This window comes from Periplaneta americana, chromosome 11 (genome assembly GCF_040183065.1).
Source record: "Periplaneta americana isolate PAMFEO1 chromosome 11, P.americana_PAMFEO1_priV1, whole genome shotgun sequence".
NCBI classification, from domain to species: Eukaryota; Metazoa; Arthropoda; class Insecta; order Blattodea; family Blattidae; genus Periplaneta; species Periplaneta americana.
In genome coordinates, this window is record NC_091127.1 from 160,743,306 (window position 1) to 160,887,484 (window position 144,179).

Below are 144,179 nucleotides of genomic sequence, written 5' to 3' on the forward strand. Positions count from 1 at the left end.
TCAAATCCATTTTAATATTATCTTCCCATCCACGTCTCGGCCTCCCCAAAGGTCTTTTTCCTTCTGGCCTCCCAACTAACACTCTATAAGCTTACTTACTTAGTTACTGGCTTTTAAGGAACCCGGAGGTTCATTGCCGCCCTCACATAAGCCCGTCATAGGTCCCTATCCTGAGCAAGATTAATCCAGTCTCTACCATCATATCCCACCTCCCTCAAATCCATTTTAATATTATCTTCCCATCTACGTCTCGGCCTCCCCAAAGGTATTTTTCCCTCCGGCCTCCCAACTAACACTCTATAAGCTTACTTACTTACTGGCTTTTAAGGAACCCGGAGGTTCATTGCCGCCCTCACATAAGCCCGCCATTGGTCCCTATCCTGAGCAAGATTAATACAGTCTCTACCATCATATCCCACCTCCCTCAAATCCATTTTAATAGTATCCTCCCATCTACGTCTCGGCCTCCCCAAAGGTCTTTTTCCCTCTGGCCTCCCAACTAACACTCTATAAGCTTACTTACTTACTGGCTTTTAAGGAATCCGGAGGTTCATTGCCGCCCTCACATAAGCCCGCCATCGGTCCCTATCCTGAGCAAGATTAATCCAGTCTCTACCATCATATCCCACCTCCCTCAAATCCATTTTAATATTATCTTCCCATCTACGTCTCGGCCTCCCCAAAGGTGTTTTTCCCTCTGGCCTCCCAACTAACACTCTATAAGCTTACTTACTTACTTACTGGCTTTTAAGGAACCCGGAGGTTCATTGCCGCCCTCACATAAGCCCGCCATTGGTCCCTATCCTGAGCAAGATTAATCCAGTCTCTACCATCATATCCCACCTCCCTCAAATCCATTTTAATATTATCTTCCCATCTACGCCTCGGCCTCCCCAAAGGTCTTTTTCCCTCCGGCCTCCCAACTAACACTCTATAAACTTACTTACTTACTGGCTTTTAAGGAACATGGAGGTTCATTGCCGCCCTCACATAAGCCCGCCATTGGTCCCTATCCTGAGCAAGATTAATCCAGTCACTACCATCATATCCCACCTCCCTCAAATCCATTTTAATATTATCTTCCCATCTACGTCTCGGCCTCCCCAAAGGTCTTTTTCCTTCTGGCTCCCAACTAACACTCTATAAGCTTACTTACTTACTGGCTTTTAAGGAACCCGGAGGTTCATTGCCGCCCTCACATAAGCCCGCCATTGGTCCCTATCCTGAGCAAGATTAATCCAGTCTCTACCATCATATCCCACCTCCCTCAAATCCATTTCAATATTATCTTCCCATCTACGTCTCGGCCTCCCCAAAGGTCTTTTTCCCTCTGGCCTCCCAACTAACACTCTATAAGCTTACTTACTTACTGGCTTTTAAGGAACCCGGAGGTTCATTGCCGCCCTCACATAAGCCCGCCATTGGTCCCTATCCTGAGCAAGATTAATCCAGTCTCTACCATCATATCCCACCTCCCTCAAATCCATTTTAATATTATCTTCCCATCTACGTCTCGGCCTCCCCAAAGGTCTTTTTCCTTCTGGCTCCCAACTAACACTCTATAAGCTTACTTACTTACTGGCTTTTAAGGAACCCGGAGGTTCATTGCCGCCCTCACATAAGCCCGCCATAGGTCCCTATCCTGAGCAAGATTAATCCAGTCTCTACCATCATATCCCACGTCCCTCAAATATATTATTGTTTTAATCAAGTGCAATGTCCTTAACGTTATATAAAATTAATGAATATCAACGTATTTTATATATAACATACAATTTTTTTAAACATATTACATCACGTCATGTCCACAATACTACCTAGCCACTATAATGGACGCATGGCTCCTAAAGGTTAATCTATATACATATACACATAGAGGGCTTCCTTGGATACGGAGGTCACTGCAGAGACATCACGGAACAATCACAAAACAACGGACATCAGTCCCGCAGAATGTAGATGTATTTCTTCCATAGAAAAGATTCAAAAACGGGCTCTTAAGTGTTGTCGGAAAAATTCACCATTTAAATGGGACACACTCACGGACAGGAGAACGCGAATTCAAAACATACAGAGATGAGCCTGCCTGGAGAGAAATAAAAAATAGGTTGCAGCCGCCAAATTACTCTTCAAGGAACGACCACTCATATAAATTGAGGGAAAGAAGACAGAGGACGGACACTGGAAAGTTTTCTTTCCTCAATCGTACTATCAGGGACTGGAATGCTTTACCTGCAGACTTACTAAAGGCTTTACCAACAACCAAAAATATATTTAAAAATAGGCTTAAGGACCTTACTAATAGGCGGTAATTATACACAGTATTTAAAGAGTCTAATGATATGTTGTTATTGAAGTGTTGTATCAGAGAAGAAGTACGTCGTGTCAGTGAAGTGTGCTGTGTAAGTGAAACGTGTTCCTGTCAGTGAAGCTTTATAGTTTATAGTGGCAGTGCAAAGTATTTGAACAGTGAAATGTTTTTGAAGAGTTAGTGAAATCAGGATAGAATCAGTGAAATGTGTCGTAGTTCCATTGCAGTGAGTGAGTTGACAGCGAAATGAGTGTAATGTAGAAAGGTACTTGTGCAGATATGAACATATCATACTCGTGGGTTTTAGTTCGATCTTAGTTTTCAGATACAAATTAGATTTATTTCAAATGCTATTTTAAGTGATCGTTTCATTTAATTTAGTATATTCCCTGTTGTTGTTGTTGTTGTTGTTATTATTAATTATTGTTAGTATTAATTATTAGTATTATTAATTGTATTTTTAATTAATAAGTTTATTATTGTCATTATTGAGTGTAATTATTTACCACTGCCACCGGGTATATACCCACTGCAGTGTGAATAAATACATACACATACATTAATAACGCTGTGAATCAAACTACAGGTCACTTGAACTGATGTTTAGTTCCAGTAAATGCTAGAAGGACGATTATAATTATAACAAATACAAAAAAGAAACTCGCTGTTCACTGACATGTGAAATAGTACTTTACACAGGTGAAGGCTTCTGACGTTTTGTAGTAAAACTGAATTTATTTAGTGTTGCTCCAATTCTCTGAACTTTCCATTATTTCATTTGAATTCTAAATAATTACAAGCAGATATATGTTAAAGGATTATCTGTGGTTCAAGTAAGAATTTCTTTCTCTTTCACGAGAACTGAGTACAGCCATTGTCTTGTGTTTGTCCTATGTTGCCTCAATGGTAATTTCGTATCAAGCTGATCACAAAACTCTCTATTTCTGAACGTATTTAGTCCATAATTCTCGCTGGGCTGCTGATCCGGAGCTGTGTTCGGGTTTGGGTTGGACCCCCCTTTGGTCTTTGGTTTCTTCCGAGGTTTTCCACAGCCGTGGGACTGAAGCAGGATGGTCTATGGCGAGTCCTCGGCATCAACCCCTTTGATTTGATTACCCCTTTTGATTTGATTACCTGGTTGGGTTTTTCCGAGGTTTTCCCCAACCAAAAGGCAAATGCCGGGTAATATTTTGGCGAATCCTCGGACCTCACTTCATCTCGACAAAATGTTGTAAAAAATTGCACAAAATTGTAAAAATTGTAGAAAATTACTAAATTGTAAGACTGTAAAAATTTGTAAAAATTGTAATTGTAATATTGTAAAATTTTTACTTGTTCCACATCTTAAAGCTTCATTGCTCATGTATGGAATAAAATAAATGAATGAACGAGTGTGACCATGGAAACAGCCTAAGTCCTCAACCCTTGAAGTATGTAACAATAATCTTGAGTTAACTACAATAATTATAGTGTTTATACAGGGTGTAACAAAAAGATATGTCAACATTTTAGAGATATATTTCTCACATGTAGACGATGAAAATTTGTTAGATAAACATGGGTCCGGGAACACTTGATTTCAGAGTTAGAACTCATTTTCTACAACTACTCCTCTCCCAGTTTATAAACAAGAGCTTGTAAATAAACGATTGTTCACAAATAACTTTTAATCTGACTGTAGTAGTGTTTACGTCTGATTAGTGGTAGTGGGGTCGAGATGTAATTCTAGGTTCATCGTACGTACAAAGGTTGTGTGATTCACTTTATTGATTGATTTAGCCAGTTGTTAAATGAAAACTTCCGTGACAGATGGATAAGGAGAGGTGGAACAATTCCTTGGCCTCCACGCTCTCCGGACCTAATCTCACTAGATTTTTACTTATGGGGGAATTTGAAAGGTTTTTGTTTATGAAACCCCAGTGCAAGATGTACATAGTCTTCGCGCCCATATTGTGGAGGTCTACGAAATAATACGACAATCTACAGGGATACATCAGCGTCTCCGGGATGCAACGTGACAACGGGTTGATGTGTGTAACCGTGCTAATGGAGAACATTTTGAACACTTCTTGTAACGCAGAATTCCATGTGGTTTGTTCCTGTGCGTTTCCCATGATATGTTTACGCAAAGTTGTAGAAAATGAGCTCCAACACGGAAATAAAGCATTTCAGGACACTTGTTTATACAACACATTAAAAAAATGACACAATAAATACTAAAAGAGCATTATCCCCTAATTACCTCATTCGCTCAGTGTTAGTTACTACTCATTACAACACCAATTAATAACTCTTTCCCTTATTTCCTCGGCTCCCTCGCCTGTGGCCAGTTCCACCCTCAACTGTCGAACTTTTGCCATAAATTTTCCCACACTGTCACAGAATTTAGCGTTATTTAACATATTATTTGGATTATTTGTTGCATTTTCAATAAGGAATTGAATTGAATTGTTTATATGTTGAATTGTGTTTTCCCCCTCCCCTTTCATATCTTACATTTATTTTATGTTTATTATTTTTTAGAAATTTGGTACGAAATTAGATTAGTTGTAATTTTGATAATTAATGATAACGGTAGTAATAATGCTAACTGTTTTACTATTTTATTATTAGTAGGTACTTATTATTTTCGTTTTGAAGTTTCAAACTGTGCATAGTTATAGCACGAATGGCCGTACGGGCTCGTGCGAAGGATCTTGTATACGTGATTCTGTATAATTTATTGTGTGTCAGTAAATGCACTTCATTCATTCATTCATTCATTCATTCATTCATTCATTCATATATAACATATTTTCATCCTGTACATATGAAAAACATTTCTTCAAAGTTATGACATACCTTTTTGTTACGCCCTGTATATTTCTTCTTCAAAAACCTGCAAGACACACATACTGGGTACTAAATTTCTAAAATATCACCGGATACCAATAAATATAGGTAGGGTTGAAAGTAAATCCCGAAAAATTCACATATCTTGGAGCAACAGTAACAAATATAAATGACACTCGGGAGGAAATTAAACGCAGAATAAATATGGTAAATGCGTGTTATTATTCGGTTGAGAAGCTTTTATCATCTAGTCTTCTGTCAAAAAATCTGAAAGTTAGAATTTATAAAACAGTTATATTACCGGTTGTTCTGTATGGTTGTGAAACTTGGACTCTCACTTTGAGAGAGGAACAGAGATTAAGGATATTTGAGAATAAAGTTCTTATAAAAATATTTGGGGCTAAGAGGGATGAAGTTACAGAAGAATGAAGAAAGTTACACAACGCAGAACTGCACGCATTGTATTCTTCACCTGACATAATTAGGAACATTAAATCCAGACGTTTGAGATGGGCAGGGCATGTAGCACGTATGGGCGAATCCAGAAATGCATATAGAGTGTTAGTTGGGAGGCCGGAGGAAAAAAGACCTTTGGGGAGGCCGAGACGTAGATGGGAAGATAATATTAAAATGGATTTGAGGGAGGTGGGATATGATGGTCGAGACTGGATTAATCTTGCTCAGGATAGGGACCAATGGCGGGCTTATGTGAGGGCGGCAATGAACCTCCGGGTTCCTTAAAAGCCAGTAAGTAAGTAAGTAAGTAAGTAAGTAAGTAAGTAAGTAAGTAAGTAAGTAAGTAAGTAAGTAAGTAGGCCTTTAGAAACGATAGACAGAAGATTTGAAAAGTCGAAATAGATCTGATTCTAAATCACAAATTGAAAAAGAAAATAGAAGAAACACGAATTAATATACGAATAGATGTACATGTAACATTAACGTTGGTGACTTTATTATATACAGGGTGTATCAAAAATACGTGTACAAACTTCAGGCATGGGTTCCTTACACCAAAAGAAGGAAAAACGTTCATATGAACATATGTGCCATAATCCTTTGTTTCCCCGTTAGGAACTGTTCAACACATTGGTACACTCATAATGTGCCAACACACAAAACTCATAACCAATGCTCGAAATGTCCTCCTCTTGCTTCTAGACATCCATGCACTCGTCGAATCATGGACTGTCGCACCCTTTCAAATACTCCGGGATGATGTCGAATGGTTTCGCAGGCTTCCGTGACACGTCGATGAAGAGTTTCTTGATCCGGGATGTCTGCTCCATAAACCAATTGTTTAAGGTGCCCCCAAAGATAAAAATCCAAAGGATTGAGGTCGGGAGAACGTGCTGGCCATTGAACTGGTCCTCCTCTGCCTATCCATCTGTCATGGTAGACACCAGTCAGTGTATCTCGAACAAGGCGACTAAAATGTGCTGGAGCCCCATCATGCATGAACCACATGTTTTGTCTTATGTTCAGAGGCACATCTTCGTACAGTAATTCTGGAAGAGTGTTTTGGATAAAGTCCCTGTAGATAGCACCTGTAAGACGTGCTGGTAGAACGTATGGACCTACCAGACAGTCACCTACAATTCCAGCCCACACATTAATCCTAAATTGTTGCTGATGTCTAGCCTGAAATACAGCACGAGGATTCCGATCTGCCCATACGTGTTCATTGTGGAAATTGGTAATTCCATCTCTCCCAAACGTTGCCTCGTCTGTAAACAAAACTGATGAGACAAACAATGGATTGGCTATTTGTGCTAGAAACCATCGGCGAAAGTTCTCCCGTGGTGGATAATCGGCAGGCGAAAGGCCCTGCACACGTTGCGGATACAAGAGCTGCTCGTGAAGTACCCTCCATGCTGTACTGTGTGATGTACCAGTTGCCACAATCAATTGTCTTGTACGAACAACTCTTGGTCTTCCTCGATCACCAGTCTGTGGTGCAATGGTTCCTGTCTCAGCAACGCGACGATACACAGCAACAAAGGTTTGATGATTCGGTTGTCTTCGGCCTGGAAACGCCATCTGATACAGCCGTACAGCCTCGCGTCCATTACCATTCGCGCGACCATACATAAAAATGATGTCAGCCTGCTCACGAAATGAATATCGTCCTGCCATGGTTGAACGAAACACGTTAACTCACTCCACGTTCACAATTGCAACGTTGAAGACAGACTAATGACAAATGACACATGTAAACAAGTCTCCATGGCAACACTTCGCCATCTGCAGTCCATTTCTGATACAACGAGTCACAGCCTTCTATGAATGAGTGCATAAAGAAATGAAGTATTGAGGTTGGACCTCGAAGGCCGTTGAACGCAAACTTTTAGTAATAAATGAATAACGGGGAAACAAAGGATTATGGGACATATGTTCATATGAACTTTTTTCCTTCTTTTGGTGTAAGGAACCCATGCCTGAAGTTTGTACACGTATTTTTGATACACCCTGTATAGCAATCAGTTATTTGTTTGACGCAAGAGTTCTATCCCGGACTGATTGTAAATGAGCTGATTCGGCATGGGCGCATTGGATCCAAACGAAAGTAAATGCTCTGCACAACAAAGCTTATGAAAGCATTGCTGAATAATTATTTGGTTTATGTTTCCGTGTGTATTCGGAAGCCATGACTACCAGAGCTGAAGAATTGTGTCATTTCAACTAAAGGTTTGTCCTTTTGAGGCGAATCATTTCTGTTTACACGCCGGCTACACCCAAAAACATTTCAATGCTCCTTTTGATGTGCGCATTTTCCTCTCTAGTGTCGTATTTACATCGGCTTTCTGAAGAAATATTCCGAGTCTATACAAATATGAATAATGAAGCTCCCAGACATCTCTCTTCTATGATTAATGGATGTACGCAGCGGAATGTGCATTCTACACATCCTTTCTCGCTAAACACTGGGGGAAATTTTACTTATTTATGACGTAAAACATTTCATCTTACAATTCAAATTATTTTGTAAGTATAATAATCAGAACTGCACGCATTGTATTCTTCACCTGACATAATTAGGAACATTAAATCCAGACGTTTGAGATGGGCAGGGCATGTAGCACGTATGGGCGAATCCAGAAATGCATATAGAGTGTTAGTTGGGAGACCGGAGGGAAAAAGACCTTTAGGGAGGCCGAGACGTAGATGGGAGGATAATATTAAAATGGATTTGAGGGAGGTGGGGTATGATGATAGAGACTGGATTAATCTTGCACAGGATAGGGACCGCTGGCGGGCTTATGTGAGGGCGGCAATGAACCTTCGGGTTCCTTAAAAGCCATTTGTTGTAAGTAAGTATAATAATAGATACTCTCAGACGGAAAGTGAAAATATACATTTCCTTGTACTGTCCAGGTGTATGACCCTTCTCTGTGCCATATTAAATGGCGACTTTGATACATGCATACATACATAAGTTTTCTGTCTTTCACTGCAAACACAGCTTTCGCCAATCATTCCTATTTTCTGCCTTTCTCTCAATGTCGTCTATCATCTGATATCTTCTTCTGCCCCGAACTCTTCTCCCGTACACCATTCCTTCCAGTGCATCCTTCAGTACGCAGTTTCTTCCCAGCCAGTGACTCAACCAATTCCTTTTTCTCTTTCTGATCGGTTTCAGAATCATTCTTTCTTCATCCACTCTTTTCAATACAGCTTAATTTCTTATTCTGTCTGTCCATTTCACACGCTTCATTCTTCTCCATATCCACATCTCAAATGCCTCTATTAGCTTCTCTTCACTTGATAGTAATGTCCATATTTCTGCCCCATACAATGCCACACTCCACACAAAGTACTTTACTAATCTTTTCCTTAGTTTTTTCTACAGAGGTTCGCAGAAGATGCTCCTTTTTCTATTAAAAGCTTCCTTTGCCGTTGCTATTCTCCTTTTGACTTCTTGGCACCAGCTCATGTTACTGTTTCTAGTACACCTGAAGTATTTGAAGCTTTCCACTTGTTCTACTGCCTCATTTAGAATTCGCAAGTTTACCTTCTTTACTTTTCTTCCTATGATCATGTGTCTTCATCTTGTTGGAATTTATCTTCATCCCATAATGATCACAGTTGTCATTTAGCTCCAGTAACATATTCCTTAGTATCATCTCCTCTTCTGCTAACAACGCCATATAGCCAAATTTTACTCTATAAGACTGTTAACGGTATATTGAATATCTGTGATTTTCTTAAATTCCTTCAGTTTAACGTAAAAAGAACAGAACCTTTTGTTATTCCTATTCCTAGAACTGTTCTATTCAAGAACTCTCCATTGTTTGTTATGTGTAATACTTACAACTCTCTGTCTTTAAACTGTGATTCTCAATTAGATTTCAGTTTAACAGTTGAAAAATGTCATACAATATTAAAAACAATTGTATTTCCTTAGACATTTAAATTATGAATAAGTGTCTTATGTTTTTTATACTAGCTTGAAAATAATTTCTATTATTATATTGATATTCGGCACTATATTAACTGTAAAATTATATTATAGCATCTATTATGTATCTTTCTTTCATTTGTTTTGTTTGTTTTGTTTTTCTTATTATGTATTTTGTATATGTAACAATATAAGCACCTATAATTGGAAGCTTGCTTCTGTTGGTGGTGGATTTAAAATAAAATATCACCAGCAAATCTTATGCACTTTATTCTTCTTCCTCCTACTATCACTTCGTCCACGTTCTGAAAACAGTTCTTCCCTAAATCCTTCAGGTAGATGTTGAACAGGATAAGTGATAAAGTGCATCCTTGACTCCTCTCTCTATTTCACTTCCTTCTGACATTTCTTCTCCTATCCTGACTTTGACTGTTGTTTCATATAAAGATTACTGAACAGCCTCCTGTGTTTCCAATCCACACTAATTTTCTTTAGGATCCCCATCAGTTTATTCCAATCCACTCTGTCAAACGCCTTTTCTAGGTCCACAAATACCTCATACACTTCTTTATTCTTCTTTAGCTATCATTCACCGAAATAATTCTCACAAGAGCAAATACAAGAGAGCCAAAGGAACAAATCCTTGGTGGTGGTGGTGGTGTTGGTGGTGAAATATAATCTAAGAAGTTCAATTACAGCAAAGCCGTCTAAGTTTATCATTGTGGACAGCCACGGCCATGGGTAGGAAACACCCTAGGGGATGGATGTTTGTCAGTTGTAAATGTGATGTCCAGTGTTGTCTTACTTAAATGGAGACGCTGATTCGTGTTGATTCAACGTAATGACAGTTTTGTCACGTGTTCAAGTAAAGGCCGAACTAGGTTTATATAGATGAAATGTAAACTGCTCCAATAGTATGAACTTTTCGAAATATATTGAGTGAACCGTAAGTAAGGTCATTAACTTTAGGAGATTATCCTTTGAGATATTCTAAGAAAAAAAAGTTAAATACAATTTTGATCATTTTTTCTTCCTTTTCGAGACAAAAAATTGTCTTAGGCCTATGTACAACATTTCATGTAATGTTTTGGGAAAGCATTTGATTTAATTCCCAATATGCTAAGTCAATTTAAGTGAGCAGTGTATTATAATAACAAATGATTGAAATAATTTTACTTTTGCAATTTAAATATGCAAAAATTTGATGCGAACGTATGTAATATTGTAAAATTCCTTTGCAGAAAGAAAATAAACATTTGTTCGGATCAAATTTCTACATAATTAAAGGAAAAAACTAAAATTCTTTAAATCATTTATTACCAAAATACACTGTTCTCTTAAATGGACTGAGCATATGGGAAATTAAATCATTGGCTTTCCCAAAACACGCTATGAAATGTTTCATCATATAAAACAACTTTTATCTCCAAAAGGAAGCAAGACGGAGCAAAATGATATTAAACTTTATTGTTTGAAATGTCACACAGAATAACCCTTTCAAATGAATGTCATGACTTATGGTTCACTTACTCATTGGCTTTTTAAGGAACCCGTAGGTTCATTGCCGCCCTCACATAAGCCCGCTATTGGTCCCTATCCTGAGAAAGATTAATCCAGTCTCTATCATCATATCCCACCTCCCTCAAATCCATTTTAATATTATCTTCCCATCTACGTCTTGGTCTCTTCAAAGGTCTTTTTCCCTCCGGCCTCCCAACTAACACTCTGTATGCATTTCTGGATTCGCCCATCTCGAATGTCTGGATTTAATTTTCCTAATTATATCAGGTGAGGAATACAATGCGTGAAGTTCTGTGTTGTGTAACTTTCTCCATTCTCCTGTAACTTCATCCCTCTTAGCCCCAGATATTTTCCTAAGCACCTTATTCTCAAACACCCTTAACCTATGTTCCTCTCTCAAAGTGAGAGTCCAAGTTTCATAACCATACAGAACAACCGGTAATATAACTGTTTTATAAATTCTAACTTTCAGATTTTTTGACAGCAAACTGGATGATAAAAGCTTCTCAACCGAATAATAACAGGCATTTCCCATATTTATTCTGTGTTTAATTTCCTCCCGAGTATCATTTATATTTGTTACTGTCGCTGCCAGGTATTTGAATTTTTCCACCTCTTCTGATGTTTATATTGCTGTATATGTTAATATATTGCTCTCGTGTATTAATCTTGTGTAGTAATATACCCTACATAGAATACAAATATTTTTTAATCACGTACACAAAAGTATAAACGAGCTTTTACTTACACACAAATCAACAGTTTACATAACAACTTTGCATGATTAATCATAACACAAACGAAGAAATGCTTATTGTATAAGTAAGTGAAGGATCGTAATATTTCAAAATGTTTTAATGTCTTAATCTTTTATTTTTAACCTAATTTTAGCATTCACCTCTAACATTGATTAATATCTACTCTATTTATGACTGAAGTTAATATATGAGAAACTGTATGTATCTGATGATGTTGTAAATGAGACGAAAACGTTTATACAAATCATAAAATATGTAGGATAATATGAAAGAATATATTCCTTGAATGATGTATAAGTCATTGACTGAAACTAAACATATTCATTGATATTATCCAGAGACTTATCTTAAACACTTTCAAAAAGAATTAAAAAAAAAGTATGGTTAACGAACGTTGAGAGCTATTATGTTTATAATTTTGTTTTATGTACCGATGGGGGAAGTGTGACTACATAAATTCTTGTAACAAAGACAGCAGAGCAGGTTTAGCGTGGTTAAGATTGGGGGCATGGAAGGGTAATAAAAAGGAGAGCGCCTTTGTCCGCTTTGCAGAGAAAAGGACTCCTATAAACATATTTTATTACAGTGTGTCGAATTGTAACATGTACGGAGAAAATGTCTACCACCCTTGAAGCTAAGTCAGAATAGGAGTTCGCTTGCATGTCTTGACCTCATGGGGAATAGAGAATGGGAACAAAAGACTGGATTGTTCCTCTTGAAGACGAAACAGATTAGAACTTCAGCTGTTGAAGTTTGTGACACGAACTGAGGAAGGGATAATAGTATCTACCCAACTGTACACTTTTATGTCTGTTTTAGGTTAGCATATATTATATAATATGTTTTGTTGTGCCATTTTCATTTTAATATGTGTGTTCTTTTAGAGAGTAGTGGATATAATCATAGGTGGGGGTGGGTGGAACCTACAAAGAGGACTTGTTTTAGGTACAAAGCACGTACGGTCAGAAGACCCGTGCATTGGATTTTAGAGAAAATTATGATAATATAAAATTCCTATATATAATATTAGTCAATAAATCCATCAATATTACACTAAAAACTTTTCTGGCACCAGTGCCAGAATTAGGACAATAAAATTGTACATATATTTAACTCCAAGTTTTGTCTTAATCTTTGTAAGAAAATTTTTGTAGAAATGACATTTCTTTTTATTTCATTATTAGCCCGACTGCAAACAAAAGACACTGACTTTTATATCGAAGTAATCAGAATAAAACAATATATGAGAAAACAGTTTCAGAACAGCCCTGGTTGCATTTACAAGCATTTTGTTTTTAAAAACAATGTAGTTTCAGAATAATAATAATAATAATAATAATAATAATAATAATAATAATAATAATAATGATAATATAATAATAATAATAATAATAATAATAATAATAATAATAATAATAATTCTTTATTTTTACTGGCAGAGTTAAGCCCATAAGGCCTTCTCTTACACTCTACCATGTCATAAAGTATACAAGCAGTTAAAATTTAACAAAAAGTTAAAGAACAGATTACTAACATATTACAAAAAAAATAATAATAATAGCATAATAAAATCGACACTAAACAACATGAAAATAATACAATAATAAAAAAGAGAGTAAAATACATTGGAATATAGTATTAAAAGCAACTCATTTAGTACAAATGGTTAATATGGAAAACATAAAGTAGAATATAACAGAATGGAATGTAATAAAATAATAATAAAAAAGAAAAGAAATACGAATATTAAATAAAATTCACAATATAAAGGCTATGATAATAAATTCATCTGCTGATAAAGAGAACAAAAAGGGGAAAGGAAGGAAACAAATATATAGCCTATATTTTTACAAAACTATCGCAGAGAAAAGGGCTTATAACTGAAAGGAATCTGAATTGAAAAAGTGCGATTTTAATTTATTTTTGAAACTAGACAATGTCCGACAGTCTCTGACATGTTGTGGTAGAGTGTTACAGAATAGCCCCAGCCATGGGGATGTTCAGAAAGGTGCCTTTTATTTTTTTTTTCAAATACTAAAAAACGAAATATTTTTTTGAATAGCATCCTAAGACCAATCTACTTCAAATTACTGAAAACAAAATACTCGGAAGAAAACTAGTTTTACAGGGACATCATTTTATTTTTACTTCAATTTTTATTGCACCTGAATTTTTTAATATACTTCACTCCCACCCCTTCTACTAATGAAGTTCAACTGTCCTCCACACAGATCCAAGACCGCCTTACGGTCATAGTAAACAGTACGTTCCAAAAATATGTTCGCATTTTCCAGTGACGAAAGAGCTTTCAATATTGAATCATTTTCGTACAGGTACTGTCGTCCATTTGGCTACGTCGCATCCCGATTTCCCCCACCTGCTTCTGCTCGCCCCTCTTTAAGAGCTGGGCTGTCTTAGCTCTTTTCTGAGAACATTAATTTTCTGTTAGGAATTGGACGTTTACGTAATATTATACAACTGTTTAAAATAACTTAAATAAAAGGGCCTCGTGAAGTAATTGTCACGTGATTTCCTCCCTTTTTACGACCCTACGACATAACCAGTTGGATGGACAGTAGATAGTATGTCTGAATAATTTTATCTTTTCGGATCGGGCAGAAGTGAATATTGAATTTACAGTACGTAAGGTACTCTTTTATAGAGTAGGTACAGAATTATTTCAACATGAGTTACTAGTACGAAGGACTAAACTGGTAATTGGGATTAGGTACAGTAGTCTATAGTGCGATAATATACACATTAGAACTGAAGTCTCTATCGAAATGAACGACTACCATTTTCGACAATGTGTTTAAATATCCATATTATGATTATTTTTCAATTTAACTTCATTCTCTATATTGTACGCTAATGTACTGTAGACAGTATAATACACACTACATAATGAATACCTCCACATGGACAGCTCAGTTCGTGAGTAAAAACACGGATTGTTAATACAGTTCTGTATTTTGATTATACAAAAACCTAATGAAAATTATCAAACTCAAAAGCCCGATATTTCCTAGTTTACGTAAATGGATGAACTACTTTCCTTCTCTCCTATACTTAGTAAAGTGATTTGTTTGTATATTACGCCAGTATCATCGAACTCCAGTCGTGGAAGGGGGTAGCAAACGGCGTTGATCCAAAGGTATAGCCAGGTTAATATTAAAAATGGTTCAAGAGACACTGAAGACGACGACAAATAGCGTCGAAACGGGCCGTCTGTCGAAGGTAATACCTTTTTAACAATTTTGACACTTTTAACGTGTGACAGAGTAAATTTTATGTTTTTAACAAAGTGTTAACGAGAACTTTAATCAATGAAAAATAAAATAATGTCCCTGTACAACAACAAAAAGATGAATAGAAAATCTTTCGGAATACCCCCACTGTACGGTATGTATTATATTGCTGCTGAAAGAAACTGCGTCACTCAACAAGCGGAATACCCAATGCTGCGGTGTTAAATATTTTTCGAGTTGTTATTTCGTCGTGTCGCAGTTTTCTGTTATTATAAAAATGTTCACCTGTGTTAAATACTTTGGGAGTTGAAACAGCGACACTGAATAAACCGGAAATCAGTGCTGCACTGTTTCTAGAATTCGATCGCGATGATACTTCGATAGCGCGTGAGCAGCGAAAAGCCTGGCTGCGAGTCTGTTAAAATCAATAACAGCAGACCTGTGGCGGCGCCATGGGAAAGAGACCGGCTAGTGCGTTCCGCGGGATCGTGGCGCAGTGTGGCACTGCCGTGCCGTGCGTGCGTGCGTGCGTGTGTACGTGCGTGCGTCGGTGACATGTGTCGTGTAACCTGATTCTCTGGTGAGTAATCGAGACCGCATCATCGACTAGACTTAAGCGTTGAAACGGACGAGTTCGGAAATTCTCTACGAGTTTCTAACAGCTCAATTACTTACAAAGTAACTCAAATGTACGCATTGTTGTGACGTTGAAAATGAATATCACAGTAACATTAATAGTTAATGAAGCGGTTTTGAGGTGTAATTGAAGTATCTCGTTAGAATTTATTGCAATCCATTGTGAACAATAATACTAACACTTTCCAACGCATACGCTATACTTTGAAGTGGTTGTGGTTTTCTGAATAAATGCTTTCAAACCACAAACTGCGGTAAACTATTTGCTGAAATGTTTCGTGAACTATATTAACAACTATTTTTACTAACAAAGCTATTAGCTGTAAATTATAGCGGAGTAAATCAATTTTCAATGCTCATATCTGCAGTACGACTCGAACGAAACGAGGTTAGTTTTCCAAATCGTAGAAAATAAGCATACAAGTTCCTTTTACATCTAAAATTATACGTACTGGACATGTTCGCAAACCTCTAATTCCTTGCGTTGTTTTACATATAAACTTACCAACTAATGACGATTCTGCCAGTTATTTCATTTGTTACAAATAAAATTGCTTTGCAGGTAAAGTGAAGTGAAAATATATTATTATGTAAAGACTTGAGTTTGAAGAGAATGGAAGAAATTTGCTAAATATATTTATATTAAGTGAAGTAGTTTAACAAAGAAAGTTAATTCTAGCAATGGTGAAATAAAATAAAAATATATAATCTATATTGAAGAGGTATAAATATGAAGACCGAGTGCTCTAATTTGAAAATTCTGTATACAAATTTTATAAAATTGTTAAGTAAAAGTTATTTATACGATATGTGCATTCATTTATATTATATCTTTGAAGTTCGTGTAATTGTCCTATAGCAAGCTAGTGAAGAAAACCAATTCTGAACGTAAGTACATTTAATATTGAAATTGGTCTTCGTATTTAAGGTCATTTTGAGTTTAGGAATGAATAAACGTAAAACTGTCCGTGTATACGCTATTGAGTAGCAGAGCTCTCATGCTTTTTACTTCAGCAACACGAGGTGATTGTGTGAATAAAGAATGAAGTAATTACCACGCCAAACAACAGTGATATGTATTGATGGAAATTATGCAATGACATACACAGTTTTTCACAGCACTTATTGTTGCTTATCCCGGGTTTGATTTAACCATGTCTATGAGATTAAGCTCCATTAATTTTTTAACGACTTTTACTGGATTTTGCCAAAGTTAGTCATTTCAAGAACTGATGCAATGCAGTACGTGTTGTGGAGAAGCTTGTTCAATTTCGCACTTCACACAAGTGGGAAATCGTTTAATTTCTACCACTTGTAACTCGCAATTACGGAATCGATATTAAAAGTGTGTTGAATTCTTCCATCTCCCGGTCGATCTGGTTGGCGAGTTGGTATAGCGCTGGCCTTCTATGTCCAAGGTTGCGGGTTCGATCCCGGGCAAGGTCGGTGGCATTTAAGTGTGCTTAAATGCGACAGGCTCATGTCAGTAGATTTACTGGCATGTAAAAGAACTCCTGCGGGACAAAATTCCGGCACATCCGGCGACGCTGATATAACCTCTGCAGTTGCGAGCGTCGTTAAATAAAACATAACATTTTTTTTTTCCATCTCCCGATAAAGTTATTTTTTTTTCCTTCGTAACACTGCATACCGAAAGTACAGAGATGAAAAATAATAACTTTAAAATTCTGAATTTATTTTTATTACACGTAAATGGGCATATTTTGAAGAACACTCTATCACTCTAGTTACAGAATAATTTGACAAATATATATCAGATATCATCATATATATCATCCAGTCTGTTTTCAAAAAATCTGAAAGTTAGAATATATAGAACAGTTATATTATCGGTTGTTCTTTATGGTTGTGAAACTTGACTCTCACTTTGAGAGAGGAACATAGATTAAGGGTGTTTGAGAATAAGGTGCTTAGGAAAATATTTGGGGCTAAGAGGGATGAAGTTGCAGGAGAATGGAGAAAGTTACACAACACAGAACTGAACGCATTGTATTCTTCACCTGACATAATTAGGAACATTAAATCCAGACGTTTGAGATGGGCAGGGCATGTAGCACGTATGGGCGAATCCAGAAGTGCATATAGAGTGTTAGTTGGGAGGCCGAAGGGAAAAAGACCTTTAGGGATGCCGAGACGTAGATGGAAAGATAATATTAAAATGGATTTGAGAGAGGTGGGATATGATGTTAGAGACTGGATTAATCTTGCTCAGGATAGGGACCAATGGCGGGCTTATATGAGGGCGGCAATGAACCTCCGGGTTCCTTAAAAGCCAGTAAGTAAGTATATCAAAAATATAATTCACTAATATTATTCCATTAGCTTAGCACAAAAGCTTTTTGAATGTGTTTTTAGTGAAGATAAGTCAAACCAAAAGCCTGTTTAATGAAGATTTATACAGGAACAACTTCGTTATTAGTAGGAAATAATTATTAAATTATAAATATGTATGAAACATCATTCCCCGTACTTTTCGAAAATATACAATTTCATGCACATGTTTACTAAGTATGAATAAAGCTATTTAACACAATATTTGAATAACATTAAGAGGAGTTATTAAGGTGATATATTTATTATTATTGTTATCCAAATACTGAAACCCTATTTTACCTTTGGTATATTAGGGTTGTAGTTTGTTACATGTGAAATACATTATGTAGTGATAATACACAATTTTAAAGAATTAATAGTAGGTCTGAGTCATAGTTACAATATAAATACACTAATTAAGAGACAGTAAACAATACTAAATACGTTATGCAATAATTACTTTCAGTTAAAACAAAATGAAATAAAATTAGAAATTATAATCGAAGGTGTAGAGAAATTGCAAGATTATTACATTAATTTGTGATTTTATACATAATTTTAAGCAGTAGTAATGAGATAATGCACAGAATTGGCTTAGTTACAAATAAAACACCAATTATATAGTTGGTTTGCGATAGTAAAAAAAAATAAAAACAAAATTACTTATGGTTACAAACTATATACCTGTCATCAAATACTGAACAATAGTAAAATCTATAATACAAACATAGTTATTGTTGCTATTACTATTATTATGTCCCAAAGATAGACACCTTGTTTTACATAGTGCATTAGGATTTTATAATATCATTAATTTACATACAATTAACAGCTACAGTCTTGCGTGGATGTGGTGTATAAACTCTGTGAATTGTTTGTTAAAACAAATAATTTAGTTGTGAATAAAACAACCAACCATATTTGAAGGTAAGATGGATTCCTATTATCTAGTTTTGAAAGGTTTAAAGCTACGTTAAATTTCTATCAAATAAATTCTAGTAAAATAACATTTCTGGTATTTATTTAGAATTGTGTTACTGTAGATTAATCCTATAAATCGCTTATTTTTAATATATGTACAGAAGTTTCAGGAAATTCTAACTTTTGAGACTGAATTCCTTAATCTGTTCCGTCCTCAAATGTTTAAAAATTAAAGGAACAACATTATACATTAAAAGTAGGAAATTCCCTGTTCATGCGGTCAGGTTGGCGCAAGGAGGGGCTCAAGATGACACACGATAAACAAAAACTTAGACACATACAGAATACAGGCTCGCTTCACTGCAGGACAAAGTCTAGGCAGGCCAATTTATTAATATACCAAATCTTATATTGAGCGCTTAAAATTTAAACGAACAACGACTGGTAAGATTTAAAATATACTAGTGGCTTGTGCAGCAAATGATGCTGCAAACTAAGTTCGTTAGACGTTCGAATAAAAATTTTTCAGATTTATTTTCAATGAAGAATACTTGTCTTTTTAATAGTTATTTGCTTCCATAATAATGAAACATACCTCCTCTGAATGGATTTTTTTAGGCCAAATACTTTCTCTTGAACCTATCCAACTTCAGTTTTTGAGTTTCAACACGAAAACGCAAGTATCAATGTCAGGACGATAGCAGTAGCTATTTCAGGTCATTGTGGATTGTAGGCAAAAGTTAAAAAAGTCAGGTTTCCTAAGCTTTCGAACAATAGCATTTTCGTATAGCTGCTGCATGTAGAACTTGAAATGTAGAGCGTAAAATCATTTTATCCTACTAAGAGATCTTGCTGAAGTGATCTGGAGACTACAAAATTTTCTAGGCCTCTTATTTTATCAGAAAGTAATACCTTTTGATCTTTCCTTAGGAACTGTAATTTTTGCGCTCTCTCGAGCCAATACTGAAGACAATGACACATATCAATATCTACACTACACCGCCATTAAGTAAATGGGCAAATAAGTATAAAAATATTTGATTTTTAATAACAATATTATTATCTTACTTAAGTTTTGTAGTTACATATAGCAGCCACTCAGTAAACTATAGAAATGAAGATCTAAATTAAGATATTCTCTACATTTACTTACATAACCTCAAAACGTTTCACTTTCATGTCATCAATATAGCATCAATATTATGTACAATTAATGAAAAATAGATGCATCATGATATTAACTATAATAATATTTAATTTCTAATGATAATAATGTCATCAAACCACCTCAAGTTTCGTAGATTTGAATATTTGGCCATCGTGTAATAGCCTATTGTTTATTGTAGTTTGTGTTTTGTTCTGAAAGTCAATCAAGTCTGCCGTGATTCGATAAAATTAGTTTTCAAAACTGACAACAGATGTATTTTGGAAAATAGGAAAATTATGTAGGAAAATTGACATTTCACTGAAAACTACTACTTTTCCGAAAAACTTTGGGTTCCAAGCTTCAAAATGAAGGGCCATTTATTAAAATCCGTTCAGCCGTTTTCCCGTAATTTCCATTACCAGTTCACATTATATATATAGACTAGTGGCTTGTGCAGCAAATGCTGCTGCAAACTAAGTTCGTTAGACGTTCAAATAAACATTTTTCAGATTTATTGTCAATGAAGAATACTTGTCTTTTGGATAGTTATTTGCTTCCATAATAATGAAACATACTCCCTCTGAATGGATTTTTTTAGGCCAAATACTTTTTCTTGAACTTATCCAACTTCAGTTTTTGAGTTTCAACGCGAAAACACAAGTATCAATGTCAGGACGATAGCAGTAGCTATTTCAGGTCATTGTGGATTGTAGGCAAAAGTTAAAAAAATGTCAGGTTTGCTAAGCTTACGAACAATAGCATTTCCGTATAGCTGCTGCATGTAGGCCTAGAACTTCAAATGTAGAGCGTAAAATCATTTTATCCTACTAAGAGATCTTGCTGAAATTATCTGAAGACTACAAAATTTTCTAGGCCTCTTATTTTATCAGTAAGTAATACCTTTTTATCTTTCCTTAGGAACTGTAATTTTTGCGCTCTCTCGAGCCAATACTGAAGACAATGACACATATCAATATCTACACTACACCGCCATTAAGTATATGAAAAAGACCCAACGCCACTGGGCGAATAAGTATAAAAATAATTGATTTTTAATAACAATATTATTATCTTACTTAAGTTTTGTAGTTATATATAGCAATCACTCAGTAAATTATAGAAATGAAGATCTAAATTAAGATATTCTCTACATTTACTTACATAACCTCAAAACGTTTCACTTTCATGTCATCAATATAGCATCAATATTATGTACAATTAATGAAAAATAGACGCATTATGATATTAACTATAATAATATTTATTTTCTAATGGTAATAATGTCATCAAACCACCTCAAGTTTCGTAGATTTGAATATCCAATACACAGCTGTACTCAGAAAATTATAGACTGCAGAATCAGTTTTTAATAACAAATTGAATTGAGCTTTAAATATGTCGGCAATCCTGCAGGTCATGGCCTTCGTGTAATAGCCTATTGTTTATTGTAGTGTGTGTTTTGTTCTGAAATTCAATCGAGTCGGCCGTGATTCAATAACATTAGTTCTCAAAACTGACAACAGATGGATTTTGGAAAATAGGAAAATTATGTAGGAAAATTGACATTTCACTGAAAACTACTACTTTTCCGAAAAACTTTGGGTTCCAAGCTTCAAAATGAGGGACCATTTATTAAAATCCGTTCAGCCGTTTTCCCGTACTTTCCATTACCAGTTGAAATTATATATATCGATTTTGAGCATTGTAAATGAATCGGATGTGATAAACTTGCGATTTATCCGATGTTCTAGGGCTCAAAACAGGCCGAGAATGACGGAATTGTTAAGTGTATAAAAATCTTTAAAATAACCTGATCGTGAACTGCGGAAACGCCACATATTCATTTCAATAAATTTTTCAGGAGACACAAAAACTGATTATCTTCAAAAACGCATGGTATTTTGAAGTGACTAAGTTTTTTATTAGCCTAAAGCACGTGAATATTCTACTGTTTGACATATATGAACTTTAATTTTTTGTGCAGTATTTTCTGGAAAATAATCTGAATTGCCTGGACATGTAGAGTTTCTGCAATTCACTAGTAACAATCATTCTTTTTATTTCTTGAAAGCAATTTTTAGGCGAAGAAGATTGACAGGGATGTATTTTTTTTTATCTCAAACATTTAAATGTATATTTAAGCCAAGAAATTGAAAAACGTATGCACAAAAATATGAAAATTGAAAATGAATTGAATAGTATATTTAATTCTTCAAATATCTTTAAACCTACATAAAGACAAACAAAAGCAAACTGAGGGCATTCCTGCAATTTTTTTAATTTCTCTGTAAATTATTGCCGATTTGAAATGTACACTGAGCACTGGACATGCGATTTTTCTGCATCACTTAAAAGGCGTATGTATATGAATACTATAGTCATATGAAAAAACATTGTGACTTGTGAGGTTTCTACAATTCATCATTCAACTTTCGTCAGGAGAAATACGTAGGAGGGAGACAATTAGTGTTTTGATTTACATTATATAAAAATTGTCTCTAAATCAAATAATTCGACACTAAATTTAACGTTCATTTCTTCCTAGTTTCTAAAATTAAGCTTCTTTATCACTATTCCTACCTGTCTTGGCTAAGGCTAAGCGATCGACGAGCCCTGCATTCTCTTCTTCTCTTATTTCAAATTCTGCGCACCGCTACCCCAATCTATTTGGCTTCTCGTTTCCAAAATTTATCCGCATATCATCAGCTAAGTACAAGATCTCATCATAACAATTTACTCATTATACCCTACCACAAGACATCTTTATATTCTTCATCTTATACAGTTTCAGTTGCTAGAAATTGGAACTCGCTTCCGAGTGATGTAAGGGGTTGTTGGACAACAACTTCATTTAGGTCAAAATTACATAAATTCTTACTTAACAGATTAATTGCTGATTAATATTTGTTACCTATAATGAAACTAACATCTGTCCATTCTTATTATTATCATTAATTTTTCTAAATAGATTTACAAAACCTCTGATGGCAATTACATTAATATTCTCATTATAGAAATATATGTTAGATTTATGTATATATATTTTTTCTCCCTGTAACATAGTCTTAGTAAGCTTATATTAAATTAATTTTCATGATTTTACTAGCTAACTCAAATCTTAAATTAATTATAATTGATTGAATTAAATTAGCTCATAAATTAAGTTACTACTTTACCTTATAGGTTTATCTAAATTTAAATAAATATGTAGTCTACTAGTCTTTAAAACTTTAAAACTTAACTGAAGAATATAGCTGGAGAACCTTTTAACTGTAGTGTAAATATTACTTACTTACAAATGGCTTTTAAGGAACCCGGAGGTTCATTGTCGCCCTCACATAAGCCCGCCAGCGGTCCCTATCCTGTGCAAGATTAATCCAGTCTCTATCATCATACCCCATCTCCCTGAAATCCATTTTAATATTATCCTCCCATTTACGTCTCGGCCTCCCTAAAGGTCTTTTTCCCTCCGGTCTCCCAACTAACACTCTATATGCATTTCTGGATTCGCCCATACGTGCTACATGCCCTGCCCATCTCAAACGTCTGGATTTTATGTTCCTAATTATGTCAGGTGAAAAATACAATGCGTGCAGTTCTGTGTTGTGTAACTTTCTCCATTCTCCTGTAACTTCATCCCTCTTAGCCCCAAATATTTTCCTAAGCACCTTATTCTCAAACACCCTGAACCTATGTTCCTCTCTCAGAGTGAGAGTCCAACTTTCACAACCATACAGAAGAACCGGTAATATAACTGTTTTATAAATTCTAACTTTCAGATTTTTGGACAGCAGACTGGATGATAAGAGATTCTCAACCGAATAATAACACGCATTTCCCATATTTATTCTGCGTTTAATTTCCTCCCGAGTGTCATTTGTATTTGTTACTGTTGCTCCAAGATATTTGAATTTTTCCACCTCTTCGAAGGATAAATCTCCAATTTTTATATTTCCATTTCGTACAATATTCTCGTCACGAGACATAATCATATACTTTGTCTTTTCGGGATTTACTTGCAAACCGATCACTCTACTTGCTTCAAGTATAATTTCCGTATTTTCCCTAATCGTTTGTGTACTTTCTCCTAACATATTCACGTCATCCGCATAGACAAGAAGCTGATGTAACCCGTTCAATTCCAAACCCTGCCTGTTATCTTGAACTTTCCTAATGGCATATTCTAGCGCGAAGTTAAAAAGTAAAGATGATAGTGCATCTCCCTGCTTTAGCCCGCAGTTAATTGGAAAAGCATCAGATAGAAACTGACCTATACGGACTCTGCTGTATGTTAGTGTAAATATTTGTAATTTAAATATGTATTGTATTGATTAAGGCTGGTTGAGTGGAAGAGAAGGCCTTATGGCCTTAACTCTGCCAGCGAAAATAAAAGATTATTATTATTATTATTATTATTATTATTATTATTATTATTATTATTCGTTAATCGTCGGAAGTAATCTATAGAGCTCTGTAAGTTCACCACACACCAGAAATTACTGCTATACTAGCAGGATCCAGTAGGATTTTTACTGGACATAGGAGATCTTAGCAAGCAGTAAAGACCAATATTTTTGTGTTCTGTAACTTGAACATAACTGTAGAGGAATCGTTGGTAAAATGTTATTTAAAATAACATGTACGATGTTTAGCACTACTAAATGTTTTGAAAAGCCCGTCTTTCGGAAAGTACAGCACGCTCCCGGGAGAATTAGAAGGGGGGGGGGAAGCTGTAACATTGTTACGACCGTTTCACCCCTGCGTAAAGCTCCATTTCCTCATTCGAACTCGTGTTCCAACGCGGTGGGGTTTGGGAAATTTCCACAGCGACAAACATGCTGACCAAGGGAAGTGTCGCAATTCGACCGAGGGATTCAAACGCTCTGTTCGCTTTAGAAAGCTCACAAAACGCTTTTGAATACGAACATCAAACCGAATAATCCATTTTAATGACTTTTTTTCGTAAGAGTTTTTTTCTTGCAATGTACTGTAGGTCTCCAAAAGCAAACCTTCGTACTGAATATCGTAGAAACCGAGCACATTTAAAATAACGCAGTATTTTAAAGTCGCTATGTAGATTTAATTTACTTAATACTACATTTCTTAACGTTGTTAAAAAAAGTTACCACTGAAGGTACTATTTGAAAGTATTATGACTAGATCCCAGTGTTTGGTCACATTGAACTACAAGTTTACTGAGCACATATCTATACTCTCCACTATTTTGTGCAATGGACTATTGGGCAAGGACTCAACTACTGATACTGGGCATGTATAGGGACATCATTTTATTTTTACTTCAGTTTTTATTGTACCTGAGCTTTTAATGTACTTCACTCCCACCCCTTCTACTAATGAAGTTCCAACTGTCCTCCATACAGATCCAAGACCGCATGTAAACACTACTGAGTTAGTGAGTATAGTACGTTCCAGAAATATGTTCGCGTTTTCCAGTGACGAAAAACCTTTCAATATTGAATCATATTTTCGCACAGGTACTGTCCGTTTGCTCTACGTCGCATCCCGATTTCCCCCACCTGCTTCTGCTCGCCCCTCTGTAATAGCTGGGCTGTCTTAGCTCTTTTCTGAAAACATTAATTTCTCTTAGGAATTGGACGTTTACGTAATATTATACAACTGTTTAAAATAACTTAAATAAAAGGGCCTCGTTAAGTAATTAACTGTCACGTGATTTCCTCCCATTCTACGATCCTACGACATAACCACTTGGACGGACAGTAGATAGCATTCTGAGTAATTTTATCTGTGCGGGTAGGGCAGAAGTGAAGATTAAATTTACAGTACGTAAGGTACTCTTTTATAGAGTAGGTACACAATTATTTCACATGAGTTACTAGTACGAAGGACGAAACTGGCAATTGGAATTAGATGCAATAGTCTATAGTGCGATAATATGCACAAAAGAACTGAAGCCTGTATCGAAATGAACGGCCACCATTTTCAAAAATGTGTTTAAATATCCATATTATGATTATATTTCAATTTAACTTCATTCTCTATATTGTACGCTAATGTGCTGTAGACAGTATAATATACACTGCATAATGAATACGTTCGCATGGATAACTCTGTTCGTGAGTAAAAACACTTAAGTATTGTTAATACTGTACTGTATTTTGATTAAACAAAAACCTAATGAAAATTATTGAACTCAAAATTGCGATATTTCCTAGTTTACGTAAATGGATGAACTACTTTTCTTCCCTCCTATACCTAGTAAAGCGATTTGTTTGTGTTTTACTCCAGTATCATCGAACTCCAGTCGTGGGAGGGGGTAGCAAACGGTGTTTCCGGTTCTCTAAAGGTATAGCCAGGTTAATATTAAAAATGTTAGTAAAAATAAAATGATGTCCCTGTATAAACTTGTACAGTCAGTTATCGAAAGATATTAGTGTAGTCATCTGCAAAACATTGTTTTAGAAAATGATTGTTTGTAGACAGTGATGTACATAGAGAAAATCGACAAACGAGTGGGGAAAATACGGGAATTTTACTTGAAGCAAGTAAAGAAATAGGTTTGCAAGTAAATCCCGAAAAGACAAAGTATATGATTATGTCTCGTGACGTGAATATTGCACGAAATGGAAATATAAAAATTGAAAATTTATCCTTTGAAGACGAGGAATAATTCAAATACCTGGCAGCAACAGTAATAAATATAAATGACACTCGGGGGGAAATTAAACACAGAATAAATATGGGCAATGCCTGTTATTATTCGGTTGAGAAGCTTTTATCATCCAGTTTGTTGTCAAAACATCTGAAGGTTAGAATTTATAAAACAGTTATATCACCGATTGTTCTATATGGTTGTGAAACTTGGATTCTCACATTGAGAGAGGAACAAAGGTTAAGGGTGTTTGAGAATAAGGTTCTTAGAAAATATTTGGGGTTAAAAGGGATGAAGTTACAGGAGAATGGAGAAAGTTACACAACATAGAACTGCACGCATTGTATTCTTCACCTGACATAATTAAGAACATTAAATCCAGACTTTCGAGAAGGGCAGGGCATGTAGCACGTATGGGCGAATCCAGAAGTGCATATAGAGTGTTAGTTGGGAGGCCGGAGAGAAAAAGACCTTTGGGGAGACCGAGACATAGATGGGAAGATAATATTAAAATGGATTTGGAGGAGATGGGATATGATGATAGAGACAGGATTAATCTTGCTCAGGATATGGACCAATGGCAGGCTTATGTGAGGACGGCAATGAACCTCCGGGTTCCTTAAAAGGCAGTAAGTATAGACAGTGATGTATAGCCTATAGGCATAACACATTTTTTTCTGTCTTTCAAAACGAATTATGCTAACCACAATTTATTATACCTCAGATGTAGAGTATCTTTGGAAGATTACTAACCTCTAATAGCAATTATGTTAAAAATTCTTTATTTATTCGGCTGAAAATGCACTTAATGACCAGTTTTTAACGTCAAATTAAGCAGGAGTTTTGATTCCCTGTCACGAGATGCGCAGATGTTTGTTCTTTATTCCCTATTGTTGGCAGTTGTTTTCGACATTTTGTTTTAGTCACTGAAAATGCAGTACGCATTAAATCAACGGCTCTTCCTTGTGAAGCAATACTGGATTACGAATTCAATTACAGCTACTCAAAGGGCATACCAGAGAGAATTTAGTGCTAGTAATGCCTCCTCCAAAGAAACACAATACTGGGACTGGTGAACAAATTGAAAACGACTGGATCTCTAAAAGAATAATTAATTCTGATGATAATGTTATATATTTACTTTTGAAGAAGTGAACAATACTTTTCATGATAAGACAATTAAAATATAAACTATCCATCCAAAACTACAAGATTTTTGCAAATTTGGATGTGTATTTTTTTAGACAATATGAAATTATAATTCGAATGGTATAAGAGTATTTCATATATAAAATTATCTGTAAAAACATTTCAGACACTTTGCACAATAGGGGCTCCATAATGACATTACATTCTGTTGTATATCAACAGTTTCATTTACCTGTCCTCAAAGACATTCTAATATACGCGTGGCAGAGGTTTGGATATGTGACGTAGAAACTTGTGAGAAAGTTTGATAACGTTGTGGCAACAATGTTGCATGTTGGAAGCAGTGTGTGTGTTATGGCTGGCGCCAACGTTTTTGGCGTGTATCCTAGATATTTAGTGCCCTGTTTGTGAGCATGTTGATAGTTCAGCTGAGAATGGTACCACTTCCTATACACGTCACATCAGCCATATGCCAAACGCATTGTCAGACTGACTGCGGCAAATGTAAAATACTCGCAGTTAACGTTCCCGTTACTTACTTCACACGCCAAAAACGGTGAAGCGGATTGTACAGAAGTGTGTGAAAAACCAGCCTATATAAAATTGTACTATTCACTGGCTCTTTATATCGAAAACTTCATTTCGAATCCTCGCTGTCATATTTAAAGTGAGTCACAAAGTTAATACATATTTTAAATTCAAATCGAATTTGTATTTCAGCAAGAGTACTGTATTAATGTGAGTTAAGAGAAAAAGAAAATAGACTAGAGCTTTAATGCGGGAGCTGTGATGCGGTGTAGCGGAACTATGCGGATGCGAATGCACGCAAGAAGCGGCATAAGTAACATCGATTTTCAAGTCAATATATTTCGTAAACGAGGAAAACGCGAAACGAGCTACTACCACCACGTTTCTTAACGAACGAAAATTAGCTCAAATATGCATTTTCATTAAATTTAAGCTACACGACAGTGGGCGGTTCCTTTGTAAGTATAATACAAAAGAAGCTGAAATGTACTAAAGTCGATAATACGCACATAGATTGTAGATTTTAAACTACCTTCAGGTTATTAGTCTTCTATTAAAACAGCGGATTCTTTTCTCACATTTTCGGATGACAGGTACTCTTTATTTTAAACCAGCGGTGACCAAAGCGGGTCGTGTAATCACAGACATTCAGGCGGGTACGAGGAATTTCCTATACATTGCTGTGTGTTTCATTCACGTACTGAAGGCAAGCAGTGGCGGTATCATATCGCTCTACAAACTCTGTCTCTACAAGCAGTAAGAGGTGGTTTCGTAAAGAATGAGAAAGATAACTTTTTTGTTGTTCTGTCGGAGAAAATGTAATATGTTTACTTAGCTCAACGGTTCACTTATGAGTATATAGAAACATTAATTGCCACTCTGAATAATGTATTATTATTATAATTATTATTATTGACCGCTGTTTCTATAATTCCTCTGTACGTGCATGAATATTGATATATTTAGATCTCCTCCATAGAAGGATAAAATTATTAGGTTTTATGTCAGTTTTAATCTTCTTAATCTTTAGATGAGGGAAACTATTTATTAGTTACTCATTTAATAATAATATGTAGAAAAACTGATTCAATATTATGTGCCAACGAATTGTTAAACGCCAGGAATTGACATAAGTCTTAAATCATAACCAGGAAGAAAAATACGACATAAATAAATGTAAGGAAGTCAGCTACCTAATGGGGTTTGAAATATCTCGTGCTCTAAAGCCTTTTAATAGAACAGAATTTCTAAAAAGATTAATGATTAAAATAGCTTAAATAACTTATTCATAAGAAGTTTTTAATTCTGAAAACTACGAATTTCTCGACCAAATATCGAGAGAAAAATTCAGAAAATTCCTAATTATATTCAAGAGGAAGTTAAAAAAAGAAGCAAGAAAAATCGTATATTATTCACTAGTTCTTGATGACAGCAGTGACATTACTGATACAGCAAAGCTTGAGATTTTTATCCGCGGGATTGATCAAGATGTTAGTACACGAACCACCACTGATTGTAATTTTCATGCCAAGTACCTTTCCTCCGTCTCCTTACTTCATAGACTGTCTGTCGCATGTAATCACTGCAGCTCGAGTTTTGGTCACCGCTGTTTTAAACTGAAGGGATTATTATGAGAAACTAAAAATAAATATAAAGGCTAGACAAATTTTAAATTGACTATTACACTTTCACTACGTCACACTACTTTTGACCAATAAAACGGTACGAAAGGGCGTCTTTCAACCAATCATAGCTGCTTATCGCACAATTTTATCGCGTCCCTAGCATTTCTTTAATTTTATCGCGTCCCTAGCATTTGTTTATTTTTATCACTACCCTAGCATTTGTTTCTTTGTTTGCCAACATTTCAAACTGCACTGGTCTGGACGTCAAAAAACAGAAAATTACAAACCACTCCAGTCGATGCACAGCACTTTCAAATATGACTAGCATTGGCATTCAAGTACAAGAATTAATAAAGATCACTGGTCATAGCTATGTATCTTCCCTGAAACCCTATTTACAAATAAATGAAGAACACCATTCGGAAATTCTGAATAAGTTGAGGGATACACCATGTACATCAACGAGTTCACTTCTTTTACGCACACGTCCAATATAACATCAACTGAACCACCAACCACTAAAACATTCAAATTTGAAAATTGTACTTTCAATAACTGTTTCTTTTAAAATTATTCATGTTTATTTTTTATTTCATCATCGTTAATTAAAACGTTTCTTGTTTGTTTCATCATCCCTAATTAAAACTTTTCTAACACTTGTTTATATTACTTAGGTTATGTTTGTTATAGCTTCTGCTATATGATATTATGGATAGTCACGTATCAGAGATTGTTTAATACTAAGATTTATTGAAAATCATCTGTCAAGTGACGTTGATTACTGGGATCCGGATGATTGAAGTGGAATGCAAATGTTTTAATAAAAATGAAACTGAATCAACAAAGCCTTCTTGACTAGTAACCGTCCACAGAGTTCAATGAAGATTCCATAGTTGGCAAACTGATAACAAGAAAACAGCTAATCATAACACACTACTGCAGACGTCTCCAAAAAGCGTATCGTCATTCGTGCTCTCGATGCTGCCCGCCGAACACAGTGTGCTGTAAGGCTGGAGAAGGGGAAGAGACTCGTACCTCAACAGATGGGAGCGGTCAGTTGGGGATCGCGGCAACGGTCTGTTTACGTTTAGAAATAATATCATCAAAAGAATAAGAAATATCATACGTTTGTATATTATTTTGACATACTATGAAGCTGGAGCCCCGTCTGTTGCTATAGACACAAGCCATTGCAAATTCAACCTCTTCTGTTCCATGGTGCTTTCAGTGCCTGGAAAAGATCTTCTCCAGTTGTATTTTGTAATTACATCTAGAAGACATTCAGACACAATAAAATGTCCATTAACTCCTCGGATGAAAATGGCTAGGTGAGCTTTGTCATTTCTATCTCTGCTTTCGTCCAATGCAAGTGAGTAAGCCACAAACTGGTTAATTGTGGTTTCGACTTTAGATTCAATTGCATTTACAATCTTGAAATTCCTTCTCTGAACTGTAATTGGAAACAATTTAATTTTCTTAAACTTTGGATTTGTTCTCTGACACAGTATTTTAGTAACGTCCTGTATGCACGATTTTACAAATGATGCTTCTGTAAAGGGCTTCATTGATTTTCCAATATTCCAAGCTAGAACATAGCTAGCAGGAAGTCTTTTTTTGTTTAAGACTGAGGACACGTGTGTGATTTATGTTTGTATTTTCTTGTTTTATATTTATCAAAATATTTGTAGGCCTACGCATTTTACCTAAAATTAAACAAAAAAACTGTATATTTGTCATGGGAACTGAGTAACATACTGATTATTATGTATAACCAAAAGTTATACAGATAGTCTCAAAATAAATTATTTTCACATGTCCAACGTGCCTGTAATTGCATGATATTCTTTATGAAGAGTCGAGTAGTGTCGTCGCATGTTAAATTTTAACACACGCTTAAGAATTTTCGAACAAATTAAGCATTTCACATTCTCCTCACTAAAACAAAAAAAAAAAAAATATCTTCCTATTTATGCTTGATTGTACTACGTCCATGATCAGAAGACATTGTGAAACGGTGGAACACTCCGACCAACACAGTGATAATGGCAGTCCGCCACTGCTCTTCGTTTGCTCATAAACATTGAGTACAGTACAGGTGGGGATGGGTGAGGCGGATCGCGCTCATTACGTACTGGCTTCGGTTCCGTTCAGGGGCTTACTCGCAAGTAGGCTTTTAGAGACGTCTGCACTACTGCCATTTAGCGTAATGTTGAGATGGTACAATAATACATTTGAAGACAGTTGTATTTTCGTAAATCAATTAATATTTTATTGTATTGGAGTACTTTGTTACTTATAATCTTTATATACTTTCTTCTAATCGTGTAATAGTCAATTAAATCCCACTCGAGTTTTGATTTTCTCTAGATAAATCAAAACCTCTAGTGAGATTACTGTTGAGAAACGCAGAGGAAAAACGAATTACTAGAAGACAATCTGAGTAATAGCCGAATCGCCCACTAATAATTTTATAGAATCTTCTATAAATTGATTCCTTTGGTAAGAAACCTTTAGAAAAATGAGTGACCTATAGCCCGACAAACTACAAATTGCCTGCGCTCAAGGAGGAAATCGGCTTGCATGTGAAGGCTGTCATACATTCCCGGGATTAAAGAGCACAGTTCCACCTTCGCAGACTTTCAGCTTTCTTGGACTGAAGCTCAGGCTACGAGAACGTCAATTTCTCCGTTATCTCAGAGATTTCATCACTGCACACTGTAATTTTAGACAGACCGTCCTCGGCAGTCGAGTGTTTACCTTGTTTGTCATTACAACGTTCAAGTCCGGCCGAGGGCAATGTATTTGTCCTCTAACTCAAAAATGTATCAAGCTGAGGGATTAAGCAGTCCAAAAATATTTTCTTTCACATAATATATGCATGCATAAAATAACCAATTACTAACCAATATTAGTTATTTGATTAAATAATTTAGCTAAAATATGTATCAGAATAAAATTAATGACCCTATATAAGTTCCAAAAAGAACGCCGGATTTGGAAATGTTAATAAATGCAACAAAACAGGTAACAGTTCCGTCAATCCAACAAGACAATTACGCAATGCCTCAACAATGTTTTGTTGTCGTTAGATTGGCAACAGTATTATCTGTTCTTACTTATCTGTTTGGTTGCATTTATTCACATTAAATTCGGCGTTCTTGTTGGGACACTCTTGATTTGATCTGTCGTAATGTACAAATTAAAGTAGAAATTATTACAGGAGTTCATCGGCAAACTCGCACAAGGCAGATTCATTTTTATTCTGTCTGTCCACTTCGCACGTTCCATTCTTCTCCATATCCACATTCCAAATGCTTTTATTCGCTTCTCTTCACTTCGTCGTAATGTCCATGTTTCTGCCCCATACAATGCCACAGTCTATACAAAGCACTTCACTAGTCTCTTCCTTAGTTCTTTCTCCAGAGGTCCGCAGAAGATTCTCCTTTTTCTATTAAAAGCTTCCTTGGCCATTGCTATCCTCCTTTTGACTTCCTGGCAGCAGCTCATGTTACTGCTTATAGTACACCCCAAGTATTTGAAGTTGTCCACTTGCTCTACTGCCTCATTTAGAATTCGCAAGTTTATCTTCTGTATTTTTCTTCCTATCGTCATGGTCTTCGTCTTATTTGCATATAGTTACATTATGACACGTTATTATACATCCTAATTTTAATCAAATAACTGTTGACTGAATTTGAAGTTGAAACAGCGATAGTGACCTAAGCAAAGGCTAATTTTTAAAAGTTTCGTAATGAAAGAGAAGATAGTTATTCATAAATATAATCATAATAGTGAAGGTATTATACTGAGACCCTGGTCATCGATAACATACTAATGAAATACGGTGACATTATTCTGCACGGTGTAACGCGGTCTACCTCCTCCCTACAGACGTTCTGCGTTTGTTTCGCACTGCTTAGCAACGGATTCTGAGGTCATGGAGTGCTCACCTGGTAGCAAGAGAAGCTGCTGCCATACCCAGGGCTCCTTGCTGCTACATTCAGATGCGACTAAATTATTCATACGTGTACTCAAGGTGCACTTTCTATGAATAATTTCACTTTGCAATAATCATTCTCTTCCATGGGAATAAGCGAATGTTTCAATGAAGATTATTATGTTAAATCTTAATATATGCTTTCTGTTTTCTCTAAAACATGTAACATTTTAGAAAACTAAGTAAAAAAGAAGTCGAACGTAGTGTACACAACAGTTGAGAAGCTTTGATTTGAAGTTTTGTAGAAGTCTAAGTCGTGAGTTCGAATCCAGTTTGTGATGTGATACGTACACTTCAATACCATTTCAATGTCACCAAATAATACTCTAACTTCTTTGACAGTAAAAAAAACTCTATCACTTATCTAAACCATTGAAAAAATAAATAAAAACAGAGCAAAAAGAGGCTCTCAAATTGTATGTTTAATATGTATACACGTGTGACATTTGAGTTTGTTTGTAATTTATAAAAGTAACTGGAAAATAATCTAAAGTCGGAGAGAGGTACCAATAATAATATATTTTCGTCTAAGAACTAGATGAAGTTTTATTTTTCTTCAGTGTAATTTTATAATTTATGAATAGAAAGCTGCATCTTCATTATTTTTTAATGAAATTGCGGATATATATTATCTTGCGTCATTTCATTACTAGATACTTGGTAATCCTAGACGAGATAATTAAAGAATAATTTTATAATTATGAATTTGTTTATACTACGAAAGGTAATAAACCACTCTATAGTCTATACAGTGCAATACATTTCGCAATAGTTTTCATCATTTTGTCTATTTATTTTTCGTAGAATGAGCAAGAATTTATAGATAACATAATTCAGTGACTGTATTAAGAGTTTAATAATATGGCATATGTTAGGTCATTTTTGGAAAGAATCAACAGCTAAGTATCATTTATCAAGGAACAGAGCAAGACAAAAAAAAACAGATGTATAGATGACGTCTTAGAAGTCGTAAGAAAGATGGAAGTAAGGAACTAAAACATATACAAAACAAGAATGAATGGAGGAAAATAGTTGAGAAGGTCAAAACTTCTACGAAGTTGCAGTATCTAATGAATAAGAAGAAGAAGAAGAAGAAGAAGGAGGAGGAGGAGGAGAATTAAAACTGTATTGTCAAAAACTTTTAATACAGACTTCTGATAGTGGACAGAAAGAAGAGGAGAAGCAATTCTCTTTCAGATAAACTGCAGATAGCACGTTTGCACATATTTAAACTGAACTTAAATCATTATAACAGTTATGGATTATAATAATTCATTTAAAGTTACTTTCGTACCTTTAAAATGAAATATGTATGGAAACGAACGAAAGAAATTCATGCAAAAAATGTTAACAATAATAGCAGATATAAAATTGTTCAAGTTCGAACTTATATTCTGGATGATAAACAAGAATATTCTTTGGCAGTCACGATTCATCAGCCATTTCATAAACATTTAATTATGTATGTAAATATATATTTAGATAAAACATTACAGGCCTATATTTGGTGATATTTTCCTCTTAAAAAATGGGTCCATTGAGAAAATGACATTTTATTTTAAGGAAATAGTCACAGAAATAAATATTGCAATAATAATTAAAGTACAGGATTCTTATACACATTTTTAATTCTCGCTCAGTTTTACAGAGGAAATTTATAGAACGACATTCATTCCATGGCACCATAATTGATCTACGTCCCACTATTTTTTCGTCCATTTATTATATAACAATAGTTATTGGTGTGCTTTTATTGTAATTATTGATTTAATTCTATATATTTTGGTATATTATATGCAGCTGTAAGCACATTTGCATACATTTCTTGTAAGTGTTTTTACGTAAACGTCCAGACGCTGACAACAGCATTAAAATATGAAAGAATGAAGCCCTCTTCACCACTATATGTAACTCCAAACTGGAGCAGAAAACATCTTAACACCAGAAATAGCTACGCTGAGTATTCCAGCCTCAGTCAAGGATGCTCAGAAGGTTCCGGAACCCTTGAAGCAGACAAAAAGTCTGCAACGTCTGCATAAGAAGTGGCGCCCATTATATGCAGGCGAGAAGACATTAATCCTGTCCGAGACAGGCGAAGTGACTCATCCTTATCTTCAGTCATGAATCAGAAATCGAGCCAAAGCACAGTTGGGTTTTGGTCATTTAAGACTTAGCTCACAAATTCATAACAATGTCACCATAATAGGTATTCATATTCTTGAAAATTTACATTATTCCACTTCTATAGTCTTTTTTTTTAGGTGGACACATTTCTTTTTCACTTGAAGAATAATGTACAGGGACATCATTTTATTTTTACTAACATTTCTAATATTAGCCTGGCTATATCTTTGGATCAACGATTAAGAACCGGAAACATCGTTTGCTACCCACTTCCACGACTGGAGTTCGATGATACTGACGTAAATTCAAACAAATCACTTTACTAGGTATAGGAGGGAAGAAAAGTAGTTCATCCATTTACGTAAACTAGGAAATATCGCGATTTTCAGTTTGATAATTTTCATTCGGTTTTTCTTTAATCAAAATACAGTACAGTATTAACAATGAGTGTTTTTACTCACGAACTGAGCTGTCCATGTGAACGTATTCATTATGCAGTGTATATTATACTGTCTACAGCACATTAGAGTACGATATAGAGAATGAAGTTAAATTGAAAAATAATCATAATATGGTTATTTAAACACATTTTTCAAAATGGTGGCGGTTCATTTTGATACAGACTCCAGTTCTTTTGTGCATATTATCGTACTATAGACTATTGTATGTAATTCCAATTACCAGGTTCGTACTTCGTATCAGTAACTCATGTTAAAATAATTCTGTACCTACTCTATAAAAGAAACCTTACATACTGTAAATTCAGTCTTCACTTCTGTCCGATCCGAAAAGATAAAATTACTCAGACATGCTATGTACTATCCGTGCAAATGGTTATGTCGCAGGGTCCTAGAAAGGGGGGAAATCACGTGACAGTTAATTACTTAACAAGGCCCTTTTATTTAAGTTATTTTAAACAATTGTATGGGTATAATGTTACGTAGACGTCCAATTACTAACAGAAATTAATGTTCTCAGAAAAGAGCTCAGACAGCCCAGCCACTAGCTTTACAGAGAGGCAAATAGAAGCGGGTGGGGGGAAACCGGGATGCGACGTAGGCAAATGGACGACAGTACCTGTGCGAAAATGATTCAATATTTAAAGCTCTTTCGTCACTGGAAAACGCGAACATATTTTTGGAATGTATTGTTTACTATGACCGTAAGGCTACTATGACTGTATATGCGGTCTTGGATCTGTGTGGAGGACGATTGAACTTCATTAGTAGAAGGGGTGGAAGTGAAGTACATTCAAAAACTCAGGTACAATAAAAATTGAAGGAAAAGTAAAATGATGTCCCTGTATAACTTCAACAAATCTTTTATTTTATTTTTTGTTTTTTTGTTTTTATTTTGTTACTCTAATTTCAGAATTCTTCCACTAACTCGATTCACTTGCTATCCAAGAGTTTGTCTTTCACTATTTTGTCATTTATGCTACACAGCATTCAGCTCGGCTTCCGGTGGGGAGTACACGCATAAGAAATGCTCGCATGACTGACGTAGACTGTCAAGATCGATATGTAACCTCGCACGTATTTCTAGTCGTACAATTAAGGCTCATTCACAATGAAAATTAAACATAACGTAAGCGTTAACTTAAGAATATAAACGTTACGGTAAAATCAAGAAGTCATACCGTCATCCATGATGGGAACATAAACATAACCGCAAACATACTTGGTAACCATGGAAACATAACAACGACGCTATTTCCTCATATTCTGTCGTATACTTCAGCGCTCCACGATTGTGTTCTGTTTGCAAATCACGTAAGCATAAGCATGAAAGTTTGGAGTTTGCAAACTTTCATGTTAACGTCCTACGGTAATGTTTATGTCAATGCTTATGTGAATCATTGTGAATGATCCCATTTGGTAGCCTGGGAGCAACCTTCTGTGTTTATGTTACGGTTATGTTTAATTTTCATTGTGAATGGGCCTTTACAGTTTTATTTCATAATGACTACTAACCAGTGTTATAAAAGTTGTTCAAAGTGGGGCCATCTACAGTCACACATTTCCGAAATATTTTGATTAAAAATTTTGGAGCGGTCTCAGAGACCGCACCTCTGTGTTTGAGTGTTAAAAATTAGGAAAATGAGAAATATCAATAGAACAAGATAGAGGACGCTGTAGACTTTGCAATAGGGCCTATACCTAAAATTGAATCGATCTCATGTGAACGCGATTAGATTAGGAGTGATGGAACTGCATGCTAACTGCATACTTACTTACTTACAAATTGTTTTTAAGGAACCCGAAGGTTCATTGCCGCCCTCACATAAGCCCGCCATCAGTCCTTATCCTATGAAAGATTAATCCACTCTCTATCATCATATCCCACCTCCCTCAAATCCATTTTAATATTATCCTCCCGTCTACGTCTCGGCCTCCCGAAAGATCTTTTTCCCTCCGGTCTCCCAATTAACACTCTATATGCATTTCTGGATTCGCCCATACGTGCTACATTTCCTGCCCATCTCAAACGTCTGGATTTAATGTTCCTAATTATATCAGGTGAAGAGGAAAATACGTGAAGTTCTGCGTTGTGTAACTTTCTCCATTCTCCTATAACTTCATGCCTCTTAGCCCGAAATATTTTCCTAAGAACCTTATTCTCAAACACCCTTAATCTCTGTTCCTCTCTCAAAGTGAGAGTCCAAGTTTCACAACCATACAGAACAACTGGTAATATACCTGTTTTAAACTGCATGGTATCCGAAAATAGGCAACATGACTATAGAGAACAGAAAACGTCTCAATAGTCGAGAATACCGGAAAAAAAAAAACAAGAGGAACGGAATGTCACATCGAAGGGGTTGTAGGAAAAGTGATTTTACCTTCTGAAAAAAAAAAAAAACAGTAATCACCAATCACTTGGTTTTAATGCAAAATAAATTTCCCCGTTATGAATTTTTATAGCGAACGATGAATAACAATAATAATAATAACAATAATAATAATAATAATACTTACTTACAAATCGCTTTTAAGGAACCCGAAGGTTCATTGCTGCCCTCACATAAGCCCGCCAGCGGTCCCTATCCTGTGCAAGATTAATCCAGTCTCTATCATCATAACCCACCTCCCTCAAATGCATTTTAATATTATCCTGCCATCTACGTCTCGGCCTCGCTAAAGGTCTTTTCCCCTCCGGTCTCCCAACTAACACTCTATATGCATTTCTGGATTCGCCCATACGTGCTACATGCCCTGCCCATCTCAAACGTCTGGATTTAATGTTCCTAATTATGTCAGGTGAAGAATACAATGCGTGCAGTTCTGTGTTGTGTAACTTTCTCCATTCTCCTGTAACTTCACCCCGCTTAGCCCCAAATAATAATAATAATAATAATAATAATAATAATAATAATAATAATAATAATAATAATAACAATAATAATAGGCATATTACCAAGAAATCGGAATACTTCTCTGACTCATAAGTAATTGAGTGACTCAGGCGTAAAACATGGTAACTGACATTTTGGTCAAAATTAAATACGTTGCGTATAATATGGTATCTTACATTCTGTGTCTAATGCTGAGGTTAGTTTCCCTACATCTAAACAGATGGCAGAAATAGCCTATACAGATTTTACTTTCCTGTTTAATTATACAACGTATGAGCGAATCCAGAAATGCATATACATGGAGTGTTAGTTGGAAGTCTGGAGGCAAAAAGACCTCTGGGGAGACCGAGACGTAGATGGGAGGATAATATTAAAATGGATTTGAGGAAGGTGGGATATGATGGTAGAATCTGGACTAATCTTGCGTCGACCTGGTTGGCGAGTTAGTACAGCGCTGGCCTTCTATGCCCGAGGTTGCGGGTTCGATCCCGGGCCAGGTCGATGGCATTTAAGTGTGCTTAAATGCGACAGGCCCATATCAGTAGATTTACTGCCATGTAAAAGAACTCCTGCGGGACAAAATTCCGGCACATCCGGCGACGCTGATGTAACCTTTGCAGTTCCGAGCGTCGTTAAATAAAACCCTAGATCATATATGTAACAGATAGGTCGGCGTTATAGGCTTTGACGTTAACAACTTTTGCCAGGTTTACTACGCTGCCATCTAGTTGTTACATAAGGAGTCACGTCATAATTCCCATTTGAATTGCATTAGCGACTGTACTGCCATCTCGTGTTCGTTTACGGCGGACGGGTGGCGATCCTGGCGGTTGTTCTCTTCGAAGCGATGAGTTCTCTGTTACATATATGATCTAGGATAAAACATAACATTTAACTAATCTTGCTCAGGATAGAGACCGATGGTGGGCTTACATGAGGGCGGCATTAAATCCCCGGGTTCTCTAAAAGCCATTAGTATGTAAGGTAACTATAGAAACTGTTGCATGTATAAATTATGTTTACCTACTTAATAACTTCAAAACACTAAAACGTCACTTATCATGTTTTACTCCCGAAGCCCTCAATTAGTTTGAATAAACACCCGTTCCGGACTTTACGAAAAAAGTCTCGATGGACAGAAAGGGAGATCACTTTCCAATAAATAACTTTTCGGTATTAATGCGTTTGGATTTAATAAAAACGACGCAAATAATTTCTTCAGCTTCAAAATCGATTCTCCCTACTTTGTATAATGACCAAGTAAAACGCAATGGGTGTTATTTTTACTTTTAGCGAGAGCTATGATGAAACTGAAACAGCATTTGCATATGCGTAACGTTATTTCGTTCTGCAAGATTTTGCATACTGCTGAATAAAAGATGAAGTGCTCTACCGTGCTGAATTAGAATTCATTCAACTTTTTCTGTTTATGCGCAACTGAAATTCCCAATGTGAATGTCGATAACCGGTGGAATAGATATAATATGTATATAAGGTTGTAATTTGCTTCGTAGATTCTACTAAAATGGTTCAGCAGCATCAATAGACGTACATACTGGGTGTTCAGTTCAAAATGTGTCATGGCTCGCTGTATGTCGTCATGTGGCTAGCCGATGAGCCTAGAGAATTCAATCTTCCTACACTTCCGCAGAGGCGTATTACCTAAATGCGAGAGAAGTTGCCGAGCAAGTACGGCGTTCATTCTGAAGAGTACGTACCGATACGTACGGTAACGCCGGTAGTGGCAGGAATGTGAACTGTTTGGAAATACGTACTGTCGGGATATGGGGAGAGGGTTAAGACGATTACTTACGTATTTGTTGACATTAACTTCGACGGTTAACATGGACACGGAGCATTTGATTTGTGTTGTGGAATGTTACCGTACGCAACCGATGATAACAAATACCCTGCGTACGACTTGCCCGAGCAAAACACAGTTCGAAAGAGGTTATGGTAGCACACAGACAGTACAGACCGCCATCTGTTGCTACGACGTTCAAGTTATACCGTACACGTTGTCAAGTTCAGATTGAACGCCTTGATTAATAGGCAAATTCTCTGACATAAAAGCTGAAACTCGCTTCAAATCGCTGACTCACAACAGTGACGTCATGACACACTTTGAAATGAACACCCAGTAGTACGGATAGCAGAGCATGAAAGAGCAGTAGCGGCGGTGGTACGACATGGAGGTAGAGTCTATGTTTCTGTAATCTCGATACTAGAATGAGGCGATGTGGTCGGCACCACGTTCCGATCGTCTTAGGCCCGATTGTATAAACCATTTAATCTTAGATCAAGGTTAAATTGATCCTTGTTTCAGCTGAACTTGGAATTTTGTGTTGTATAAAGTCTAATCTGAGATTAATTTGTCTCAAACTAAAGTCAACTTTGACTGAAGAAATTTCTCCGATTAAGTTAGATGATCCAAGTTCAGTTATTTCTTTTCTGTTTGAAATATACGAGTGACAGATTGTGCAAATAAAATATCCATTATTATTAATATTAATAGATATGATAGGTACATTTATATATATTTCTTTCAATTTCTTGCCTTAATACACAAGCATTCTTATATTTTATAAGGCTCTATCGTGTTCAGCAGTATCAAATAACATAACCTATAATTATATTATGTTTATAACAACCATTAATTATTAATGGATATGATAGGTACATTCATAAATTTTCAATTAACTGTATTACTAAACGAAAATTGTCGTTTTATAAAGCTTTATTATGTTTAGCAGTATCAAACACCATAACATGATAACAACTCGGAGAACAGTCAACCTTCTTCTTATTGTCCGCCATTATTAACATTGCACAAAAAACCAGTGTCTCCAACAGAGAGTACGGAAAGTCGCCAAAAAGTAGTTGTAAAGTCGCTAGATTTCTCATTATCAACATGAAAGATTAAATTTTGTCACTATGGGGTGCTAAAAAGGTCACTAAATCCCTGTTTAAGCAATGTAAAAGTTAAAAGAAATTGTTGTTGAAAAAGAGTTAAAGTCGCTAGATTGGCAACACTGAACAAACCTGTCCGCGCATCACGTATTTCACCTGTTTATGCGATGTTGCCAAATCCTTTTCACGTGAACTTAGATTGCATTTGAACCCAGGTAATTTGATCGCAGAAAAGATTTATACAATAGAAGAAGTGTCTGAACTCGGTTCACTTTTCGATCTTCGATCAAAGTTGATCTTTAGTCAGGGAGTTTTATACAATTGGGCCTTAAACTTTCAGGAAACACTCGGTACGCATTTTTACAGAAGGATGGTGAACCCCAGAGTCGTTTTGTAATATTTAAAAGTACCTATAATAATTATTTTCCAATCCTCAGAATTCAAATTACTTGATTTTTCAAGACAAGCTACAATGCCTTAAAACAGCCGCGGCGAAAATGTAACTCACGAGCAAATTGTGGCTCGCAATGGTAGCTTTGCATTTCCTTTGCTTCCGACCTCCCCCAACCCCCACCCTCTCATCACTGGAGTCAAACTCCGTTCCATTTGTATTTGTCTCTGACCTGCGAGTGGCGTATCGTCGCAATGTCTCTCTCGAAACCATGTACCTCTACAAAAACGAAAGTTCCATGTAGGATGGAAGGACGCATTTTTTTGCTGCCAATATGATGAGAATATTAAATGTATGATTTGTTCACAAGTATTACGAGGAAACGGTTGTATAACATAAAACGGCATTATACTACATGTCACTCATGAAACCTTAAAAGGTTAAGTGTTGTTGTTATTATTATTATTATTATTATTATTATTATTATTATCTCTGTACGTTGACCCTTTTTCAGCAGATGTACGAATAATGCGGTTAGATCTTCCATTTAAACTCACAGATTTACAATGTGATGTTAAATGAAAGCTAGATGTAAGGACTTGACAAATGTTCAACCTTTCAAATCTTTGGCAAAAAATAAATATTCGAAGCTTCGTTCTTTCGCTTTGTCTGTTGAAGCCATGTCCGCTACAACTTACGTTTGTGAAAAATTATTTTCAACAATGAAAATGCAGTAGTAAAAACCAAATTTAGATCACGACTGACAGACAAATACCTTCGTGATCAACTACGACTGGCAGTAAGTGACATAATTCCTGATTTTGAAACTTTGTCGCAGAGACATTCTGAAGACAGTTAATTTTAGGTTGTGATAATATGTCCTATGTTTTCTTATTCATTTATTTCTGCGTTACACGTACTAAACATTAGTTTGTAGCCTTGTACCTATAAAATTTTATTTAATTGCTTGACGTAAGGAAAATGAAAACCCGTTAATAAGTCAGACAGTTGCTTCACTTCCCCTTCGGGTGTCCGCCTCCCACCATAGGTGCTATGCACGTTGCAGGTTACACAGTGGTTCGGCGCACGATCACATTTTCGCCACCGCTGCCTTAAAAGACTTCTCTTACACACCTCAGCTTCAATCTAGACACTGCTTCTTCAGTAACATAATGAGAAGAACTACGTGAGGCTACAAAAAAAATTTATTTCGATATCTTCATGTAAGTACAGTAGGCCTACATCTCTCCAACATTCCTGATTTTAAAAAGTGTTTTTTTACATGTCCTTAGTCTCCGCAAAGTTTTTTCTTCTAAACTATCGGACACACTTCTACGTATTCAATATCTACTGGTCAATCTATCAGGGAAGTATGTAACTTAAATAATAGTACATAATGCAACGAGCCTATAATGGTAGTAATTAAGACGCGAGTATGTTTATGAAACGAGCGCAAGCGAGTTTCCTAATTATCATACGAGCGTCTTAATTACCATTATAGTCAAGTTTCATAATACTTTTTATGCTCTACCATATTTCTAACTTGAAATTATTAATAAGTATTCATATTATTCTTATCTGACTGAGGAGCGGAACTGACCTTGTGCAATACCTCGTAAATTGTGAGATGTGCGCAGACGCGAAAGTATTGATTTTTTCCGAGAAACAAATGTCTCGCGCTAGTTGTCTTTCGATTGCATATCCGAGAATAATCGATACTTGCGCTTTCATATTGCTACAATGGTATTTTCTGATTGGTGGAACACCTGAACTTTAATGAATAAGTGTACTTTAATGAGGTCCATTAAAGGGCTGCTACCAGGTGTATAATTACTACATTTCGGCATGGTCGAGCATAAAATATCATTTTAAATCCACAAAAAAATTCAGTCTTCATGAAGGGATGCAAATTTCCAAAACAAAATGTCCAATACAGAACCTTAAACGTCAAGATTAAGTTGTCATCAGCAGAAGACGATTTGTACACACCAAAGTGACACATTCTTATCTATTAAACAGAATTCTTCCTCCATACGCGACAATTGCCATATTAGAGTTTCTGTATGTCACATAACTTGCCCACTACATTAACTCCAATGAGTTCAATTTCATATATCAACAGATTTAGCAACAGTTTTAAATAATCACTCACTTAGTCGGAACTTAATTAAATATCTATTAATACATACGAGTACAAATATATTTAAGTAACCGCAATACTGTAACACTGTGTTTTCAAATGTGTCTGTAAATCTGCTTCTTCCAAAATAATTGAATCATTCCTTGCTTAATAAGCTAACAGGGTCAGCATTTCAATAATCTCCTGGTGGAATGCAGACACATCATGTGACTATCGTCCATACTCGCTACATTCTATGCTTTTATTGAGTTGTAACTCTTAACATTTTCCAAAGTAAAGAAAATTAAGAATTATTAACAAATTCATTCTGTGAATTTCCCCAAAAATCATCCGAGACTATTCCCAAATAAATTTCTTCCCGCGGGAACTTAACAGTTCCAGGTAGGCCAAGTAGTTTCATCCATTTCCAGCAGTAGTAGCTCCAGTCTTTTGAAAATCATTAAGGGTGCTATTCATAGACATTTCGCAGCACGCGCTACGAGCGTACTAAGCTAGCCCCGGCTATCCACTGGTTACTAGTACAGAATTCAAATCATATCCTATCGCTAACACTGGTTTATGAATACGAAAAACTCTGATAATCCACCGAAAGTCCGAGCTAAAAATGTCTATGAATACGGCCCTAAAGTTCTTGAAGGAAATCGATATGTGTAAAATGATTGCTTCTTTCTAACCACTGGTTGGCCCATAACTTGCGTTTCTTCTTCTTCTTCCTTTTGCAATACACAGGCTATAGCTTGCATATGTAAACAGTTCATCATATTTTATTTTAACAATTCAATATAACACCATACTCCACTCGGCGATAGGCTGGAAGACTATGGCATACAAGCTGCCGGTTTATTTGCTTGTTTATGGTTAAAGGAAGTGAGAGGACAAGCTGTTGAAGTTTCTCCTGTCATGTCGATCGGAAGACCAAACTGTGTGTGTATTGGGGGCCTTACCAATTATTCCAGAAACTGAATTTTGAGGTACCGGTACTGAATCAATATCCATATAGGCCTGCTTGAAGAATCATCGACTTATTCCACTCACAGAAGATTAAAAGACAACAAATTTCACATAGAACAAAAAGACGAGGGAAGAGGTTATGTGTGACTTATCTTGTAAGAAACTCTGGATAAGCTTACATGAAAGGCCTTGACCTATGCAACGATGGGACAAATGCCATGAAAGGCACATATATTATATTGAAAAGTGGTCCGATTCAACATTTATACTTTCATTTTAGTGAACTTAAAATTGCATTGAGTCTAATACTTAACTCCTACATGTACCGTGAAATTAAAAAATGTATAAATTTCATAATGATACAGATGAATGCAGACTTGTATAAATGAGCCGTTCAAAGCAGAAGTGGTGTACGTCAAAATTGCGTAATGAGGTTTAAAGTAAAAATTCTGTAAAATACAGGAGTAGCAATTAATATGTCCTTCTTGCTGTCCACTGACTACTAATAGTTTAAATAAATTGAATATTAATTGCTACTTTGCGCTGTATTTTACAGAATGTTTACTTTAACCCTCATTATCCATTTTGACTTACACCACTTCTGCTCTGAACGGCTCAAATATCAGGGCTTTTGAGATAATTGCATTCTAAACTTTGTTTTACAAGTTTGTTAACTGAAACATTGTCAGAAGAAAGCGAAATAGGTAGAGGGTGCGTCAAGGATGTCCTTTATAATCTACCCTGTTCAACATCTACTTGGATGATTTAGTGAAGAACTGTTTTCAGAACATGGGAGGAGTGATAGTAGCAGGAAGAAGAATAAAGTGTTTAAGATTTGCTGATGATATGGCGTTGTTACCAGAAGAGAAGATGGTACTGAGAGATATACTACTGGAGCAAAATGATAGCTGTAAGCAGTATGGGATGAAGATAAATGCAAACAAGACGAAGACCACGGTCACATTTTAGCTAACACAATTTAATCTCATAATAGCATAGTCATGTTACATTTTATGCATTTTCATGGCAACTCGGCTATAAAGCCATCCACAAAAGGCCCATAAATTTTGTTTCAATAAAAATATTGCTGCTGAATATTACGTACGCCTGTATTATGTAAATCTATACTTAGTAGAGTAGACGCAAGAAGAGCATGCCACGGAAAGCTGCACGAACTTTCGGAAACGTTCGGGTGCACTCGACCTCGCTTCGATTCGATTGGCAAACTGTCGTCAGTTCTCAGTCGTCTGCTGGCTTGAGGTTTCGAGTGAGATTTATTACAGCGCATGTAACGGAACCTAAACCTTGTTGCAGAGTAACTAATAACCTAACATTGTTGAAAATACAGAAGCACGAATTCTTTAACATATGAAAACAAAGATGTTATAAGAAATATGTGATCGTGTAATAATTGATATTTGACATTGTAATACAATACTAATAACTAATATTATGCGATTTTATTCAAATGTTCCGATAACTAGCGTGGTACTATGGTCGATTTATTTTAACCTGTATATACTCCTACGTTACGAGCGAAGCCTGTTTCGTTTTTCATACATTTATAAACGTTATAAATTTAATAATTCCATAGTTTGACTGTGTAACGTTTCATTAGCACTTCCTAATTTAGAGCGAAACAGGGGCATTGTTAAGTTCATAGAATGTTATACAGAACTCTGTTATTTAACAAACACACTTTGAACTACATAAAACTCCTGATATCAGGGATAAAACGGAGAAAATGTAACGCACACGCTGGCTTCTACCCGCTCTGCACAATACATTTCACGATACGAACAGCTCAAGACCGCGCTTTCGAATGCGCCCTGTAATCAGCATTAGGTGATTCATAGCAGCCCTGTAACGAGCATGACGGCACGAGAACCGAATAGGTTCGTTCCAACAAGCGGTTCATGGATCAGTTCATGTACGGTCCCTGTACCATCTTATGCGCATGCGCTAGTTGAGCATCTGCTATGGGATTGAAACTGGACTGGATGGTGTTGGAACGCTTTCGCGGATCGTTATGTACTAAATCCAGAGATGCTATAACTGTGATCATCTTTGTTAAGAACGGGATGCTTAATTATTATCGTTTTGCAGGTAATTCTAATTGCAGAAAATAGAATTTCGATCATTTTCTATAAAAAGATGACAAAATGGAAGGCAAGAATTCCGATAATTCAACGTCGTGTATTGGGGGACTCTCATCTAAAAATAGTACTTTTTTTTAATTATTAATGTATGTACGTTATTTATTATATTTTTAATCAAAGCTGCATGTTGAAATTGTAATTAACTGTTTCAATACCCAAATAATTTCCATTCCCTTTCTTTTTGGCAAAAATTTAAATTAAATCTCTAGTTTTATTATTCGTCTGTACTGTCACTTTTCAACTTTAACCTCAATGATGCGAACAGTCGATCATGTCTTTCTTCAGTATCCAGGAGACGTTGGTGAGCTTATGCGCATGCGCGTCTCGCGTACTCTTCGTACATGCCTCAACCCGCGGACTATTTCTGACCGTTCCGAACCCGTGTCAAAAGCTTGTTGGAACGCCCGACTGCAGTACATGTTTCCGGTTCAGGACTGGTTCGGATTGTGTTGGAACGCTTTTTCTGTACTGTGCATGCTCACGATGGTTACGGACGGTTCCTGACTGCTGTTGGAACGAACCTAATATCGTATCTGCGCATCAGGCAAATGGGCAAGCTTTCTTTGCGCTTCCTCTATATTTCTAAACTATGGATGCTGCTCAGATGTAGTGACAAAGTAATGGAACAATAAAAAATGAGGTTGGCAAAGGGATCCTAAGGAATGAATTACAATCTGATACACGGCGGATTTATCGTGTTTGGTAGAATTCCTGTTATTCTGAGGAGAAGTGGTCAGACAACTCACTAGATGGTAACTATTTACTAGAATTCGAAGACAAAATTCAAACGCAAGAAAATAATTATTTGGAGGAAATACAATATGATGACAGGCCGTAGTGTACGCAAGATTTGAGAGCAACTTTGTTAAGAACTATTCCCACTAACCTTACTCTCGTCCAGATAGTGGTGGGTTTAAACTTAGCATAACTTAAATATACAAATCTATAGTTTAGGAAGATATACAGTTCACTAATAGGTTAATCTGTTAGTGAAAAGTTACAATAGGATGTACCCAATAAAATACTGGTAATGACATTTGTTGCAGTTGGCCACGCTGGAGGTTCCCACCAGGCGCTGTTGCCATCATGCGGAAGAGCTGGAGCTCTCTGTGTCAAATCAAAATCTACTTCTTCACCATTGTAATGCTGGTTATAAGCGGTTACCTCTTCTTTGCAGGTAGGTTGTTGTGGTTTTATTATAACAGTATTATCATCATTATGATCATAATCATCATATAAATATTTTTAACCTGGCGATAATTGTTCAAATTATGAGTCGTACATGTTTTTTAGTAGTTTATTTTACAACGCTATATAAACTACTATGATTATCTAGCGTCTGAATGATATGAAGGTGATAATGCCAGCGAAATGAATCCCGGGTTCAGCGCCGATTTTACCCAGCATTTACTCGTAATGGGTTGAGGGAAAACTCCGGAAAAACATAAACGCACCTGAGCTATGCCGATATGTTCAATTAACAGTATAAACAGACATGTACGTACGTACATGATTACTACTAATATTAGATGAAACTTCTCAGACCCCGAGTGACATTTATTAGGACTATTTCGTGAATAAAATAAAAATGTAAACAATACATCCCTAAAATTCGCTCACAAAATGTTAATAATTGTATATTTATGAATACTTAATCTATTCAGACATTGTGAAGTCGAAATAGATGAATAACGATTACTGCAATAAAGAAATTGAATGTTATTCAGCAATGCCGATTGAGAAAATCGAAATACAGGTTTAAAAATGTTAATTACATGTACTGGGCTCTTCTCTTGGTATAACAGAAATACGTTTTCATTATCTGCTGAAATCATAATTTAATTTAAACATTTTATAGTATAATTACAAATAACCTGATTAATACATTAATTAAATGAACAATTGTTATGAAGGAGTGTCATTTTCTTTAGATAGAATGGACATGGAATTAGAATATGAAAATGTAGATGTGGAAGTAGGATTTCGCACTTTATACAGTACAATGGATTCATGCTCATCGATTTACGTGGAAACAGTTGGCGACACCGGCTAAACAAAAGAACGACCATGCGATAAATTGATAGTGATAAACCGAGCTTCAGAAATTATCGCGATGCATGACTGTGATTGGTTGAAATTAAAAATTTCATTACACTTCATTGGCCGAAAATGGAATGACATCATATAAACGAAATAGTCCGAAGGATTTCTCGTACCTAAAGGTTAAGGTAGTTAATATCTCCCCAAAATTATTCAAAATTGTCGGCCCAGGTGGTGCACTCGGTATAGCGCTGGCCTTCTGTGCTCAAGGTTGCGGGTTCGATCCTGGCCCAGCGCGATAGTATTTAAGTGTGCTTAAATGCGACAGATTCATGTCAACAGGTTTACTGGGATGTAAAAGAAACTCCTGCGGGACAAAATCCCGGCACACAGGCGACGCTCATATAGCCTCTGCAGTTGCGAGCGTCGTTAAATAAAACATAATTTAATTTAATTTAATTTTTTATTCACAAATTACGTTCAAAAAGCTATGGAAACGTGGAAGACAAAATGTAGTAGTATGGTTTTAATGGTTAGAGATAATGCTGTATAACACTAGACTATTATTTGCAGACGACACAATTAGTTATAGCCGTCTATGATGATTTAACATAACTTATATGACTGAAGGAAGAATGCAGTATCTGGGGACTAATAATAAATATACATAAAACTAATTATGTGGTAAATGGAACTGAAGAAAATTTTAATTATGGTTTATTTAACGACGCTCGCAACTGCAGAGGTTATATCAGCGTCGCCTGTGTGTAGGAATTTTGTCCCGCAGGAGTTCTTTTACATGTCACTAAATCTAGTAATTATTTTTAGTAGGTTATTTTACGATGCTTTATCAACGTCTTAGGTTATTTAGCGTCTGAATGAGATGAAGGTGATAATGCCGGTGAAATGAGTCCAGAGTCCAGCACCGAAAGTTACCCAGCGTTTGCTCGTATTGGGTTGAGGGAAAACCCCGGAAGAAACCTCAACCAGGTAACTTGCCCCGACCGGGAGTCGAACCCGGGCCACCTGGTTTCGCGGCCAGACGCGCTAGCCGTTACTCCATAGGTGTGGACTCTAGTGACACGAGCCTGTGCATTTAAGCACACTCAAATGCCATCGACCTGGGGGACCGAACCCGCAACCCCGGGCACAGAAGGCCAGCGCTATACCAACTCTGCCACCCAGGGCGACGGAAACTGAAGAAGTAAATGAATTAATTTTTTTTTAAGAAAATAGTATCACTGCAAATAGGTGTGAATCCCATTCCAAAAATAGCCTAATATTGGCCTGAGCTCGAGCTACCGAAGGAGCAATTTGTAGTTTTACTCTCAGGTACGAGTAGAATGAACTTCACTGTACAACACGCCATAAATAGGAAAGCGTCGATAGTATGAAGCTCCTAGCAGGTATTATTAGGGAAAACACGGGAATTTTACTGGAAGCAAGTAAAGAGATAGGTTTCGAAGTAAATCCCGAAAAGACAAAGTACATTATGCGATATGTCCCGTGACGAGAATATTGTACGAAATGGAAATATAAAAACTAGAAATTTATCTTTTGAAGAGGTGGAGAAGTTCAAATATCTGGGAGCAACAGTAACAAATATAAATGATACTCGGGAGGAAATTAAACACAGAATAAATATGGGAAATGCCTGTTATTATTCGGTTGAGAAGTTTTTATCATCCAGTCTGCTGTCAAAAAATCTGAAAGTTAGAATTTATAAAACAGTTATATTACCGGTTGTTCTTTATGGTTGTGAAACTTGGACTCTCACTTTGAGAGAGGAACATAGGTTAAGGGTGTTTGAGAATAAGGTGCTTAGGAAAATATTTGGGGCTAAGAGGGATGAAGTTACAGGAGAATGGAGAAAGTTACACAACACAGAACTGCACGCATTGTATTCTTCACCTGACATAATTAGGAACATTAAATCCAGACGTTTGAGATGGGCAGGGCATGTAGCACGTATGGGCGAATCCAGAAATGCATATAAAGTGTTAGTTGGGACGGAGGAGGGAATAAGACTTTGAGGAGGCCGAGACGTAGATGGGAAGATAATATTAAAATGGATTTGAGGGAGGTGGGATATGATTGTAGAGACTGGATTAATCTTGCTCAGGATAGGGGCCAATGGCGGGCTTATGTGAGGGCGGCAATGAACCTCCGGGTTCACTTCAAAGCGAGTAAGTAATAGAATTGATTAAAGACTGTAATCAATTAAAGTATTTCAGAACAAAAATTACAAAATGTATGAACGAAAGAATGTAGGGAAAATTGTATTCTTTAAAATTTTCCAGCACAAGTATCACTGCAAATAGGTGTGAATCCCATTTCAAAAATAGCCTAATATTAGCCTAAGCTGGAGCTACCGAAGGAGCAATTTGTAGTTTTACTCTCAGGTACGAGTAGAATTAACTTCACCGTACAACACGCCTTGAACAGGAAAGCGTCGATAGTATCAAGCTGCTAGCAGGTTTTATTTGAGCGTACGTTACATGTTAACGCACTGTTTTAGGAGATATATGCTAGTCATTAGCGTAGCCATCCATCACGTTTGCGATACGCAATTGCTGATCAACAGGTACAGTATGCACACAACGGGGCGCCTATACGCAGGGCTCTGTGTTCGTGTTCCATTCTGAATTCAGGCCGCATAACAATTTATCCATGTTGTTGTTCTCAATCCCTTCACATAAATCAAGGGTAATCGTGCTATTATACGTCACATCCCTTTCAATTCAAAGCTATTCTCTGAATATACGAGATGGCACGGGGAAACAAAAACAGAGATGAAAGCGTGTTTTCATCTCGGATTACCTTACTCTAATGCCATTCATGATTCACGTAAATCTACTTAAAAAAATTGACATGTCGAAAGAACTTCCATGGAAATGGAATTTTATGCTATATTTTCTCTTCTTTTGCTTACCAATGGTGAAGTTTATTTATTTATTTATTATTTTGCTAATAATTGTAACATAAAATATAATATATACAGAAAAACTTTAGCTCGCCCATGAAAGAGTAGAACTCGTGCTCAGGGGCGGATTCCTGATTTGAAATTAATAATTATACAATACAATTTGTCTTATGTCTACTGTGCAATTATAGTATATAAATTTAAATTTACAAGTTTTCAATTTTTATAAAATCCATACGTAAGTTTTTAAATTTAATACTAGAACTATTAGAATTGACAAGATTAGGATATTTAAATATAAATTTGTTATATATTCTTGGGCCTAAATTACTACTATGATTAAATACTCTAACAGTGTTGCATTTTGGTTCAAACAATCTTAAAGAATTCATACCTTTTGTTTCATAACTATGAGAATACAATTCAAAATTATTTCGATTTTTATGTATGAATTTTATTAACCCATTAAGTCCCAAATTATTTTTTTCTACATTTTTATGTTTTATTTATTGGAAAGACATAAGAAAGCCCAGCAGAGCACATACCTATCATGCAAAATATTTTGAGATGCCTGGTTACAGAGAAAATAGCTGTCCTCTAAATAGGACGCTGGGATCTACTGTAATCATAAGAACCAAATTTGCCCGATACAGTCATATCTCACGAAATAGCAAAAAACCATTAATAAATTTGGCTGATGCAGTCATATTTTATGAAATGACGCAAAACACTGCATACACAGTGTGATGTTACATTTCGCACAGTATGACTTCGGTTTTCCTACACAGCCAGTTTGTGCGCATCTTATCTCTTCTTTTCTTCGGACAATGATGTGTCCAACTCCATCCATCCTGACATCAGGACAACTCTTAGATGGTGATGCAGATGGTCGCCCTAGTTGCTTCCTGCTTGTGTCAAATTTGAGATAGGACATAGTCACTGCACATCCGAAATTTAGAACATCCAGTGCATCTGCCCCATGTGCATGTCTATATAGGAGCCATACATTCACCAATGCCATGTCTATCAATGTTGTAAATATGGACCAGTAATACTTCTTTCTTGGGACACCAATTACGTATTTTCCTACTAGCCAGTCATGATGATCAACACCTCCATGTGGGAATTGTATTCTTCAGTACTCAGAGATTTGTGGTGTGATAATTTGTGGTGTGATAATTTGTGGAAATAGTGACATACTTGTTGTCATTTCACCGGACGAAAAGTACTTCTCTATTTCGGTCATCCAAAGACTCCATGGCGCTACAGCCCATGAAGGGCCAAGACCAACCAGCTGCCTGCTGGCCTGACGTCCACATGCCGAAACAAAGGTGGACGATCATCCAACCAGAATGGAGGTATCGTGTGGTTAGCACGATGATCCCCCCCAGCCGTTATAGCTGGTTTGCGAAACCGGATTTTCGCTACCTATCGTAGCTCCCCACGTGCATTACGATGCTGGGTGGGCACCGGTCCCATACACTGGCCGAAATTTCATGAGAAAATTTCTTCCCCCATGAGGACTCGAACCAGCGCGCATTCCGTAACGCGAGTCCTAGGCAGGATGCCTTAGACCACGTCGAGGGACCTATTTCCGTCATACTGATAGTAAAATGTACCTCGATCTTGCTTCTTCAATTCCTTGCTCTTCCGTAGTGGACATTCTTCAGTAAGGCTCTCTCTTACAGTTTCTGTTGCTCTGTATCCTAACTTTGAGGATGAATACGGATATCATGATTTGTGAAATAGTTATCAAAGAACACAGTGTAACTATTTGAGTGTTCAACACAGTCGAGCAAATTCAGAATCACTCTCGATCCAACAACAAATCCTCTTTTTCATTTTCCATAGCATCCTTTCCATAATATAGGTCGAAATTGAAGCAGTACTCACGGGTTCCACGAAGAGCCCATAATTGTACCGAAATATGATTGGCTTCCCACGAATGAACTGTTTCAGACTGTGATGCCAATAGTCCTTCACAATCATTTCATCCACAGACAGAAATTCCTAAAAAATCCCGAACTGCTGAAGTGAAGTATTTATCATCTTTATGAGACGTCTGACTTTTAATCTGAATCAGCATCACACAAGGCACACTGGCCGTCGGAAGCAGCGCTTACTCACTCTGATACCGCTCTGCACAGAATAGTAATAAAAATATCTGATATGTCCACACCTGTGGAGTAACGGTCAGCGCGTCTGGCCGCGAAACTAGGTGGCCCGGGTTCGAATCCCAGTTGGGGCAAGTTACCTGGTTGAGGCTTTTTCCGGGGTTTTCCCTCAACCCAATACGAGCAAATGCTGGGTAACTTTCGGTGCTGGACCCCGGGCTCATTTCACCGGCATTATCACCTTCATTTCATTCAGTCGCTAAATAACCTAGATGTTGATACAGCGTCGTAAAATAACTCAATTAAAAAATATATCTGATATCACTAAATACTGGGTAGTCACATGTTCGTAACAAACGGAATGCCGTCATGCACAGAGGAGTGTTGTATTATATTACACTTCATCCCAGCGTCCTATTTAGAGGACACCATTATTTGCATTGTTGTCAAAGTCAGCTAGCATTGTTGATGATAACGGTTATATATCAGATTGAAACATCAAACTATCTGCTACATATATTCACAAAACAATAATTGCATGACCAAAATCTCAGATGATATTGGCAGTGATAGGCTATAATATGAAGTACAATTGTGTAGGGTGAAGAAAAAATATAAAATAAAATAAAATTGTAATAGAAACCTAGTCCAAAATATTATTTTGTACATCAAAACAGTTCAGTTTGTAACATGACACACACAATTAACATAATTAGGATATTGTGATTGCCAAAAAAAATAAATAAGCTACTGTCCTCTAAATAGGACACTGGGATATAATGGGTTAATATAATATAATAAATTTGTCTTACGTTAAGTACATTAAAGCCTAGAAACAAATTTTGAGATGGAAAATCAATAGGTTTATGAAGATATATTTTAATTATTTTCTTCTGTAATAAATAAAGTGGATTAAAATTGGATTTAAATGAGCTACCCCATCCTATAATTCCATATATAATTACCCATTGAAATCAAGTTAAATATATTGTGCGTAATAAACTTATTGACAAGTAATTCCTCAATACAACAAAATAATATATTATTTTACGTAATTTATTACAAAGGTAATTAATGTGTTGGTTCCATTTTAAATGATTGTCGAAAATTATGCCTAAATACTTAACTTCAGAGGACTCTTTAATAATCGGACATTTACACTGTATAAGACAACAATCAGAATTATGTAATTTAATACTTAATATAGATGTAGGAGGTTTGTTACATTTTTCAGTTAATGAGAATGGAATAATTATGGTTTTATTTTCGTTGATAGAAAGATAATTTATGTCAGACTATTTTTTTATTAATTTAAGTCCATTATTTGAATGTGGATTAAGGGAAATGTTTGAAATCATATGAGGAACGGGAGGACAACAGCAGAACTTGCAAAACACATTCCTCTTTCATTAATAAATTCTTTGATTTTCTCGGAAAAATTTAAAATTCAAATTATGGTTTATTTAACGGCGCTCGCAACTGCCGAGGTTATATCAGCGTCGCCGGTGTGCCGGAATTTGTCCCGCAGAAGTTCTTTTACATTCAAATAAATCTACTGACATGAGCCTGTCGCATTTAAGTACATTGAAATGTCATCGACGTGGGCCGGGATCGAACCCGCAACCTCGGGCACAGAAAGACAGCGCTATACCGACTACGCTATCCAAGCCGATTTTACTAGGAAATTGTACCCACGTCTCAGGATATGGAAAGCCGATGATCTAGTTCTTCGGTTGGCTGGACCGTATGTTCTTACACACTGAAAACGATCAATGAGGTTACTGGTGCAAATTTAAACAAATGGATGTAGCTGACAGCAATGTCTTCTGAGATTTCAACGTATCTCCACTGAGGATCTTGTTAACTGGCTTAAGGGAACTGGGTAGTGATGTCTGTGCGATTAAAAAATTTCAGTACAAAAGTTTAGTTCAATATTTCTAGGCTTCTAGTACTCAGAATGGGATAAAAATTTCCAGGCTTATACAATCAATCATTCTGAATTTAGTGGTATAAAAGACAACTAATTAGTTTCTTATGGAAGTGCAAAAGAAAGGTCCGAACTGATAACCTGTTTACCAACTTTGCTAATTGTACCTCATTCTTCAACAGCACATTACTTGTTACAATGTTCACTCACATATCTTGTATTTTTTAAAATTATCTAGTAATGTAAAATGTAAATTCTAAAAGAAAAAATTAATTAATTATTTCACCCCTAGTGAAACAGAAAAATATTGAACTTTCACATTTTTTGCAATTTTTTTCAATGTTTATATCTTTTTTTTCCCCCGTGTTATGTATGTGATATTCTCAAACCCGTAGGTCTACTACGTAGAACACAGGCTGCAGAAAACACTGTAAAAATGTTATGTCAATTCATTTAGTAGTTTGAGAGAAAAATGCACTTAAGTTTGAAAAATGTCAACTTGTGGAAAACTGCATTTAAAAAAGAAGGATGTATGAATTACATGCACCGTCAAATTTCAAGAGACTATTTAAAGGGCTAATCTGCAGAACTACCCCCCCCAAATATTGTTTTAAAGAGCAAGTTTTGTACTTTTTTTAAAACAAATTAAAAAATCGGATTTTTGACCCTTAATCACTACCTGTTTCCCTTAATTCCAATTTATTTCAAGGACTGCTTCGAATTTTTTCACAACTTGCTCACTTGCAATTCCATGGATAGCACTCAGCTTATTCTTTGCTTCACAGATTATATTCATCGATACCACGAGTGAATAATTTCCAACTTCTCGATGCTTCAGGAAATCGAGCTGAAGTCGCACTCGATATATGCCACTTTGTATCCTCCTGAGTTCTGACAGTATACTATACTATACCATAATTCGTACATTATTATGATATAAGATGTATGTTCAGAGATCCGAAGTACAGTATAATATACCTGTATTTGTCCCTTAACTATAACCTGCAAAATTTTTTCAGCATTTTTCGTCATTTCAGTGACCTTTTTTTGAAGTGTAGAATTATATTGAAGTTTAAAAATAAAACATCAAATGTCTCAGGCCTCAGGAGGACATGCAATTTTAATAGTACATTATGCAACGAGCCTATAATGATAGTAATTAAGAATCGAGTAGGGATATTTATGAAACGAGCGCAAGCGAGTTTCATAATTTTCATACGAGCTTCTTAATTACCATTATAGGCGAGTTTCATACGACTTTTTATGCTCGACCATATTTCTAACTTGAAAATACCGGTATTCAGATGTATACATTTTATTTGTATCTGACAAGATCGGAAGTGACCTTGTTCTAGGTCGTGAATTGTGAGATGTGCGCAGACGCGAAAGTATTGATTTTTTTCCGAGGAACAATAATGTCATTGACCTTGACGTAGTCCCGTTAAACTTGATAATATTATAATATTATAACCTTGATTATTGAATTCGACATTGAAAAACGAGATGACAAATTGAATTTATTTGAATATTATTTACAATTAACGCTAATTATTATAGTAACAGAACATAACCTTCTGCGACAGTATTGGATTTCCAGCCTCCGTGACTTTTCGCTAATTCTCTTTCGATTGCATATCCGAGAATAATCGATACTTGCGGTTTTATAACGGTACAAAGCTGACTTGTCATTGGCTGAATACATTTAAGATGAGTTATCATTGGCTGAAGATATGTACTTTAATGACATGCATTAAAGGACTGCTACCAGATGTATAATTAGTACATTTCGGCATGGTCGAGCATAAAATTCTTTAAGACACGTTGTGAAGCGGTCAAATGAATATTGAAATAAAAGGTAATGCCACTGTCCAGTATTACAAAACTATCTCCTCCAGTTGCAGCAAAGACCCTAGACCAGGTATGTCAGAAATCAGACTCTAAATGTGCAGTTATGTGTGCGGATCGCCAGTCTGTGCGGACTGCATCATTCAAGCGTTGCTCTTACCCGTCCTTAGCTGGAGGGGTGTACAATAATCTATTCTGCGCATCTAGGGTTGGATTAAATAGACATTTGGACATTATAAACATGGTTAGCAGAACAAAAAAAACACAGTTATTATCAGTGTCTATATTTGACAATTGTAATACAAGAAATTATTCAAATTAACTTTAAGCTTAAGCTTAAGCTTAAGCTTAACTGAAAGCTTAATTTGTATAATACACGTCACTGTACGTAACAGAAAACCACAATTATTTAAAGTTACACAGAGTTAGTGTGCACTCAAATGTTGGTTGCTTGACTGTTGTCAGCCCACTTTGAGGTCTGTGGATATAGAGGGAAAAATTGGATCGGTGTCGGGTAGAGTTCCCGGGTAGCTCAGTGGGAGAGCGTTGGTACGTTTAACCAAAGGTCCCGGGTTCGATACCCGGCCCCGGAACAATTTTTCCCTCGAAATTATTCAAAGAAACTTTAGGTTTACTCAGTTATACTTCACAAAGTAGTGGTTTGTAAAGCATAATTTATTAACATGATTTTTATATAGTATTTGAAGAAAAAAAATTGCAGTAATTTCGAAACAACAAGAAACGAACAAGTATTTCATTTTACGTAGTAGGTACTAATTATTTTAAAGTAATAGACCCTACTCTTTCATTGTTCGTCAAGCATTATTATTTACTGTCACCATTGGTACACAAATGTTGAAGAAAATATTATACTCCTAATTAATTACATGCAGTAGGACATTGTGAAGTTTTTACACTGAAATCATTTCTTTGCTCTATGTCAATATAAATTAATATTAATATTAATATTAATGAATATAAATTAAGCTTAGAATTTAAATTCACATATAGTTTTTTTGAAAATGTTGAGAGCAAGTATCGAAAAGTTGGGAGCGTCACTCAAAGAAATTAAAAGTGTAGTTCACAAGCTGTGAAGCGACGATATTCTCCTTATATCAGATTTAAAGATTTATTAATATAAGTATATTGAATTAATATTGTTACGTGACATGGAAAATTTGCCATTATATATTTTTCCAGAAAATTTTTCCGCCTTGCAAATAGTTGTTTTCTTGCAACCTCAAGAGCCTCACATGTATTCCTCACTATATTCTCATCACTTACCAGTTTATGAAATGAAAATCGTAAGTCGTCTAACCTTTGATGCCTGTGTTAGTACAGACTTCAAAACAACGCCATTGTCAAGTACGTTTTGCCGTGAGAGTACTGATTAAGAAATAAGCGCTGGCAATATGATATTTTGAGAACTTTACTAATCTGTCACCTCACAACACTATTACCTCGACATAGGCTGATGAAAGCCTTTCATTTTAAAATAATTATTACTGTTGGCTGAGGAAAACATTATAACAGTTATGTTATATGATTCGTAATTTCTCTTCTCCCTTATCTGTGAACTCCTCGCTTTATTTATCATAACTCATTCACAGACACAGCCAAATCGGCACTCGTACTGAAACTGTGTTACTGAAACAAAAGCTGTTGCAGGTATTGTATAGCCCTGTGGCGTTCCCCTCCAAGGGGATTCACTCCCTCCAGGTAGGGGAATAGAGACTGCACATCGCACAGAGACGATGCACAATGTGCAGGGTTTTGACATGCCTGTACTAGACACTCGGCCTTTCCTAGTTTTATATAAACACCTATTTATAATACTAGCCGTACCCGTGCGCTCCGCTGCACCCATTAGAAATAAATACAAAGTAATTACATAATTAAAATGGGACGTTTGATCCAGGGAACATTCGTGTTTGATAGAAGGATAAGTCGTTTAATATGTTACTTAACTTAAATTGTATTTAAAATATTAAAATGCGGTCATTTTGATCCAGAGACCACTCATTTGGTGCAATGACAATTCCTTTAACATGTTATTAATTGTTATTACCAATTATTTTCGGAAAAGAGAAAATTAACAGAAAAATTTTGGCTACAGATTTATTATTATGTTTATATTATATTATATATTATATAAAAGTGCGTTGATAACGGATGTACTCGAATTAGAAAGTTTTTAATTTGTTGTGGGAGCTCTTGAATCTCAGGAGGAACAGCTTTTACAACAGCGCAACATAATCTGCTTGGCTCATTACCCAATTTTTTGCATTGCATTTAATGCATATATATTTTATGTATTTTAACACGATTCAATTGAGTTAAAATTAGAATTATAAAATAATGGATTGCTAAGCTAACGTACTATTACTGCATACTAAATCAATACACTCTCGTTGTTCGTTAATTCTCTGAGATAAAAATGAATATGTTCATAAAAATTATTTTAAGAAATACAGGAAATGAATATACAGAATAACCTATCAAGTTTTCTGTGCATAAGAAGCTATTTTAATCTTACCTGTCCTCAATTCACTCACAAGCTACTGTAATAACATTATAGCATTATGTCCATCCAGAGAAACTACACTTTCCAATGATGAAATAATAATTAATTATACAAATCGGTTAATTTAGCTTCCTATATTACGTCATACAAACACAGAAACATTGCCTGTAGGCTATGTTTCATAGCTTTCGATTGTTGTGTCCAAGGCCTCTTATAGACGAAGTCATTTGTTTTTTATTTCATTACACCGCCTTAGATGGCAGTTATTTTAATTTTAAAACTCATTTATCTCATTAAATATCAGTCCTATCAACATTTGTCAAAGAATAAAACTTATCAGAAATCATTGTCAAAGAAATTTTTGTTATGTAACATTTTTCATGAAAATCAATAATAAGCGAGATATTTCGATTAATTTAATTCAAGCCCCCCTATAACCCCCTTTTAAATAACGTATTTTGAATGCCATATAGCCTAAAATCTAAGTTACAACGAACTTAATTTATATTCCAATTTTCATCGAAATCCGTTCAGCCATTATCGCGTGAAAAGGTAACAAACATACAGACAGATAGACAGACAAAAATTAAAGAAAAAGCAATTTTCGGTTTCAGGATGGTTAATTATACATGTTAACACCAATTATTTTTAGAAAATCGAAAATTACCAGAAAAATTTTGGCTACAGATTTATTATTAGTATAGATTACGTCCAAAATACTTTCTTTATCTAGGCATGACTCGTAGATAAATTAGCTATCTCTTTCCTGATAACAGTCGCAACAAAATACTGAATTCACTTTCTTGAGAGTGGAACAACTCGAAGGAAAGAATATTTTTAGTTGGTTATTCAATGATGCTGTATCAACTGCTAGGTTATTTAGCGTCGATGTGATAGCAAGCTGGTATTTTGCGAGATGAGGTCGAGGATTCGTCATAAATTATCTAACATTCGCTTTACGGTTAGGAAAAACGCCGGAAAATACCCAACCAGGTAATCAGCCCAAGCGAGAATCAAACCCGCGCCCGAGCACAACTTCGAAACGGCAGGCAAGCGCCTCGGCTCACAGAGCTACGCCGGTGGCTAAGATAAGAAATTATGACATCAGCTGCCAAGCCTGTAAGACAAGAACTGTTGTGGGATTTCATGTTTTGATTCTATAATGATATTTACAACTTGCGAAATATCATTTCGCAAATTCTATTTCGTTAACGTAATATTAGTAACCACATTATTGGCATTAATTGGACGTCTTTGATTAAGTGAAAGCCGTAGAGAGAGACTTCACCTCACTACAACTCCAGAATTAATTATATTAAGCAAATTCATACGGATGAAATTAGAAGACGTTTCTCAGATCTCAAGTCAGATCTCCTTTGCAGGCTTCACGTTTCAGTTTTCATCCTATTCTGGTGACAACTTATACAGGGACATCATTTTATTTTTACTAACATTTTTAATATTAACCTGGCTATATCTTTGGATTAAAGGTCTAGAACCGGAAACACCGCATGCTCCCCCTTCCAAGACTGGAGTTCGATGATACTGGCTTAAAATACAAATCACTTTACTAGGTATAGGAGGGAGGAAAAGTAGTTCATCTATTTATGTAAACTAGGAAATATCGCAATTTTGAGTTTGATCATTTTCATTAAGTTTTTGTTTAATCAAAATACAGTACTGTATTAACACTTAGTGTTTTTACTCACGAATTGAGCTATCCATTCGGACGTATAAATTATGCAGTGTATATTGTATTGTTACATCACATTAGTGTACTATATAGAGAATGAAGTTAAATTGAAAAATAATCATAATATGGATATTTAAACACATTTTTGAAAATGGTGGCCGTTCATTTCGATACAGGCTTCAGTTCTTTTGTGCATATTATCGCACTATAGATTATTGTACCTAATTCAAATTATCAGTTTCGTCCTTCGTACTAGTAACTCATGTTGAAATAATTCTGTACCTACTCTATAAAAGAGTACCTTATGTACTGTAAATTCAATCTTCAATTCTGCCCGACCCGCACAGATAAAATTACTCAGACATGTTATCTATTGCCTGTTCAAGTGGTTTTGTCGCAGGATCGTAGAAAGGGGGGGGGGGATCAGGTGACTGTTAATTACTTAACGAGGCCCTTTTATTTAAGTTATGTTAAACAGTTGTATAATATTACGTAGACGTCCAATTCCTAAAAGAAATTAATGTTTTCGGAAAAGAGCTAAGATAGCCCAGCTACTAGACTTTACAGAGGGCCGAACAGAAGCAGGTGGGGGAAACCGGGATGCGACGTAGGCAAACGGACGACAGTACCTGTGCGAAAATATGATTCAATATTGAAAGCTCCTTCGTCACTGAAAAACGCGAACATATTTCTGGAACGTACTATACTCACTTACTCAGTACTGCATACGCGGCCTTGGTTCTGTGTGGAGAACGGTTGGAAGTTTACTAGTAGAAGGGGTGGGAGTGAAGTACCTTCAAAAACTTAGGTACAATAAAAATTGAAGTAAAAATAAAATCATATCCCTGTACAACAGCAGAATACTACATCCTTATTTCACTTCGTTCATTCTATTCGTTTTCTGTGTTCAAATAGGTACTGAGAACGGTCCTTCGAAGTACACTTTTAGTTAGTTGTTTAATGAGACCGTACCAACTTCCAGGTTATTTTTTTATTTATTTTATTGGGTTGTTTTACGACGCTGTATCAACATCTACGTTATTTAGCGTCTGAATGAAATGAAGGTGATAATGCCGGTGAAATGAGTCTAGGGCCCAGCACCGAAAGTTACCCAGCATTTGCTTGTATTGGGTTGAGGGAAAACCCCGGAAAAAACCTCAACCAGATAACTTACCCCAACCGGGATTCGAACCCGGGCCACCTGGTTTCGCGGCCAGACGCGCTGACCGTTACTCCACAGGTGTGGACTCTTCCAGATTATTTGGCGTCGATGTAATTGGTGAAAGCGGGATGGTATTTGGTGAGATGAGGCCGAGGATTCGTCATGGAATTATTTGACATTCGCCTTACAGTTGGAAAAATGTCCAACCAGGTTATCAGCTCAAACGGGAATAGAAAACACGCCCGAGCGAAGCTCCGTATCGGCAGGCACACGTGCTATCGCCTGAGCTACGCCGGTAGCTTTTCCAAGTACATAGGAATAAGAAAATCATGAGCTTTAACAATACATAAAATGTGAAGTATACTGAGGATCACGTAAGACTAGTTGCTAAAAAGCTAATTTGGCTGTCTTTTCAGTGTTGCCAACTAATACCAGATATCACCAAAGAGGGTAAAGTCACAATACCATGTACTATAATAATAATAATAATAATAATAATAATAATAATAATAATAATAATGATTTATTTTAGCTGGCAGAGTTAAGGCCGTAAGGCCTTCTCTTCCACTCAACCAGCAAAAAGTGTATATACATATGCATTAACTTAGAAAGAATTCAACAATTTGATTTAGGTGAGAGTTACATGTATACAAGAGTTATTTACGAATTAAACAACAAAATACTATGAACTATTAATTAAACACTGAAATAAACTGTGTAGCAGAATTAAACTAAAATACATAGAATGTTAATATATTTCAAATAATATTAGATAATAGAAAGAGATCATTATGAGACAATTAAAATACAGCACAATCAGGATGACGTCTAAAGATAAAAGTAACAATGTAGTCAGTGATATTTTAAATCAGTATGATTGGAGTGAAATGCTAATAAGGTTATCTTTTAAGCTGTTCGTTAACGACCCAGTGATTATAATTTGTATAAAATATCCCGGTAGTGTTATATTGTGACTTCTATAAGTTAGGTTGGTAACTGAGAGTGTTGTCTTGAGTTATAAACATCTGTGTTTGATTAGTGCTGCACCATTCACATTTTATTTGAAACTATCTCTCAGCTTGCGTAATTGACTAGGATTCTGCAGCACACAGCTAGTAATTTCTATTTGTTGGCATGGAGTGTGGCTCATTGTCGAGCTTCTGAATACGAATCTAAAACATCAAAATGTAAGTAATACAATATATTCTGATAGCATTGTAACAGTTATAGTAATATAGCAACAATGACAATAGTTTTTTAGAGTGGGTCGTTAACGACCCGGTGGGAAAATGAGAGGTACCATTTGGTCGCTTAGTAATATTTCTGTTTATATGATTCTTTTTCGTTAGTTATAGTTTATTTTTGTTTTGATATACTAGGAAGGGACTGAAAACTCATGAAATAATATCTGAACTTGAAGCAACAGACATGAGGAGCATATCTGGAGTAATTGATGTTTATATTGCACCACCTGTGCATGGAGAAAGCGATGGGGATTCTGGAGATGAGGAGTGTAATAATCCAGACTGCTTGACGAGGACATTGTTGGAAGTAGAAGCTGAGGTAGAGACTACAACTAAAACAAGAGGGGATAAAAGCTATAATCCAAGATCTGTACTGAATACAAAATATATTCCTCAGTGGAAGAAGGGTCAGATCCTTCCTAATTTCCACCAGATTATAATCCTGTCCTGTCGAGTCATCCATTATCTCTTTCTAAAGACAGTCATCCAGCTGAATATGTTGACAGTTGTTTCAAATGAGTTTGGCGTGCACCCTATAGGAACAGCAGATCGGTACTCAGCCAAAGAAAAGAAGAGGATATCCATTACACAATCCACCTCATCAAGAAATACAATAGTTTTATGGGAGGTGTTGATCAGATGAATCAAAACATAGCAGCATACAGAATTGGAATAAGAGGGAAAAGTGGTATGTTCCAATTCTTTTGTGGATGTTTGATGTCACCATGAATAATGAATGGTTAACAGCAAGGTCGAAAGGAATTTCCTTGGATAATTTGTCATTCAGACGGACAACTGTAATCGCTATGATGCAGAAATATGGAACACCAGTATCTTCACCGCGGCCCAGAAAGCATCTGAATGTGGGAAATATGGTCGCAGGTCCAGCACGTCGCAATGCTGGATACTTGCTGGCGGTTGGTCAGCCACGTCGCCGATGCACTGTCTGTAAAAACAAGACTACTACTGTAAACGCTGTTCCAAACCTTCATGCCCGGCTCCGCTTCATGACAAGTGCATCAGAGCGTTTCATACATAACGTGGTAATTATGTGTTTGGATAATATTGAGTCATTTATATTTTATTATACGTATTTTTATGACTAAATGTTATGTGAATATTTACTTGTGCACTGTAAAATTATAAATATTACATGTAAAATATCAATAATATGTTGATTCAATATCACAAAAAAATTATATTCACAATTACTGTCGTTACATGTAGTAATTTAGATATAAATAAAAATAAAGAAGAAATGTGTATCAGATTTTCCCACTGGGTCGTTAACGACCCACCCTGAAAAAGGGCCTAAATGTAAAGATACATCTGTGTTCGCTCATTTACAATTAAAATTGTATAAAAACAAAAACTATGTGTGACATTCACAACATTTGGACAAAAATAAAGTTACGGGCATAAATGGGTTAAAGGTGTTTGTTGTCTTGCAGCCCCTAATACTTTGTGACAAGGAATTCCATTGACGCGAGGTGGATATTGTAAAAGATGATGAATAACAAGATGTTCTATGAAGAGGTATACTTAGCGTGCCACAGATAAGTGATCTGGTATTTACGTCGTGGTTAGAGTATAGATAAGAGAAACGAGACGAAAGGGTAATTTGGTGTTGAAGTGTGCAGAATTCGAAAGAGTAAAGACAAAGTGTGTAAAGTTCTACGTTCTTTAAGTCGGAGCCACGAGAGACTTGCGAAGGACGGTAATATGTGATCATATCGTCGGATGTTCCACACGTATCTGACGCACATATTCTGAGCTCGCTGCAACTTGACTGACAGTTCAGAACTTAGGTCACTTAACAAAACGTCACAATAATCGAAGTGCGGCATTACTAGGGTTTGCACTAGAGTAAGTTTTAGTTGCTGGGGCAAGAAGTTTCTCAAGCGACTCAAACAGTGAATGGAGGAACAGATTTTTTTTTTATCGTTTCTTTAACTTGAAAATTCCAACTTCGATTATTATCAAAAAAGAAGCCAAGATTTTTTTACGACAGATGAATAAGGGATTAGCGTGTTGTTAAGGGTAACAACTGAAAGATTACTGTTATTAAGAGAGTTAACTAAACGCTTATGTCCATTAATTATGGCTTGAGTCTTACTTGGATTAAGTGCGAGTCCGAAATTGGCCACCCAAATAATAATAATAATAATAATAATAATAATAATAATAATCATAATCATAATCATAACAATAATAATAATAATAATAATAATAATAATTCCCTTCAAGTATTAAGCCAAATGGCCTGTTACGATCTCAAAGTGGAATTTTCAATCCAGCGCTTTTTTTGGACGACCGAGAGATCTCTTCCCGTTTGGATGATAGTCGAGCATGACTTTTGGGATTCTATCTCTATGCATGCGATGCAGATGATTTATCCAGTTGTTCCGATAATGTTTTACGTGATTAATTACAGGTTCTAGTTGTAATTCTTCCATTACATCTTCATTGCGTTTGTGATCCCATTTCGTATATCCCGCTGTATATCTCATAAATTTCATTTCATTGGCCGTTATTCTGTTTTCGTCTTTCTTCCTCAATGTCCATGCCTCACTGCCGTAACAAAGTATAGGTCTCGCCAAGGTCTTGTAAAGGCGAATTCGAATACGCCTTTGTACTAAGGAAGGTTTCATAATGGTGTTAATTATTCCCATTGTTTTGGTGTATTTAGAAATTTTCTGTGAAATGTCTACTTCATCGAATAATAATAATAATAATAATAATAATAATAATAATAATAATAATAATAATAATAATAATAATAATAATAATAATAATAACAATAATAATAATTTACCATATCTCATCTTTATGTTGGGAGATGTTTTCTAAATGGTTGAATAATTTGTGAAAGAGTATATTTTCCACCTGTCCCGCGCCGTGGCGTTGTGGTCTAAGGTATCCTGCCTTGGACTCGCGTTACGGAATGCGCGCTGGTTCGAGTCCTCATGGGGGAAGAAATTTTCTCATGAAATTTCGGCCAGTGTATGGGACCGGTGCCCACCCAGCATCGTAATGCACTTGGGGAGCTACGATAGATTGCGAAATCCGGTTGCGAATGCCAGCTATAACGGCTGGGGGGATCATCGTGCTAACCACACGATACCTCCATTCTGGTTGGATGATCGTCCACCTCTGCTTCGGTATGTGGACTTGAGGCCAGCAGCCGGCTGGTCGGTCTAGGCCCTTCACGGGCTGTAGCGCCACGGATTATTATTATTATTATTTTATTATCATTATTATCATTATTATTATTATTATTATTATTATTATTATTATTATTTTAATTTTTCTCCTGGACCTGTCGCACATTATATTGGTAGTTAGTAGATTAATATTATCTAATATTAAAATGTATTTTGTCTGACAACATGAAATTCATTGCTTTGACTAAAGAGTTTACGATTCACGAGACCTAACCTAAACATGACGTACAATAAAACCTCTCCTTACGGACACCCCCAAGATACGGACACTCCTCATATACGGACAAATTGTTATGTATCAACTGAAATAATATAGAAACAATGATAAATTTAACTCTTGTTTACGGACACTCTCAGACACGGACACGGACAGCTGTTTCACAGTCCTAAAGCTTGCTTTACCTCCTGACTGCGGACAGAACTTGGATTTCAAGACCTAATATGTTACAAAAATGGAAAATTTAGTTTTGAGATCTGTACAGAAATTTCTTAACATGATCACGTGAAATGATTATAGGGATAGAATTTTTATACACTAAAAGATATAATAAGAAAACAGAATGTCAGCACTAGGTTGTGCATAGAAATCATAGACGTAAACAAATGTCACATCTGTATTAAATTCTTGTTTCTCTTTCCATTTCAGAATATAGAAATAAAAGTTTTGATACCCGTTTTGAGGTCAGACGGTTCCCTTTCACGGTGGGAGTTGCTCCTGCCTTGGAGAACATTAATAACAATATTAAACAGTAGTAGATAAACCTCCCGTCTGTTTCACGTTCGCACACGCTGCATTTTGAATTTGGTGCTGCATATTAAACAGTTTGAATTAGAGATGGGCTAAACTGTTACTTTTTTTAACAGTTTCAAGTGAAACTGTTTCGACAAAGAAACTGTTCCAAAAAAAACAGTTTCGTAAGAGGCATCTATAGATTTGTTGCGATCGATTTCAGTTCACTGATCGAGGTAGCGTACCTGTTTCAAACGGCCATGTTCCGTGTTATAGTTTCGACAGATTGGGCAAGAAATCCCAACAAACTTCTGAGAAATTCTAATGACAACTGCAAATGTTGAAGAAGGAATTCCCAAATTTTGAGGTTTTCATTGTTCATTGGCGGACATCTCAAATCAGATTTTATAAGTTCGTGTGTAACTTTCACAGCATGATTTATTTAACATAACATTTACGTTTCAGAAAATTATATACAATAATTGGTTGAAATTCGTAGACAATTTCAATGTTTCTTACGGGTACAATACTTGTAGCCTACATTTTCACGACACCGATTCCAAGTCTTCTAGGTTATGTTGCACAAAATACGTACTTGAGAGTTGAAATTACAGTAACTGATTCCTCATATTCGACAAACACAAATACAATTTTAGTACCTATTTTAAGGTAATTGTCAGTGAGGGAACCATATACTGAAGTTTTCCCGCATTATTTAACTTACAATAGTATAAACAATATTTAGAGTACGTCTAAATATATGATTAGGCCTATGTAATACTGTATTTCTTTATCTGTACCCAATAATTTATTTTCGCGGTATTAATTAATATTGTTAATGGGGAGGGAATGAAAGAGATTAGTTAAATTGAATTTCGCGGCCTACGAGATCGATGTATCGTTTTCAAGCAGAGGTCTAAAGTAGCGTCAGCAAAGCTCATAGCATGTAACGTTTTACATTATGTTGCATGAAACTGTTTTATGAACCTGTTACAAAGAACAAGATGTTTCGTGGAACCAAAGAGTATAGAAAGCAACTTTAATCTGTTTGGAACAGTTGGAACAGGTTGGTACACGAAACAGTTTCATTTTTGTAACAGTTTCAAAATAGCAGTTCCAGAATATTCGTCCCATCTCTAGTTTGAATTCGAATTCCAATCCATCCAATTAGAACAAGGTATTGAGTGAGGTTGCACAATAATTATGTAACTGTCCACCTTCAGTAGCGCCATCTCTCGGGAATTATCGGAGATGTCTAGTGTGGATTTTGTTTTTGTTGATAATGATAATAATTCCACAAAAAATCGATATATTATATGATATATTGAATCAAAATTTCGATATCGATATATCGCTATATAGAAACGAAAATATAGGTATTTCGTAAAAACCGATATATCGTTCCCATCTCTACTTGTAAACTAGAAAATCATCATAATCCACTAGCATATGTAATAATGGAGAAAAAATGGTTAGGTTTCACTCTTAGGGTATTAAGTAAGCTGATCCGGACTATATCAGTGCGACTATTTGGGATTGGTGTTATGAGGCATGAAACATTGCTCTCTGAAGTGAATATAATCGGAGAGAAAGAGCTCTACCGCTAATCCATAAAGACTTCGTAAGGAATGTGTTTCATGACATACAGATACGCCAGACAGTGATTGTTGCCTAATATAGAAAAAAAGTCAAAGAGTAGAAAACTAATATATTTTTTTTAATTATAGTAGGTTATTTTACGACGCTTTATCAACATCTTAGGTTATTTAGCGTCTGAATGAGATGAAGGTGATAATGCCGGTGAAATGAGTCCGGGGTCCAGCACCGAAAGTTATCAAGCATTTGCTCAGCTTGGGTTGAGGGAAAACCCCGGAAAAAACCTCAATCAGGTAACTTGCCCCGACCGGGAATCGAACCCGGGCCACCTGGTTTCGCGGCCAGACGCGCTAGCCGTTACTCCATAGGCGTGGACTAGAAAACGAATAAATAAAACTAGAAATAAAAGGAAAAAAAATTGAGGGAGAGTAAGATAACAAAAATAGAAGTAAAGCTGAAAGAAAAATGGAAGTCGTATGGAATATGCGTGACGAGGGTCGACATTTAACCTCCAAATGGCCATAAGTCGTTGTTGCAGGGCAATTAGGCCATTATGTGCCCACATTTCTGCAACAAAGACGCATTGTTTGCACGCGAGAAAGCAGCTCACATGTTGCCGATGACTGCTAAAACCTCTCACCAACATGAAGCGCTTTTCAGCTATCGTATTCGTGAAAATGTTTAGAGAAAGTGCAGTAAGTAAAATTGTAAATGGAAGAGAAGAGGCTGCACAATGGCTTCTGCCGGGCGCATGTTTCATTTAACATTGTTCGTGTGTGTCTGAACGTTTGAAGCCTCGAATCGATGCTCCACGTCTGTTGTCTGTGTTCATCCTCCTGACACTTCCAACCGAGAATTTCAATTGATTCCCCACTCAATGACAGCGCACAGAGAGGCATCCTCTTGCACCTGTCAGCTGCATCTGACACTGCGCGTCACTGTTAACATTTCAGTCCAGGTCCGGACTCACAATAAAGTTGGTTTGCGATCATTTCTCAATGACATCAGTGACAATTTTAGAAGGCATCTCGATTCGGCCAGGGCTGCTGGTTTGAAAGCGCTGTTGTCACCATGACGACAAGAGAGAGACATGAAAAGAGACATAAAGCAGAGCGCATGTATTTCGTATGTAAACTACAAAAACATCTGAAGTATTGTAACAAATCTATATTTCTAACTAGCCGTACCCGTGCGCTCCGCTGCACCCGTTAGAAATAAATATAAAGTAATTACATAATTAAAATAGGACATTTGATCCAGGGAACATTCGTGTTTGATAGAAGGATAAATCGTTTCATATGTTACTTAATTTAAATTGCATCCAAATAATTAAAATGCGATCATTTTGGTCCAGAGAGAGTCATTTGGTGCAATGACAATTCCTTTAACATGTTTCTTAATTGTTATTACATGCAACCATAGTTTAATGAACATTGACATCATTTAGATTTAATTTGTATACCTTATTTTACTTGTTATAGGTTTCCATTGAATTATGGTAATAACTTAATTTTAACCCTTGTTTTTTACGTATTCAGTAAATGGCGTTTGGCCCACTATGGTTCTGAACCCTTCAAATAATTTAAATTATATTATATAATATTATATTATATTATATTATATTATGTTATATTATATTATATCAGAAGTTACTATAATAACATTATAGCATTATGTCCATCTAGAGAAACTACACTTTCCAATGGTGAAATAATAATTAATTATAAAAATCGGTTAATTTAGCTTCCGATATTACTTTATACAAACACAGAAACATTCTCTGTAGGCTATCTTTCAAGCTTTCGATTGCTGTTGTCCAAGGCCCCTTATAGACGAAGTCATTTATTCTTAATTCATTGCACCGTCTTAGATGGCGTTATTTTAATTTTAAAACTCATTTATCTCATTAAATATCAGTCCTATCAAAATTTTTCAAGGAATAAACTTTATCGAAAATAATTTTTAAAGAAACTTTTGTTATGTAACATTTTTCACAAAAATCAATAATAAGCGAGATATTTTGATTTATTTAATTCAGGACCCCTTATAACCCCCCTTTTAAATAATGTATTTTGAATGCCATATAGCCTAAAATCTAAGTCACAACGAACATAATTCATATTCCAATTTTCATCCAAATCCGTTCATCCCTTATCGCGTGAAAAGGTAACAAACATACAGACAGACAGACAGACAGACAGATATACAAACAAAAATTTCAAAAAAGCGATTTTCGGTTTCAGGGTGGTTAATTATATATGTTAGGACCAATTATTTTTGGAAAATCGAAAATTACCAGAAACATTTCGGCTACAGATTTATTATTAGTATAGATTTGAACTGGTAATGGAAATTACGGGAAAACGGCTGAACGGATTTTAATGAATGACCCGTCATTTTGAAGCTTGGCATCCAAGGATTTTCAGAAAATAGTAACTTTCAGTGAAGCGTTAGTTTTCCTACATAATTTTCCTATTTTCCAAAATCCATCTTTCGTCAGTATTGAGAACTAATTGCATTTCAGAATTAAAAAAACACCCTACAATAAACAATAGGCTATTACACGAAGGCCATGACCTGCAGGATTGCTGACAAATTTAGAGCTAAAATTCAATTGCTTATTAAAAACTTCAAGGCTTACTAAAATAATTTACATATCTGATTCTGCGGTGTGTAATTTTCTGAGTACAGCTGTGTATTGGATATTAAAATCTACAAACTTGAGGTAGTTTGATGACATTATTAGCATTAAAAATGAAATATTATTGTAGTTAATGCCATAATGTGGCTATTTTTATTAATTATACATATTAATGCTATTATTTAACATATGAAAGTGAAACGTTTTTACGTAGATGTAGAGAATATCTTAAATTAGATCTTCATTTCTATAATTTACTGAGTGGCGGCTACGTAGTATATATAAAACTACAAAACTTACGTAAGATAATAATATTATTAAAAAGGAAATATTTTTACAGTTATTAATCAAGTGGGGTTGGGTATTTTTCATATTCTTAATCGCGGTGTGGTGTAGATATTTATATGCGTCATTCTCTTCAATATTGGCTCGAGAGAGCGCAAAAATTACAGTTCCTAAGGAAAGACCAAAAAGTATTACTTACTGATAAAATAAGAGGCCTGGAAAATTTTGCAGTCTCCCAATCATTTCAGCAAGATCTCTTAGCAGGATAAAATGATTTTACCCTCTACATTTCAAGCTCGACATTAGCAGCTATACCAAGATGCTGTGTCTATTGTTCGAAAGCATAGCAAACCTGACTTTTTTAACTTTCACCTACAATCCACAATGACCATAAATACCTATTGCTTTACTCCCACATGAAAAACCCACTGATCATCCTGACATTGTTACTTGCTTTTTCGCGTTGAAACTCAAAAATTGAAGGTGGATAAGTTCAAGAAAAAGTATTTGGCATAAGAAAAACCATTCAGAGGGAGTATGTTTCATTATTATGGAAGCAAATATCTTTCAAAATGTCTCGTATTCTTCATTGAAAATAAATCTGACAAATTTTTATTTGAACATCTAATGAACTTAGTTTGCAGCATTTGCTGCACAAGCCATTAGTAATTTCGAAGTTAAAGTTACTGCGATACACTTATAAGAAAAGTTACCCCTGTCACAGGCCATGGAGATCCACAAGATAGCGAAATGCGACAATTGCAGACAATCGGCATTAGTAGCAGTAGGGTCTCAGTCCTGCATATTTGCCGCCTTGTTCAAGGAAAACTTCCTAGTAGCCCTATGATTTCTGTTGAGTCACGGTTGTGGTGCAGCCGAAGGATTAGGTCAATTGAAATAACCCACGACCCCATCGGGAAACAAACCCGACATCTTCGGTTTTGTAGCACTACGCTTCCGCGTGTACCAATTTATTAGATTTCTAAAGCAGGAGTTTTGATTCCCTGTCACGAGATGCGCAGATGTTTATTCTTTATTCCCTATTGTTGGCAGTTGTTTTCGACATTTTGTTTCAGTCACTGAAAATGCAGTACACATTAAATGAACGGCTCTTCCTTGTGAAGCAATACTGGATTAGGAATTCAATTACAGCTACTCAAAGGGCATACCAGAGAAAATTTGGTGTTCGCAATCCTCCCAAAAGAAACACAATACTGGGACTGGTGAACAAATAGAAAACAACTGGAGCTCTAAAAGAATAATAATTTTGATGACAATACAGAATAAAGAATAAACATATGCGCATCTCGTGACAGGGAATCAAAACTCCTGCTTAGTTTGACGTTAAAAACTGGTCATTAAGTAAATTTCCAGCCGAATAAATAAAGAATATTCAAGATTTGCTATGGAGGTAGTAATCTCCCAAAGATACTCTACATTTGAGGTACAACAAATTGTGGTTAGCATCATTCATTTTGAAATAAAGAAAGAAAGAAATATTTTAGTTCTATATAAATCATTCTGTACATTGGACTTACATTTTCTACATCTTGATTACACAACTTTTAACGTATCACTTCGGAATACGTATGTAAGACTTTCCTGTGTTAAATTTCAACGTACCTTGTTTACATATTTCGACCTATTTATGGGTCATCTTCAGAACTGGTCGTTGTTGGTCTTGGCGCCACTTTTTCTGTTTCCTGTGAGGGTGTGTTCCTGTGGTATAGTGTAGAGTCAAAGAGTATGTGTGTTTTGAAGTTGAGTTGTGTGTTGAGAATTTCGTTGGGGTGTGTTTTTGTGTGTCTGTATATTTCATATTGTTCCAGTGTTTTTTTTTATTTTAGTAGGTTATTTTACGACGCTTTATCAACAGCTTAGGTTATTTAGCGTCTGAATGAGATGGTGATAATGCCGGTGAAATGATTCCGGGGTCCAACCCCGAAAGTTACCCAGCATTTGCTCATATTGGGTTGAGGGAAAACCCCGGAAAAAACCTCAACCAGATGACTTGTCCCGACCGGGAATCGAACCCGGGCCACCTGGTTTCGCGGCTAGACGTGGTAACCGTTACTCCACAGGTGTGAACTCCAGTGTGTTTAGTTTCTGGCTTTTTGGTTGGATGTGTAGTATTTCCATGTCTGTGTTGATGTCTTTGTGGGTGTGGTTAGCATTTGTGATGTGTTCTGCATATGTGGAGGTGTTTTGTAAAAGGTAAAAGGTAAAGGTGTCCCCGTAACATGCCATGAAGGCACTTGGGGGGCATGGGGGTAGAGCCCCATGCTTTCCATGACCTCGGCACTAGAATGAGATGGTGTGGTCGGCACCACGCTCTGACCGCCTTTTACCCCCGGGAAAGACCCGGTACTCAATTTTATAGGAGGCTGAGTGAACCTCGGGGCCGTTCTGAAAGTTTGGCAACGAGAAAAAATCCTGTCACTACCTGGGATCAACACTACAAAAACATCTCAACACACAAACAACACAAACAAACAAATACAACCACACAGGCGTATACAAACTCAAATGTAACACCTGCAACAACTTCTACATAGGACAGACAGGCAGATCATTTCAAACACGTTACAAAGAACACATCACAGCCATAACAAAATTACAAAACACCTCCACATATGCAGAACACATCACTAATGCTAACCACACCCACAGAGACATCAACATAGACTTGGAAATACTGCACATCCAACCAAAAAGCCAGAAACTAAACACACTAGAACAATATGAAATATACAGACACACGAAAACACAATCCAACGAAATTCTCAACACAGAACTCACACACTCTTTGACTCTACACTATACCACAGGAACACACCCTCACAGGGAACAGAACAAGTGGCGCCAAGACCAACAATAACCAGTTCTGAAGATGACCCATAAATAGGTAGAAACATGAAAACGAGGTACGTTGAAATTTAACACAGGAAAGTCTTAGCATACATATTCCGAACTTACATTTTATTTCTAAAACATCTTCAGATTTTAGATCTCCATTTGCCAAAGAGGTGTCCATGTTTCTTTAGTATAGGCCTACAAGTCAATATTCAAGCATGCATTTTCCGTTTACTAGCTACTACAGACTTGATTGCTGTGCAATATATATAACTTCTGACGTCACATCCTACTATTTAGTCAAGAATCTACTTCACTTCAGTTATACATGTAGCTTTAAGACACGGCCTTAGAATACAACATATAATAGTCTACCAGCGTAGGGGCTATAGCACATTTACCTGCAGATTCGGGGTTGCGCTTGGGCGTAGGTTCGATTCCCGCTTCGGCTGATTACATGGTTGGGTATTTTCTGAAGTTTTACCAGACTGTTAAGGAAGGTCAGGTAATTCTTTGGCAGACACTCGGCCTCATCTCGCCAAATCTTGCTATTACCAATCCCATCGTTAAATTTTTAGTAGGTTATTTTATGACGCTTTATCAGCATCTTAGGTTATTTAGCATCTTAAGTGAAATGAGTCCGGAGTCCAGCACCGAAAGTTACCCAGCATTTGCTTATATTGGGTTGAGGGAAATACAGCTTTTAAGTACAGGGATATCATTTTATTTTTACTTCAATTTTTATTGTACCTGAGTTTTTGAATGTACTTCACTCCCACCCCCTCTACTAGTAAACTTCCAACCGTCCATCACACAGAACCAGGGCCGCGTATGCAGTCAAATTCGCCTTACGGTCATAGTACGTAAACATTACTGAGTCAGAGAGTATAGTATGTTCCAGAAACATGTTCGCGTTTTCCAGTGTCGAAAGAGCTTTCAATGTTGAATCATATTTTCGCACAGGTACTGTAGTTCATTTGCCTGCGTCGAATCTTGGTTTCCCCCACCCGCTTCTGCTCTCCCGTCTGTAAAGGTTAGTGGCTGGGCTGTTTCAGCTCTTTTCTGAAAAGATTAATTTCTGTTAGGAATTGGACGTCTACGTAATATTTATACAACTGTTTAAAATAACTTATATGAAAGGGCTTCGTTAAGTAATTAACTGTCACGTGATTTTCCCATTTTCTACCACCCTGCGACAAAACCACTTGGACGTACAGTAGATAAAATGTCTGAGTAATTTTATCTTTTCGGATCGGGCAGAAGTGAAGATTGAATTTACAGTATGTACAGTAAGGTACTCTTTTATAGAGTAGGTACAGAATTATTTCAACATGAGTTACTCGTGCGAAGGACGAAACTGGTAATTGGGATTAGGTACAATAGTCTATAGTGCGATAATATGCATAAAAGAACTGGAGACTGCATCGAAATGGACGGCACACATTTTTCAAAAATGTGTTTAAATATCCATATTATGATTATTTTTAAATTTAACTTCATTCTCTATATTGTACGCTAATGTGCTGTAGACAGTATAATATACACTGCATAATGAATACGTCCGAATGGATAGCTCAGTTCGTGAGCAAAAACACTTAAGTATTGTTAATACAGTACTGTATTTTGTTTAAACAAAAACCTAATGAAAATTATCAAACTCAAAATCGTGATATTTCCTAGTTTACGTAAATGGATGAACTACTTTTCTCGCTCCTATATCTAGTAAAATGATTTGTTTGTATTTTACGCAATATCACCGAACATCAGTCGTGGAAAGGGAGTAGCAAACGGTGTTACCGGTTCTCAACCGTTAATCCAAAGGTATAGCCAGGTTAATGTTAGAAATATTAGTAAAAATAAAATAATGTCCCTATATTTTGTTAAATGAATTCGCAAGTTGTTCGTTTTTGCTACTGTTACTTCAACTATCTCTCCAAATGATCATGTTGCCATTTTTCAGCAACCCAGTCCGGAGACGTAATACTGCGAAGAATACTGAGGCCAACACAAGACGCTGTCAGTCACCACCGCGAGATAGCAGCACAGTTAGCTGACATAACCAGAGCTCTAAGAAGTAAGTGCTGCTCTCTTACATATTCTTTGAAACCATTTATTCTTGTTTAAGGATCCGTTCGGTAGAGGTCTGCACGGATTATAATTTTGAAGCTCCTGTGTACTGGACCTTAAATATTTCCGATTCAGGTTCCATCATCAGGACGAATAGGTATTGCCAGAAGGATGACCCCTGTTGGGTTCCTTATGTCTGGCTACTGCACACAACTGATCAGTAACAATAATTTTACGCGAAGATAGGAATACATCACTCACTGGCGATTGCTGACTACTATAAAATTAGGATGTGTATTAATAAATATGTTAATTGTAAGCTGTTTTCCTCTTCGGATGTTAATAAAATCTATAAGTAACATCATTAATATCAGGAGGGTATTTTTTCAGATATTTAAAACAAAAAAGTTTAATACAATTTTTCTCATTTTTGCTTCCTTTTCGAGATAAAAGTTGTTTTATGCGTGTGTCGGGAAAGCCATTCATTTAATTCACAATATGCTCGGTCTTTTAAGGGAACATTGTATTATGATATATAGGCTAACATATGATTGAAAGAATTTTAGTTTTGACCTTTAAATGTGCAGAAATTTCGGTAAGGGGTTAAGAGAACATTCTATTATGACATATAGACTAAGATATGATAGAAAGAATTTTAGTTCTGTCCTTTAAATGTGCAGAAATTGCGGTAAGGGGTTAAGAGAACATTCTATTATGATATATAGCCTAACATATGATTGAAAGAATTTTAGTTTTGTCCTTTAAATGTGCAGAAATTTCGGTAAGGGGTTAAGAGAACATTCTATTATGACATATAGACTAAGATATGATAGAAAGAATTTTAGTTCTGTCCTTTAAATGTGCAGAAATTGCGGTGAGGGGTTAAGAGAACATTCTATTATGATATATAGCCTAACATATGATTGAAAGAATTTTAGTTTTGTTCTTTAAATGTGCAGAAATTTCCTTTCGGTCCATTTAAGAGAACATTTTATTATGCTATATAGGCTAACATACGATTTAAAGAATTTTAGTTTTGTCCTTTAAATGTGCAGAAATTTCCTTTCTGTCCATTTAAGAGAACATTCAATTATGCTATATAGGCTAACATATGATTTGAAGAATTTTATTTTTGTTCTTTAAATGTGCAGAAATTTCCTTTCGGTCCATTTAAGAGAACATTTTATTATAATATATAGGCTAACATATGATTTGAAGAATTTTAGTTTTGTTCTTTAAATGTGCAGAAATTTCCTTTCGGTCCATTTAAGAGAACATTTTATTATGATATATAGGCTAACATATGGTTTGAAGAATTTTAGTTTTGTTCTTTAAATGTGCAGAAATTTCCTTTCGGTCCATTTAAGAGAACATTTTATTATAATATATAGGCTAACATATGATTTGAAGAATTTTAGTTTTGTTCTTTAAATGTGCAGAAATTTCCTTTCGGTCCATTTAAGAGAACATTTTATTATAATATATAGGCTAACATATGATTTGAAGAATTTTAGTTTTGTTCTTTAAATGTGCAGAAATTTCCTTTCGGTCCATTTAAGAGAACATTTTATTATGATATATAGGCTAACATATGGTTTGAAGAATTTTAGTTTTGTTCTTTAAATGTGCAGAAATTTCCTTTCGGTCCATTTAAGAGAACATTTTATTATGATATATAGGCTAACATATGGTTTGAAGAATTTTAGTTTTGTTCTTTAAATGTGCAGAAATTTCCTTTCGGTCCATTTAAGAGAACATTTTATTATGCTATATAGGCTAACATACGATTTAAAGAATTTTAGTTTTGTCCTTTAAATGTGCAGAAATTTCCTTTCTGTCCATTTAAGAGAACATTCAATTATGCTATATAGGCTAACATATGATTTGAAGAATTTTATTTTTGTTCTTTAAATGTGCAGAAATTTCCTTTCGGTCCATTTAAGAGAACATTTTATTATAATATATAGGCTAACATATGATTTGAAGAATTTTAGTTTTGTTCTTTAAATGTGCAGAAATTTCCTTTCGGTCCATTTAAGAGAACATTTTATTATGATATATAGGCTAACATATGATTTGAAGAATTTTAGTTTTGTTCTTTAAATGTGCAGAAATTTCCTTTCGGTCCATTTAAGAGAACATTTTATTATAATATATAGGCTAACATATGATTTGAAGAATTTTAGTTTTGTTCTTTAAATGTGCAGAAATTTCCTTTCGGTCCATTTAAGAGAACATTTTATTATGATATATAGGCTAACATACGATTTGAAGAATTTTAGTTTTGTTCTTTAAATGTGCAGAAATTTCCTTTCGGTCCATTTAAGAGAACATTCAATTATGCTATATAGGCTAACATATGATTTGAAGAATTTTATTTTTGTTCTTTAAATGTGCAGAAATTTCCTTTCGGTCCATTTAAGAGAACATTTTATTATAATATATAGGCTAACATATGATTTGAAGAATTTTAGTTTTGTTCTTTAAATGTGCAGAAATTTCCTTTCGGTCCATTTAAGAGAACATTTTATTATGATATATAGGCTAACATATGATTTGAAGAATTTTAGTTTTGTTCTTTAAATGTGCAGAAATTTCCTTTCGGTCCATTTAAGAGAACATTTTATTATGATATATAGGCTAACATATGATTTGAAGAATTTTAGTTTTGTTCTTTAAATGTGCAGAAATTTCCTTTCGGTCCATTTAAGAGAACATTTTATTATAATATATAGGCTAACATATGATTTGAAGAATTTTAGTTTTGTTCTTTAAATGTGCAGAAATTTCCTTTCGGTCCATTTAAGAGAACATTTTATTATGATATATAGGCTAACATACGATTTGAAGAATTTTAGTTTTGTTCTTTAAATGTGCAGAAATTTCCTTTCGGTCCATTTAAGAGAACATTTTATTATGATATATAGGCTAACATATGATTTGAAGAATTTTATTTTTGTTCTTTAAATGTGCAGAAATTTCCTTTCGGTCAATTTAAGAGAACATTTTATTATGATATATAGGCTAACATATGATTTGAAGAATGTTATTTTTGTTCTTTAAATGTGCAGAAATTTCCTTTCGGTCCATTTAAGAGAACATTTTATTATGATATATAGGCTAACATATGATTTGAAGAATTTTATTTTTGTTCTTTAAATGTGCAGAAATTTCCTTTCGGTCAATTTAAGAGAACATTTTATTATGATTTATAGGCTAACATATGATTGAAAGAATTTTAGTTTTGTCCTTTAAATGTGCAGAAATTTCCTTTCTGTCCATTTAAGAGAACATTCAATTATGATATATAGGCTAACATATGATTTAAAGAATTTTAGTTTTGTTCTTTAAATGTGCAGACATTTCCTTTCGGTCCATTTAAGAGAACATTTTATTATAATATATAGGCTAACATATGATTTGAAGAATTTTAGTTTTGTTCTTTAAATGTGCAGAAATTTCCTTTCGGTCCATGTAAGAGAACATTTTATTATAATATATAGGCTAACATATGATTTGAAGAATTTTAGTTTTGTTCTTTAAATGTGCAGAAATTTCCTTTCGGTCCATTTAAGAGAACATTTTATTATAATATATAGGCTAACATATGATTTGAAGAATTTTATTTTTGTTCTTTAAATGTGCAGAAATTTCCTTTCGGTCCATTTAAGAGAACATTTTATTATAATATATAGGCTAACATATGATTTGAAGAATTTTAGTTTTGTTCTTTAAATGTGCAGAAATTTCCTTTCGGTCCAATTAAGAGAAAATTTTATTATGATATATAGGCTAACATATGATTTGAAGAATTTTAGTTTTGTTCTTTAAATGTGCAGAAATTTCCTTTCGGTCCATTTAAGAGAACATTTTATTATGATATATAGGCTAACATATGATTTGAATTTGAATTTGAATTCCCAGATTCCCGGAATGGCTGTATATCATTACCTTGGAACTCGCTTGGATGCCTATTTTCACTTACTGCCTGATGTTGGATGTAGAGATATCCACAGATCCATTCTACTCACAAAGCAGTGAAGGTTAATTTATAATACTAAAGCTAATATTGGGCTATTACGAAACCACTTAACTTTTCCCTCTGCGGATATATTTAAAAAAACGCGCAAAACATGAAAATTGTCATCCCAATGAGTTACGAAGTTTTGGAATTAAGGTAAAGGTATGAAATGTTAGCACTTAAGAGAAGAAATTTATAACCTTCGATAGATCGATGGACAAGCACGATATCAGCAGGTGCAAATTTTTTGCGTACAAGAGAACAAACTGGTACACTGTACGGGCTATTTCATATGAAATCGATCAGTAAAAAACCTCGCATTTTTTATACTCTATTTTTTCCCTATTTATACAGGAGCTGAGGGGAGTGCATTTTCAAAAATATACTATAGAAAGTCAAACGGTTTTCGTACTATTGAGCGACAAATTTAGCGTATTTTTTATTTTATAAATTTATGGATGAACTACAAAGAGTCTTGGCTAAATTGAAAAACAATAAATCTCCAGAAGAAGATTTAATAAATAGTGAATTATTTAAATATGCTAGCCATAAATTTCTACAAAGATTTTTGAGATTTTTAAATTTGATATGGGAGGGACAAGGATTTCCAGAAAGCTGGACTAAATCTATTGTAATCCGTATACATAAGAGAGGAGATTTGAAAATTACGGACAATTATAGAGGAATAAGTTTATTGAACGCAGGATATAAAATTTATGCAAATATTTTGAAAAACAAACTCAGTGAGCAATACGACAATATTATCAGTGAGGAACAAAATGGTTTTCGTCGAGGAAGGTCCTGTTGTGATGAATATTTCGCATTGAAATTACTGGTTGAGAAACATAGAGAATTTAATCTAGAAACGCATATGACATTCATTGATTTTAAAAAAGGCTTTTGATAAAGTTAATAGGAATAAATTACTTCAGATTTTGGCAGATGATCAAGTATCTCAACAGATTTTACGAAATATTTACAACATATATAAAACAACCATCATACCAATTCGAAGCAACAATAAACTTTCACAGTGGCGACCCATTTATAGTGGAGTACGACAAGGCTGTGGCCTTTCACCACTTCTGTTTATTATATATAAATAGAATCATTCAAGATTGGCGACAGACACGACATGGATTTATTCCAATTAATCGCAATTTGCAGCTTGATGCTTTACTTTTCGCTGATGATTTAGTTCTCATGGCATCAACTGAAGATGATTTACAATATTCAGTACACAATTTAAATATGGTCAGTGAAAAATATAACATGGAAATTAATATTGAAAAATCGAAAATCATGTCATTTTGTGGGAAATTCCCTGTACTGAGCAAAATCTGTTTGAATAATAAAATAATAGAAAGAGTAAATACCTTCACTTATCTTGGCTATACACTATCACCTTATGATGAAGTAGATATTGCTGAAAAAATATGTAAATATAATAAAACAATGGGGATCATTAATAAAATCATGAAACCTTCACTAGTACAAAGACACACAAGAATAGGCTTGTATAAAACCTTAGCACAGCCAGTATTAAACTATGGTAGCGAAGCGTGGACTGTGAAGAATAAAGATGTCAGTAGAATAACAGCAAGTGAGATGAGGTTCATGAGAGCAACAGCTGGATATACTCGCTGGGATCATAAAAAAATGAGGACACAATGCAAGAACTTCAAATAGAACCCATTATGCAGTTCATCAGCAAATATCAACTTCAGTGGAAGGGTCATCTCGAACGAATGAATCGATGCAGAATTCCAAAAGCACTGTTTCATTACCATCCATATGGCAAAAGATCTCTAGGCCGTCCAAAGAAGAGATGGACTGAAAATTCTAGTTTGAGACCGTAACAGGCCACTTGGCCTAATACTTGTTAGGAAGCTGATGATGATATAAAATCAAGCCTCCTTCAGCGCTCAGAACTCTGGAACCATTTACTGCAGAACATTGAACGAGAGCTTATTTTGAAGCTGACATTTGGTAGGTTATGTTAAGAAGTAATCCTTATTTTTATTGTACACAGAGAGACAGATAATCTGATTTTACTTACTTTTAGTCTTTTTACTCATTTGTAAAAATGTAAAAAAATATTGAGAAAAAACCTTGCATTATTAAGAGGGATTCGGCATTGTTTGCTTACTGGTACGGCAATAAGTTTCGAGGGTATTAAATAGATTATTTTCACACGCCTAGACTTGAACGGCGCAGTACCGCACGCACTGGCCGAGAGCTGAAGATAAGCGAGCGTTGGGCGTCATTTTACTCCTGTGTTTATGAAAACCTGTGATAAAGTTAGCACAGCCATGCGCTGCTAGACGACACATCACGTGTTTGTCTCCTGGCCTTGCTTGTCTCGGCTAGGTCCCGTCTCACAGTCAGCTGGTTACTTCACGCGCGTACTATTTATTTTCTTTATTTGATATTTTCAATACTTTCTTATCAACATACCATCAGTAAAAAGATATGTGTTTATTTGTACTTTCAATGCGGAATCTAACTATATATTTTTAAAATATTTTTTCCTAAGCAAAGGCGTCTTAATGAGGAAAAATCTAAATTTCTCCATTTCCATAAAAAGTAACGAAATCTGTTTATGTCTAAATATAAACTTTAATTTCTCAGCATGAAAATAAACCATGATTTTGATCATTGGGTGAAAGGGTTTCGGAGCTACAACAGTTTAAAGTTGCTAATTTTATGAAAATACGTTAAATTTAAATACTTTTAATTGAAACACTATGAAGTTCTGATGCCTCAAACTTTGCACAAAGCATTGTATCACAGATCTATACGTTAAAAAAAAAATGTTATGTTTTATTTAACGACGCTCGCAACTGCAGAGCTTATATCAGCGTCGCCGGATGTGCCGGAATTTTGTCCCGCAGGAGTTCTTTTACATGCCAGTAAATCTACTGACATGAGCCTGTCGCATTTAAGCACACTTAAATGCCATCGACCTGGCCCTGGATCGAACCCGCAACCTTGGGCACAGAAGGCCAGCGCTATACCAACTTGCCAACCAGGTCGACTCTACGTAAAAAAAAAGAAAAAAAAAGTTTTATTGTGTTTAGAAATTGTAAGGTCAATTTTCTCTATATTTCGGTCCATTTGAGATGGAATAACTCGTACACTTTCTTTGAACTTCTTTCATTCTGTGACAGAATTCTTCCTCTATTGTATTTTTATGAAAGGAACCTTTGGCATTATTTCTTCCCGGAGAAAGCTATGCCATTTATTTGTATCACCATTAAAAATTCATACCCTTCGGTGTAGCTTGAATTCGCGACCTTCGCATCGTTACTGGAAACTATGTTAATCACTAAACCACCGAGGATACTTCATAAAGCTATCGTAAATGTTACAAAAAATCTCTTTCCCAGTCTCTATCACTTCCGGTATTTGTGGGAAAATAATGCAGAATCATAAGACTTGAGAAAGTGCGGAGAATGCCTGAAAAAAGAGATCAGATCCCATACAATATTGATAACTGTGCGACTTGGTGACAGTTTCAGTTCGCTGTGCAGCTTGGATCTTCTTGCTGCGTGACAGAGGTTGGGTCTTTGCTCTTTGCCAACCAAGCTTTTTATATGACGTATGATAGACAGATCTTAAGACTTACGAGACACAAAGTCAACAATTCGCCAGCGATCCATCTGAGACAATACAAACCATAATAAAAATTGAAACGAAAATCAATTTCACGACAGGATAAGTCTACAGATTACGATAGATAGAATTGCGATGTTTTTAGATTGAATTATTTGTGCTCAAAGATACTAGATGTTTCAATTCTCTGCTTCGGAAAGTGCAGTTGATAATAATACTTAAGCTTACTTACTTACCTACTTACGGCTTTTAAGGAACACGTAGGTTCAATGCCGCCCTCACATAAGCCCGCCATCGGTCCCTATCATGAACAATATTAATGCAGTCTCTACAATCATATCCCACCTCCCTCAAATCAATTTTAATATTATCCTCCCATCTATGTCTCGGCCTCCCCAAAAGTCTTTTTCCCTCCGACCTCCCAATTAACACTCTATATGCATTTCTGGATTCGTCAATACGTGCTAGATGCCCTGCCCATCTTAAACGTCTAGATTTAATCTTCCTAATTATGAAAGGTGAAGAATACAATGCATGCAGTTCTGCGTTGTGTAACTTTCTCCATTCTTCTGTAACTTCATCCCTCGTAGCCCCAAATATTTTTCTAAGAACCTTATTCTCAAACACCATTAATTTCTGTTCCTCTCTCAAAGTGAGAGTCCAAGTTTCACAACCATACAGAACAACCGGTAATATAACTGTTTTATAAATTCTAACTTTCAGATTTTTTTACAGCAGACTGGATGATAAAAGCTTCTCAACCGAATAATAACAGGCATTTCCCATATTTATTCTGTGTTTAATTTCCTCCCGAGTATCATTTATATTATTGTTACTGTTGCTCCAAGATATTTGAATTTTTCCACCTCATCAAAGGATAAATTTCCAATTTTTATATTTCCATTTCGCACTACAATATTCTGGTAACGAGACATAATCATATAATTTGTCTTTTTTCTGAATTTACTTCCAAACCTATCTCTTTTTAATTGCGTCAAGTAAAATTTCTATGTTCTCCTTAATAGTTTGTGAATAATAATAATAATAATAATAATAATAATAATAATAATAATAATAATACTTACATATTACTTTTAAGGAACCCGAAGGTTCATTGCTGTCCTTACATAAGCCCGCCATCGGTTTCTACTATCATATTCCACCTCCCTCAAATCCATTTTAATATTATCCTTACGTCTATATCTTCGTCTTCCCAAAAGGTCTTTTCCTCTCAGGTCTTCCAACTAATCTCTATATTATGCATTCCTAGATTCACCAATAGTCTACGTGCTACATAATCTGTCCATCTCAAACGTCTGGATTTAATGTTCCTAATATTACGTTAGGTGAAGAATGCAATGCGTACAGTTCTGCGTTGTGTAACTTTCTCCATTCTCCTGTAACTTCATCCCCTTAGCTCCAAATATTTTCCTAAGCACCTTATTCTAGAACACCCTTAACCTCTGTTCCTCTCTCGAAGTTAGAGTCCAAGTTTCACAACCATAAAGAACAACCGGTAATATAACTGTTTTATAAATTGTAACTTTGAGCTTTTACGAGAGCAGATTCGATGATAAAAGCTTCTCAACCGAATAATAACAGGCATTTCCCATAATTATTCTGACTTTAATTTCCTCTCGAGTTTTATTTATATTTGTTACTTTTGGGTGTGGAGTCGACCTGGTTGGCGAGTTGGTATAGCGCTGGCCTTCTATGCCCAAGGTTGCGGGTTCGATCCCGGGCCAGGTCGATGGCGACAGGCTCATGTCAGTAGATTTACTGGCATGTAAAGGAACTCCTGCGGGACAAAATTCCGGCACACCGGCGACGCTGATATAAGCTCTGCAGTTGCGAGCGTCGTTAAATAAAACATAACATTAACATTGGCTGTGGAGGAAGACTTTTTTGTGGTAGTTATTTCACATTGTCATGAAACTGGTGATGAAAAAAATTGAGGGATGTTTAGCAAAAACGTCAGTTGTCGAAAATCACATTTTGTGGGAATCTTGATAAAATATCATAGCATAAACAATTATTGGCATTTCCCGTTGGTAATTTGTATGGGCACACAGCTTAGTTATTGGATTATCTGCAGTAGGGGAAGATGTTGTACCTTGGGTCAGTTGTACCTTGGGTCATTCATCATTTCTCTGCCATTTGTGTTTTGAAAAATGAAGTATTACAATCAAGTTACATATTTGTACACAAGAGTCCTCTCACAAAGCTTGGTGATCTTCAGATACAGTGGTTTGCTTTCTTTGTGAAGAAATTTGTTTTTGATCTCAGAAAGTATTTTGTTTGTAGTGTGTTCTTTATTTTTTTTACGGGGCTGTGTTATAATTCAAGACATTTCCAATAGTAAGGTAAGATCTTTGTTTCTTTCTTGTTTGAATGGTATATTAGGTTATTGTTAGAAAATAACCTAACTTTTGAAACATGATGTTCAGTTCACAATGAGCAGTAGTTGTACCTCGGTCCACTTGAAGCGTTGTACCTTGGGTCGATCCAAGGTACAACATTGAACTGATGATGAGCAGAAGTGTACAAATCATTATAAATTATTAGTTAATTTAATATAGTTTATTGCTCAATATGTTGGAAATATTATATCGTCATACTTTTATTTTTATAGAACCATGCCAAGAAGCAAGAATGGAAAAAAGGGGGAAAAAGTAGATGTAGAAGCACTTCGCATGGCTATAAAGGATGTGTTAACAAATGGAACTAAAGTGCGAACTGCTGCGAAAAATTATGATATTTCGAAAACTACGTTGCCTAGGCACTTAAAAAATATGCAGGATTCTAATGAAAATGAGTTTGTGTACAGAGCTAACAATGATGTGAAGAAAGTGTTTACTTTGCCACAAGAGATTGAATTAGTAGAGTATTTGAAACAGGCAGCAAGGCTACATTACGGTCTAAATAGAAATGAAGTTCTGAAACTTGCATATCAGTATGGATATGAAAATAATTTGGCTCTTCCAGAGAACTGGAAAATCGAGAAAAAAGCTGGCGACATGTGGCTTTGTCATTAAGCTACCACCTCCCTACCAACAAGGTTAATCTAAGAGAGAAACTTCCCAACTACAATTCGCAGTTGATTTCAGTAGTTATGATGTTAAGTAGGTCGATTTTGTGTTTGTTATCTGCTTAAAATGCATTATTGCATGACCATGTTGCAAAGGAATTGTATCTTTAATTTGTTTCGTATTATATTCCAGAAGTTTCGTGATTTTTAGATAATATGTACACTTTGCATTCATATTTATGTTTATCCATAATTTGTATCTTGTTTCTTTTCTTGTAAGCTAAATTTATAATGTGACCCAAAGTACAAAATGGGGTGACCCAAGGTACAACCTCATGTTGTACCTTGGTCCATTATACTTGTATACATTTAATTGAATATAAAAATTATCGAAGTAATTAAATTCGTAAATAAAAATTACCAATGATATCTCAAAGAGTAGCTTCATCTTATTTTATAATTTGGACAACCTAATAATCATAATATGGTAAAAATAGAAATTAAATGTAAAAATGACCCAAGGTACAACACCTTGCCCTATATTGTTTACACATAACGCATAATATTTGGATAATTTGAGCGAAAAATCCTTTGGACAAATGACATTTTTTTTTAAGTTCACATTCACACTGCAGAATGCAAAATGAAAGAAACACACTAGCGCCTGCAGTTGCTACTCTGGTGCTGCCAACACTATCTAGATCAATGAAACCTGGACAACTGACATTCTTACAAGAAATATTGTGGGCTACTGACGTTTTAACAAAACAGAATTTCTTAGAAGCTATTCGACACTGTACTATTGACGGTGTTACAAAGAAGTGAATACACGTGTTCATGTCTGTCCCAGAAGAGCATCAGATGGCCGCTCTAGCTAAAATTACCAGATTTTGGACAAATGACTTTTTGCTAAACACCCTTCAATTTTGAACAATGGCGAATTGATGATAGACAACGGATGTATCTTGGAAAACGTGTGCTAACATCTTTGTCTGCCGCAAATTCCAATTTAACTAGTCAGGATTTAAACACGAGTCTCCCATGTGAAAAGCCTATGCGCTATCCATTTACGGTCTTACTAATAAAAACTCTATATACAGACGTTTAACTGTCTTATACTTATACAATGAGTAGCTTGTTTATACGTCGTGTGTAAATTCCTTACTAATAATCACTACATATGTCGTGTATAACAGTATAACTGTTACACAGCTACGTCATAGTTTCGTCATTACTTCGTTACGAAAGGTAATAAAATATCTGAGGTTCTCTACTGGATCCGATAGAGCGCTCTAGTGTGGCATGTTAAATATCGATAGTACAACTGGCTCTAATCGATTACCACACTACATTTTGGTCAAAGAGTACAGCTACAGCAGTATTACCACAGTCTACTATATACAGTCGCGAAGCTTGAGGTGTTTTTTTTTGCAAATCTCGTGATAAAGCGCTCCAAGCGGTTAGCAACTAGAAACAATAGACTGTCCATGGTCGACTTTGGACTGTGTCGTATTTCCATCGAGTGCTAGCTCGTTGCGTATTTCACATTGATGCTTGTGAAATGCTCGTATTGGTTATAATGAAAATGTTAATGGCTAAAATATAATAATTGGAATAATAATATGGGACAAGGAGGAGACGTTTGTAGTGCTATATTGTAGCAACAGTAAGAGAAAGAGGCCAGAGTTATCCTTTTTCCGATTTCCGAAAGATTCAGAAAGGTTCCTGGATTTCCACAAGAATGCTGTGCAGAAACAAAACTGTTAATTTGAAGTTCTTTGTGACTGTTAGAATACATTATATCCTTAAATTTCACAATGAAATGTTTCAGTCTAACCGAAAGGACATTAGATACCGGTTAAAATTCTGTCACTTAGGCTGCTAAATTTCCAGAGAAATAAAGGTTAAGTCTACTTTTTTTTTTCAAAGGATATATTTTTAATTGTAGCTATTAATTTTGTTATTATTTTATGTGTTATTTTACTAAAGACGTAGAAAAATTAAGTTTGTTTTAATGAAATTTATTGATCACGTTTTATTTTCAATTCTAGTGTGATTATTATTGCTTAGGCCTACTTTTTTCTTGAAAGGATATGTTTTTAATTATAGCTGTTAATTTTGTTGTTTTTTATTTGTTGCTTTACTAGAGACGTAGAAAAAATCTGTTACAATAAAATTTATTGATCACGTTTTATTTCCAATTCCGGTGTGATTATTATTGCTTAACCTCATCCCACTTTGTTAACTACGTAAGCCTACACTACAAGTACCGGTACACACAAGTTACTCCATTAATTCATATTTCCATTATTATTGTTGTAAAGAGAAATGCAAATTAATATTTATTGGTTTCATAGTTAATTATCGCTATAATCTTGAATGAGTGAAGCTATTATAGTAAATTTCAGTTCGTTTTGCACAAACAAAAATTATATTAACTTATTTCTTGCAGGTATCTTCGAGTTTATGGTGGAATTTAATATACTTCATTAAAATAATAAATTAACTTTATGCATTTAATATTTCAATAATGGAAGGAAGGTGTTGATTTTTCCAAAAGAACACGACAACGAAAGTGTAACATATTTTGTCGGCTGCTAGGAGAGAGATCTGCGATGATGAGGCGATAGTAGCGATCCTAGTGGTGGGCAACTACCCATGTTTGCATTTTTACTACATATTGAGCTTCGCGACTGTATATAGTAGACTGTGATATTATTCTAATAATTATATGATCTTTGGTTTGTTCTTCTGTGGTTACAAGGTAAACATCATCATAAAATGACAGTCGATACGAACAGCTGTTAAAGGGGCGGCCATTTTTTCTCTATATACAACGCTTAAACAAGGGGTTTCGTGTATATAACTACTGCAAAGCAATTCCCATTGTATAGTTACAGCCTGTTTATACGTCCATAGCTTATTCACGGTTTATTAGTAACGTTTTCTGCCTCAACTCTGCATAAGTTTCGTATAAAAACTGTACACGGTTTATTAGTAAGACTGTTAAGTAACAATGAAGCATTTAGACTGGCATAAATAACAGCAACAATTCAACAGTAATTCACTTCACTGCATGTTTAATCCAATCTCCTGTTCTGGCGTTATGAAAACGAACAGATATAATCAATTGATTGGTTTCTGCTTTTATCCGCTTTTTGTTTTGATTGGCTGGTGGTATCTCCTGCATAAACAGGCGCAGTCCGCGGTGTGATTGGCATATCATTGTTTCGGTGCGTGTCAATATTTACAGTCCGTCGATCATGCAAATAACTGTGTAGCATGTCTGTATTTTGATAGTTTGATGGCAGTGACAGAATATCCCATTTGATGGTACTGTCATAATAATATACAGTGCTTCCTCTTTCTCTCCTCTCACTTCCTCATGTTATACTGGAGCCAACTCTGGGAAAGTATGGAGCAATAATTAGCCTACCAGTTTACCTCGGACAGTAGCGTGTTTGTCTGCTGATCCTATGCTGCGTTCGGGCGTTGGTTCGATTCATAATACTTTTAAGTTTGTCCCCTCTTCAATATTTAATATGGGCAGCATTGAAAGAGACTGGATTAATCTTGCACAGGACAGGGACCGATGGCGGGCGTATGTAAGAGCGGCAATGAATCTCCGGGATCCTTAAAAGTCATAAGTAAGTAAATAAGGAAGCACTGAAATGACGTCTTATCTTATAATGCCGGCCGTATACAGAGTGTTAAAAAAGTATCCAATACTTTAGGACGTGATATTATGCATCAAAACAAGAAAAAAATGTCTAATAAACATGGGTCCTACAACACATACTTTCTGAGATCTCAACACTTGTTCATAGGAGGTGCTCAATGTGACGTGCATTTATGGCAATGCTTTTTTCTGTCCTACAATACAGCAGACTACCAGATAATCATACCGTAGTTCATGGAATAATGATACGTCACGAGGAATACTGAAAACAAAAGTCTGGTTGCTGATATGAGCGGGGTTCAACGGAGATGGTGTTATGAATTTTCGTAATCAGCATCTGTGGACTGATGAAAATCTCCATGCAGTTGAAGAAATAAGGCATCAGCACCGATTCTCAATCAACGTATGGGCAGGCGTTTCTGTCGATAGATTAAGGGCCATACGTGCTACCACAGACATTAACTGGGGCTCGTTATCAGGACTTTCTTATTGACGTATTGCCTACCTTGCTGGAGTATGTGCCATGTCAGCAAAGACTACAGATGTGGTTCATGCATGATGGCACACCAGCACATTTTTTCCGCAATGTGCGTGGACACCTGACGTTGACATTTCAGTACCGCTGAATTGATCAGGGAGGCCCCAAACCTTGGGTGTTCGTTCCCCAAACATAACTCCCCTAGAATTTTGGTTATCAAGAACAACCAGGTCAATTTCAAACAATGCGTGATCCCTTACGCCGAAGGGCAGAGGAATGCATTGCCATGAATGGACGTCAAATTGAGCACCTATGAACAAGTGTTCAGATCTCAGAAAGTATGTGCTGTAGGACCCATGTTTATTAGACATTATTTTCTTGTTTTGATGCATACTACCACCTCCTAAAATATTAAAAAATGTTATGTTTTATTTAACGACGCTCGCAACTGCAGAGGTTATATCAGCGTCGCCGGATGTTCCGGAATTTTGTCCCCCAGGAGTTCTTTTGCATGCCAGTAAATCTACTGACATGAGCCTGTCGCATTTAAGCACATTTAAATGCCATCGACCTGGCCCGGGATCGAACCCGCAACCTTGGGCATAGAAGGCCAGAACTATACCAACTTGCAAATCAAGATTTCAGGTATAACTCCCTGTAAAGTTGATTTAATAATTTCGAGGGAAAAATTGTTCCGGAGCCGGGTATTTCCCTCGAAATTATTCAAACAACTTTACAGGGAGTTATACCTGAAATCTTGATTTGCATAATACATGTCACTGTTCGTTAACAGAAAACCACAATTTAAGTCACACGGAGTTAGTGTGCACTCGAAGTTGGTTGCTTGACGGTTGTCAGCCCACTTTGAGGTCTGTGGATATAGAGGGAAAAATTGGATCGGTGTCGATTAGAGTTCCCGGGTAGCTCAGTGGTAGAGCGTTGGTACGTTAAACCAAAGGTCCCGGGTTCGATACCCGGCTCCGGAACAATTTTTCCCTCGAAATTATTCTATACCAACTTGCCAACCAGGTCGACCCTAAAATATTGGATACTTTTTTTTTAACACCCTGGATAACGAAATTGAACGGAACATAATAGGCAATTAGTATTATTAACTCCTTGAGCAACAAAATAATAATATTCCTATTCCTTTTTGAAGCTGTAGCCTAACTTGGTACTTCAGACAGTGCCATTTTCAAATACTGTGTAAACTGCTCGCCAATGAATGTTTACGTTGTGTAGCTAAGGACTGATTAAACAGAAATGAAGAGAGAGTTGCTGACAGGGGGTGGAGGAAGTAGAGATAGTAATGTTTGCGCTTTAGGGAGCTCATGTTTGCCTACCTTGGCTTACAGCCTGAGTATAGTATAATTTTTTAATGGACAATGATAATCAGTTGTTATGATGGGGTATTACAAAGGTATCACAACATTAGTCTGATTTCTTTCATGTATTATGCTGGCTCCGCTTGCAAGATCGACGTTTAGTACATTCTCTTTGCCTGCTATATCGAATTATACATGATTCCACACCAAACTACCTTGTCTCTCGGTTTACTCTCCTAGCTTCACATCATAATTGTAATACACTTTCACAGCACAATCTGTTGCTATCAATATCACGTCATCAGACATCTCTGTACTCAAGTTCTTTCTCAATAGCCATGGCGCGCTCTTGAAATTCGCTGCCGCTGGAAATCAGGGGTAGTCGTAGTCCTCAGTTGTTTAAAATTAGGTTGTTTAGAAATATATTAAATGCACAGAATTAGTTTTTTAGGTATAATTTTTATTTATTATTATTATTATTATTATTATTATTATTATTATTATTATTATTATTACTTAGTTGGAAGACCGGAGGGAAAAAGACCTTTAGGGAGGCCGAGACGTAGATGGGAGGATAATATTAAAATGGATTTGAGGGCGGTGGGGTATGATGATAGAGACTGGATTAATCTTGCACAGGATAGGGACCGCTGGCGCGCTTATGTGAGGGCGGCAATGAACCTTCGGGTTCCTTAAAAGCCATTTGTAAGTAAGTAAGTATTATTACTATTATTATTATTTTACACAGTCATTACTTTATTTTTCCATGAACACTAATATCTAGATAACTGTATTTGTCTCAATGTAACCCGTGCTGTGCTGATCATACTAATTGTACTATTCCTTTAGTTGTGAGATTATACTCATTTGTATTCTTTTTTTTTTTAGTTAATACTTGTATACTAGAATATATTTTCCTGTTTGTGATTATGTATTCAGTCTCTTTTTTTAATTATGTATATTTTTTATTATTGTTATTTTAAAGTTAATACTGATTGTGTATATATATATATTCAATCTCTCTTTTTTACTTAATTGTGTTTATTATTATTTTTAAGTTAATATTTGTATACCAGTATGTACTTTTCTGTATGTGATTTGATCGTGGTTGAGTGGAAGAGAAGGCCTCATGACCTTAACTCTGACAGGGAAAATAAAACTATTATTATTATTATTATTATAAAAATATACTGTTTTTTCTAGGTGGTGAATGCAAGGTTGACCCCCGAATTCTTCTGAGACTGAACACGATTGTTGGACAGTTGGATCCCCGCGTCGCGCTCAGCGACTATCAGATGCTGACGTCTGCTAGAGCCAACAGCTCCGAAAATGCAACTGAAACCGAGAGAGAAACCGACGTGTGCGGAAACACGCACAACTTTTCCAGAGGCGATTACTTATTCTACCAGCAAAACGAGCCGCCGCTGTGCAACGGGAAGGTGCGGAAGCGACCGATCAGCGAACTCATCACCATCGTGATCAACAACGTGGAGAAGGACTCGAAGACGTTCCCCGAGAGACTCCAAACCATGTTGGACGGGATCCGCGGTTACCACCTGTTCGTGCCGGTGCTAGTCGGGGACGTCAACATCACGTACACGCACAAGACGTTCCTTCTTGCAAGGACGCGCGGGAACGTCCGCATAGTGAACGTGGAGTCCCGCTACCTCCTCACACCAGGCGTGATCTGGAACCTCCTCATGCGACAAGTGAAGACTCCGTACGTGCTCATAGCCAAAGATCTGTCTCATTTCAACGCTTACGCAAGGTTAGAGCGCCAGATATACATGATATCCGTGTCGGACTACGTGGGGGTGGCGGGGGGCGCGTTCAGAAACCTCACAGGACACTGGAAAGTCGGTTGTTATCAGACTGATATCAGGAACTATTTTCTGCGAATAGTTGAGGGCTACAAACATTCCGCTTATGGTTGTATGTTCTGTGACCACCTAGAAGGTCCTTTCGTTGCAAGGACAAGCTTACTGAGGGAAATAAAATTTAGTGAAGACCTCCCTGTGGACGTGTTGTTCAACGACTGGTTTCTACGAGTGAAGCAAGCTAATATGCTGGTCGTGAACTGTCCCGATGTCATGTACTTCACGCAAGGGAGGAACAACTTGTACGAGCAGAGCCACCAGAAGCAGAACTCGTGGCTGGCGCTCGCCAAGCAGTGGGACGTGCATCGGATATTCGTGCCGCCCAATATCATCTACCTCTTCTCCTGCAAGGAGGTGGGTCTGTCGTGCAGGTCGGGCAAGCGGCTGAAGGAGCACCTGATGCCGTCGTGCTGCCTGGTGCAGATGGCGCGCGCGTGGAAGACGCTGGATGAATTCGCGGCACGCTACGGCATCGGGTACGAGCTGCAGTCGGGCACGCTTCTCGGCGCCGTCAAGCTACGAAGTCACCTGCCTTGGGATGTGGGCGCCGACGTGCACTTCGACACCCGAGAGTACCTCACCTTCTACAAGAAGCAGAAGGTCTTCAACGTCAAGGGCTTGAAGCTAAAGAGTTTCAACCCTGAAGAAAAAGGTTATTTCCAGTTGTGGACGCCAGAGATCAATATCCAGATGTGGGGCACAGACACCCTGACCAGCATCTTCCTGCCCGCTGACGTGAGGGAAACCCCCACGAGGGTGTATATGCTAGGGGCCTGGGTCAGGGGAGTCGCAAACCCAGGCCTCTATGCTTGGAACAAGTACGGAATGGACTACTTGAAGCATGCACCTGTCGGGAGTTTTAGTTACTATAACAGTAGTATACACGCGTATCCAATTTGGAAGTGGCCTACATGTCCAAAACCCCAACATCACGCCTGTCTCGACCACTACCCGATGGACGGCAGTATAGACTTCGTACCTCAGATGGTGCACTGAATCGGTATTCCTCGTGCATGAAGTTAGAGACCTTATCCGTCGTAACAGAAAGGGACAACGCCATTCCTAAACCGCAGACAATACACACGTTTATTGAGACGAATTAAGATTTAAAAACGAGTTTAACTTTATAAGTTTATAAAAGAATAATCGAAAACGTTATATTTGGAAACCTGCATTCTGTTACTGATTTGTGGAGTAAATGTTTATGTAGGAGTGCAGCTACACTGTTGAAAAATTATCCGAAATCCTGCAGTGAAACGAGATCCACAATTATTACCACACAGTACATATAAGGCCAAATACAGTCACTCGTTTGTAATTTTGTATTGTTCCCATATACAATAATTTAATGATATAACTAAACATTACTGATTTTTTAATTTTTACCTTAATTAATATTCTTCTGGTCGATTTAATGAAGTTTTTGGAACAGAGTTTCCACTGTATGGCACGTGCTGGTTCCCATCCCGAGATACTGTAATCTATTTTAAGTGACCATATGAGTTATCATATTATTATTATTATTATTATTATTATTATTATCATCATCATCATCATCATCATCATAAGAGGGGGAAAACTGAAAGGCAGGGATATCTATGTATAATTATGTCCATATTTACTCTTACAAATTCTGAACTTGTTTCGAAATGCATGACTAAAATGAGAATTTTGGGAAGAAACCAGTTCGGGAAGTCATGTGGAAGTATATTGAACATTCCATATTAAGAAAAAGCATTGGTTTTAAGGGCCTTGTCTAGTACACTGTAGAAGCTATAGGTAGTTGTTTCTATGGCAACTGGTCATTTGATGCTCAATATTTTTCTTAATGTGGAATTTTCTTTAGTCTCACAGACTGTTATAGTGTCATTACAAAAGACTGATAGCACTTTTTCTGAAACAATTTTCAAGATAAATTACTGGTCATTTGATGGGATATATACCCAAATTTTGCAAGTCATAGCTTAGATCCCACAAAGCCAACAATGGAGTTCCATATAATCAATCAGAAGAAATACAGATATTGCATAATTAAATAAATAGCAGTGTCTGTTACTATGGAGATATTAAATCACATCGAAAAAGTGTATAGGAAAACAAATGACGAGATTAAAATAAATATGTGCCACAATAATGTCTTTTTCAGATATTGCAATTATAATTAGAACTGCGAAGTCATCAAATAAGACAAAATCGTGTACAAAATTTTATTGTATATAGGGTAGGGGTTGGTAATATCGTGATATGAGCAATATTGTGACAGTTATTTTTGAGAATTTATTACTATTTTACTGAGCGAGAGGAAGATCGGTTTTTAAGGGGATGTTCGTGGACAAATTGCTGCACAAAACTGATCCACCTCTCGTTCAGCAAAATTGTAATAAATTCTCAAAAAGAACTATCACAATATTACCCGTATGACAGTATTACCAACCTTTACCTTCGAGCTTGCAAGTTGTAAGAATGAAAGAGTGTATATAAATCTACTCTTAGCATTATATGAGAAAAAATATAAAAGTTTAAATTGATAAAAAGAACAGCAACACAAATTACAAGATACTGCAGCTACAAATAATTTCAATATGGAGCTTTAACTGTTGTGTTAATAATTCATTTTGAATGGATATACAGGGACATCATTTTATTTTTACTAACATTTTTAATATTAACTTGCCTATACCTCTGGATCAGCGCCGTTTGCTACTTCCTTCCACGACTGGAGTTCGATGATACTGGCGTAATATACAAACAAATCACTTTACTAGGTATAGGAGGGAAGGAAAGTAGTTCATCCATTTACGTAAACTAGGAAATATTGCGCTTTTGAGTTTGATCATTTTACATTAGGTTTTTGTTTAATCAAAATACAGTACAGTATTAACAATGAGTGTTTTTACTCACGAACTGAGCTATCCATGTGGACGTATTCATTTTGCAGTGTATATTATACTGTCTACAGGACATTAGCGTACAATATAGAGAATGAAGTTAAATTGAAAAATAATCATAATATGGATATTTAAACACATTTTTTAAAATGGTGGCCGTTCATTTCGATACAGGCTTCAGCTCTTTTTGCATATTATCGCACTATAGTCTATTGTATGTAATTCCAATTACCAGTTTTGTCCTTCGTACTAGTAACTCATGTTGAAATAATTCTGTACATGCTCTATAAAAGATTACCTTACGTACTGTAAATTCAATCTTCACTTCTCCTCGACCCGAAAAGATAAATTTACTCAGACATACTACCTACTCTCCGTCAAAGTGGTTATGTCGTAGGGTCGTAGAAAGGGAGGGAAATCACGTGACAGTTAATTACTTATCAAGGCCCTTTTATTTAAGTCATTTTAAACAGTTGTATAATATTACGTAGACGTCCAATTCCTAACAGAAATTTATGTTCTCAGAAAAAATACTAAGACAGCCCAACCACTAGCTGGCGAATAAAAGCTGATGGGGGAAACTGGGATACGACGTAGGCAAATGGACGACAGTACCTGTGTGAAAATGATTCAATATTTAAAGCCCTTTCGTCACTGGAAGACGCGAACATATTTTTGGAACGTACTGTTTACTATGACCGTAAGGCTACTGTGACTGTATATGCGGTCTTGTATCTGTGTGGAGGACGGTTGAACTTCATTAGTAGAAGGGGTGGGAGTGAAGTACATTCAAAAACTCGGGTACAATAAAAATTGAAGTAAAAATAAAATGATGTCCCTGTACAATATGACAGCGTATATGAGCTATTTTCGACCGACTTGCGTGATGGCGGCACAAATATAATTCAAGTTCTGTTCAACCCACAATGTTAATATATGTATCTTCCTTACGTACGTACCTTATTATAGTTGTGTAATTTTCTATGTCTCATAAAATTATTAAATGGGCACCACAGCATACACAAAATCCGCTTTGAACTTTAATAAATCGTTTATAGGTACCGCTTTATTTTAAGATAAAATTACAGAGGTGTGAAAATGATTAGAATAATCTTCATTTTAAAGGTTTTTTAATAGTTCCTTCACAAATATTAATTGAATTGATGAATATTGGTATATATTACTATACTGATGTAGGATATATTTACTACTAACAATGCCGGAAAGCATTGTTGTACATTGGTATTTTTCTTATTTTACAATTGTTATGGGAATTCAGAAATTATTATATTATGTTGGCGGAATTGGAAACATAAAACATTATATGCACAAAACAGATGTATACGTTCATTTGAACCTTCACAACAATGTAAACGCAAAGAACAATTTGTTTAAAGCATTTCTTAATTAATTCATTGTTAGTAGTAAATATATCCTACATCAGTATAGTAATATTATATACCAATATTAATCAATTCAATGAATATTTGTGGAGGAACTATTAAAAAACCTTTAAAATTAAGATTATTCTAATAATTTTCACACCTCTGTACCTTAAGATGAGCATATATTTAAGAAGCTTTGCTATTTGTAACTATGTATACATTTTGTAAATGGTGCTGCCTATATGTATTAATTTATATTCATTATAAAGAAATGATGGATAACTTGGTATAGTCCCAATGGAAAAGTTTAAGTCAATTCTACAAAGCCGATAAATGAAAATATAATTACACACGAAGTATTTTTATTCAATATAGATGGATGCGGTGAGATTTGTATTTGATATATGGCCACGATTTCAGTTTTTACCTAATAAGAGACTTCAGTTTGAATTCTGCCAATATTAAGTTGAAAAAAGTATGCTGATTATTAAGATTTCGTAGGTTATATCTTTGATATAATTAATTTTATTAATTTTCATCATTTCATCACGATTCACAATACTAGTGCTAGAAACAATAATTGAAAAATGCATTTTCCGAAAATATACATACTGGAAATTCCTACTGTGACATAGATAATTCTATTAGAAAAAAGTACCTACCCTTTAAGGGGTTAGGTACAGCTTACAGGAGTAAAATTGTTGGAATTTTTCAAAATTTATTTTACCCCATTACTGTATTTTGTACAATAACGAAAATTGGTAGGTATGTGTAAAACACTGTCCTTCTGCTATATGAAAGAAAATATTTTTACGACTTAAAAAAATTATATATATATATATATATATATATATATATATATATATATATATATATATTTTCTTTTCAAAATTCAAAGTGGTGGCAATTTACTGTGCAGTAATGAAGCGTTTCCCCCATAACTCATAAAGTTGTTAACTTTTTCATATTCTCTCTTTTATTTTATTGCTGTAACTCATGTCTAGAATACTTTTTTTATTTTATTGGGTTATTTTACGACGCTGCATCAACATCTCAGGTTATTTAGCGTCTGAACGATATGAAGGTGATAATTCCGGTGAATGAGTCCGGACTCCAGCACCGAAAGTTACCCAGCATTTGCTAGTATTGGGTCGAGGGAAAACCCCGGAAAAAACCTCAACCAGGTAACTTGCCACGACCGGGATTCGAACCCGAGCCACCTGGTTTCGCGGCCAGACGCGCTGACCGTTACTCCACAGGTGTGGACTTTACAATATAATGCTCTTTCAAATACATTCCTTAATAAATATTTTTTTTTAAATTTTTTGTTAGAAGAAAATACTGATATTTGACCATTTTTAAATGAATTTATTTTTTATCAGACAATCTATCAAAGGTAGAGAAGTTACCTTGCATCATGTTGTAGATATGACATGCATAAATACATACACAAAATTACATCACAGAATGTTGGATAGTTTTTGAGTTATGTGGGAAACGCTTCATCACTGCACAGTGAACTGAATTTTGAAACAAAGAAAACTGTAAAGAATTTTTTTAAATCGTAAAAATATTCTTTTTTTCATATAGCAGAAGGACAGTGTTTTACACATATTAATTTTCATTATTGTACAAGATACAGTAATGGAGGAAAAAATGTTGAATATTTTCAAAATTTTACTGCTGTAAGCTGTACTTAACTCCTCAAATTAGTACTAACTTCTGGATCAGGCAGAACACTCAACAGATGAAAGAAAGAAAGAAAGAAAGAAAGAAAGAAAGAAAGAGAGAGAGAAAGAAGGAAAGAAAGAAAGAAAGAGAGAGAGAGCGAAGGAAAGAAAGAAAGAAAGAAAGAGAGAGAGAAAGAAGGAAAGAAAGAAAGAAAGAAGCAAAGAAAGAAAGAAAGAGAGAGAGAACGAAGGAAAGAAAGAAAGAAAGAGAGAGAGAGAAAGAAGGAAAGAAAGAAAGAAAGAAAGAAAGAAAGAGAGAGAGAGAAAGAAGGAAAGAAAGAAATAAAGAAAGAAAGAAAGAGAGGGAGAAAGAAGGAAAGAAACAAAGAAACAAAGAAAGAAAGAAACAAACAAACAAACAAAGAAAGAGAGAGAGAACGAAGGAAAGAAAGAAAGAAAGAGAGAGAGAAAGAAGGAAAGAAAGAAAGAGAGAAAGAAAGAAAGAAAGAGAGAACGAAGGAAAGAAAGAAAGAAAGAAACAAAGAAAGAAAGAAAAAGAGAGAGAACGAAGGAAAGAAAGAAAGAAACAAACAAACAAAGAAAGAAAGAAAGAGAGAGAGAAGGAAGGAAAGAAAGAAAGACAGAGAGAAAGAAGGAAAGAAAGAAAGAAAGAGAGAGAGAAAGAAAGAAAGAGAGAGAGAGAAAGAAAGAAAGAGAGAGAGAAAGCAAGAAAGAAAGAGAGAACGAAGGAAAGAAAGAGAGAGAGAAAGAAGGAAAGTAACAAAGAAACAAAGAAACAAACAAAGAAAGAAAGAAAGAGAGAGAGAACGAAGGAAAGGAAGAAAGAAAGAAACAAAGAAAGAAACAAACAAAGAAAGAGAGAGAGAAAGAAGGAAAGAAAGAATGAAAGAAAGAAGGAAAGAAAGAAAGAAAGAGAGAGAGAGAAAGAGAGAGAGAGAGAAAGAAAGAAAGAAAGAAAGAAAGAAAGAAAGAAAGAAAGAAAGGGAGAGAAAGAAGGAAAGAAAGAAAGAAAGAAAGAAAAGAAAGAAAGAAAGAAGGAAAGAAAGAAAGAAAGAAATACAAATTCTTACATTGGACATATTTTAATATAGGTCTTTACTTTATGCCTTTCGCTGAATTGATTAAACAATAGTAAAGTTATTAGTCAATCAGGTAATAAAAGGTTATTCAAAAGTCACGGAACATATGGAAGTCCTGCGACCTAGTTAAGGGACACTAGAACAGAGTTTTGAAATTTTTACATGCAGACACTGTTTCACGGGAAATTCATGTTATCTAGGCTAGTTTAAACAGAGCAAATTTATGAAAACGAGACCTTTATTTATTAATTAATATTTTTATTAACATAATTTATTTACTTCCTAATTTTGAAGATACTTAAAATATCTCAACGTTAGACCTCGGATAATATATGCATGGACACGTACGAATATTTTCACTGAATTTTGTGGAAACTGCAGGCACATGCAGAAATTTGAATCTCAAAAATGTAGTTTCGAGGAAAAGGCAAATTTGTTAAAAGAGTACAGTACTGATATACAGGGTGTCCGGGACAAAATTTACCAAAAAGAAAGTTTAATAACTCACCAAATAATTGATGGATGAAAATGCTGTTTGCGGGAATTGACAAAGGGACTTCCAAAGTTTCGAATGACCACTAATAAATTTCTATGTGTGCACCTCTTGTAGCACGACAGATGTCCAGGCGATATTCAAGTTCTTGCCATGTGTTTCGTAACATCTCTGGAGTAACAGTTGCACAAGCAGCGACAATTCTCCGACGCAGATCCTCCAAATCTGCCACTACAGTCTTGTACACAATGTCTTTTATGTATCCCCAATTATGCCTGTTGACGATCCCACAGACGTGGAAGGTGGCCTCATCACTAAACACGACCATCTGCAGATATCCATTTTCAATATCAATTTTCAACAGCATGTCACTAGCGAAATCATATCGTGCAGGCAAGTCGTTTGGTTTCAACTTTTGAACCAATTGAATCTTGTATGCTTTCTATGCCAAGTTGTTATTGTGTGCCTATCTGGTGGTTGCTTCTCAGGCCACTGTTGTCTAAATCTTCTCTCCACTACCTTCGGATACTTGAATTCGGCAAGGCAATAGCAGCATTGAACTTTTTGTTGCACTGTGAACGCCATTTTAATTACAGCTATGTCAACAACAATGACCAAATGTTGCCAACATCACACATAAAACTTAAAATGTCCGTCTTTCATTTGCCGCAAATTTCATTTTCCTATCTCCATTATTACGCGAGTTATTAAACTTTCTTATTGGTAAATTTTGTCCCGGACTATGAAGCAGGCCTATATAAAATTGCTCCTGGACCTCAAAAAAGACGTAGAGGCTAAAAAAAAAAAACTCCGCTTATTATCAACTTCATAAGTGCCCAATCAATATTTTCGTACAAAAAATCTTATTTTGACGTAAAACTATGAGACCCTATCGCATATTTATGGCACTTAAAATAAGCCTGTCCCTTATACAGGGCTCCAGGAAAACCTGTCCACTTCTCAACCATGTTGAATTTCCATACCTGATTCTACATATTTTGATCCCGTCTGTCTTCTCTCGTGCTACTTGGACGACATTTTCGGAACACTCTATACATTGTACCAAGTGCGATAAATGCTTACTTTATTTAAAATATATGAGCAGTGGGATATATTATGGAGTGATATAACTTGACGATCATGGGAAGAAAATATGACGGGAATGTAACAAGATAATTAAGACCAAAGAATAGAAGAAGGGCGGTATTGCAGTTTCGAAGTTATAAATTTTGCGTATTACACAAAAGACATTAATATTTTGTCGAAAATAGGCTATATTTAAATTTCAATTACACTTATTAGTAATATTATTGATTTCAATAATAACATATAAAAAATCTTACTATCTACACACAATTGGCTTACTGACCTTGAATAACAATAGGAGCACAATTTTTTACCACTATCCAATCATGTTTAACTCAAAAGTGGCGTTGCGGGCAGATAGGTGTGCTTGTTTGAAACAAGAGACCCATTTCATAATGATCTGCAGTTATCTCAGTATTTAACTAACATCGCTAATATGGACGGATTTTCAATGTTAGTTCATGTTCAAAGGTATTATTTGTTCGATGTCTGGTTCTTATACATTTTAATGGTACGTAGTTATCATGTTATGTATGTTTATCTTCGGCAAAGTATCCCAACCAGAATATTCAGTCAAGTGATATTTAAACTACAAGCTTTCTGTGTTTCAGTGGTAAAGTTCCTTTAACAAATTATTTTACAATTACTACGCACAGTGATTCGTTCGCTAGAGGCGTTGGATTTTTCGCAGTAAAATCATATTTTCAATTTGTAACAAATATTTACATACAGTATATAAATCTCCTGAATCTTTAAAAGCAGATAACCTTCACCTTCGACTGATGTGGACTCTTCGTGAAAAAATGGTTCGTCTACACCGAAAATCCTGCCATTTTGAACACAATTTTGTTTACAGATGAGGCATGTTTTCAATTGAGTGTGTACCTGATCTCTCAAAATACGCCTGAGTTAGCAGAAAAAAAATTGGATTACATCCTTGGAAAAACCTTAGAAAGGAGTAAGATCGGTGTGTGTTGTGCTTTGTCAAGCAGGACAGTTTTCGGTCCATTTTAACGAAATATTACTACAGAGGTCTACCTCCAAACCATCAGTGAGTTTTAAATCAATTAAATGAGGAGGGGATGGTTATTTAAAGTCCCGCGCCGTGGCGTTGTTGACTAAGGCATTCTGCCCAGGACTCGCGTTACAGAATGAGCGCTGATTCGAGTTATCATGGGGGAAGAAATTTCCTCATGAAATTTCTGTATAATGTATGGGACCGGTTCCCAATCAGCATCGTGATGTACGTGGGGAGTTACGATAGGTAGCGAAATCCGTTGCGAAAGCCAGCTGTAACGGCTGGGGGAATCATCGTGCTAATCACACGATACCTCCATTCTGGTTGGATGATCGTCCACCTCTGTTTCGGCATGTAAACGTGAGCCAGCAGCCGACTGGTCGGTCTTGTCCCTTCAAGGGCTGTGGCGCCACGGATTATTATTATTATTATTATTATTATTATTATTATTATTATTATTTTTCCCCCGCTATCATTTATACTCGCTATAACATCTTTGGTCATATAGCAAGTTAATCTTTGGTTGAAATCCGAAGGCCTGTGTACTATTGTTGAGACTGGTTCTATTGTTGTAAACTAGATGGCGACTGTGTATATATTACTATTTGTTATGAATATGATTTCGGTGATTTTCAGGGATGTTGTGGCCCGAATTTCCTGGCATTTGCCTTACGGTTGAGGAAAAACCCTGAAAAACCTCAACCAGGAAATTCAACACGACCGGGAATCGAACCCGGGCCCTCTGCGTAAGAGACCAGCATGCTGACCCGTACACTACAGAGGTGGTCTATTATTATTATTATTATTATTATTATTATTATTATTATTATTATTATTATTATTTAATAAAAATATTACGCAACGTGTTACATCTAAAATGAAAACTTGGTAGATCTGAAAGTAATTTTGCGAAAGTAATAGGCCTAAACTAAAAAAAAAATTGTAAGGTATATTTCGATGTTAAAATCCCCAGATCTAATTCCGTTACATTTCTTCCTATAGAGTTGATAAGGAAAATATCCGGAATATTAATAAACAATACCAAATCAAGCTATGGTTGTTATTACAGAATTCATAACTCACACAAAATTGATAAACCCAAGGGCTTAACGAACTTAGTGGAATTAAAGGGTTTCATTATTCTGTTTTGATTCGGAAATTAAGAAAAAACGGCTTAGAATGCATGATATTAAGGATCTTAATTCTTGATTGCTCAATCCCAAAATCGTCATCATTTTTAGTCTAATATTTAATAGATAGGCTACATAAAAGCCTTTTTATCTTATAATATTAAATGTCGAATTCAGAATTACAACAACTATCGTTTGGCGCCGTTTCTTACTACCTCACATTCCTACCCTACAAATCATGTTACTCATTCCTTGTTACGCCATTTCTTTAACGTCGCATGATATTAGGATTCTAATCCTTCACTATCTAATCTCGGACACTTGATAAAAAGTAATTCTTAAATTTAGAAAGACTGTGGGTGTCGGAGAAGACCATTTTCAGAACGACGTGTGAGAGATCTGTTTTACAAGGTTCAAGGCATGTTTATGTAAATTATCATTACTGTATGTACCGACTTCATTGCAAAAAGTTTGGTGCCTGTAGCGAACAAATCCCTGTATAAATCAAATTGTACATTCTTTTTTGTTTTGCATTTCATATTACATGTTTTTTTAAATGTACTTTGATGTAGTCTTGTGTGTAGAATTTATTTGCAAAGGGTCTACAAGAACAAAATCAAAATCAAATACTGTAACTTGTTCTAGTCAATTTGTATTTCGATATATTGTACTGTAGCTTACATGGATTAGAGCTCTTGGAATTAATAACAGTCTTAAAGAGGACGGATTTAGCGAGTATACGTAAATAATAAAATGATGAGAGTGAAATTCACATTCTTGTTAGGTGAAATAATTTAGCGTTTATTACGCTTCGATTTACAAAGAATTCGTTGACACATTTGCTGCTCTCTGGAAGCTTTAAGGAGTCAAAGCATTACATTCTGTGAGTCTATATTATGTTTAATCAGTTCTCCTATCATGGACTACAATTTTTATTACAATTGCATAATGAAAATAATATTTCAAATTTCATTCGTAGTGACTATGGTATTTAAAAGAATTGAAATCAACGAGAACTGAAATGAGAGACGTAATTGTTAAAATTAATAACGAAATGAAGAACAATTAGGGTAAACTGGGGTCTGTTGGACAGTCGGGCATGTTGGACACTCTGTACTTTAACGTGTTACCTCGCCACTTGTGGGCACCACATTCTGCTAGAAGTCAATGACGGAAGTACCCCCACTCGTGGCTACTTCCGTCATTGACTTCTAGCAGAATGTGGTGCCCACAAGTGGCGTGGTAACAAGTTAAAGTACAGAGAGTCCAACATGCCCGACTGTCCAACAGACCCCAGTTTACCCTATTCAAGTAAATGACGTGCTCATCTCTGTAATTAGTTGAGTGAAACGTGTATTACATATTAATACATTTACGGTCTTACTAATAAACCGTGTATAGTTTTTATACGAGACTTATGCAGAGTTGAGACAGAAAACGTTACTAATAAACCGTGAATAAGCTATGGACGTATAAACAGGCTGTAACTATACAGTGGGATTTGCTTTGCAGTAGTTATATACACGAAACCCCTTGTTTAAGCGTTGTACAGGCCTATAGGTATAGAGAAAAAAATGGCCGTCCCTCTAACAGTTGTTCGTACCGACTGTCATTTTATGATGGTTGCCTTGTAACTACAGAAAAACAATCAAAAGAGCACAGAATAATTATTATAATAATATTGCTATAGCTGTATTCTTTGAGCAAAATATAACGTGATAATCAGGCCCAGTTGAACTATCGATACTTAGCGCGCACTATCGAATGCTTTAGAGAACCTCAGTTATTCTATTACCTTTCGTAATGAAGTAATGACGAAACTGTGACGTACCTGTGTAACAGTTGTACTGTTATATACGACGTATGTAGTGATTATTAGTAGTAAAGGTCTATATCTGTGAAGTAACGGTTAGCGCATCTGGCCGCGAAACAAGGTGGCCCGGGTTCGAATCCCGGTCGGGACAAGTTACCTAGTTGAGGTTTTTTCCGGAGTTTCCCCTCAACCAAATTTGAGCAAATGCTGAGTAACTTTCGATGCTGGACCCGGGACTCATTTCACTGGCGTTATCATCTTCATCTCATTCAGACGCTACATAACGTTAAGATGATAGAGCGTCGTATAATAACCTACTAAAAAAATTATTAGTAAGGAATTTACACACGACTTATAAACGAGCTATTCATTGTATAAGTGTAAGACAGGTAAACATATGTAAAAGATGTTAGAAATTTAATTTTTCAGTCGTTGACTGACATCACTACTACATTGAATAATTATCCGTAAGTTTCATTTAATACATTACAAATATTAAAATCAAATCCATCAGTTTCAAAATTAGATTAACTACCTACGACTTTGATTATTTTTCAGTGTAACATGAACAACAACAGAACATACGCCCATCATCTGATTAACTATAAACAGTTTAAACCCAACATATTGGCATAAACAATAACACCAAGATCTACAAAATATAGGCAGTTATAAGAGGCCAGAATTTTATACTATGATATGGAAAAGTGAATACCTTGTAACAAAATATTGTAATTTGCAAATCCTCACATGCATAGTAAAGCATTGAATAGAGTTAGCTTATTTTTATACTTTATCTTATTTTTAGCCTCATATCATTACATCGTTCATATTATCGTTCACATGTGATGATTTGAAAAGAATATACCCATGATAATATAAGTATATTTTAATTGTTGACAGTTGGGGTATCCACAATTCAACATTATAAAACTAATTCATATAATTTTTTAATAGGTTTTATCTTCATATGACAGTAAACATGTATTGCATGTGAATTGTGTAGATAACATTGAGAGTAATGATATTGTAAAATGACAAGAGTGTATCTGATGATGTTGACATGGTCAACGAAAACGTTCATACATCACACAATTTATTATGTAAAGGTTAACACCTAACAAAATATATAAAGTATTAAAGTCAACGACTGAAAAATTAAATTTCTAACATATTCACAGACTTTTCTGAAAATTACGCAAAATGAATTGCAAAATATATGTAAAAGAGTTTTTATTGGTAAGACCGTTATTACAAATGCCGAAAATGTAGTCTCCGAAAAAGAAAATTCGAAATTGAATTCATAAAAATTTCCACACACAACTGGGCTGTGTGTATGTTTTGTACACATAATTAAGGAGTGTTAAAGAAACTCAGAAGTAAAGTCATTATTCACTCTACTCATTGAATAAAAACTAATATTACGTATTTTACTAAAGATGTTATTATTTAGGACCTAAATAATAACATCTTTAGTGAATTCATCTAGCTAGCAGTGTATGATTCTGTACAGACTGCTGTGCAATTTACTGCGGAATCCCGGCCAACAAGTCACTCAGCTGAGTGCGCTCCTAGTATAATGGCAGCTGACATTGGACATATACGTCAACATACAGACGTGGACAAATTATTAACAAAATTGACGATTTTTATGATATTTTGTTTACAAAATTTGACTTTTCAATTTAGACTACAGTTGACAATTTTGGATATTTCCATCATTATAGTAGAGAGAAATATGCAAAAATGTCAACTGTAGTTTAAATTGAGGAGTCAAGTTTTGTAAAAATATATAATAAAAATCTTCAATTTTGCTAATAATTTGTAAATTAGCAAAAATGTCAACTGCATTGAAGAGTCAAATTTTGTAAAAATATAAAACAAAAATCTTCAGTTTTGCTAATAATTTGGAAATATCCAAAATGTCAGCTGTAGTCCAAATTGAAGAATCGAATTTTGTAAAAATATAAAACAAAAATCTTCAGTTTTGCTAATAATTTGTAAATATGCAAAAATATTAAATGTAGTCGAAACTGAGTTAAATTTTGAAAAATATGCAACACAAATCTTCAATTTTGCTAATAATTTGGAAATACACAAAAATGTCAACTGTAGTCTAAATTGAAGAATCATATTTTGTAAAAATATATAATAAAAATGTTCAATTTTGCTAATAATTTGTCCACGTCAGTATATGCCTAACTTGGAGTCAGGCTACAAAAGGGAAACAGCACTGCAAGAGGAGAGTTCGATCCGGTGCTCTGGATTGAATTCGGCATAGCTCAGTGGTCAGAGCGCTTGGTACGTAGAACCGAGGACCCGAGTTCGATCTCCGGCGCCGGAGCGAATTTTTCTCCTCAAATATTAATATTACGTAGCTAAAAGTAAACATGTTTCGAGTAAGTTCGTTTCCATATTCATGGCATAATTTTAAGTTTGTACATCTCTGCTATAGAATGAACAATGTAGTCAAATCTAACGGCGTAATTTTGAGTCCTGTCTACAGTATATTAACGATATCAGTGATTCAACATTAAATTACGAAACTAATTTATCATTCCACGCAATATCATTAACTACGCTTAAATTCGTCCTCGCTTCAAAGAGTATCCTATGAAAACTACACAGAAATGAGAGAAATGACGTCAGAGAGTCAATGCAGAACACTATCTGATATGGAATTCAGGTTTATCGGTAAAATATTATATTTACAAGTAAATAAATAAAAGTAAACAATGAAGAAAATTCTGTCCGCATGTTCAAAATGTATTTCACTGAAAAAGGCGTGTAAGTGAAAATATGTTTGCTAATATGTTTTGTGCGAGAAATGGGCACCGATATAGGCCTAGTTATAATATGAGTCTGTAATGGAATAATAGGCCTATATGAAACGTATTATACCAATCATCTCATGTGAAAATGCCATATACCAGATTCAGAGCTGTAATATATAGGCCTATATGTGTGAAATATTGATCACTGTTACCTGTAAAACAAGAGTTGTTCGCTGGCATCTCTGTCGCCATATCTTACTCATTGAAATTGAACCATCGAAGGGAGCCTGAGAAATATACGACTGATTTATTATATTTTTATATATATTCTATTACATATTAGTCTTAGCCTGACACATTACTGCAGTGTAGTTCACAGTAGAAAAAATGCCAAATATTGTGCTAATAAAATGTATAATACTATTATGCAACGTATATTCCATACCCGTTGTGTATCTACTTCCAATTATACTGACAACATTTTATAATTTATAGAAACAATATTTGCTAATGGAAACACTCTACATAATTTATTTTGTGTTGTATAAGTTGCGAGATTCAAAATCTAATTGTTATGCAGTTAAAGTTTGCAAAAAAAATGTAGAAACGTTTCAAAGTGAAGGATTCTGAATTATTTCTTTTCTGCGTTTGTCCTCAGTTAAATTTCTTTTCTACGTGATGGAATGGCAATAGAAGAATTTGTAATCAGTTAAATTTCTGTTCTACGTGATGGAATGACAACAGAAGAATTTGTCCTCAAATAAATTTCTTTTCTACGTGATGGAATGGCAATAGAGGAACTTGTCCTCAGTTAAATTTCTTTTCTACGTGATGGAATGGCAATAGAAGAATTTGTAATCAGTTAAATTTCTTTTCTACGTGATGGAGTGACAACAGAAGAATTTGTCCTCAGATAAATTTCTTTTCTACGTGATGGAATGGCAATAGAAGAACTCGTCCTCAGTTAAATTTCTTTTCTACGTGATGGAGTGACAACAGAAGAATTTGTCCTCAGATAAATTTCTTTTTACGTGATGGAATAACAGAAGAATTTGTCCTCAGATAAGTTTCTTTTCTAGGTGATGGAATGACAGCAGAATAAATTGTCCTCAGATAAGTTTCTTTTCTACGTGATGGAATGGCAATAGAAGAACTTGCCCTCAGTTAATTAATACTTAAAGGTGAAGTAATGTTGTAAATTAAATAGGAACGCTATTTGATTTATTTTAAATGCTACAACTAAATTTCAATTGGCAGGCAAAGGTCTTAGTTTCCTTCCTTAATGCTTGAATAACCTACAAAGTTGCATGTATTGCCATAACTATATTACGGTTTCATGTTCACTAAGATATCGAAAAAATTATCTTTCTTAAGTTTGCAGAAGCGATAATACAATTTACACTGCTTTAAAGTGTGTCATCTTCCCATTGTGTTGCAGTGTTAAGCATGTGGTGTGTCTATTGAAGAATGTTATTATGTTAGCAGTTTATCTCAAAATTCACAACCGTCTTCAGATTTTTTACCTTCATTGGTCCTGCATTCAGTGTCTTATAACATAGATCAATTTAAAATACAGTAGAAAGAAATATATAGAATATCAAACATATTTTTTTTCATACACGGTATACAGAACACCGAAAGCAATGACATTAATTTAGGGGTTATTCTTTGAGATATTTCAAACAAAAGATTTAACACATTTTTGCTCGTTTTTGCTTTCTTTCCCAGATAAAAATTGTTTTATATTAAACATTTCTTAGCGTGTATTGGGAAAGCCATTGATTTAATTCCCAAAATGAATTTAAGAGAATTGTGTAGCGCATTATGAAAATAATTATTGAAAGAATTTTAGTTTTGTCCTAAATGTGCAGAAATTTGATCCGAAGAAATGTAACATTTAAAATTCTTTTTCAACACGAAAAGGAAGCAAAAAAAGAGCATAATTTTATTAAACGTATTGTTTTAAACATCTCAAAGAATAAACTCTAGAAATTAATTACCTTACTGACGGTCCACTCTGTATGAGTGAAAAAATCATTATACAGGCTGTTGCAGAAATAGTTTGACAAACATTGGGGGCATGTTCATCACACCAAAACAAGAATAAAAATTCATATAAACATATATCCGAAAAATCCTCAACTTTTTAGCTATTAATGAAAGAATATAATGAAACATCTGTTAGATATAGTCAGCTTGGTAGCAAGTGTTGCAACTTTAATCAATTCAGAAACTCTTAATAAATGTCCAACTGACAAATGACGTAATAAACAATTCTCCTTGGCAACACATAGCCATCTAGGATAGAATGGGGCATCAGCAGACCTGTATTGATAACATCATTCGATTATCTAACAAAATTAATTATTATCGGTTACAAACTTAAGTTGTTGGATTGTGCCTCGAAAAGCGTTGAACGTAACTTTCATTGTTATGAGTTTCTGAATTGATAAAGTTGCAACACTTGCTACCAAGCTGCCAATATCTAACAGATGTTTCATTATGTTCTTTCATTAATAACTAAGAAACTAAGGATTTTCGGACATTTGTTTATATGAACTTTTTTCTTGTTTTGTTGTGAGCAACATGCCTCCAAGGTTTGTCAAAGTATTTCTGAAACAAACGTATATTTTCTTTATTATATTTAGCGCGTATTTCGTAGTGTCATTAATAAAAATCCTATAGAATTGTTCTATCCTTTGAAAGTATATAGGCCTAAAGAAAGCACAGTTATTATGAAAACTATTTGCACATTTAAATGGAAATATATGTTTTGAGCTCATTTAAACTCTTTTTTTTCAATGATATATGTGTGTCAGTGTGGTAAATTATGCAACGCTGTGGTTACAATCACTGAAAAATAATTAAGTGAAATACTACTATATATCATTATTCAATGGATTAGTTAGACATGATTTTTTTAGAGTACAAGTGAATTTAAAGAACATTCCGACAAAGACTACCTATTAGAGCTATATCAAAACAAATATTACAACACAGAGAAACCTCATCATTAGCATTTAAGAAAAAATAACATTTTCGGAATATGTATGATAAGAACTTTCTTGTGTTAAATTTTTAACGTACCTTGTTAACATGTTTCGACCTATTTTTGGTCATCTTCGGAACTGGTCGTTGTTGGTCTTGGTGCCTCTTGTTTCTTGTGTGAGTGCGTTCGTAGTGTAGGGTCAAAGAGTGTATGTGTTTTGAAATTGAGTTGTGTGTTGAGAATATCGTTGGGGTATGTTTTCGTGTGTCTGTATATTTCATATTGTTCTAGTGTGTTGAGTTTCTGGCTTTTTGGTTGGATGTGCAGTATTTCCACGTCTGTGTTGATGTCACTCTAGGTGTTGTTGGCGTTTGTGATGTGTTCTGCATATGTGGAGGTGTTTTGTAATTTTGTTATGGCTGTGATGTGTTCTTTGTAACGTGCAACAACTTCTACATAGGACAGACAGGCAGATCATTTCAAACACGTTACAAAGAACACATCACAGCCATAACAAAATTACAAAACACCTCCACATATGCAGAACACATCACAAATGCCAACCACACCTACAGAGACATCAACACAGACATGGAAATACTACACATCCAACCAAAAAGCCAGAAACTCAACAAACTAGAACAATATGAAATATACAGACACACGAAAACACACCCCAACGATATTCTCAACACACAACTCAATTTCAAAACACATATACTCTTTGACTCTACACTACGAACGCACCCACACAGGAAACAAGAGGCGCCAAGACCAACAACGACCAGTTCCGAAGATGACCGAAAATAAGTCGACACATGTTAACAAGGTAGGTTAAAAAATTTAATACAAGAAACTTTTTATCATACATATTCCGAAATGATACAATGTTAAAAGTTGTGTAATCAAGATGTATAAAAAATAACAGCCATTAAACTACTATAGAACTCGGGAACATAAGTTTCATATTATTATTATTATTATTATTATCATCATCATTATTATTATTATTATTATTATTACTGTTATTATTATATTATTATTATTATTATTATTATTATTATTATTATTATTATTATTATTATTCAGATGTTTCATACGAATTTCTAAAACAAAATTAATATCTGCAAAAAGACTAAATACTAGAATTTATATTAAAAAATAGTATCACAATTATACAACCTGTGTAAAGTAGATGAAAATATCTACAACCTAGACTAGACAAAAGAACTAATGTAAACTACACAAATAGTATCGGTTACTAAATTCGAACATATCAGAACGAACACATCAGATAGCAATAAAATACAGTATAACAAAGGGTTGACAAAACGATGAAGAGGAAAAATTTAATTAACATATACATAATATAGCAGCTGATACAATAATTGAATTGAATGTAACAGCTATATTGAAGGCGTATATGTAAATCAAAGAAGAGATATTACATTAGCCCGTACTGTAAAAACAAGATCTTAACATTACGAAAGATAAGAAGAGAAACTGTTAACAGCAACGGATAGGCTTCTGATAAGAGTACATTTATTTTCTGAAATAAAGTACCAAAATTCGGTCCAGAACATGCTAGTGATATTTATATTGAGGATAGCGGAAGTGTTACAAATATGAAATAAGGGTACAAATATGAAATAATGTGATATACGACTTGAGCCGAGTTTAATCTAGCCTTCCAAATTACTACGCACCGATACTCTCGTTCGCGGGAATGTGTTCGTTTGTTAGAAGCCACACTGTTGAAACGTTCATCATTACTGCATTTTCGAGGAAAATAAAAATTTTGGCTGTACATTCTTTTCTTGAATATACATTGTTATTCCTCAATGTTAGAAATATTAATGATATACATTCTTAAAGAGAAATAATCTACGTTTATAGCAATGTATGTTTAATCCTTAAATTGACAAAGTATCCTATAGGATACAACAGGTTAATAGTCTACAAAATGCTGTAAATTTTAATAGAGCAATAAAAAATATTGGTAGGAAAATTAAAATTTCACGATACTATAATATTGTACAACATATAAAATATGGACTTTGCGATAGTTGTTTTCTTTACGGTCCGACAAGGTTCAATAAACTAGTGTCAGAAATGAAGCTTTGCCAAGTTAAGGGTTAATTTATTTCGTTTCTAAATTGTGATATGTTCTGAGATTATGACTTACAACATCAGTGTATCACAAATATGAAACACTACTATTATTAGTATTCCATCTTTATACCCTGGTTTTCTGTTTCGTTACTAATGTTGGAGGGAGAAGGGAAAACCTCACCTTCATTTAGAAACAGTGGAATATAAAGGCAATGTAAGAAGGCATAAAACAAATTCGAGAAAAGACGTGAGAGACGATGCATCTGGATTCAGTATTACGGTTGGGAAAACACCTTCTAATGAAGATGCTGAATGCTTGTTCTTTGCTTTTCTTAGTAGAGTCCATTTTGACTTCGTAATTTTGTTAACCTTGTAACGTGTTAATAGTATTCCAATTTTTTACCTCTATTTTTATAAAAGAAATATGTTAGATTTTGAGGAAATTATTTTTTCAAACATTTTATAACATCTTACGAACTTGTAAGTCCGGTGTACCATTCATAGTGACATTCAGCAATAAATTAAGTTTTACGTTCAGTATTCAAAACATGTAGGTTCCAAAACGAGAAAACAAAATGGTATTCCATATTTTGTAACACTTCCTCTATAATATGGCACATGTTTTGAATTTTTATAATACATTTATCTATGATAAAATTTACAGTTTGTGAGGAAACGCGAATTTTCAAGGTATTATCTATTCAGAGCTGAATAAAGGCTACTGTGTATTGGCGGTCATTGAAAAATAACAATTAATTTAGAGGTTTCTCTGTGTCAACTCATCTCATTTATTATGCAAAAATGATTGCAATCTTGCAATATAAATACAACTACCAGTTCTTCAACTGATTAAAATAGGTAGGGTACGTTAAATTTCGGGTATTTTTATAGGACACACACACAGGCACAGGAATCATTGTCAAAATCAAACATTTACAGCCAGAGTAACTAAGAAACGTTCTGTTGTTATGATTTGCTACAGTATGCATGGAAGAAATAATAAGCATTTTGAGCAATGTTGCATTTAAAAGTACTTTTACGATTTTCATGATATGCAAGCTTTTAGTCATGGTACTGTCTCTTTGAATTCTTGCATTTTAATATGAAGACTGGTTGTGAATTCTGAATTAAGACAGACATTTTGTATAGATATTTTGCATAAAATAGTAGCAAGGAACCAAGTACCGGAACAGTGAATTAATAAATTCAGTATTACCTTTTATAATTATCCTACGAATTTATTCTGCGATTATTAGACAAGCGACATATCACCTTGTAAGCTTTATGCCAAAGCACTTCATAACAAAGCAAATAAAGTTATTCTTAAGTAATGTAACTCGTGTTCATTTGGTTTATAAACAAAAGCCTGCAAATATGAACCTATGATTGGACACAAACAGATTTGTTCCACATACAAATGGAATTGTGCAGCAGAATTGAATGCGATGTTTTTTAATATTTTTTATAAGTACCACTTTTTTTTGTAAATATCTATAAAATCCTTCCAACAAATCAAACTACAACTCAATCAACATATATGCCATGAAAAGTACCTCATTATAATAGGTTTCAATAAAACTTTATACAGGGACATCATTTTATTTTTACTAGCATTTCTAATATTAACCTGGCTATACCTTTGGATCAACGATTAAGAATCGGAAACACGTTTGCTAACCCCTTCCACGACTGGAGTTCAATGATAGTGGCGTAATATAGAAACAAATCACTTTACTAGATATAGGAGGGAAGAAAAGTAGTTCATCCATTTACGTAAACTAGGAAAAAATCGCGATTTCTTTATGTTTTTCTTTAATCAAAATGCAGTATACTATTAACAATGAGTGTTTTTACTCACGAACTGAGCTTTCCATGCGTACGTATTCATTATGCAGTGTATATTATACTGTCTACAACACATTAGCATATAATATGGAGAATGAAGTTAAATTGAAAAATAATCATAATATGGATATTTAAACACATTTTTTAAAATGGTGGCCGTTCATTTCGATACAGGCTTCAGTTCTAATGTGCATATTATCGTACTATAGACTATTGTACGTAATTCCAATTACCAGGTTCGTACATCGTATCAGTAACTAATGTTACTGTTAATTCTGTACCTACTCTATAAAAGAGACTTACGTACTGTAAATTCAGTCTTCACTTCTGCCCGATCCGAAAAGATAAAATTACTCAGACATGCTATCTACTGTCCGTCCAAGTGGTTGCGTCGCAGCGTCGTAGAAATGGAGGAAATCACGTGACAGTTAATTACTTAACGAGGCCCTTTTATTTAAGTTATTTTAAACAATTGAATGGGTATAATATTACGTAGACGTCCAATTCCTAACAAAAATTAATGTTCTCAGGAAAGAGCTAAGACAGTCCAGCCACTAGCATTTACAGAGAGGCGAATAGAAGCAGGTGGGGGAAACCGAGATGCGACGTAGGCAAATGGAAAATGATGCAATATTGAAAGCTCTTTCGTCACTGGAAAACGCGAACATATTTTTGGAACGTACTGTTTACTATGACCGTAAGGGTACTATAACTGTATGTGCGGTCTTTGATCTGTGTGGAGGACGGTTGAACTTCATTAGTAGAAGGGGTGGGAGTGAAGTACATTAAAAAACTCAGGTACAATAAAAATTGAAGTAAAAATAAAATGATGTCCCTGTAGAAAGAAATATCTTATCACTTCATAAATTCCTCACCGTCCTTCGCAAGTCTCTCGTGGCTCCGACTTAAAGAACGCAGAACTTTACACTCTTTGTCTTTACTCTTTCGAATTCTGCACACCTCAACACCAAATTACCTTTCGTCTCGTTTCTCTTATCTATACTCTAACCACGACGTAAATACCAGATCACTTATCTGTGGCACGCTAAATATACCTCTTCATAGAACATCTTGTTATTCCTCATCTTTTACAGTATCCACCTCGCGTCAATGGAATTCCTTGTCACAAAGTATTAGGGGCTGCAAGACAACAAACACCTTTAAGAACAGCTTAAAAGATAACCTTATTAGCATTTCACTCCAATCATACTGATTTAAAATATTACTTACTACACTGTTGCTTTTTTTCTTTAGACATCATCCTGATTGTGCTGCATTTTCAAAATTGTCTCATAATAATCTCTTTCTATTATCTAACATAATTTGAAATATATTAACATTCTATGTATTTTAGTTTAATTCTGCTACCCAGTTTATTTCAGTGTTTAATGAATAGTTCATAGTATTTTGTTGTTTAATTCGTAAATAACTCTTGTATACATGTAACTCTCATCTAAATCAAATTGTTGAATTCTTTGTAAGTTCATGCATATGTATATACACTTTTTGCTGGTTGTGTGGAAGAGAAGGCCTTACGGCCTTAACTCTGCCAGCTAAAATAAATCATTATTATTATTATTATTATTATTATTATTAAAAACAGTCTTTGAAGCTGTAAGAATTATTCATGAGGATTCGCAGAATATTGGGTAGTTCTACGCAAAACCATTCCCCGGGAGGAACATAAAATTAAATGGCAAATATTTATCGAAATTAGAACGTAACCTACTATAAAACATAAAGGGGTGGGTAAGACTTTCAATAAGCACGAGATCAAATAGCGTGGCCACAAGACCGATTGAAGTCCACATCTGTGGAAACCAGGTTGCCCGGGTTCGAATCCCGGTAGGAGCAAATTACCTGGTTGTGGTTTTTTCCGCGGTTTTCCCTCAACCCAATACGAGCAAATTCTGGGTAACTTTCGGTGCTGGACTCCGGACTCATTTCACCGGCATTATCACCTTCATTTCATTCAGACGCTAAATAACCTGAGATGTTGATACAGCGTCGTGAAATAACCCAATAAAAAAAGGCCGATTGAAGACGATCAGTGATGATTCAGAATTGACGGGATTCGAAGTTGAGACCAATGTGAATTTCATTCCCGATGAGTTTTGATTTGTATAAGGAGCTTTAATGAAGTCAAGATTCATGCCATCAATTTGGCACAGATATGAATGCATGGATTTGTAAAAGTTCTAAACATAAACATGGGTGGGAGCAAATAGATCAATAACTAGGGGAGAGTCGGGTAGTATCGGACATCGGGTAATATCGGACAGTGAGTTTCTTTCATCTACCACACGATGATAGTACCTGATTGACATAGCTACGTTTCTGTGATGTCGCATAGAGAAACGTAACCATGTCATTCAGGTACTACCATACGGTGGTAGATGAAAGAAACGCACTGTCCGATACTACCCGATGTCCGAAACTACCCGACTCTCCCCCATATCTTGTAGGACTCACCTTGATATCATGAATATTAAAATTTTAGAAATACTACGGAAATAAAAGACAGGTTCATTTGTCTCAACTGAAGAGAACAGACAATTGAGGGGTTCGGAAGTAAAACATGGTAAGTGACGTTTTACTGTTTTGAATTTACAGGTAGACAAACATTTATACTTGCATCAGTTTGTATAGTTACCAGTTAATTGTATATACCGGTATTATATTGAGTATATATAGTTAATATGTATCATGTTTACTATTATGTTCTATAATATATTATATTATATACCTAGTTCAGTATTATCTAATTAATTTTTCAAAAAAAAAAAAAAGTTACCAGGAGAGTAAAATATGTATACCTCTGCCATCTGTTGAGATGTTGGAAAACTAACTACTGCATTAGATGTAGAATGTAAGATACCATATTACACGCTACATATCTCATTTTTAACCTAAATGTCAGTTACCATTTTTTCGCCCGAGCCCCTCAATTAACTCTGTTTGTTGAATACAGTAAAAGTCAGTTAAACTTTCCTGGAGGGCATTTCTAGGATCTAATGCTGATCAGAGAAGAAGCTGAGAGGAAGTTCTGTCTCGGAAAGATACATAACCCTAACCGTCACGTTGTATGCCAGGCCACCAATAGCAGACTCCAGTCCTTTCACTTTCACCAGGTAATTTTCAGGGAAGAAAAAACTTAATTTTTCCTTTGTCACTGCTATCTTCCTTTTGACTACCTGGCAGCAGCTTATATTACTACTTATATACAGTAGACTCCAAATATTTAAAGCTGTCCACTTGGTCATTGCCTCATTTAGAATTCGCACGTTTATCTTCTTTAGTTTTGTTCCGATAACTATGATCTTCGTCTTGTTTGCATTTATATTCACCCCATACTGCTCACAGCTGTCATTTTGCTCTAGTTGTATATTCCTTGGTATCATCTCCTCTTCTGCTAACATCAACATATCAACAGTATATCTTATGCAGATTCTTCTTCTTCCTCCTACTATCACCCCTCCCAAGTAGTAGATGTAATATAGAAAAAAACAAGCCTAGTCTGCACACGTTTTAAGGATGAGAACAAATAAGCTGTTTAGTATAATTTCAATTCACAAACCAAGATCAGACTGAGAGTTGGACGTCCTCTAATTACAATGGAGGATGTGTTATCTTAAATTTGAGAATGAAACAACTGGCCGAGAATCATGGGATTGAAGATGATCTATAATGAGCAATATTACGCTCGACGTAAATGATTCCCAGATGTCAAGGAGATCAGTGTTAAGTAGTTAGCTAAAAGGACATAAGTATGTTGGGAAATATTCTGAACTTACTGAGGTGATATCATAAGAGACAAGTTAGTATAGATCTCGTATTATATCTTTACCTCTGTGCAACGTCACAGTTTGCGGTAGGGGGAAAGAGAGATAACAGAAGTTTGCAATGATTTTTATTGCTCTGACTTCTACTACCTAGATAACCCATTTGAAATTTACCGGTCATTCGCCAGCACAGACTGAATAATATAATTGTATTGAAATGTTCTCAGTTATAGCAAGTTATTACTTCTGCATTTTAATTCATTATCTATAAGTGATATAACTCACCTCGTTTCATTATGTGGGTTGTTAATATTATACAGTATTAATAATCAGAGAGTCTTATGCAAGACTAATCTTCCAATACGACATACGAGATTATAAAATCAGCTGCTAAATGAATTAGTGTCTAATTCAGCTGAATTTCGCTCTTTTCAGCCGCGGCTGATCCTATGGAATCTGTGGAATAACTTCACGCATAGGCTATGGGGGTGGAGTCTGTCTGTGCCAGAGTGTACTGCGGGCAGCCTCAGCTCTAGGCCCTAAGGAGTAAGATGCTCGAGGTAGAAGGTAAAGTTCAGATAGGAATTATCCCCTCCTGCAAGCGATTGCTAGCTTCGTTCAACCAACACCTCCCCCCAGAGCGATCATTGGCCCTAGCCCTCCCACATGCCACTAGCGCAGAGGTCTTGTTTCGTCGGGCAAATCGCAATATAGCGAACGTAGAAGCTCCGCCCACGACCCCTTCCACTTTTCCCCTACGAGCTCACCAGACACTCTACGTGATAGGCGAGTGTTGTGTCGAATGCACATTTCATGTGGGTGGGGATAACTTCCCCTACTGGCGTTCGCTATATTGCGATTTATACCTTTCGTCTTTCTACTACACAGATTCCCGGGACGGACTATTGCGATCAAACGCCACGACGAATTTAAGCCGTGTGCCTCTCTAGTATTGATCCAAGGATGTATTTCCTAGTGAAATTTCTATTAGTTTACTTTACTAATCTGTCATACATAGGCTACATGAAATAATTTACTTACTACATCTACATGAAAGGGCAAGTTTCAGTTTTTCTCATTACATAACAAAATATATTTTATAACACGAAAAGTAGTATTTCTCACGCCATGTATTAATTTTACGATTCAAGTAAATATAGGCCTACAGGATGTAACAAATACGAGGGGGATCCAGGAAATAACGACCGTTTTGTTGTAATAATTAAAAAAATATATATTTATTTGAAAAAAAAACAAAGTCTGTTACATAACTGAAGCTTCCCTTACTTCTCTACATAATCACCACCTACATTTAAACATTTGTCGTATCTGTTCACTAGCTTTAGAATTCCCGTGTTATACTCCTCTGCCGCCAGTTCATTAAGCCAGGTGTTCACTGTCTTCTTCAACTCTTCATCATTTCCAAAACGCGTACCACCCAGAAAGTCTTTCAGCTTAGTGAAAAGGTGAAAATCGCTAGGAGCAAGGTCTGGACTATAGGGCGGATGATCAAAGATTTCCCAACCGAATTGATCCAGCAATTCTCGAGTTGAAGCAGCAGTGTGCGGGCGGGCACAGATTTTTTTTGGTAGCCAAGATGTTGCGACACAATTTCACCAAGCAAAGAACGAGAAATGTCAGGAAAGGCAATATGCAATTCGTCGGGTGATGTGCGCCTGTCTTGCAAGATTCTGTCGTTCACTTTAGTCTTCAGGTCTTGTGTGATGAGTGATGGGCGTCCGGGTCGAGTTTGATCATGGACATTTGTTCGCCCATTGTTGAACATTTCGCACCATTTTCTCACATTTCTTTCACTCATTACAGTATCACCATACACTTCTATCAATTGCCGGTAAATTTCTGCAGGTTTCAAATGTCGGGCATTCAAAAATCGAATCACACTCCTCACCTCACAGTCGGCGGGATTATCAATCACGTCGTTCATTTTGAAGTAACACAAAATGCACAATGGCGACTTGTTGCAACCAGTACTCACAACATTATGAGAACACATGTTAAGGAAGCCAGCTGACCTTCAAACAAGGAAGGGGAGTCAGCTGCGCGGCGGGTATGCGCGAACGGTCGTTATTTCCTGGATCCCCCTCGTATATTAAACTTTGGGGAAATATTCCTCGCATCTTGAATGTGAAAATATGTTATAAGATTCGGAAACACATCATTTCCCGGGTAGCTCAGTTGGCAGAGCACTGGTACGTTCAACCAGAGGTCCTGGGATCGGTACCCGGCCCCGGAACAATTTTTCCCTTGAAATTATTCAAATCTGCTTTACAGGGAGCTTCACTTGAAAGACTAGATTTGCATAATATATGCGTCACTGTGTACGTTAACAGAAAACCACAATTCTAAGTCACACAGAGTTTGTGTGCACTCGATGTGGATCTCTGGCGTTTCGTCAGCCCACGCGAGTTGTGTGGATATAAAGGGAAAAGTTGAGACGGTGTCGGGTGGAGTTCCCGGGTAGCTCAGTTGGCAGAGCACTGGTGCGTTCAACCAGAGGTCCCGGGATGGATACCCGGCCCCGGAACAATTTTTCCCTTGAAATTATTCAAATCTGCTTTACAGGGAGCTTCACCTGAAAGACTAGATTTGCACATTATTTACTTGTCAGAACTTTTCTTTATACTTTGTTTACGCATAAGCTACTTTATTTTTGTGTGGAGTGCTGCCATAACTATAGTGGGCAAGTGCGTAACATTCAAACAGCTGTATCTCCACATCCATTGAAAATTAGTCGCATGTTTGTAGGAACTTTTTTTATCAGAATAATCCACACTACCACAACCTTAAGATGTTCGCTGTTATTTCTGAATCATCCTGTGTATAGAACAAAAAATGCACATATTTTCAGCGTCTTCTATCTTAATTTAGACGAGTAAATTTAATAATGTTTCGAGTACCGGTACTTATATTTAATAATATTTTACATTAATAATTAATTTTTGGTATGTCGAATCACCGAACCTGCGTATCATTGATGAACTGTCTGCGAACGGCTCGGCCGAAAGCCGGATTACTACAATGCGGTTTCTATACAATCTATTCACTCAGTAAACTGAGTCTTATTTCCTCAGTGTAGATAGTAGACAAAAAGCCACTGATATGTACTTGACTGGACCCTTTTCGACTGTTGGATTTCTCCATTACGTGAACATATTTGCATTATGCCACACCTTAACGTAATACAAAATAAACTAAACATACATCCAGTCTCTGTGAAAAAATAATTTCACCTTCCTATTGGTAATCTAATGTAAATCTAATTTAATATCTTACAGTTTATAGTTGCCACGGAAGAATAAACAAATTGCATTAATAAAAAATCTACCGTACATAATGTGTTTTGTTTTGGTCACTGCCTGCTGGATCGCATCTTATAGGTGCGTACGGTGCCTGTTCAATCAAAGTTATTTTGCCGCTAGGTGGCAGGCAGTGCCCACTGCATTTAATATTATCAGTCTGGTATATGCCAGAGTCTGTCGACTACTCGCGCATAACCGTTGATTGGGCAGGCATTGTAAGCAGCCATAGGATGTAATCCAGCAGGCAGTGGTTTTGGTACTTGGTTCCTCGTTGCTGATAAAACAGATGAAACAAGATGTATAGTAGCTAAGTTATTTTTGGTATATCAACATGCATTATACTCTAATATGGCTTTTTGTAAAACATTGAACCATAAACTGTACCTGTAATAAATGTAACATTTAATACGAGATAGTTTGTAAAATGTATAAGAGGTGACAGAGGAAGAAACGCAAGTGGAAAGTGTGTTTGATAAATATGAAGTAGAGAAGTTTATCAAGTTATCATCAATCGAGAATGCTGCGTGAATGGGACAAGTATTTCCGCTTTTAACACCTTCCTCTGTTCCCCACCTCTTCTATACGTATTTCATGTAACGTATTTTCGCATAATTACTTCATACTTGAAGCTAACTAATAAAGCAAATGATTAAATGTCAATGGTTTTATTTTATAACAGAATTACGTCTTAATTTATTTTAGTAAGGTAAATTAGGGTCTGTTGGACAGTCGGGCATGTTGGACACTTTGAACTTTAACGTGTTACCTCGCCACTTGTGGGCACCACATTCTGCTAGAAGTCAATGACGGAAGTACCCCCACTCGTGGCTACTTCCGTCATTGACTTCTAGCAGAATATGGTGCCCACAAGTGGCGAGGTAACACGTTAAATTTCAAAGTGTCCAACATGCCCGACTGTCCAACAGACCCTAATTTACCCTATACCTATGTAAGAACCATAAATATGAAAATATACATAGCCTATGTATGTTATATTACCAAGATTATGCAAGAAATATGAATTAGTTTTACTTCTACTGGTAAATTAATTGACTGGAATATTTAAAAGTTCTGTTGCCGATAGGTCTAACAGAAATATACAATATTTTTTTACACAATAGTTTGTTTTTTCGTCATTACAGCAAACGGTCACCACTATTGGAAGTAGATTTTACTGAATTCAGAGTTACCAACCTAGATAAGTATGTTGAAATATTACAAATAAATGCTCTAAGGTTGTAATTAAAACTATTCCTGCTATCTACCGACACCTATGACAAACGTCTTGTTGAGAATCCGTCAGCTGTTCATAGTCTAACGTACGTAGGTACTGTATATAAAGATTTTAAAATAATATATAAAAATATGTTACGACACAATAATAATAATAATAATAATAATAATAATAATAATAATACATCATAAATATACCACTAAATAGCTGGACTAGTGCAAATTACGGATATATTATGTATGTAGTAAAATCCCCTTTATTTCGGATTAAAATAAAATAACATATCTAAAGTAATGTCAATAAATTATGAAAAAGATAAAAAAGAGAATAAGTTAACAACAGGTTCGAACCTGGGTACAATTACATCACAGCCTTCTGATTTACCAATATCCTAAAAGAAAACTACGTAGTAAACCTGTTGAATTAGATGTTATGAATGCTTTCATATTTGTTACCTATTATAAATTTTAAATAAAATAGTATTTTATGCCACATCCAGGAAATATATTCATGCGACCAGATGTATTCTATCAAAGTTCGTTCCTCGTATAATTTTAATTAATATTATTTTATATAAATGGAGATTAAATTAAATTAATTAAAGGAAATTAAACACAAAATAAATATGATAAATGCCTGTTACTATTCAATTGAGAAGCTTTTGTCATCTAATCTGCTGTCAAAAAATCTGAAAATTAGAATTTATAAAACAGTTATAGGGTAAACATTGGTAATTTCGTGGCAGTGATTATTTCGTGATACTTTTTCTTAGCTCTTTTGTGAACTAACCAATGGTGTTACGAGATCCAAATTTCTGCCAAGGGATTGCATATGTTGTCCAGTTTCCAGAAACATACAGCTACGCTTTGTGTGACTATTGTAGCTGCTTCAGTGAGCTTTTATGTTTGGAGAGAGCAAGTTTGCGTCGACTTCTCAGGCATACAAATTTTGTGGATGTTTGTAATTACATTACAGGCTTATTACTAAAGGTAAGCATATGATATTTGGTACAAAGATTTATTGTACCTTCGTGAAATTTTAGGAAATGTTTTTGAAATTTTAGATACATCTGTAGTCACCATATAGGCTTAGCTTTACTGACAGGAATCTTAGCTGTTTGAGGCGAAATTCTGTTGAGCATTAAGTGTTACAATTTTTAAAAGAGCATAAAATGTATTACAATAGGAATTCTTGAAATCTGAAGACAATATTTGATAACAAAAAAGAAAACGGAGACGCAATGGGTTCAGTGTAGCTTCTGTTTGATTTGTTATCACGCTAAGTGTCAATGATAAGTGCTAGATGACTTACTTGCAAGAATTGTGACAGAAGATGGAACATGGCTCCACCATTTTGGACCGGAGACAGAGGCAGACAATGGAGTGGCATCATGCAAATTCACCAAAGAAACAGAAATTCAAAAATACACCTTCGGCAGGAAACGTTATGTCTACTGTGTTTTTCGATTCAGAAGGACTCTTGCTTGTGGACATCATGCCACACGGAACCACCATTAATTCTGACGGGTATGTTGTAACTCTCAAGAAACTTCAAGTTAGACTGAGTCGTGTTCGACGACATCGGGAGAAGCAGGATGTTCTGCTATTGCACGACAACGCACAGCCATATGTCAGTCACAGGGCCACAGACCAGATCAGAAAATTCGGATAGACAACACTGAAACATCCACCTTACAGTCCTGAACTGGCACCGTGCGATTACCATCTCTTTGGTAAACTGAAGGATCACTTCGCGGAACGAGGTTAGAAGATGACTCCCTTGTGCACCCTGTTAAAGAGTGGCTCAGACGTGTTGGTCCAGACTTTTACCGTGCTGGTCTACAGGCCCTCGTTCCTAGGTTACATAAGGCAGTTGAAAGGGACGGGGATTATGTGGAAAAGTGACATTTTGTTCCTTAAGGATGCATCTACATTCTGTGAAAATAGCAAAGCTGTAGGATAAAAATACAATTTTTAAACAAACGTTATGCATTACTTTTGGAGTTACCCTAGTGATATAGGCTATAGTAAAGTCCGTAATAAAAGTGTTCACCCTTTCAGGGCAAAGAAGATCCCTTTTCAATTTCAATTTGTACTATGATTTCACTCTTATTATGTGTTGATATGTATTTCTATGTTTTCTTGCTATGAATATTAGACGGAATTACTATGTTTGAAGTCTTGTAACAATAAATGAGAATTTCATTTGACTTTAATGATTTTTTCCACAATTCTTCTACCTCTCACGAAATTATCAATGCAATATCACGAAATTACCAAGGTTATCACGAAATAACCAACCTTTCAGCTTAAGTTGTAAAAGTGGTTTTCGGCACATTTTCAAGAATGTATCCAATCTTTTATGTCTCCAGATTTGTACAGCAAGTTATCGTCTTTTAGAAGAAAAAATCGGAATAAGGATATATTTACACATTTGCATTTTAAATTAGTTTCCATGAAATTATCACCAAATTACCAATGTTTACCCTATTACCGGTTGTTCTGTATGTTGTGAAACTTGGACTCCCACTTTGAGAGAGGAACAGAGATTAAGGTGTTTGAGAATAAGGTTCTTAGAAAAATATTTGGGGCTAAAAGGGATGAAGTTACAGGAGAATGGAGAAAGTTACACAACGCAGAATTGCACGCATTGTATTCTTCACCTGGCATAGGTAGGAATATTAAATCCAGACGTTTGAGATGGGCAGGGCATGTAGCACGTATGGGCGAATCCAGCAATGCATATAGAGTGTTAGTTGGGAGACCGGAGGGAAAAAGACCTTTGGGGAGGCCGAGACGTAGATGGGAGGATAATATTAAAATGGATTTGAGGGAGGTGGGATATGATGATAGAGGCTGGATTAATCTTGCACAGGATAGGGACCGATGGCGGGCTTATGTGAGGGCGGCAATGAACCTGCGGGTTCCTTAAAAGCCATATGTAAGTATTATTTTATTTCAGTAGCAATATGGCGGCACCTACAACGTTATTCCCTCACACTAAAATTGATGGTGAAGTTTGTATGTTGGCGAGACTGCTTATCAGTCATCTGTTCATGTGTAATGTACGTACTGTATAAATTAAGATTTTTAAAAATATTATTTTCAAAATATAGGCCTACTATCGTGAAAAACGAAAGTTACTCAAAATTTGCTCTTAATGGATTGAGGGAAAACCGCGGAAAAACTCAAACCCAACCAGGAAATAATAATAATAATAATAATAATAATAATAATAATAATAATAATAATAATAATAATAATAAAGTGCCACTAGGAAGACCAATGAAAAAAGATGGCGAGATCAAATTCAGAGGAAGCGGAACAGGCCAAAAGGCCGAAGAAGAAGAAGAAGAAGAAGAAGAAGAAGAAGAAGATGACGATGATTATGATGATAGGCTAACGGTGAACAGATCTGATGGTACCAATATGTATCGTGATTATCTACTCATCCTTCAGTAAACTGCCTACTGGACATCCCTGGAGTCGAAACTCGTGTAATCAGATGCCAACCAGCAGTAATTACAGGAGGCGGGTGGTGGGAGGAATTGAATCAAATAATCGGATGCATGAATTACACTCAAGTTCTCAGAAACGTAACGACGTTTAAGCCACATTCATGTGCAGGTCCTAGTTAATGAAGCACGCGGGTTCTATGGCGCCTATGACGCATAAGGAAAGGTGTGACATTTTGGAATTCAGATTTCTTATGCTCTCCGTGTACAACGGTTTTAAGATATCGTCATATCACGAGGTTTTTTCCGGCTTCACTCAGTCTATCACTGTGATGATCAAATATCTTTCCATGTTTTTATATTAATTATGATATATGTATGATATATGATATATTTCGTCACAGTACTTCTTTACATGTAATGGTGTACCTCACACTTCTCTGTATCCGGTGCCACCATTAACATATTATTACAATAACACATTATTTGCAGTACCTTTTTTGTTACTCGGTCACTCTCTCCTTCAGTATTTCTCCTATATTTCATTTGCTACTCTCTATTTGCTCATTAATCCTAATGTATCTAATATATTATATACGCCTTTCAAACCCCCTTTTTCCTCTAAAACCTCAATTTCAATTTTTCTCTATAAATTATCATATTGAATTATCTGTCCTATTTGTTCTTTGACCTTTCCTCCTATCTTCCTCTTATATTAATTTACTGTTCCAACGTTCAAATGTTAGTACTAATTTTGTGCTGTCACTTGTTCACTTCTCTTAACCCTTTTTCACTATTTTCACTCATTCCTATTTGCGGTCACTTTCACTTTCTCACTATTCCACTTACACCTAATCCTTTCTCACTATTCTCACTTCCTATAAATACTTATATTTATCTCTACACATCAGCTTATACACTTTCTCTTTCCCATATACTTATCGATCATTTTTATATTAATTATATTTTTATTCTAGTGTTTATTGGCATAAAATCTCTATAAGTAAGTAAGTAAGTAAATAAGTAAGTAAGTAAGTAAGGTAAGTACTCAGCCTACAGACACGACATCAAATAAAAAGGATTCTCACATAAGAATTAAACAAGATATTCGGAGAACACCGATATGATTACAATAAATGTCATCGTGAAATAAAGTAAATTTCGTTAATATACGGTACACTCGATTCCAGTAGTGCCGTCTCGTTTCTTAGTCTTACTACGTCTTCCACCTCCACCCCTACTGTGCGGGGCTGAATGGTCAGACCTGGCGTTCAACTCATTGTATAAATTTCAACACTGCACCGTTGACTTCCAAAATGATTCACACGTACATTGTTTACTTAAGAATTTGGTGATGACAACTTTCCAGTGTTAAATTGAAAACTAAGTGGTAAATTACCTTAGTTGACTAGTTTCGACTTCACTGTTAGTCATCTTCAGAACTAGACTGAGTTGTTATGATAATCAAATTCTTAAGTGATAAAAAGTGTTAATCAAGATGTACACACGATTTAATTTTAATATAATCATAATCAGTCACACGTTTCTCCACTTTGCTCACTGGTATTTCGTAGATTAGATTTTTCACACGATCTTAGAGGCAAAATCAGAGATATGAGGAGTTTGTTGGCCCTCCTTTTCAGATCCATCTTTCAGGATAACGTTGATCCAAGAACGTCCCTATTAAGGACATTTATCGTTGTATTGAACAGAGGGGGGGGGGAAATAAGTTTATTAGCTGACTTATTTCCTTTTCGTACCGTCTATTTACCACTATCAACCCACAGAGTTTGCATCAATGTCACTTGAATATCATCTGTATGTCTCCTGATTGACAGTGAAATAAAATAAACTAACAGTAATATTTCCAACATAATAAATAAATTAAATTGTTGCGAAATGCGCAAAGTATAAGAATCTTCTTGAATCATAACTTATAGGAATATTTCCTTGAACGCTATGTAATATTTTCACGTGAAAAGAACGAAGCGTTAAAAGCTAATCTGAATATCAAGAGAAGGCGAAAGGGAGAACTGTAGAATGTAGATTACGTAATTGGCATGCTGGAAAGATATTTCACAACAGCAAAAACGACCCGTGGTATGAAGAAATTATCTATGCGATAGTCAAGGTTTTGGTCTCCATAATATTTATTCAGGATTTATGCAACAGAGAGCAAACACACACATTTGTCATTACATTAAAATAAAATGGACATTATTAATCCTTCAATTGACGGCATTTGAATTTTATGGAGCTGAAAAATACAGACGTGGACAAATTATTAGCAAAATTGGAAATTTTTATTATATATTTTTACAGATTATGATTCTTCAATTTAGACTACAGTTGACATCTTTGGGTATTTCCAAATTATTAGAACAATCGAAGATTTTTATTTTATATTTTAAAAAAAATTCACTCTTCAATTTAGACTACAATTGATATTTTCGCATATTTACAAATTATTAGCAAAAGTGAAGATTTTTTAAATATATTTTTTACAAAATTCGACTCTTCAATTTGGACTACAGGTGACATTTTGGATATTTCCAAATTATTAGCAAAACTGAAGATTTTTATTATATATTTTTACAAAATTTTACTCTTCACTTTAGACTGCAGTTGACATGGTTGCATAATATTTACAAATTATTAGCAAAATTGTAGATTTTATTATATATTTTTTTAATAAAATTTGACTCTTCAATTTAGAATAGTCTACATTTGAAATTTTTGCATATTTCTATCTACTGTAATGATAGAAATATGCAAAATTGTCAACTGTAGTCTAAATTGAAAAGTCAAATTTTGTAAACAGAATTAATCACAAAAATCTCAATTTTGATAATAATTTGTCCACGTCTGTATGTAACGTCCATAAAATATTTTATGTTCGACCATGCCGAAATGTAGTAGCAGTCCTTTAATGCATGTCATTAAAGTACACCTATTCATTAAAGTTCAGGTTTTCGATTATTCTCGGATATGCAATCCAAAGACAACTATCGACAGGTCACGGAGGCTGGAAATCCAATACTGTCGCAGAAGGTTATGTTCTGTTACTATAATAATTAGCGTTAATTGTAAATAATATTCAAATAAATTCAATTTGTAATCTTGTTTTTCAATGTCGAATTCAATTTCAAGGTTATATCAAGACCAATGTTTATCTTACTCTCTAGATTATATCAAGGTCGTCGACATTCGTTTCCCGGAAAAAATCAATACTTTCGCGTCTGCGCACATCTCACAATTTATGAGGTAGGCTATTGCACTCACTCACATAACAATAACATGAATACTTATGAATAATTTCAAGTTAGAAATATGGTCGAGCATAAAAAGTCGTATGAAACTTGCCTATAATGGTAATTAAGACGCTCGTATGAAAATTATGAAACTAGCTTGCGCTCGTTTCATAAACATCCTCGCGTCTTAATTACTACCATTATAGGTTCATTGCATAATGTACTATTATCTAAAACTTATAGAGTTACTGACAATACAAAAAGTATTTACTTTGAATTATTGTAAAAATTCTTTGCTCTCATGGATTGAATTTAAATTGTGTTTGATTCTCATACTATATATTCAGGAAATGCAAGAAAAGGGGGAACTGTCTATTGAATTTATTACAAAGAGTTTATTGGAAGGAAATAATCTCCTAGGAATTCTGTGAACTTGATAATTAAGGAGGTAAAAGAAATGTCTAAACTCCTAAAATATCATTGTGTAAACTCCTAGCATCTATACTCTCGTGATAATCTGAAATAGAAGCAAACTCCTGAACATATCCCTTGATAAAATAATATACACCTTAGTTAAAGTTAAGTTTTGTATGTCTATATTTATTGTGCTGCTCAATTGTACCAGTTCGTAACAAATAATAAACGAATAATTACTTAACATCACACTCTGCCAGTCTTTGTAGGGTATTAGCCTACACTGGTGCCACTCTTTTATAACTTCAACTGTTCGGTTATTACTATCGATACAACAATCGCTGAAACACCATAATCCCAACGAAATGTACGAAACTCCAACCAGTGAAAAGAAGTGCGAGGGAAAATGTCGCTTAAATACGGGAAAGCGAACGATTACCACAGTTGTGTATTACATGTATAATAAATAGTCTGGCATGTCTGACGCGCCACAATCCTCTTTTCTCCTCTATGATCACCTTATAGGTATTTTAAAACGGTTCGTTATTGTCAGTTCCTATTTTTTCCGATACGTTTCGCATGAATACGTGCAAGGCCTCCTGCATGTTTCATACAGCTGTAATCATTGTCCACATGCTATTATTTTGTCACTGGAAAATAAAACAAAACAAAATCGCACTTAAAATTCTTACTTTATGACAAAAAAAATGTAGGTCCAAGAAGTTAAGAAGTTAAGTAGTGTAGTAAATACGTGAGATAATGTTTTGAAATGTGTATCTGTTGTGAATATAAGATATTATGCAACTATACAAATCTTTGACACTGTGGATGTTGATAGGAATATGTGCTGGAATAGTATTTGGAATTATACTTGATAAAACAGCGAAACTGAATAAACGCGGTATTATGTATTTAGGATTTCCAGGCTCGATTTTTTTGCGGATGATAAACGCAATTTCGATTCCACTTATGACTTCAAGTTTGACTTGTGCATTTGGATCTTTAAGCAAAACTTTATCTCTAAAAATATTCTTGCAATTCCTGGCTTGCATGCTTATATTTAAATTAGAGGCCACGTTTTTGGGTCTAGTGATATGTGCAGCAATAAAACCTGGAAAAGATACGACAGAAACTGGAGAATTTCAACAAAGAGATACGTATTGGCTCGATGTTTATCTTGATATGATCAGAAATTGTTTTCCATCAAACATTGTAGAAATGTTTCTGAAAACATCTAAAACTCAACTAATTCGAAACGATAGCAAGGTGATAGAGGACTGGGAGTTTTCACAAGTTTGGCAAGAAAGCATCAACATGATAGGAATTTCAGTTTGTGCGCTTGTGTTGGGAATTTCCATTAAAACTTTGGGTGATGCGGGAATTTCGGTGCTGCGAATTACAACAGTTTTTTGCAATGCTACTTTCATACTAGTGGATTGGATAACTATGATATCGCCCGTACTCCTCTTTTCATTGATCGCCGAAAATATTGTAAAGAATGGTTTAGAAAGCTTAGTGACTGACGCAGGTAAATTAGTGGTAACGTACTTCTGTGTGTATTTCATTCAGATGTTTATAGTTTACCCGCTGATCTTCTTGGTTCTTACAAGAAGAAACCCAGTTTGTATATATTGCCCTCAAGCACTGTTGACAGCCTGGGCTACGGGGTCTAGTCTCACTGCATTGCCTTTGGCCATCAGCTTCTACGAACAGTCGATGCAGTACGATTCAAGACTGGTCCGATTCATCCTAACCGTCGGTATCCACTTCAGCAAGGACGGTGCAGCCATCCTGATAGCAATAGCCGGGATGTTCGTCATGCAGACCCATAACGTGTACTACATGGCTGGCCAGTACTTAGGCTTCACGCTCATGACAGTAGCTGGCAGTATTGCTGCCCCTGGGATTCAGTTCGGCTCATTCTTGGTGTGTGTTGTAATCCTACAAGGAGCTGGACTCTCTCTCAACTTGTATGAATATGGACTCTTCGTATCTGTGGAATGGTTCATAAATCGACTGGAAACCATTACTAACGTGTCCGGTGTTTGTTTTATATTAACTATATTACATCATTACAACAGCCCAAGCTTATCAGTAACAGACGATCAAGAAAATACCAGCCAGACCGAAACAAATGCAGAACAAACCTTGGAATCCAGCGAAAGGGTTTCGAGGATTTGACAACAAGCTTATCTCTTGTAAAAACACGCTCAATTTCTTTAAAACTTGTTTCTCACAAGTTTAAAGCTTTAGTCCTTTGAAATGAAGACTGCTTACAGGACAAATTTTTCTGAAATACGATTAGACTACATTCATATCACAAACTTTGTTTTCTTCTAAATATTTTATTTAAAGTTGTAAAAGAAAGTGAACACAAATGAAGAGTTTGAGTCTATGCGTAGCAATGCTTATTACAGAATAAAGAATATAATTACAAACAAACAAGAGAAATAGAAATAAAATAATACAAACAAGATAAAAAAGGAGATACAGTAGTATTAACAAAATTTGAGACCGAATGAGCAGCGCTCGTGTTCGGTCGCAGTTCAGATATAATATTAATAGGCCTATAAGAGAATATAAAATAAAATAAAATAGGAAATAGAATTAAAATTACAGTTACTGAAATTATATAATACAATATTAATATAAGAGAAATATGGAAAATAAAAAAAAATAATAAAAATAAATAAGTAAAATAAAATAGGAACTAAAGTTTAAATTACAGCGGCAATGGAATTATATAATATAATATTAACACTAGAGACGAATAATATCGCACGTGAAAAGTAGGACTATATATATTTCAAAATTATAGAATACAAATATAATATAGGTTGATTAATTCATACACATAGGCTATAAATTTATTTAATCAAATTAAAGATATTAACACGTTTCTAATTTTCTTGTTATATGTTAGTGGGTTACATGTTAGAAGTTCTGGGTGTAATTTAGTTAAAGCATTGTACAACCGAGGGCCAAAATTAATGCTATGCTTTAGACCAGCAGATGTGAGACATTTAGGTTCTATAATGTTGAATTAATATTTCGTCTTGTGTCATAATTGTGTGTCTGTAATACAAACTTATTACGATTTTCATGATAAAATTTTAACAGCGTATACTTATAAATTTGTTCAATATTAAATACATTAAATTCAGAATAAATTAATTTAGTTGGATAATCGAAACGTTTCTTCAAACAAATTTTAATTATTCGTTTTTATAGTAAATTTAACGGACTAAGATTAATTTTTGTACTTCCACCCCAAACAATTATACCATATTGAATGATAGACTGAATAATGGCCAAATAAACATTTCGTAAAACTCTAATGGGTAAGTAGCATCGAAGATTAACGAATTTATAAATTGTTTTACGAAGCCTCTTACAAAGATAAGTAATATGATGAGGCCATTTTAAATTCTGATCAATAATGATACCCAGATATTTGACATACGTGGCTTCTTTCAATGGTGCACATTTACAACTTTTGGGATCTAAACAATTTTCACTGTGTATTATGTGTATTTAACACATCGTTAAATTTTAAATTTTGAACACTGGCAGCTGTTAACGAAAAAGGAACTAAAGTTGATTTAGATATATTTAAAGAAAGGAAGTTGAAATGAAGCCATTTTTTAACAATACTAGCACCTATATATAAATGATTAATTTAATTATTATTTAAATTATTAAATATACACTATATAATATATTTTTAAAGCCTGTATAATTTTAATAAATACTTTCAAATAATATCCAAATGACTAATTTAACCAGATGTAAATACAGTAGAGCCCCGATTATCCGTCATCCTATTAACCGATTGTTGGATTATCCGTCTGTAATTATCTCTTTTTTCGTTCCAGAAAAAATATTGAGTACTGCACAATACATTAGTACGTATTTCTTTATAGACAGTGATATTACAAGCCTTTGCCCTTACACATAATGATCTACTGTCCGAGTGACCTGTTTAATTTCTCTGGAAAACGTCTTCCAGAAGTGTCAAAAGAATACATGTTGTGCTAAGTATCGAAGAGAAGTCCAGAGCAACTTTTGTTCATCTCACACCAGGATACGAGATTGGAGTTAGAACTGTGCGAGATTTAATAAAAAAACAAGGATAAAGTGTATAAATTACTTCAATCTATAACATGAGACCTATACATTTCCTTTCTTTCCACAGAAATCCATGATAGGAAGTTTCCTTGACCCTTAGAAATCCGTCATTAATTCATTAATTCATAGTGTTCCGTCACTGTAAACCCAGCATTCTCCAGTCTTTCTATTTTCTGCCTTCCTCTTAGACTCCGCATATGATCCATACTTAATGCCTTCTATTATTTGATATCTTCTTCTGCCCCGAAGTCTTCTCCCGTTCACCATTCCTTCCAGTGCATCCTTCAGTAGGCAGTTTCTTCTCAGTCAGTGACCCAGCCAATTCCTTTTTCTCTTCCTGATCAGTTTCAGCATTATTCTTTCTTCACCTACTCATTTCAACAGAACTACTGTACTTAGAAATTCTGATCCAGTACCTAATGTGTTAAAACACATGACCACAGAGAAAATTATGAAACTGAATTATGCAACACTTAATTTATGAAAGTCTTCTGTGGTACGGATTATCCGATTTTTTCGATTAACAGTTCAGCCCATCCCCTTTCGTTCTACTATATTATCCAACATTTTAATAATTTTAATAAGTGGCCTTTTACGGAATGAATGTTTGTAAAGGCGTGTATGATTTCAACTTCAGAGATATTGTGTCCTTTCCTGGTGACGTTGAGTTAATTAGACTCTCTCCACAGACAATCTGCCGCCGCGTGTAGGAACTTTGTGAACATTTTTATGATGCCCTTTTCTGTCAATGTTGAGCAGGCTCCATTCAAATTCCAAAGAGAATTGATAAGGCTTCAGTGTCACATAATTTTAAAAGATCGATATTACAATATTACAGGCTTTATAAGAACTTGGAACAAAAAGAGTTTCCGTTTATCCACGCACTGACATGCAAGTTTATTGTTATGTTTGGCTGTACATACCTTTGCGAACACATATTCTCAGTCATGAACCTGAATTAGAGTAAAACTAAGTCATGTTTGAATAATTTCGAGGGAAAAATTGTTCCGGAGCCGGGTATCGAACCCGGGATCTTTGGTTTAACGTACCAACGCTCTACCACTGTCACTGTGTACGTTAACAGAAAACCACAATTCCAAGTCACACAGAGTTTGTGTGCACTCGATGTGGGTCTCTGGCGTTTCGTCAGCCCACGCGAGTTGTGTGGATATAAAGGGAAAAGTTGAGACGGTGTCGGGTGGAGTTCCCGGGTAGCTCAGTTGGCAGAGCACTGGTACGTTAAACCAAAGGTCCCGGGTTCGATACCCGGCTCCGGAACAATTTTTCCCTCGAAATTATTCAAATCAACTTTACAGGGAGTTATACCTGAAATCTTGATTTGCATAATACACGTCACTGTTCGTTAACAGAAAACCACAATTTAAGTCACACGGAGTTAGTGTGCACTCAAAGTTGGTTGCTTGACGGTTGTCAGCCCACTTTGAGGTGTGTGGATATAGAGGGAAAAATTGGATCGGTGTCGGTTAGAGTTCCCGGGTAGCTCAGTGGTAGAGCGTTGGTACGTTAAACCAAAGGTCCCGGGTTCGATACCCGGCTCCGGAACAATTTTTCCCTCGAAATTATTCAAATCAACTTTACAGGGAGTTATACCTGAAATCTTGATTTGCATAAGTCATGTTTGTTCGATGTTGCGTTGGAAGCAGTGTTACGCATCCATTCTGCTCAAACAATTTTCCCTGATATAGTTGAAAGGGAAAGAAATCAAAGATTGTCTTCCTAACTATAGAAAGTAGGACAATTTTACTTTATTGTATTATTTTGTAATAGCCAATTGTTGTAATTCTTGAATTCTGCCTATGTTTAATAAAATGTGCCATTCGTACATGTATAGCTGACGCCAGGGTTTTTGGCGCGTGTCCTTGAGTACAATGCACTGTCTACGAGCATCTATTGATGTTGTAGCTGAAAATGGTACCACCTCCTATACACGTCACTTCAGCAATCTGCCAATCACAGCTGTCAGTCTTGCTGCCCAGACTGCGGCAAAAGTAAGACACTCGCACTTAAGGGTATATGTACGTGAACGACCACAAATATTATCAGAAAATGCAGGCTGTATATTTATAAAATTTTATAAGGAAATGAACTCACAATTGGACCAAAATTACGAGGTACCATAACAAGACTCATTAGAACTTAAATATCCAATAAAATTATAAAAAAAATTATTAGTAACAATATTTTTCAAACCAGTTTTATCAGAGTATGAAAAAAAAAAAACAAAACAAAACAAAAAAATTCTGCAGTTACGTCATTTGGTAACCATAACATTGTTATGGTCTCTCTGACGTCTTTAATATTTTTCCTGCATGTAATAAACACTTATTTCTGAAAAGTAGACTACTCTCAGACATGTAGAGTTGTTAGTTTTAATACAATTAATTTTTAATTTGTCCTATATAAAATATATTAAAACTTGCATAATGTTTTGTGACCTAATTTTTCTATTTTCAAAGAAATGAGCATTATTGTAGTCTACCTTTTGCATTAATGCATGTTAAATCAGTGTACAAAACTTCAGAATTCTATCTCTAATGGTTGTGGAGTTATGAAATAATGTGTGAAAATTTTCAAATTTTGGAAAATTTAAGTTGAAGGAAAAAGTGAATTCTTAAAAATATTATTCGTAACCTTTTTATACTTCTATCAGATATTTAAGTTCTAATAAGTCTTGTTGTATTAAACGCAGAATAAATATGGGAAATGCGTGTTATTATTCGGTTGAGAAGCTCTTATCATCCAGTCTGCTGTCCAAAAATCTGAAAGTTAGAATTTAAAAAACAGTTATATTACCGGTTGTTCTGTATGGTTGTGAAACTTGGACTCTCACTCTGAGAGAGGAACATAGGTTAAGGGTGTTTGAGAATAAGGTGCTTAGGAAAATAATTGGGGCTAAGCGGGATGAAGTTACAGGAGAATGGAGAAAGTTACACAACGCAGAACTGCACGCATTGTATTCTTCACCTGACATAATTAGGAACATTAAATCCAGACGTTTGAGATGGGCAGGGCATGTAGCACGTATGGGTGAATCCAGAAATGCATATAGAGTGTTAGTTGAGAGACCGGAGGGAAAAATACCTTTAGGGAGGCCGAGACGTAAATGGGAGGATAATATTAAAATGGATTTGAGGGAGGTGGGATATGATGATAGAGACTGGATTAATCTTGCACAGGATAGGGACCGATGACGGGCTTATGTGAGGGCGGCAATGAACCTTCGGGTTCCTTAAAAGCCATTTGTAAGTAAGTAAGTCCTGTTGTGGTACCTTGTAATTTTTGTCCAATTTTAAGTTCATTTCCTTATAACAATTTAGAAATTTAGAGCCTGCATTTTCTGATAATATTTCTGATAGTTAACGTACATATACCCTTAACTTTCCTGCGGTGTGTCCTTGAGTACAGAGCCCAGTCAGTGAGTTTCTGTTGACACTGCAGCTGAGAACGGTACCTCCCCCTAAATACGCGTCACATCAACAATCTACCAATCACAAGTCCCAGCTTTATCGCCTATAAATTGCTACAAAAGTTAGACACTCGCACTTAAGTTTCCCATTACTTATTTCACATTAGAGATGGGCTAAACTGTTATTTTTTTAAAACAGTTTCAAGTGAAGCTATTTCGACAAAGAAACTGTTCCAAAAAAAAAACGGTTTTGTAAGAGGCATCCGTAGATTTGTTGCGATCGATTTCAGTGCACTGATCGAGGTAGCGTACCTGTTTCAAACGGCCATGTTCCGTGTTATAGTTTCGACAGATTGGACAAGAAATCCCAACAAACTTCTGAGAAATTCTAATGACAACTGCAACATGTTGAAGCAAGGAATTCCCAAATTTTGAGGTTTTCATTGTTCATTGGCGTACATCTCAAATCAGATTTTATAAGTTCGTGTGTCCTGCCTAAGGTTTTTCCGTGGTTTTCCTAAGGCGCTAAGACAAATGTCGGGATGAGCCCTAAAAGAAATGGGCCACGTACCTGCACTCATATGCCCATGAATCTCCCTAATTACTCTAAATTAATTAACAATTACATCTCTCCCCCCTCTTCGTAATTGAGCCATCATATAGCCAAATGGCTGGTCTCGAAATTGAGACGATTCAACAAGGCTCATGACAACAATCACCTCCTACATAATAGCCAAATTGACTAGTCTCTTATATGAGGCAACTCATCCTGCCTAAGGTATTCCGTGGTTTACCTCAGGCGTAAGACAAATGTCAGGATGAGCCCTATAAGAAATGGGCCACGGACCTATATGCCCTTCCCCATATATATTCCCCTTTACTATTAACGACGTATGCCCTAGTTCGGAACCTATAATTTGTCTATTAAATATACGAGGTCACTCAATTAGTCGCAATTTAAAAAGACAGGGACCTCTCAAATTGCAGATTTAGATTTCACGGCGCTTCTTCCGACGGCCTTCACATGCTTTGTCATCGAACAACAGATGACAACGTCTCGCCATCCTAACGGCAAACACCAGCCATCTCCTCCTCGCCCCGTTCCGTGATCATTTGATCAAATCTCAGTCCCCCTCGCGTATGTGGTACCTAAGAGGTTGCGTCCAATTTCGGCTTCCCCTTCAAAATTTTCTAGAGCTCCTTCAGTGGAGCAGCGTAACCCGGAATGAGACTAGTGGCCAACAGGCTTGGAGCTCACATATTTAGTTTTGTACAGCCCCCAACCCCTTGGAAGGACGCGTTTGCGTACCTTCTAAATTTGTCCTCCCAATTCTCTTTCGGTTTTTTTTTCGTGTGTAACTTTCACAGCATGATTTATTTAACATAACATTTACGTTTCAGAAAATTATATACAATAATTGGTTGGAATTCGTAGACATTTTCAATGTTTCTTACCGGTACAATACTTGTAGCCTACATTTTCACGACACCGATTCCAAGTCTTCTAGGTTATGTTGCACAAAAATACGTACTTGAAAGTTGAAATTACAGTAACCGATTCCTCATATTCGACGAACACAAATACAATTTTTAGTACCTATTTTAAGGTAACTGTCAGTGAGGGAACCATATACTGAAGTTTTCCCGCATTATTTAACTTACAATAGTATAAACAATATTTAGAGTACATCTACAGACGTGGACAAATTATTAACAAAATTGACGATTTTTATGATATTTTGTTTACAAAATTTGACTTTTCAATTTAGACTACAGTTGACAATTTTGGATATTTCCATCATTATAGTAGAAAGAAATATGCAAAAATGTCAACTGTAGTTTAAATTGAGGAGTCAAGTTTTGTAAAAATATATAATAAAAATCTTCAATTTTGCTAATAATTTGTAAATT

The 144,179-nt window shown here is 35.4% G+C and overlaps 1 protein-coding gene across 1 annotated transcript; it reads left to right on the forward strand.

Annotated features, from left to right (window-relative positions):
• Positions 1-15,539: 15,539 nt before the first annotated feature.
• On the forward strand, positions 15,540-98,059 carry LOC138709516 (uncharacterized). Its single transcript, XM_069840337.1, has 4 exons — positions 15,540-15,646; positions 49,111-49,241; positions 78,826-78,939; positions 96,282-98,059. The coding sequence occupies exons 2-4, from the start codon at positions 49,151-49,153 to the stop codon at positions 97,949-97,951; spliced, it is 1,875 nt and encodes a 624-aa protein (XP_069696438.1). The 5' UTR covers positions 15,540-15,646; positions 49,111-49,150; the 3' UTR covers positions 97,952-98,059.
• Positions 98,060-144,179: the final 46,120 nt, after the last annotated feature.

Bases quoted from the DNA above. Each gene is read 5' to 3' on its own strand.
- LOC138709516 (XM_069840337.1), top strand. From the start codon at position 49,151: ATGCGGAAGAGCTGGAGCTCTCTGTGTCAAATCAAAATCTACTTCTTC. The intron at 49,242-78,825 runs GTAGGTTGTTGT...GCCATTTTTCAG, and splicing joins CGGTTACCTCTTCTTTGCAG to CAACCCAGTCCGGAGACGTA. The intron at 78,940-96,281 runs GTAAGTGCTGCT...TGTTTTTTCTAG, and splicing joins CATAACCAGAGCTCTAAGAA to GTGGTGAATGCAAGGTTGAC.